The sequence below is a fragment of the Aulonocara stuartgranti genome, assembly GCF_965226115.1.
Source record: "Aulonocara stuartgranti genome assembly, chromosome: 14".
In the NCBI taxonomy this organism is placed as follows: Eukaryota; Metazoa; Chordata; class Actinopteri; order Cichliformes; family Cichlidae; genus Aulonocara; species Aulonocara stuartgranti.
Window position 1 is genome coordinate 4080595 of NC_138950.1, and position 141995 is coordinate 4222589.

General features: G+C 41.1%; 8 protein-coding genes and 2 long non-coding RNA genes across 20 annotated transcripts; 6 read left to right on the forward strand and 4 right to left on the reverse strand.

Annotated features, from left to right (window-relative positions):
• The first annotated feature begins 12361 nt into the window (after positions 1–12361).
• Positions 12362–21977, forward strand: srsf7a (serine and arginine rich splicing factor 7a). 3 transcript variants are annotated; one of them, XR_014270875.1, is made up of 9 exons: positions 12362–12595; positions 15871–16105; positions 16227–16400; positions 16527–16613; positions 16817–16858; positions 18110–18154; positions 19065–19163; positions 19983–20516; positions 21120–21230. XR_014270875.1 is itself a non-coding variant. In XM_082503090.1 (8 exons), the coding sequence occupies exons 2-8, from the start codon at positions 15882–15884 to the stop codon at positions 20074–20076; spliced, it is 765 nt and encodes a 254-aa protein (XP_082359216.1). In that variant the 5' UTR covers positions 12362–12595; positions 15871–15881; the 3' UTR covers positions 20077–20617. The 3 variants fall into 3 exon arrangements, 2 of the variants coding, with proteins under 2 accessions (XP_082359216.1, XP_082359217.1); XM_082503090.1 differs by lacking the exon at positions 21120–21230 and having other exon boundaries at positions 19983–20617; XM_082503091.1 differs by lacking the exon at positions 19983–20516 and having other exon boundaries at positions 12363–12595; positions 21120–21977.
• Positions 21978–22719: 742 nt separating this feature from the next.
• On the forward strand, positions 22720–36581 carry LOC309687842 (heterogeneous nuclear ribonucleoprotein L-like). 3 transcript variants are annotated; one of them, XM_082503070.1, is made up of 14 exons: positions 22720–22852; positions 24113–24228; positions 24598–24835; positions 26422–26507; positions 26766–26862; positions 27107–27179; positions 31648–31680; positions 32364–32435; positions 32843–33090; positions 34474–34595; positions 35043–35244; positions 35344–35401; positions 35558–35668; positions 35889–36581. In XM_082503070.1, exons 1-14 carry the CDS (start codon positions 22775–22777, stop codon positions 35945–35947), a joined length of 1593 nt encoding a protein of 530 aa, XP_082359196.1. In that variant the 5' UTR covers positions 22720–22774; the 3' UTR covers positions 35948–36581. The 3 variants fall into 3 exon arrangements, with proteins under 3 accessions (XP_082359196.1, XP_082359197.1, XP_082359198.1); XM_082503071.1 differs by lacking the exon at positions 31648–31680; XM_082503072.1 differs by lacking the exons at positions 31648–31680; positions 32364–32435.
• Positions 36582–36763: 182 nt separating this feature from the next.
• On the reverse strand, positions 36764–49655 carry LOC309687855. Its single transcript, XR_014270876.1, has 3 exons — positions 49356–49655; positions 37647–37906; positions 36764–37310 (listed from the first exon to the last, which is right to left on the reverse strand). It is a non-coding gene; the product is annotated as an uncharacterized lncRNA (long non-coding RNA).
• A 1338-nt stretch (positions 49656–50993) lies between these two features.
• vstm5 (V-set and transmembrane domain containing 5) lies at positions 50994–57663 on the forward strand. Of its 2 annotated transcripts, none has more exons than XM_082503092.1 (4): positions 50994–51553; positions 53970–54296; positions 54887–55030; positions 55104–55308. In XM_082503092.1, the coding sequence occupies exons 1-4, from the start codon at positions 51478–51480 to the stop codon at positions 55145–55147; spliced, it is 591 nt and encodes a 196-aa protein (XP_082359218.1). In that variant the 5' UTR covers positions 50994–51477; the 3' UTR covers positions 55148–55308. The 2 variants fall into 2 exon arrangements, with proteins under 2 accessions (XP_082359218.1, XP_082359219.1); XM_082503093.1 differs by lacking the exon at positions 55104–55308 and adding an exon at positions 56451–57663 and having other exon boundaries at positions 50996–51553.
• On the reverse strand, positions 57531–66353 carry med17 (mediator complex subunit 17). The gene is made up of 13 exons (XM_082503060.1): positions 66041–66353; positions 65453–65698; positions 64617–64780; positions 64260–64479; positions 64017–64153; positions 63810–63891; positions 63419–63571; positions 61880–62010; positions 61127–61311; positions 60657–60794; positions 58814–58931; positions 58534–58693; positions 57531–57998 (listed from the first exon to the last, which is right to left on the reverse strand). Exons 2-13 carry the CDS (start codon positions 65682–65684, stop codon positions 57790–57792), a joined length of 1929 nt encoding a protein of 642 aa, XP_082359186.1. The 5' UTR covers positions 65685–65698; positions 66041–66353; the 3' UTR covers positions 57531–57789.
• Positions 66354–66382: 29 nt separating this feature from the next.
• cep295 (centrosomal protein 295) lies at positions 66383–86987 on the forward strand. Of its 5 annotated transcripts, none has more exons than XM_082503040.1 (29): positions 66383–66743; positions 67364–67564; positions 68660–68784; positions 68878–68971; positions 69083–69199; positions 69276–69416; positions 69641–69824; positions 69968–70147; positions 70346–70582; positions 70724–70824; positions 71396–71608; positions 72444–72520; positions 72620–73583; positions 73766–73949; positions 77043–77231; positions 77314–77553; positions 77645–77742; positions 78756–78867; positions 79751–79972; positions 80122–80270; positions 81512–81974; positions 82763–82942; positions 83296–83819; positions 83941–84111; positions 84190–84250; positions 84738–85070; positions 86498–86594; positions 86676–86775; positions 86868–86987. In XM_082503040.1, exons 1-29 carry the CDS (start codon positions 66645–66647, stop codon positions 86907–86909), a joined length of 5898 nt encoding a protein of 1965 aa, XP_082359166.1. In that variant the 5' UTR covers positions 66383–66644; the 3' UTR covers positions 86910–86987. The 5 variants fall into 5 exon arrangements, with proteins under 5 accessions (XP_082359166.1, XP_082359168.1, XP_082359167.1 ...); XM_082503042.1 differs by having other exon boundaries at positions 78756–78852; XM_082503041.1 differs by having other exon boundaries at positions 69086–69199.
• Positions 86988–87070: 83 nt separating this feature from the next.
• Positions 87071–97536, reverse strand: LOC309687847 (delta(3,5)-Delta(2,4)-dienoyl-CoA isomerase, mitochondrial-like; the record flags this gene model as incomplete). The annotated part of the gene is made up of 10 exons (XM_082503087.1): positions 87071–87481; positions 87742–87892; positions 87979–88050; positions 88167–88237; positions 88471–88535; positions 89224–89272; positions 89887–90011; positions 90099–90187; positions 90809–90977; positions 97398–97536. 10 exons carry the CDS (start codon positions 97534–97536, stop codon positions 87377–87379), a joined length of 1035 nt encoding a protein of 344 aa, XP_082359213.1. The 3' UTR covers positions 87071–87376.
• Positions 97537–97836: 300 nt separating this feature from the next.
• LOC309687849 (delta(3,5)-Delta(2,4)-dienoyl-CoA isomerase, mitochondrial-like) lies at positions 97837–104532 on the forward strand. The gene is given in 11 exon segments (XM_082503089.1): positions 97837–97907; positions 100641–100809; positions 101431–101519; positions 101607–101683; positions 101685–101732; positions 102347–102395; positions 103084–103148; positions 103382–103452; positions 103569–103640; positions 103727–103877; positions 104138–104532. Coding segments are annotated over 11 exon segments (933 nt in total). The 5' UTR covers positions 97837–97870; the 3' UTR covers positions 104243–104532.
• A 1997-nt stretch (positions 104533–106529) lies between these two features.
• Positions 106530–108299, forward strand: LOC309687848 (transient receptor potential cation channel subfamily V member 4-like). The gene is made up of 4 exons (XM_082503088.1): positions 106530–106939; positions 107145–107297; positions 107434–107586; positions 107686–108299. Exons 1-4 carry the CDS (start codon positions 106678–106680, stop codon positions 108105–108107), a joined length of 990 nt encoding a protein of 329 aa, XP_082359214.1. The 5' UTR covers positions 106530–106677; the 3' UTR covers positions 108108–108299.
• On the reverse strand, positions 108134–112089 carry LOC309687859. Of its 2 annotated transcripts, none has more exons than XR_014270881.1 (2): positions 108578–112089; positions 108134–108297 (listed from the first exon to the last, which is right to left on the reverse strand). It is a non-coding gene; the product is annotated as an uncharacterized lncRNA (long non-coding RNA). The 2 variants fall into 2 exon arrangements; XR_014270882.1 differs by having other exon boundaries at positions 108134–108300.
• Positions 112090–141995: the final 29906 nt, after the last annotated feature.

Below are 141995 nucleotides of genomic sequence, written 5' to 3' on the forward strand. Positions count from 1 at the left end.
CTGTATCAGCTGAGAGGGCAAAGTGACTTTACTTGGTGGGCCGGACCCCCGATGCCCATCCATACGCTGACACTAGCTCAAACTGAGCTGTCTTTCTGATGTACTCATTTCTAACCTTTTCCATCCTGCTCACTCCCAACGAAAATCTTAGCATCTTCAACTCTGCCACCTGCCTTTCTGTCAGTGCTACCGTCTCCAAACATACATGACAGCAGGCGTCATTACCAGCTTGTAAAGCTCCTCTTTCGCTCTTGTTGTTATCCTTCTATCACAAATCACCACCGACAATCATCTCCTCCCACTCAACCCCACCTGTACTCTTCTTCACTGCGTGTTGTTTTGGATGGCTGACCACAGGTATTTAAAATCATAAACCTTCACCCTCTCTACTCCTTGCATCTTTACTTTTCTACCTGTTGCCCTCTCCTTCACACACATGTATTCTGTCTTTGTTTCTACTGACTTCTCTCTTGAGCATAACTTCACCTCTCCAGGCTCGCTACAGAAACGTTAAGCCCAAAATCCACCACTTTAAACTTTAATACAAGCACTTAAGAGACTTTCATTTCACTTGAATAGGGACTTCAACACTGTACCCTTGGGTTAACGGTTTGATACTCTACCATCTAAGCTATCCAGGGTCTGTAGCAGTTGCCTCTACCTTGTTCATCCTGGTGTTTCAAACCTAAACCAAAGATCATAGGCTAATTCAAGCAGGGGGAGGATATTTGTAAAAATAAATCAATAAATAAAATACAAAAAAGGAGATTTGTTTTTATTAAATTTTGTTAAGTGGCACAGTCCATCAGTAGTGAGTCCTTAGTGAAAGTCTTAAAAATGAAAATAAAAGTTAAATAAAAATAACTAAATACAGAATAAATGCTATATTTGTATAAAAACTCCAACATAATTATTTGTGAAAAGGCTACATTAAGCTTCCGATAAAAAAAAACAACATTTATATGATGGCAAACTATTTCACGAAGTAACAATAAAACTGTTGGTACTTAATAGAGGGTTCAAGTTAGTGGGTCAAACTCACCACCACTGCGCATGCTCAGATCTAGTTCGACGCCACCTGAGCATCAATTAGCAGGTTGACGGAGACTTTTAGTAAGTCAGTTTCTATGGAACTCCAAAGTGTTCAAAATTAAATAAATAAATAGGTCAAGATGAAATAAATAACTATGTGAATAAATAAGACACAGATATGTAATGTGAGAATGATATTGTGAAATAATGGAACACATTTTGAAAACAATGCTCATTATTGTGAAACATATTACATTCTCGAGCCAGAACAAAAAGGATTTTCGTTAATATTTACAATTTGTTCATGGAGTTGACTGTTGTAAATACCCTAGAGTGTAACTTAAAGAGTGCAGTTAGCCCTCCGCGCCACCAGAGACCGCTAGTGAAGTTCGTTTTTTCTTAACTAGAAACGTAAAAACATTAACTCTTTCTGCTAAATTAAATCTCTGTTTCGTTAGTGAAAATAGCGCTTGTATTTAACGTAATGGGCGTGAGTTTTATAACATTAATATTGTTAAATTAAGTGTACTACTTGTTTTTTGCTTTTCTGCTTCCTATTGGACGGAAGAGTACCACGTTTCCGAACCGTCAGTGAGGGAGACTGTGCGGGGAGTGACTCCGTCTGCTCCGACGTATTCCCGGCATCGCTTCTCGGCCTTTTGGCTAAGATCAAGTGTAGTATCTGTTCTTATCAGTTTAATATCTGATACGTCCCCTACCCGGGGACCATATATTAAATTGATTTTTGGAACAGGGAGATGGAATAGGGGCTTGCTCCGTCCACTCCACGCATCGACCTGGTATTGCAGTATCTCCAGGAACGGTGCACCCCCCTAAACATGTGGAAAAATATTGAAAGTTTGGCCAGGTGGTCACAGCAACAGTGTAACTTAGAGTCCTCGCGGTTTCTTGTGGCTGATCACCAATTTTGGAGTATTAGGTTATTATTATATTAAGTTGCAACACACCAACAATGCAAACACATAGTTGCTGCAGACAAAGCAGCACACACGCACACTCTTCCATCTACAGTGGGAAACAAAACCACATCTACATTTATTGTCTTTAAGTCTTCTATTGATCATTTTCCAATATCCGTTTCTATATATTGGCACATTTATTTCAGTAGAAACAGAAAGCAGCTTGTGATTTAGAGCTATTTCTCATATTTTGTAGGCTTTGTAATATATTATATTATTTAATTAGTTCAGTCTGTTACTGTTATCCTCCTGGAGCAACTGTAACCCACACAATTTCCTTAAGGATTATTAAAGTATTCTGATTAGAGAAGAAAAAGGTGCAGTGCTGGTGGATAATATTTTTATTTTGCTTGCAGTAAATATTTTTAATTTATTTAACCTTCATTTATACAGCTAGTTCCAGTGAGACTAAATGTCTTATTTACAGTAGTCCAGTCTGCTTCTTAACCATCTATTATTTTCTCAAGTAGAACCTGGGTCGTCTTTATGTGTTTCACTGAATGTGCCTGAGAGAGAAAATGTTAGACCCTAGTACGTGTCTGCCTGTGTCCAGTGACGTATAACAATCTCTTGCTATGAAAACTGTTCTGTTGTTCATGAAATAAGTGGCTGTGTCACCCAGCAGCTCTCTGTGGGCTGTGGGTTTGGTCTTTATGTATATGTTTATTATCCAAAGCGCTTTTCTCTTAAAGTTGGCTCATTCCTTGGTAATCTGACTATGACTATATCAGCTGCATCTATTGGGTTATTTTGGTAATAGATTGATCTATTGATGTTTTTTTTTTACCCATCATCTGTTTCATTTTTCTAAAAAGACCCCCAAACCTTTTGTATTTACGTGACATCTGAAATTGTAATTTTTTAAAGAAAATATTTTCTTAGCTGCCAAAATATATAAATGCGCTCAAGTAAAGTCAAAGCCAAATAAAGTAAGATAAATATGCAATCTAAAATAAGATATAAAAAATGAATCTTTACTGTCTTCGTGGAAGGCTTTGTGATTTTTGTTCATGCGTCTGCTTGTTTAAGTGTGCAGTGAATTTCTGTCTGTAAGCCTTTAAAGGAGAATGTGGTGCCTGCAATGCAGCGATGCGAGTATATCAGCAGTCTGAAGTTTGCCTTTGATGCAAAGTTTTTATGCTGCTGCAAACAAGATGTTATGATGGTGTAGACATTAATTAATATTAATAATAATTTAGTGTCCAACGTAACGTCACTGTTGCTGTGGTGATGTCAGTGCTTCTTTTCAAAACTGGGCCCTGTGTTTGCTTAATATTGTCAGACTTTTTATTCACACGCTGCTCCTAAATCCCTTTGTATCGCAGGTCTGCTTTTAGTCGCAAATGCATGTGAAATGCACGCGTTTACATCCTTGAACACATCGGCAGGCTACAGAGCTGGGCATTAAATGAAGCAGCGAAGCAAAGACTGTGTTGAGGATTGTTTATAATCCAATTTTTCAAAATACTTGATGAATCGCTGCAGCCCTATTTCGCTGTAAGAAGTGTAATTCTTGCAAAATGCATGCATTGAAGTAACATTTAAAGTAAGAAAAGGCTTCGGCTCTTCTGTAATAGGTTTTGTATTTGATTTTGGATCTGGACAGTTACTGAGGGTCGCCTGTGAGACGAGGGAGAATAGTAGGAAATATTGATCCAGCTATCACCCCCTCATCGTCTTGTTTCCTGTCACTGCAAAAGTGGACAGGAATGCTGCTCTGCAGAATGTCCGATGTAGTTCCAGATATCTGGCTGATAGCAGCATCTCATCTTGACCATTTGGTGCCATTTGTTTTTCTCTGCAGCTGTCGTGTATTTCACCAAGCATGACATTTATATTTGTTAGTTCAGGTGTACCACATACTTCTCTTCCACTGGCTGGGATGTCCTCTCTAAGAAGGAGAAGCATACTTCTGCAGTCATGGCAGTCCAGGCTTTGTTATGTGCAGAAGGGCCTAAACTCAACTCCAGCTGCAGCATTTGTTCTTGGTCCCTGTGAGCTGCAGGGAGCTCATGCGGTGGACTCGTCCTTAATCTGTGTTTTCTGATAGGTCAGTCGATCTTGTCTTTCTCACTGTTATCACTGGTCAAGGTGAACATTCAGGGTACGGCAAACTTACAACCCAGAGAGGAAATGCCCAAAGTATGTGACTGGCTGCAGACTTTTAAAAATGGAATCGCATTGAGTAATCAGATGGCAAGAGCGAGCGTCAGCCAAGAGCAATTAGAAATTGAATGCAGACAGATGTGAATGAATCTCCAATAAAAGCAGTGACAGGTTCAAATACTTTTGTTTGACCTATTGAGTCAAACAATGAGAGTCAAATATTGAGAGGAGTCTGAAGCTGCAGAATGTAGTTTGAAATCATTAAAGTGAGTGTTCCTACTCCGGGACAGTAGGGGGCAGCAGCAGGAGCAGAGTGAACTGTTCAGCAGCAGAGAGCAAAGGAACAGGAAGTGGTTGTGCTGTTAGCAGAAAACGTGTGCGCTTTATGCGTTTTTTCCTTTTTTCTAAACATCAGACGTGAATCAAACAGTTTTCAGCTGCAGTTTGATTTAACTTGGAGTTACTTGAACTTCCTGTTGGTTTGTTGGTGGATTTAAGGAGGTTAAATGGATGAAAAAAGGTGATCTTTCAGTTAGCTTTTGTTGTGCAGATGCAGCAATGCATGATGGGAAAGACTCCCCGTATATTTTAAACTCAACCTGATGTGGCTCTGTTGGAAGCTCCTTCCTGTGTATATAAATAGTGTGTAGTCCCAGCCTCCTGCAGGCTGTGTTTGTGTTGATTGTGAGATTGTGAGCACCGTGAGTGTGCAGGGTTTGTGTGTGAAAGAGTCCCCCATGTGTGAGGTGAACAACTCATACTTACCTGGCAGGGGAGATACCATGATCAAGAAGGTGGTTCACCCAGGGCGAGGCTCAGCCATTGCACTCCGGTTGTGCTGACCCCTGCGAATTCCCCAAATGTGGGAATCTCGACTGCATAATTTCTGGTAGTGGGGGACTGCGTTCGCGCTCTCCCCTGATCACATGTTCAAAGAAAACAGAGGAAGCAGATACTGAGGCAGTGTCCTGCTGTTTATTAAGGCTTAGAAGTCTCCGTTGTTGTGTTATTTGAGGAAGATGTTAGTGAAAGCTTTGTGCTGCACAGTCTTTTCACTGAAGTCCTTTGTGCACTCTGGAGCACACTGTCACCTCCCGAGTGTTCATCCACTTAACAAACAGCAGCTTCTTTTCTAATCCAGGGCAGCTCGTCCATCTCAGTCGTGTTAGGAAAGTCATTTTTGTCCATGTGCAGAAAGACAGCCTGTTTTTTCCCTTTTCTTTCCTCTAATGGTTCCACAGCAGCCAGCATGTGTGTTATGCAGATTGTGGAAGAGGGCAGGGCTGGTAGAACAGTTAGCCAAAGTGTAGCCACCACCGAGCAAAGAAAATGGTTTAAAGATCTATGACAGACGAGCAGCTCAGACCATAACTTATGTTGACCTCACTCTTTCCTGTGTACACAAAAAACTGTCACATGTGACCCGGTGCCCAATCAGCTCGAACAAACCGTTTGTATTCACACTTTGTGGGCTTGTCCCTCATATACGACTTCATGCCACTGGTAGCCTTACATGCCACCATCCTCTAATCTGTGCAGATGTTTCTACAAGGCTGAAATGAGCTTTGCAGGTAGTGTAATGTGATCATAGAGTGGATGTTCAGTCTGATCATGACAGAAACTCATCTTATTCCTTCTTTGCTGTCGTTTACACACAAGGAAGCTCTTAGAATATGTGTGTGCAATAAACAGTGTTGTTCCTGCTCCGGGACAGTAGGGGGCAGCAGCAGGAGCAGAGTGAACTGTTCAGCAGCACAAAACAAAGGAACAGGAAGTGGTTGTGCTGTTAGCAGAAAACGTGTGCGCTTTATGCGTTTTTTTCCTTTTTTCTAAACATCAGACGTGAATCAAACAGTTTTCAGCTGCAGTTTGATTCAACTTGGAGTTACTTGAACTTCCTGTTGGTTTGTTGGTGGATTTAAGGAGGTTAAATGGATGAAAAATGTTGATCTTTCAGTTAGCTTTTGTTGTGCAGATGCAGCAATGTATGATGGGAAAGACTCCCCGTATATTTTAAACGAAATAACCTGATGTGGCTCTGTTGGAAGCTCCTTCCTGTGTATATAAATAGTGTGTAGTCCCAGCCTCCTGCAGGCTGTGTTTGTGTTGATTGTGAGATTGTGAGCACCGTGAGTGTGCAGGGTTTGTGTGTGAAAGAGTCCCCCATGTGTGAGGTGAACAACTCATACTTACCTGGCAGGGGAGATACCATGATCAAGAAGGTGGTTCACCCAGGGCGAGGCTCAGCCATTGCACTCCGGTTGTGCTGACCCCTGCGAATTCCCCAAATGTGGGAATCTCGACTGCATAATTTCTGGTAGTGGGGGACTGCGTTCGCGCTCTCCCCTGATCACATGTTCAAAGAAAACAGAGAAAAATACATACCCAGGCAGTCAGGTTTATGGTATTCATTAAGTCTCAGGATTTCAACTTGAGCTTCATGTGGCTCATGTGCCGAACCACATGAGCGGATGTTATCACGCCAACGTGTTGAATGAAAATTACCATAAGAAGAAGCTTTAAGTTTGCCAACTTAAGTGTGCAGCTTTACTAGACACACAACAGAAAAATGCTTGGGCTAACATAGAACTGTGAGAACTGTGTGACCTGGTACATCTGTGACTGTTTTCAATGGGAATGAAACCACAAAAATTCAGTGTTGTGAGGAATCACTGTATTTCACAGAGGACTTGCTGATATGGAAAAAAAATCTTATTGTAGTTTTAAATTAGGACTGCAGCAATTCATCGAGTACGTTGATGATTCGATTATAACAGTATTTGCTTCGATGCTTCTTTCAGTGCCCGGCTCTGTAGCCTGCCAATGTGTTAAATGATGTAAATGCAAGCATTTCACACACATTTGCGACTAGAAACTGACCTGCAATACAAACATATTAAGGAGCAGCATGTGAATAAAAAGTTTGACAACATTAAGCAAACACAGGGCCCAGTTTTAAACCAAAACACTGATAACACAACAGCAGCAGTGACTGTTGTGTTAGTGGCCCACTTTAACTTGGAGCTGGAGTCGCTGCAAAGAGATGGAGCTGTTACTGGGACGGTGAAGTCAGTTGAGTAAAAGACCACTTTTCTGGCGTCCAAAACAGCAGCGCTGTTCCAATAATCACCAGTAAAACCATTACTGGGAAGAAACTAGCAGGCGTCTTTCATCAAAGCACCTGATCAACAAAATCCAACATTAAGAAAAGTGAACTCTTTTAGCTGCTTCATCCAGCGCCAATTGTGTTACACAGAAGAAAATCTGCAGTAAAGCTACAGAAGTAAGGCAACATCAAAATATGCATCTGAACAGAGAACTTGGTCCTAACTTTACCTGACCGGTTAAATTAAACACCTTGCTGATAGCTAAGCACATAAAAGGTTTAGTTATTTGTTTTTTGACAGGTGTTGTCTGCAGTTAAACTTTTAATGTAAAAAGAAAGCTTTAATGTGTGCTTGGATTCGATATATAAAGTCCAAGCACACACTATAAACTGAGAAACTTTTTATTTTTTATTTTATAAACAAATTAATGCTCAATTGGACTCTTTGCTGTAAGCTGGAGCCACATTTAACGAAATGGGGTTTTGTCCCTGTTGTTGTTGCTGGTTACAAACACTAGGTTGCTGTCATTGTCATTGTCAAAGTTCTATCATTTGTTTTGGAAAAGCTTAAATCCTCTGTTAGCCATTTATTGGTAATGTGAGTAAGTAGCCATACTTTGCGGACTGGTTTGTGTTTGCTGAACATTTGTTGATGAAACAGTGTTTGTAGATGGTTAAAAAGCCTGATGTTGGTATAAAATGGTTTGTTTTAGTTTATTTTTGTGCAGAACAATGCACATAGACTAGGATTGAGTGAGATTTCTAGTTGTTAGCAGGCGGTTAGTAGTGGAGTAGGAAAAAGTTTATTCGACATTGTGAACTCTGTTATCCTCTAGGAAACGTATCAGAACCACCTCTGCTTTAACCTGAGACTACGTCTACACTAACCCAGATAAATTGGAAAACTGTGTTTTCGTCTACAAACGCTCCACATCCACACTGAAAACGCTACATTCCTGTACTGTGCATGCGTGAAAAGTAATATGATTGAGCTGCGTCATTTCCATCTGCCGTTTATTTACTTTCCGGCTCTTTGAAAAGTTGCTGCAAAATGTTGAGGAAAAGTGCCAAGTTTTATCTGGAGCATGTACAAACTGATATGAATCTTTAATAGGGCTGTCAAAATTGAGAGCAAACAAAACAACTGCTGTAGAATTCAGTCCACCATCTTAGTTGACTTGGTCACATGACTGCATCGTATGACATCGTTTTCGAAAGCCTCCGTTTTCACAGTCCACACTGTGACACAAAAACAGTGATTTCAAATTTATCCACTTTCGAGAGCGTTTTCAAAAAACTCAGTTTTCCTTGACCAAAAATGCCGTCTCAGTGTGGACGGAAGGCCAAAGTGGAGAGAAAAAGATGCGTTTACAAACAAAAACGTATTAGTGTGGACATGGTCTGAGATGCAGACAATCCAGACTTGGGTTTACAGTCAAGAGACATCTTATGGGAAGCACAGAAACAGTTCATGAGTGAAGGGATAAGATGGGTTAATTTCAATATAGGTGGTTTACTCTTGCTATAAAGCGAGAGTAAACCAGACCCTGCAGGAACTCGCAGCACTCTTACATTTCTCCATCTTAAAAGTTTGTGGACAAGACACAGTTGGCACAACTCATGAAAAACAAAGAAAGACAACTTTGTAAACCAAAAACACAAACGTATCACTTCAAGTCAATATCCAGACCATCTGGAAAAGAACAGGAGGATGGCTAACTAAAGCCAGCCAGAATAAGTAGGCGATGAACTTATTAGATGGGGACCTCAAACAGAAAACCGGAAAAGGATGTGCTACTCAGAAGACTCATGTTTCTCATATCTCCACAGCAGCCTTCCATAGTTTATCTCAACACCGCTACAGAAACAGTAATAAAGATTAATAAATGAACACTATCTGAAGCAAAGCAAATTGGGAAAACTGTTAAAGAGGCCCTCTACAGTGCAAGAATTCCTTTGTCCAACCTCAACATTAAAGAAAAGCCCATCACATCCCTGAGTAAAGGCCAAAACATCGACGTACTACCAGCTGACTGGAAAGGTGCATAATTCCTCAGTCCCAGCAACATTTATGAGGTCTTAAGGGAGACCTCACAAGCAGCTACAAAGTAATTAATTGCAAAAGTCATTAACAACCTCTAAGCGAATAAGCCCTTTACCACCCAACATACCACCGCCTTTATTCTGGAGATACTCAAAGTCCATATATCTGAGTGCACTGATCCACAAAGGAGGAGTCCTACTTTTAATAATAAAAACCACCAAACACCTCGTCACCATCTTGACTACACATGCCCCACATCAAAGACTCAGACTTCACCAATAAGGTGTGTAAGCTTACTCTACATGAAACCATAGCATCCTTTGATGTCATCTCACAGTTGTAAGCCTACAATTGAGCCAGTGCAGATGCAGTCCGAAAACGATTAAAGGGAGTCAACTCCTCACACGACAGGACTAGCTTTACCTCCAATCAGTATCCTGTTAGACGTTGTAAACATGCACGACAGACCCAGTGGCGTTGTGATAATTTTTACTTCTTTAATGACGGTTGCTGGACACACACAGCTGCAGCTGTCCCGCTGCCAGCTCAACATAACAACAACAACGTTAACTCAAAATCCAGGCTTTTAAGCCAGCGAGGCGTGATTGCAGATATATTATCCCCCCCCCCCCCCCCCCCCCCCACACGCTGAAACCACATGGGCACTGGACGAACTGTTTGATATTATCGACCGGCAGGAAACGTTACAAAAAGCAAAAGGTAAAGGAAAGGAACACACACAGAAAGAAAGCTCTTAAAATGTGGTTATCCCAACTGGGCCTTCATCAAATTTGGGAAGCTGCACAGGAAAAAAGGTCAGACACCATCTAGGTAGAAACACAGTAACAGGTGGAACAATTTTCTCATCCCTTATGTAGCAGGTTTTTCAGAGAAATTCAGGAACTTTTTCACCAAGCATGACATCCCAGTGCACCACAGACCCTAGCCACACACTTGCACAAAAACTGATTCATGCCATGGACAAAACTCCCAACAAAACTGCTGTGCAGTGCAGCGAGGAGTCCTGAGTTCTAAATTGGAGAAACAAAGCAGTCACTTCATAAATGTAAGACACAACATAGAAGAGCCACTTCGATAGGACAATACTCAGCTATACAAAGAAGACAGGCCGTTCGAGAGAAAAGTGAACGACCATTATTGAACTGAGGGCGGGTGGTTTACAACACCAGCTATCAGCCACCTACAAGGCAGTCCTCTCAATCCTTCCCAGGCACTTCAACCCCCATTCACACCTTACCTCAGATAGCTATTGAAGCTATCTGAGGCTGTGTTTCACCTGTTGACCCCAGGATTAAAAATGACTCGCACCTTTAACACCTTGGCTCTTGTGATGACTCACATTATAAACAGAATAATCATAATCATAGTCACAGGGGCGATCGTGGCTCAAAGAGTTGGCAGTTCGTCTTGTAACCGGAACGTTGCCGGTTCGAGCCCCAGCTCAGACAGTCTGTCGTTGTGTCCTTGGGCAAGACACTTCACCTGCCGCCTACTGGTGTTGGCCAGAGGGGCCGATGGCGCGATATGGCAGCCTCGCTTCTGTCAGTCTGCCCCAGGGCAGCTGTGGCTACAACTGTAGCTACCTCCACCAGTGTGTGAATGTGAGAGTGAATGAATAGTGGAATTGTAAAGTGCTTTGAGGGCCCCAAAAAGCGCTATATAAATGCAATCCATTATTATTAATAAATAACGTGTTGAAAAACGGAGTAGGAAAAAGTAACGCTTATTTAAAATCCTATGGCCTAAACTGTTTCATGACATGCAATTTTAATTTCTCTTTGCTGTTTGGCTTTATAGGGTTCGATAGAACCCTATAAAGCCACAATTGAGTAATGATGTGCAAAACTCGAACACAGCAACATTTTTTCCTGAGTATAAAAACAATTGTGCCCCTTTGAGCAATATGGCGTATTTGAAAGCCATTTGAAAGAGCAAAATTTTGTATTGTTGTCTAGACAACCTAAAATGTGATGTGCCCAAATGTGGATGCCAGGTCCTAGGAGCTTAATTTAATTCAGTGAGTTTGGTCAGTGAGCTACCAGAATAATATAATTCATACATTTATTTCTGACAATTTAAGACCAAAGAGTTGCTGAATGATTTTCAATAACTGCACCAGCATTTCTTCATAATGCAGAAAAAATGAGCACAGTGTGGAAATTGCACTTTTTTTTTTCTTACATGAAGATATCCTGAAGATTGAATGTGCAGTTAAGCTTCTGAGTCACAGGCTAGTTTCAATGGTCCAGCTTACTTAAGACCAACATTGGCTGTAAATGGCCCACAATGTAAAATAAGTTTGAAATCTCTTGAGTTTCCACCACATGGTTAGGAAATGAACATGTCTTTTATATCAGGGATGCATTTACTGATACAATAAAGACAGTATCTGCACAGCTTGTCTATTAAGGTTGATCTGTTACATCAGCACAAGGGGACATTAAAAAACAAACATCAATTTACAACATTGTTTTTGTTTGTCTCAACAGGAGGTTTTATGTTTAAATTTCAAAAAGAAAGCTTTATCATGCTTTTGATGAGCCTACTGTTTTTAGTGTCGTGCTCTACCATTAAGATTAACTGTGAGTTAAATTTAATATGGAGAGATTTAGTTACTGTCAATGTTATTATTCATAATCTTTAAAACAATTTGTTTCCAAAAATTTGACAGTAGGTATAAATAAGGATATGGCATATCCTCATATTATATCAGCAGTACATTTTAAAATTTTTGTTTGTGTGTTTGTTTAAAGTAGACAAACGATCTGTGAGTCCAGAGGTTTGCATCAGCGGGCTTTTTGGAAAATTCAGGGTTAAAATTAAACTAAATCAAGGAAGTGCAAGCAAAACTACAAGATCATATTAGAGATATACTGACTACTTGTGAAACCATACACGTGCTTAGCTAATGTGGAGCCAATTGTTGTAGTCATTAAGAAATGTAGCAGTTATAAGCACATCAGCTTTTCTGCTTTGGGACTTAAAGTGGGAAGTTCTTGCTGTGGTAATTCTTCATTTTGGTCGTTTTATTTTGAAAATATTCACCGGACGTTTCCGGCTTCGCTGTTGAAGTCACAGTGCGCAGCTGCGGTAGTCGCTTTGCAGTGGTGGTTGGTTTCTTTTGCTTTTGTAGCCGCTCATCTTGCGGCAGAGCCATGTGGAAGCGTCCCTGATGATCGTCTGTTCGGCTTTGTAAACAGTTGAAATCGCAGAAATCAAATTGAACTGTGACGATACGACGTCTGGCTTCAGTTTGACGCGGCTGAAGTTCGTCTTAGGAGCGGAATCAGAAATCATCGGACGAAGGTAAGATCGGGCTAACGCGTGCTACCGCCATTGTTTATAGGCAAGCGCGGACCAAGGCCTCGAGTAATTCCGAAAATAACTGCTCGCGCGTATGCAGCAAACTCAACAAGAGCTGCTGTTTCTGTTTTACTTGTAGCCGATTAGCTTATTTGCGTGCATAAAGTTGGTGTTTAAAAGTGTGGTGTTGAACTGGAAGTGGCGTGGCCTTCCGTCTGTGAGACGCACACGGAGGTTAGCGCCGGTTTCCTGAACGGATACCCAGCGGTGTTCGCTTAAAAATACGCGGGAGACAAACGATCGTATTGTATAAGACGCCGGTAAATTACACAGATCGATCAGCGAATATAGTTTAATCCAACCAAATCGGAGGGCCTCGGGGCCTGGCCGTTATCAGATATATAGATGTAGTGAACTTCAAAAAGCTACTGGTCCGGTTAATAAATGACGAGCGTCGTACCTGCGTGTGAAAGATGACCTTTGTAAAAGCATTGATGGATAAAGGTTATCTTTTAAGTACCTGATACAAAAGAAGACGAAACGAAACAATGAAACGGACATGATCAACCCAAGTCGGGGACACAATCACCCCAATGGCTGTGTCAATAGGATTTTTTTAAGCGGTTTTTAACCCACCTCGGAATCAATAAAAGAAAGCCTTTATGTAGCCAGTATGCCAAATTTCTTATCTCTGCGTTTTTAAACGAGTAAGAGGCATTAATATACTGGGTGCTTTGCTTTTCAAAGCTTTAAAATTTACAAAAAATGTAAAAGCATTAACAGTTTGCATCATTTCCATCTTAAAAATAACACATCTTAACGAGTAGTAGTTGTAGATTAGAACACAAGCACCTGGAAACCAAGGCTACGATTCTTGGGGTGGAAATATCTGGAGCAGTGATAAGAGTTTCTGTTTTGTTAGAATTTAACTTTAGGAAATTGGCGTTTAACCAAGTGTGGAGAGCTCCTTAGGTCAGCAAGAACAGGACAGATGCATGTCACTGGATATAGATGGCAAATGTTTTTAAAATGAGCAATTATCTGTCCAAGAGGTGTAGATCCTTCTGGATCGCCACAGGATAAGGCAGCCTTTTCTCCAAGAAATGATGACAAGATAACTGTCTGCAGGACACCAATTGAACACACCGACCACTTGATATTACCTACTTGTACAGTATCAAAACTTGTATAATTTGCTCCTGAGCCCATCAAAGTGTCACTGACTTTTTCTGCCTTTCCAGAAAAGGAAAATCCTGCTCAGCTCTAACCTTTTCTAAAATCTGTGGGAAATAAGGCAGTAAAGATTGGTCCTGGCTACATTTGTTTTCAGCCAGGGTGGAACAATGGCATGTTTAAAATAGGTGGAACAGTGTCAGGCCAACCACATGAGGTCCTACTGCATTAAACATTTTTAAAAATGGTGATGTGGGAAGTACTTCTGCAGAGCTTGATGACAAGTTTAATTTCACACATGTGGTCAGTTGCCAGGGTTACAGGATACACCAGGAATATGTTTGAATCAGAAATGGCTGAATTTGACTTTAAAATTAAAAGGAGGTGATTGATCTTTGTAGGGCTGTTCGATATAATGATATATATCGGATAACGATATAAAAACATCTGTTTCATTTTACGCTATCGTTTCTTTCGTGGTGTCGCAAAATAAACTGTTTACAGCAATATTTTTTCATGGTTTTGATGGTCACTGTAGTGGCTATATTCATTTCTTAAAGTTCTCTCTTTCTCTTATATTTAATACAACCACACTACAGACAGACAAGTGACTGTTTTTATGCGTTGTCGTTAGCAACAGCAACGGTAAAACCTCCGCTTGTTTATCTTCTACATAAACCTTTCACAATAAAGCTCAAGATCCTGTTGAGACCTTTCAAAATACACCTAATCACATAAAAGAGTATGCAGAGTGTTTACGAATGAGAAGCAAAAAAGAGCCGCCAGGTGCTAAAAAATAGACCTTAGACTCAAACGTTAGAACAGGCCTTGCCCCGCAGCACGCCGTGTAATAAATACTCACAAAGAAAACGGCGGCTGTTACAACTTATGTCTAAAAATGTGTCGTTTCATGCTTCGGTCGACTCCAGGTGCACGACGCCCAGCTGGAAACACTTTACGCAAGTCGAGCTGCCCGCGATTCTCAGAATGTACAGAAAATGTAAAATTTTTGTGATTTATATATATATATAATTTTTTTTCTTTTTTTTTTTCTTTTAATATTATATCGTTATCGGACGATAGATGTCTTGTATCGGGATATGAGATTTTGGTCATATCGCACAGCCCTAGATCTTTGTTTAAAGGTGTAGGATGTTTCTGGCACGCTGTAAGATTGCAGATCAATTATGGCACTTTAACATCTCACTGTTCCTTCAAACAGCCTTGGTGTTCTGCAATATAGTCTCTCTCCCCCCCCCCAGTTTATATACAGCTGGTTGATTCAAGTATCTGCAGGGAGTCTTTCTATAGTTCCAAACCATGCCAGCAAAATATACCAGAGCTACCAGGTCCCCCTCGCTGTAAGGGTCATGGGTTTATAATCACTTTTCCAACTGTCTTAATGTATGCAATATTAACCAAACTAGATAAGCATTAGGTACAACCCAGATAGTAGGAGACACAAAACACGGTCGCTAATTCAGGAAACCTGATCTCTACATGTAGGTACTTATAAAGCCAGTGGTAAAAGCTCACCTTTAGATTTAAGTGTAAATTTTTGGAAAGGGCAGGAGGACCACACCTGAGGATTTAATGATGCATTCACATGAAACACAAAGGGATATTTCACCATGTGTCACTCACATGAATACGGTTGTTGAAAATCTGCCATTAAGTCCTTCAATTTCATTGACTTCGATTGATTGATTGGTAATTTATTTCAACATGTGAACAATATACAAGTACATTTAGAAAAGAAAATAAGAGAGAGAAAAAATACTATACAAATTACATACAATTTGTCAATGAAAAGTTGAGCTATTGTGCTCCGGCTGCTCTGAGTAACCTGACGTTTAAAAGAAAGAAAGATTCTGACACACTTCCACGCAGCAGTCATGCACTAACTGTAACATCTGGCAGAAAACAAGCATATTCTAGAAATTTCAACCTTTCCTATATAAAATTTTTAAAAAGTTAAATCTGAGTAAATTTGATGGGACACAACAGTTTACTCCATTTAATCTTATTTCCCAAATGTAGAGGGACGTTTTTGTATTCTTCTCACTATGATCCCCGTCTTAAATATATTTACCATCTCCCTGCAGGTGAGGAAAAAATGTCCTACTACTCATCCTCCCGTAGCTCGTCTCGGGCCACTGACTGTAAAGTGTACGTCGGTGACCTGGGCAATGGCGCTGCAAAGGGGGAGCTGGAGCGAGCCTTCAGTTATTACGGCCCACTGAGAAGTGTGTGGGTGGCCAGGAACCCTCCTGGGTTTGCCTTTGTGGAGTTTGAGGATCCCAGAGATGCAGAAGATGCTGTCAAAGGCATGGACGGAAAGTGAGTAAATGTTTTCCTTGGACTGGTCTCGTGTGTCTCACGTACAGGGTGTTTCTTTTCTTTCTTTTTTTTCTTTAATTATTCTGTGCTTAACAGTGAAAAACTGAATTGTTCTGCTCAGGATCCTCTGTGGTTCCCGTGTTCGTGTGGAGATGTCAACAGGCCTCTCCAGAAAGGGCCGTGGGCGGCCAAGCCGTCGCCAGTTCGACCCCAACGATCGGTGTTACCAGTGCGGGGACAGGGGTCACTACGCCTATGACTGCTACCGCTTTAGCAAGCGAGGCCGTCGCAGCAGGTGAAGTGAAAGCATGTTTCATTTGAAGGCTCATGTAGCTCGTTTGCCATTTTGTACCATTATAAAACCAGTGCCATGTTATGGATGACTAATGCGGATGGACTCGTTTCTTATTTTTCATTGCAGGTCTCGCTCTCGATCGCGATCCCGCTCCAGATCAAGGTCCCGCGGGCGCCGCTACCGCTCTCGCTCCCGCTCCCGCAGCCGCAGCAGGTATGCCGACACTGACGCACAGACACACCTTGTGATATGTCAACAAGAAAATCTGGTTGTGGTAGATTTGGAAAGGCCAACGACTAAATGTGCTCATCACTGTGTCGGCGTGTGGTTATTGCAATCTCTTAAGCTGTGTAATTTTTCTGGTGTTTATTCTGCCAACTCTGTTGTGCAAACTTTTATTTATTTATGTTTTTTAGGAGCCGACGCAGATCGCCATCCTATTCCAGACGCAGGAGCAGGTAAGAATACAGTTTCCTATGATGAGTGAAGATGAGTAGCTGCTGCTAATTCAGTTTCTCAGAGGCTGAAACTGACTTAAAGTTGGTCTATAACAACAGATGCCTACTATGCAACTAAAGTTGTGTCAACTGTTAAGCCTTCAATTATTTAAAATAAAACTCTTTTGGTCATTATTGAAATCTTAATATTCTAGCCCAACTTACCTTAAAAAACTTAAACATGTATTTCTTACATTTCTAAACAAGTCTTTTAGCATGGCATTTACTTAATCTTTAAATGTAAAGGTAAAGACTCAATAAAAACAATTAAAAAGACGTGTGAGACAGGACAAGCTGGTTTTACGGGCATGCACCAACTGTAACAGGACTGTAGCCGTGTCGCTGTAGATACTGGCACTTGAGGTCTCTTGTAGCTGTTGGTACTCCAATAAGGAAAACATCCTAAACAACTCAGAATCAGAGCTGGTAAAGGAGTAAATAATTTGAAATGACAAAGTTTTCTTCACTCTCTGATTGAGCATCAGTTTTCTCTAGAAAGTCTCAACTTTTCCAGCTCACACTTTGTATAATTTGCTGATCTGAGCCCTTGGACTGATATTGAAATGGAGGTGACATTCATGTCATCAACCTGGCCACACCTCATGCACCAGGTTACAAAGATCATGAGGTGCATAAGCAAGCAAAACGACACCAAAACACAACACCCTTTGCAAGAGACAAAACGGCAGCAGCCAGCATGAACTAGGTGTTAGACCCGAGTAGCCTGGGTCTGCCTCTGCTGCAGGAAAAAAGTGCCGCAGTGAGGAGAGCCGCAGGCAGCAGCCTCAGGAGACCTGCGCAGTTGTAGGGCGAGTGGTGTGCATCACTGAAAGCAGATCACATTACAGGGTTTCCTTGGTCACCATGCACAAAACACAGGTAGTCCACAGAGAGTTGAGCCAAACGTCTTCTGTAATCGTGCTTAACATCCTGTTATGTTTCGGCTGTTTGTTTCTCAAACATTTTAAACCTGAGGAAATTTAAAAACACTTCTAAAAGTGTTAAACACAAAGTTTTATGACCATCTTACATCAAACACTGATGACGGGTGTGTCGTTAAAACTGGTTACAAAGTGTGGTTATTGTAGCATATGGACATTTGTCTGTGATACTGAAACCTCTTTAAGAAACAAGTTGGAGAGTAATTACTGGGTGTTCCTGCTGTTCTCCAAAGTTTTATTGAAATCGCTGCTTTTTGTTTTGTGACATCAGGTCTGGATCCCCTGCCCGCTCAAAGTCCAGGACTCCAGCCAGAAGGTGAGTTGTCCACAGCTATTCTTATCCCAAACTCACTGTTAGAGAGACGCAGTGAATTTGTTTGTTGCTCTGATGCTGTGCTCTGACCGCTGCTACATGAGAAATTACATTTGTATATCACTCGGTTCTTCCCTGTAAATCACTTTTCAGTGGTAACATGGACTCGCTGTGCTTTTCATGTTAATGTATGGATGGTGTAGTGATGATGAACAAGCATTATTAATGGTGATGGCCACTTCAGTAATACATTATTTAAAAAATGGTTGACTTGGTCGATGCTTACTGGCTACTGTTACAGTGGAACACACTACTACTGCCAAAAGGTGGCAGTAATGCGGCTGTAATATCTAAATAAATAAATGACATTGGACAAGTCTTCAAGCATCCTCCATCCTTCCTTAGTATTTAGAGAACTTGACACTCTGGTGTTTTGGCTGCACATACTTCAGGGTCACTTCTCTCAATTACCAACTTTCCTAAGAACTAATTGACTGCAGCCCAGGTGTGTAACAGGTGGTGAGTTTAGATCAGAATCAGAAAGACCCAAGGAGCAATTAAGAATGGCATGCAGCAGGAAAAACCTTCAAAGGTATGTGTGTGAGTGAGAAACGAAGGTGAGGCTCAGTAAAGACTGTGCCAGGTAAAGGGAGCATGTCTCGGGTGTGCCACGACTGGGCAGAAATTTAATGGCCGTTAGGTGGGAGCGATCTTCAAAGACTAGAGGAATGGTTTAGAGTGAGGATCGAATAGTGTTCTGGTTTGACAGATGCCTATCCTTAATTATAACAGGCTTGCAAGATGAGTTGAACTTCTTGAAGTGTTTAACAGAATTCAGCTGAGCAGGGAAATGCAGATATAAGATCGTCTTTATCATCTGAAGGTGTCTAAAATATTTTCTGTCTTTAATCAGTCGTTCCAGGTCTCGTTCTCGGTCCGGTTCTGCTCCCAGAGGGCGCTCTGTGTCCAGATCCCGGTCACGTTCTCAGTCTGCTAACCACAAGAGGAACAGGTAAGCCCTCAGTCTAGATGTTCTCTCTCACTTGGACAGGGTGTAGACAGTTTGAGTTTCTGATGCTTAGTCTTTTTTTTTTCTTCTTTAAACCAAAACATAATCTAAGTTTTAGATCAAGAATAACAGATTTTAGATATCTTGCGTTCCTGCTGAGGGTCAGTTAAGTTTTTCCACCTTAGCCAGAGTAAGGCAGGGAATTAAATAGACCCTCCTTCCAACTGGAAGCGGCATGCTGCTGTCAGCCGACCACCACGGGATGGCGGGATGACGAGATGGACGACCTCCGAGATCCGTCAGCCTCTTCAGCACAGAGAGATCTTCTGCCTCCGCTGCCAGCAGTGGAGTGGGTGGGGTTTAGGACAGGGATCCCGGCCCTCTGTCTGGTCTAGGGAGGTATACCTAGAGGAATGACTGGATCTCTTTCCTGTGCTCTCTTTTTCAGCTCTTGATGGCTCTGTATTGTCAGCGCTTTGCAGCTTGGCTCTTAATCAGGCCTTTACCCTGAAAAGAAAGCACATGAAAGACTACCTCTGCTCTTGCCTTCCTTTGATATTTTCCTCACTGATGTACCTTGGTCTAAATTTATCTTAAGCTGACAGAATTATTACTTTTTAAAAATTTACTGGATTGACAAGTGTTAAACAAAGAATTTAATGTTTTTATTCTTTCTTAAAATTTACTGAATCTGGCTCTATCAAAAGAGGAAAAAAGTAAAAACAGCTACTAGCAGAGATCAGACAAAGCGACGCCGTAGGTGTGACTTGCGGTAAGCATCTTTGCAGCACAGTTTGTTTATTTTTCATATTTTCTTTAAAGCGTGTGGTGGGAGCTGAGCACTGCACTGACACCGCAGCTGATCCCAGGCCCAGGGTCTGCCAGCTGGCGGTGTGTACATCCTGCGGGAGGTTGACTAAGCGCTGACCTGAGATCAGCCTTCGCCTGCATCTGGTGTTAGACAGCGAGAAAGAGGTCGACCTACCGACCGAACCCTCCCCACAGTGAATGGGTGTCTGTTCCAACCGACGCACACGCTCAGACGAGATCAGCCCGTGCACACATACAGTTGCTCAACTAGAGTCACCCAGCCAGCCAGCCTTCAGATGTACCAGAGGGCTGACCCACACAGATCACAGTTCGGCATTTTTAAATCCATTACCTACCTACCAGACCCCCTACCTACCTACCAGAGTTCTTCGCCTCTGTCTTAGCTTCTGAAAGTGAGAGAGCTGACGAGAGATCAGTCTTCAAGAGCCTCCCAGCGCAGTGTATCTCCAAGTTGTAGTCATCCGTCCTTCAGTCCTTTCATCCTTCGCTTCTCTGTACTTGTTGTTTCTGCCACTGTCTCCAAAGGTAACCAAAAATCAAACCCCCTGACAAGCTCATGTTGATGGTGAAAAGAAACATTTGCAGGCTTGATGTAGTCTGAAAAAAAAAAAAGGTGTTTTGTAGAAGTTAAAGTTGATCCTTTTTAACAAGCATGCTCATAGTACGTAAGTGTGTGTCTGCATGTGAGAGCGCTTGGGCGAGTGAGTGAAAGACAAACAGGCACCATGAATATTAGTGGGATGATGTGTCTGATACGTTTTTCTCACTGTGTCTCACTTGTTGCCTCATCGTTACCACTTGAAGCAACTTGTCTGTGTTTGTAGGTAAGGGGAGGATTGAGTTCTGCATTTCTTAGAGCACAAATGCTGCTAACCAGCAGCTCTAGAAGCAAAACATGAGACAGTGTCAATCAAAGACCTGCCATTTATTTCAATGAGCGTTTGCTCTGGGGGTTCAATTATGAATTTAGCTTTTGAACATAGATAGCTATTTCTGAAAAGATTAGAGGCAGATGACATGAAGTGTACCTGAGAGGTCAAGGGTTGTTGTTAAGAATGTTAACACCTGTCCGAACTTTCTTCCACCCCTCCCCTGCGGCGGGCTAATTCCTCTTCCTTTCTGTTTCAGTCGTTCCCGTTCGGCAACTCCAAACCGAAGCCCTACTCCAGCAGACGACTGAGCGAAGGCGACTATTTGCCCCCCCCCCCTTTCCCTCCACCACTGTCCCTAAGACAAACCCTTAACCCCTGCACCCTCTCTGCTTTTACACCCTGGCAGCAACTTCTTTTTTTTCTTGTTGTTTTTGAATTTGTCTGTCTTGTCCCGGTTTCGTGCGGTTTTTCTCCCCAGGGCTGTAGTCTATGTGCATCCTTGTTTGAGATGTAATCAGTACAGCAGATAAAAACAAATTTTCCACTAGATACAGATTGTTTTAAATGTTGCTGTTGCTGTGTAGGCCATATTTCTTTTCCTTTTTTTCCCCAACACTGATTTGTAAGAAGGTAATGTTGAAGATTACTTTTAGCAGTAATTTGAGGATCTCCGTGGAGTAAATGGATGAATTTCTGAGAACCAAGAAGCCATTTCTTCTTGGGAAAGGGGAAAAAAAAAAGGTTCCCCATTGAAAATTTGTAAATGTTGTTGTTCGATGCCTGGGTTGATCTGTTTAGTTCCTGATTATGATGGCAGAGGGAGATAATTGCCAGCTTGCATGCCTTTAAATATGATGCAACATTCCTGTTGTTTTTGCTTTTTATTTTTTGGTTTGTTTGTTTTTTTTTGTTGCACATCCTTTGTGATAAAATCAGATCAGCATCACTGTGCAGCGGGAGTTTCCTCCTCTGCTTTGTCCCCATCACTTGATTTTAAAACAAATGCAGTTGTTCAGGTGGATTTCTGACAGGGCTCCTTCAACAGTTTCTGCTCTTCCTGGCTTATATGGTGACAGTGGCAGTTTTATTTTTCAATAAATCTCTTCGACAAACATCAGTGTCCAGTTTATTTTCGTACATTTGACTAATACTAATAAAGAGTGAAATGTGTCTAAAGTAAAGATGTTTCAGCAAAGGTTTACACCACCTCTGTGCCAGCATTAGTATGGGTTGATGCTAAGTATTTGGCTCCTGTTATCTCAGTAATCCTTCCATGTGTACGATATTAAAACCAGACTAGTTTTGTTTGTCGGCTGTCCGGCAGAGACCCAAAGTGCAAATGTATTGACACATGTTATATAAACATGTTTCCTGTTTATGAAAACAAGAACCGGGTCAAAGGCTACAAAAAACTACTCCCTGGTATGCACCAATTACCTGCAACACTAACCTCACAGGGATGGCTTCTTTAAAATGTTGCTCTGTTCTGAAACTTTGAGTTGTCATTATTTTGACCAGTAACACTCAGCCAACGATGATTTCAGACCGCATAAAGATGGTAGCACCTGAGGCTCCTCAGATCAGATCTGATCATTAGTAATACGGTTTTATTGTAAATGCTAAACCTGAATAATATTGCGCCTGTTCGGTAAAAGTACATAATCTGAGGTCACTTGAAAATAACCAGCCTTGTATTGGTATATGCTGCGTTTAACTTCAAAATAATGACTTAAACGCTTCTTTTTTCCGATTGGTTCTTACTCAAGTTACAAGCTGATTGACAGCTGCCTGGGCCTATCATATCGCGTTATGTATTGAAAGTGGGCGTGGATACGCAAGCCTCGTTTTTCTTGACTTTTCCGTCCATTTCACTTCGTCGTCACTACCACCATCCTTTTTAACCGGGACAACATGGCTACTGCAGCTAACCGTTACTACAGCGAAGACGGCAGGGCAACGAAAAGACAGAAAACCGACGGAATGGCCACGGTACGTTGGTCTCAGGAAGAATGGGAATTAATTTAGCGTACAGTGTGAATATACGCAGCTCGGTAACTCATTTCTCGGTGCAGTTTGATTCATTCAGATGTGAGCTGGCAAAAATGTGTCACGACGCGCCGCAGGTTATTAAATCCATGCCCGGGAAGATAGTTGTCCAACAAAACTGGGCGTTTTACAATGTTTTTCCATTTAAACGCTGTGTAGTTTCGATTGCAGCTGCTCGGGATGTGTCTCTGGGCGTAAATAGTATTGTGCCCGTGCCTTGCCCTCTGAATGGAGCTGTCGGAGGGCGGTTTCTCCGCCTCGGCCTTGCCGTAGCTCGGCTTTGTTCTAGTGCCGGTAACGTTAGCAACGTGCTAGCTATTAGTCCCCCACGAAATAACCCGCTTTTTATTGTAGAGATCATTGACCATTAGTCCATACTTTGAGCAAGCCAATTATTATTATTATTATTATTATTTACGTTTATACAGAACTGTATAACTATGCAATTGAAAGCACGTTATTAGAACCGTGGGCCTGATTAGCACCCCTTCCCCCCCAACTGCTCAAAACTCAAACGGGATAGTGACCAGTATTCAGTCCGAGAAGGACGCACAGAAGTGCAACAAACTGGAAATCCTGAGTGTCTCACTGAGTAGCTTGTTGGTGTAGCTAGGTGTAATTTTATTAGACCATGTGGAAGAGAGCGTGTTACAGTATTAAAATATATTTTATCTTTTGTGGGACGGTTTAACACAAAAAAAAAAAACCCGCAAAAATGCACATATGGGAATTTACCTTCCACTCGCAATTATTTCTGCAGGATAAATTCGTTAAGCGTGTCAGAATCCTTAAATAGATGACCCGATGTCCGCAGGTTGCACAAGTAACTGGACATGTTTCGACTTTCCTTCATTGATTGTCAAATATTTTGGTGCCCAATAAAAGGAAAATTCCAAGTATTGTATTTCATTTTTTTTTAAATGCAGAATAATCCAGTTAATTTCTTGTCTTTCTTCTTCAAGGTAACTGCTGTTGTGATTTGGCGCTGTATAAATATAGTTCAATTTCTTGAAATCCTGAATTAAAGCTAAAAGTCTGAATAGAATCGCATCTCGATTGTTTTGTGGTCCTTATACAGTTGCATAATTACAAAGTCTCTCACTGTACGGATGCTCGTTATGAGCCAGGAAAAAAACCTTCATAAAGAAGAAGTCTACAGTTAGTTGTTTTTTTGTTTTGATTTTTAAATTGTGTTTTTAATAGGGATACGAAGATCCGCACAAGACCCTTCCATCCGTGGTGGTCCATGTCCGGGGGCTGGTGGATGGTGTTACAGAAGCTGACCTCGTGGAAGCCTTGCAAGAATTTGGAGCAATCAGGTAAAAACTTGGAATAAAGTTTTCCGCAAGCAGCAGCTGAGTGACTTTTAATGATTGCTTATAAACCAAACCCAACTCTGGCCTTCAACTACATAGAGAAATGCTGATCCCTTTAGACCCTCAGGTAGGGTCCTTAAGTCAGTGCTTATATCTGAAGATATTTGGAACAACCTCACCAAGGCTCGACGCTTCACGACTTCCTTCAGATTACTTCGTCAGATCCAACAGGATGGTTTTTACATGTCATTCATTTATCAGCTTTTAGTTTGTGTATTGTCTTAGTTTGGCATGCTTTGAAGATTTTTTTTTTTTAAGGTGCGATATAAATAAAGTTATCAACTCCCAGCTAATGTGTTCTGTTTGTCTTAGCTATGTGGTGGTGATGCCCAATAAGCGTCAGGCGCTGGTAGAGTACGAGGACATGAACGGATCATCCACAGCTGTGACTTATGCTGCAGACAACCAGGTATACATCGCCGGCCACCCAGCGTTCATCAACTACTCCACCAGCCAGAAGATATCCAGGCCCGGAGACTCTGATGACTCGAGAACCGTTAACAATGTTCTTCTGTTCACTATCATGAACCCCATCTACCCTATTACAACGGTGAGTGCAACGATTTGTGTCATTACTTTGCCTGGGACTGTTTTGTGTACCAGCTGACGGGTGTCCTTAAATGTCAGTGCTGTTGTTTTACCACAAACGGTTGTTAGTAGTTATGCACTGCAGGAAAAGTTTTAAAGTTGGCTGCCGCTCTGGTAGTTTGGAACAATGTCAGTTATGTGTCGGTGGCTGAAATAAAAGGGAAGCAGAGACCACAAATGCTACAACCCATACAAATACAGAGTGTCTTTGCCATTTGTTGGAATGTGCTGCTTTTCTCTGAAAATTGAGTGGCGGTACTGGCGATGTAACGGTAGAAAGACATCCCTGCTTAGATCATTCATGGACACCATACAGCCCCAGGCTTGTACCAGCCTGTAGACGTCCTGTCAGTGAAAGTGTATACACATACACAATAGGGGTGGGCGGTATAAACGGTATACGGTAGAAACCATATAAATTTGGCCAGAGATTTTGACTATACCACTCTACCGCGATAGCGCATGTTGATGGTGACATGAAGCTGCGCCCGTTTTGGTCGAAAGCATTGCAGCGGCTGCAAACAACCTCTGGAAATTATGCCGGGCGACAGTAATAGCAAAGAGACGAAGCACTTTTGGAATATGAGGAAAGCCAAAAACTGCGCTTCCTCCACTTCCCTACCTTTGATTCTTTAATGCCAAATTCTCTCACAGCTGCTCTATTCCCATGTAGTTGCAGTATATTAATGACTAACCTCGTATTGTGGATGGATTATCTCAGTTGTTCTCCTGACTGAAGTTTGGTCCATTTATAGCATCCTGCCATGCAATTGCATTTGTCCCCAACCACCAGAAACCCTCACGTTAACTTTTATCGAGTGGAAAAAGTTAGCGTTCATCCTTCAGCTTCACTGTGCTAATGTTATACATACATACATACATACATAAGGCACACTCTCGATTTTTGAGAAAATTAAAGGATTTTAAGTGTGCCTTATAGTGTGTAAAATACGTTATACAGAAGAAAAGAAAATATTGCGATATATATATCGTCACCACACATGCTTCAAATTATACCGTGATATGGATTTTAGGCCATAACCCCCAGCCCTAATACACAATGAGTAGCGTTATGTTAATCCACTTTATATGGTGCACCCTACTGAAGAAGTTCACATCCTCAGATTGACATATTTAATCAATTTTTAAAATTTAACATGGATCTTTTATATAGTTAATGACACACCAACAGCATCAGTAAGTTCTGAACGCCACCATTTGGGAATCGCTGCACTCCACCTAGCTTATGATTACAGTTGTAAACCTTTTGAATGGGAGTACACTCAGGAATTGACTTCACACCTGCTGGTTGCACTTTAATGCTGCTTTGGGTAATTGCACAGTTAGAATTTTGTAACTCAGATTCTCAGACTGTACAGAAGGTGGTGCTCAGATTGGGGGGAAATCTGGGAGTTTCAAGAAAACTGATTATTTAAAAAAAAAAATAACTAAATAGTATGAAACTTTTAAGGGGGGGTCAAAACTTGCATTAAGATTGTTTTGAATAACAAATCTAATCATAAAACGTGTTTTGTTTCATGTTCTCAGGACGTCCTCTACACTATCTGCAACAACTGTGGGCCGGTCCAGAGAATCGTTATCTTCAGGAAAAACGGCGTCCAGGCAATGGTTGAATATCCTTTCAAGTCCTCATTGGCTGCTATCTTATTTGTTAACTGTGAGAAACAAAGGAAAGCTGGTATCTTTATAAACATATAAGAAACAGGGTGGAGATCAGAAAAGTTTTTACAGTTGCTTAAAATTTACCCACAGTGCCTAACAGCATGTGGGGGTTTTTTTGTTTTGTTTTTTGTCTGCTGTCTTCTTTTTCATTCTTTAGTGGCATTTAAAAAGTCCAAATACACACCTTGTGCCCTTAACCATGCCATCACGTTTGACTCCGTTCAAAGTGCCCAGAGGGCCAAGGCGTCACTCAATGGAGCAGATATCTACTCTGGCTGCTGCACCCTGAAGATCGAGTATGCAAAGGTAACACCTGCAAATAAAATTCTTTGTTAGAAAGTGAATGTTTCTGAGTTAATGACATGTAATGAAAGCTAGTTATAAGTAAAACTGATTCTAGATAGTTTTTTAGCCAAAGCCACAGTAGATTGGAGGGAAAGAGCCACCGGTTTAGAACCCCGGTCCAGTCAGTTAAAATTTATTTTCATTTGACAGGTTAAAAGTCGGATTTGTTTATTCATATAATTTTTTTTTCTTCATTTTATTCCAGCCAACTCGTTTGAATGTGTTCAAGAATGACCAGGACACTTGGGACTACACAAACCCCAATCTGGGAGGCCCAGGTAAAACCTCAAGCAGCAGACACACACCCCCAGACATTTGCTTAGTGCTACATATGCTCTGTAGCTGAGAAGCCTGATACTGTTCAGCACCCTTACTGCCACTGTGGGGACTTGCAGCAAGCATGCTACTGGGCAGATGGAGGCAGCACTCTTCACTGATAATGCTACAACATGGATCCATTTTTTTTTTTTTTTTTTAAGTGTATGTGGCATATTTTGAAACAAACCAATGTGGCATTATGACTGAAGCGTTACTTTGGGTCTTTACATTTCTCTGGGTTTTCAGGTTCATTAAGTAAAAACAAAAAAAAGCAGAACTTGTAATTTTTTATTTTTTACAAACCAGCATATCGCTAAGTGGAGAGACTGGCAGGAACAGACAGAGAGAAAGATAACATAGCGAGGCTAATATTTTCTGTGGCATCTTGTTGTTCTGGTTTACTTGTGTACTTTACTTACTTGTGTACTTACGTGACCCTCCCTTCAGACTCTTAAGATGAGTAAATTGTGGTGCTTGTGACTGTAGATCCTGCTTCGGCACCTGTCTAACCTAGTTTGTGTTTCCCAGCAGCTCATTAAGTCAGTTCACCTCGGGCGGAAGTTACTGTCAGGAAGTAGTTTTCACTGTTTCAAGAATAGAGCAGCTTTCTTTTCCCCAAAGCAGTAGAGAGACTGTTTGCCTAATGCTGGGACAGCACATTAACAATATGTCCTCCTCCACAAAGAGTGATTTAAATAAATGGGTTGATTTTTCTAAAGTTGGGTGTCTTATAATAAATAATACTGCAAAACAACAAAATGCATAAAGGGTTAAAAACAGCCAGGCCAGTGATGGTGTATATATACCAGTCAGTTCACCTGCAAAGCGAACCCACCGTTAAACATTGTTTTTCTTTCTTTCTTTTCCTTGTAGCTGTTTTTACGTTAAAGGAAGTCTATAACATTACAGAAACAATAAGGCTGGGGAAAAAGCAGGGAGGTGGAGGCGTTTCTCTTGCTTGATTAAAACTAAATCTAATCTAAATTAGAGCTAATGCGCAATATTTGCTCCACTACTATTATTTTTAAAGCTCAAGTTGGTAATCATTTTGCAGTTTCAGACCAATAATATAAACAAATCTAGTATTCAGTCTTAAAGATTATGCTAGCTTCTTGTGTAAAGATGTTAAAATTACTTGGTTTGCAGGGACCAGTCTAATGCCTGAAATAGGCTTCAGCAGCAAATCTGCCTCAAAGCTTAACAGGAAATGGAAAATCCTTTTAACCTTACTTCGTAACCTGATGTGTGCGTCCTGATAAATGTAATGACTTGAATGGCATGGAAGGTAGAGGTGACAGGTTAGGACGTCTATTTCCCGCAGAAGTCTAAATCAAACTTGGACAGTTAAAGTGCGTTTTTGTTTTCTGCTGCAGAAAAGGTCGAAATGTCTTACAGCCTTTTCTTCACATTACAGCAGTGTGACTGACTGGAAGCAACAGTATTTACTCCTTTATACTGTTATTTGTATTTATTTTTTAAAAATTTAAATAAGACATTTTGATATTCTTCATGTAACTTAAAGTAGAGAAGATTAAGGTTTATTTTTCCCAGTCCCAGTTTTGAGACAGATGTCTGTATGGTCACACTGACTGAGCATTGGCTGCTCTATTATTTCTCATTAAATGTCCTCTTGAATCAGTTCAGTCACAGAGAAGCTAACCTGCTATGTGCACATTTTCTTTCTGCTGGCATTTGCTGTTCCTGCCCTTCTCATGGCACATTTTTGCAGGATTGTTTTTGGATATCTGTTAGTACTATTACTTTTTTTTTTTTTTCTCAAAGTGTGGTTAAACTTTGACTTTAAAGGTACTTTTTTGTACAACTGAAGTTGGTCTATGGTTGGGCTGTACTCTTGTGTAATGCCACTTGCTACCCCGAGGTACAGTGACTTAACCTAACCATTGTTAAACCAGGCGAACAGTTATTTACAATTGTACTTTTTAAAAAAAGCTTGGTTTTTTTTTTTCTAATTAAGGTTAAGCATCTGAAGTTTTTAAGTGTTGCCCTCCTGCCTGCAGAGGGCAATTACAAAAGGTACCTTTAAAGTCACTTAACTGAAAAACATGTGTTTGCCACCAAGACTAATGCTGGTCTTTCCCACTGTTTTTAATTACACCTTAAAATTTACATTTCGGTTGACAAAACATGTTTTTTTTGGGGGGGGGGGGGGTCGGTAGTCGGGTGTAAAAAGCCAAATGTGCTTCAGTTGAAGTTTGCTTCTGTATTTTATTACATTTAATTTTGGCTGAGAACAGAGGTGTTGGACCAGCATCAGTTGACTGGCTCTCTGTAATGGGTGACTTTCAAAAAAAACCAACTATGCACAGAAGCTTTGTGCAGATACACGCTGACATCAACACTCAGCGACCACCATCTCAAGCATCCACTTCTTCAGGGAGGACACTACCACTATCACACAGAGGGCCAAATGTCCTCTGAGATACCATCCATCCAACACGCCGATGTAGGACTGATACACCACTCAATCGTCATCTCTGCATTCTTGCACAAGATCCATGGAGACATTTGTAGAGTGTGGGGAGTTTTGGTACTGAGCTACACTCGGTCCCTCCCCTCCGTTTTCCCCCTTCTTCGTCACTTTGAGACACAAGCAGCTACAGTGCTCCCATTGTCTACACCAAACGAAGACTGACACCAGAGAAGACACAGCACCACCCACCCAGTCAGAAGCTAGTGACAGGCATCTTTCACCACAGCAGACGATGCATACTGATAACAATCAGTCAAGATCACATTTTTTTTAAAGCCTCGAGCTAAACTGCTCGTCACGCTTTGCGACACGAACGCAGCACACTGATGCCGTACCGACTGATCCACCTCACACCCTCGAATCAAGACATTTCCACTCACATTGGAGTCAACACAAGACAACTGATGAAGACAAGACACTGCTGACAACACCATCAGCACACTCAGAGTCCAGTCAGACCATCCACTGTGTCCCTCCCTCACATGGAGTTCAGCTTTTCTCTCTCGCTCTTTCTCCTCTTTCTCCCTCTGATTTTCTTACTACTTGCATCCCTGTTTAGCTTCTTTCTCCTTTTTTTTCTTTAAATATATTTAAGTCTCTAGAACCTGTGTAACACCTTCCATGTGATGCAGGTTTGGCAATTTGCGGCTAAGAGGAGCCAGCTTCCCCCCCACTGAAATGTGCTCTATGGCAGCTTCAAGTCCTACCTTTCCAAAACGCAACAAAAAGGATGGAAACGCCAACCAAGCTCCCCACCTACCAGTGGGCGTTTCAGCTTGCTAAACCAGGAAATCGATCCTGAGGTGGAGACTTGCCCCCCCCTCCCCAAAAAGAGGAAATGGATAAGAGTTTGGGATGAAATGAGTTGAGTGGAGAGTGGTGGAACTGCCGCAGCAAATGTCTTCCTCCCACTGTTTGTAAACTTGCAGTAAGTAAATCGAGACCTGTTCTCAAGGAACATAACTGCACAGCACCACATGACCCCAAAGCCCAGCTACCAACATCGCCACACAAGACAGACATGACTCCATTCTTTTTAAATTATTTTTTTCCTTCCCCTCACACAGGCTTAATCTCTCTTTCTGGAGGAGGCTGTGGTTCTGTTTTCTAATGTCAAACCTGCTCTCTGTATGTCTGTAAGCTGTGTTGTTGCTCCCTCTGTTGGCAGTTTACAGCCATCAGTAATCTCATCCATCTTCCCTGGAGCTGTGCTAGTTTCTTTGGGAAATAAATCATGTTTTAATCTGGAGTTTGGGTGTGAACTTAATGGGCTCGTGTCGGATGTGCTTGACAACAGATGGCATAAAAGATGGGCGTAGCTACCAACGCTGAAAAGTTTCTTCTAAATGGGCGGTAGGGGGCAAAAAGACTTGCAGCTGTGTAGACGTCTATGGAAAACTGGTCCTTAGCTCCATTCTGTGACCTCATTTAACACTTTCCTGATTGGTTTATGTTCTCACCGAGTAACGCATTAAGTTTACCAAATAAACTATGGACACAATAAGGTTTTCCAGGGTGTCCTATTGGCTATTTGCTTGTGAGTCACAAGTTGTTAGCCAAAGAGTGAGCGGTGCCCTTCGGGTTCTCTCGTTTCGTGTGGTTTCAGAACTCATCCTGAAACTTCCTAACAAGGCTTCGCAAACCAATGGTGGTTACGTCCTTCTTTTATTTAGTCTGTGTCTGTGACCAACCCTGCTAATTACAAAGCGGCACACACCTGGTAAAGCTAGGAGAGTCTAAATTTGTCACCTGCAAAGGTACCAAGCTTGCATTTCTTATAAAACTCTTCCCCACTGAGGACAGAAAGCCTTATCATTTACGAGTGGTCTTAATGCACTCTCCACACTTACCTCGGGTAACTTCACTTGAGTTAAGATGTAACCATGATTAACCTGGCTTCCCTTCTGATTGTGTATGATTATTGTGTACCTGTACAGATGGTGATGCAGATGGCAATGGGAGCAATGCAGGTGTGTGTGAGCGTACAAACTTTTTTTTTTTTTTTTTTTAATTTAGCCATTTGTCATACTTATCCAGACTGACTTTGTTTGATACCCTTACCCTCTTCACCTCTGAGATCATCAGCATCCACCTCACCCTTGCCATTTACTCCTGTTCCACTTTACATGCTAAGGGGTTTAGCATTGTGGATGTTTTTGAGTTAAAGGGGTTTTGGGGTTATTTCCTTAGACCCTAATGCTGTCTTTGTCATTCATTACACGTCCTTGCCCTCCCCCACCATTCCTTTACAATCACTCAAGACCAAAAGGGGCAGTTGCTGAGATGGTTGAGATGTTTGGAGTGTAATCTGTAATCTGAGCGGCTCTCGCAGGCCCGATGCATCTGGCCTGTGAGAGCCAGATGCATCAATCTTTAAATGCATGCGTTTCTCTTAAGTACTCTGATTAGTTTCTTTTTTTGTTTTTGTAATTGTTCCTCTGACAGATTATTTAGACGCTTTGGTGTGCACTCTGATGCATCTTTGGCATCAAAATGTCAGTTTACCATAATACATATTTTGTGCTCAAGCATCCCATTGTCATGTAGAGATTACAGTTCTGTTTCCAGACTTTTCTTGTTATATTTATCACCTTTTTTTTTTTTTTCTTTCTCTATTCTTTTCTTCTTTCCTTTTGTCTTCCTGTTCTTATAGACGATGTGAATGCCAACCCTAACAAGCGCCAGAGACAGCCTGCTCTGCTGGGCGACCACCCTCCAGAGTACGGTAAGGCTCTCACGCCCCTGGGGAACAAGAGAACCCACTGAAACACAACATGCAAAATGCTGAGCTAATCTCCTCTGTATGTGGATTAATCCTAGTCCCAGACTGAAAGAAGGATTCAGTCGAGATCTAGTTTAAGACTAGGTTTATTAGCCCTAAACTGGGGAAACTGAGGTTTAAACTTTAATAATCCAAACTATCTACATCCAATATGAGTCAACAGTCATTTTAAACTTGGTACGTTCAAGTTAAGACGATTGTGTAAATTGGGTCCTCCACACAGTGGCAGTGAGGTGGTGCTGTGTCCTATGTAATTGGCTCTACAGATTTCAGTATTTACCTCACCCTGCTTGATTACTGGGGTTATTTTCACGTTTTCTCACTTTCCTGATTTCTGCCTCGTTCTTCAGGAGGCGGTTACCATGGTTACGATGAAAGCTACGGATCCCCGCCCTACGAAGGTCGTCGTATGGGTCCACCAATGAGAGGGCGTGGAGGGAGAAGCTACGGTCCAGGCTACGGACCTCCTCCCCCTCCTCCTGGCGAGTACGGCGCACATGCTGATTCGCCGGTTGTCATGGTGTACGGGTTGGACCCTGTCAAGATGAATGCCGACCGCGTCTTCAACATCTTCTGTCTCTATGGGAACGTAGAGCGGGTCAGTGCCTGTTTTTTAGCTGCGAAGCTGATGGTTGAGCTGCTGCATTGTAAATCATCAATCATTGATTGTGTTTGGTGTATGTGAAAACATCCTTCATCTCCCTTGAGCTCAGTAAACACTTTCCTGTTTATACTGTGGGTTAAATCATGAGTTCTAAGTACTGTATTGATAATCATGGGTATGTTCACGCTCCCACAGTTGGTCAGAACTGTCCTGGTTTGAAAGAGCTAAGATGAAGGTGGGTCTTTTATAAAAGACATCAGTCTTTTATATCAGGCTATGGTCTTTATTTTAACGACATCGGTGGATGATGTCAGAGTTCGGAGCTGATGGATGTTTTCTTATTGTTTAGGACAGGGGTGTCAAACTCAAATACACAGTTGGCCAAATTTCAAAACTGGAACAAAGTGACGGGCTAACGTTAATATTTATTGAATGAATCTTTTCTTATGGACTCAAACACATTTTGCTGAAAAACTGAATATGGAACAAGCAAAGCTTAATACTAAACAATATTTAAATTAGCTGTATAATACCAGTAGGCCAGCTCTGATAGTAATTTGGTATGGCTTCGCGGGCCAAATGTAATTACGCTGCGGGCCAAATTTGGCCTGCGGGCCAGAGTTTGACACCTATGGTTTAGGACCAGAAGTCTTCAGCAGTCAGACCTCTGCTGACCATTAGAAAGAACACAGGTCTAATAAAAGATGATTTTGGTGCGTGTCTAAGTCCCTGGGATGTCGTGCCTGTGGGTCTTCATGTGTGCTGTAGTAATTAATATGAACTTACAAAACCCTGTAACTCTATATTATGACTTAAACCTAATATGGCACCTTTGAACAGTAAAACCTGAAGTGAGATTACTTAGGTGAACATTAAGTTAATGCAAACATTTAAAATAATGAACACAGGAAAATGTAAATCCTGCGTCGGACCAGCACAGGCTCATGATTTTAAATGGTAACTGGTACAGGTGCTGTGTCCAGATTTGCTGCTTAAACTTGCATAACGGTCTCAATCTTTTTATGCAGTTAATGTATATTCCTTCAGAAGTAAATGCACTGACATGAACATTTAACAATGACCCAGGAGGTGTCTCACATTTGTTTTTCTAACTCCTGTTTGGATATAAAAGCTCAGCGAGCAGGATGAAGTTACCAGCAAGCAAAATTTCACACTGAGAGTGAAACAAAGGAATGTAAGCAGGAAGTGTTATCATGGCTGAAACGGAGTCAATATTTTCCACCTCAACAATGCCACACTTGTGTTCCAGTTCATCAGCACGCACACAAGTCAAGAGAGCAAATTGATTCTGTGTTTAGGTCAAAGCGAAAGGCAAATAGCAGAGCACCAGTCAATCCTGTCTTTGAACCCTTCCAGGTGAAGTTCATGAAGAGTAAGCCCGGAGCAGCCATGGTGGAGATGGGAGACTGCTACGCTGTGGACCGTGCAATCACTCACCTCAACAACAACTTCCTGTTTGGACAGAAACTGAATGTGTGGTGAGTTAAACTTGAACAGTTTAATCTACAAGTGTCAGACTGATGAAATCGCTCCAGGACCATCTGAGCCCGAACAAAGCAGCTTCTAGTCACGCACAACAGTTTCACTCGCCCCAGTGTTAACTGATAGCCGTTTGCCCCGGATTCTCTAATCGATCATCTGGATAGCAGTTGGAGTTGAAAACATCTGACCAATCACAAACAAGAAGTCTACGGGCAGCAGAGTGGCTGATGTTAGTTTCACTTTAAAGACTTGAATCACACAAAGGCTGACACACTGTTTTAGTCCAAAGTAAAGGCTGTGGAAATGTCATCACAAAACATGGACACATCACCCACTGGTTTATGCCTGAGCTTCTGAAGCTGCTGAGTTTTGGAGACTTAAATAGTAAGAGCCATAAATGATTTTAAAAGGCTGATCCCCCTCCCCCCTCCTATTCCCTGCAGCGTATCCAAGCAGCAAGCCATCGTTCCTGGTCAATGCTACGAGCTGGAAGATGGCACAAGCAGCTTCAAGGAATTCCATGGCTCCAGGAACAACCGGTTCACCTCCCCAGAACAAGCAGCTAAAAACCGCATCCAGCACCCAAGCAACGTGCTGCACTTCTTCAACGCTCAGCCAGAAGCCACGCCGGAGATCTTCTCTCAGGTCTGAATCCTTGGGCTGCATGTGCACAGTTCCTCCTACAAACTGTGACTATCACAAGTGTTGCACCTGCAGACCCTAACGATGTTTGTCTTCTTACAGATTTGTGACGAGATCGGTGTCAAGGCTCCTGTTAATGTCAAAATGTTCACAGGAAAAAGTACGCTGCTTTACACCCGCCTCCTCTTGATGTGTATTTGAGTTATGCCAGTGAGCTTTAAGAAGACTGGCAGATGCACCGATAAATATTTAAAACGATGACTGAATCTGAATAAAATCTAACGTCTCATCACATTTCTGCATCTGTGCCCACCAGGCGGAGCAGCTCCCAGTGATCGCAGTGCTTCAGGTCTGTTAGAGTGGGAGTCGATCAACGATGCTATGGAAGCTCTGGCCATGATAAACCACTACCAAATGAAAAATCCAAGTAAGTTTTCAATGATGCTCTCAAGTATCCTTTTTTAAATTATACACAGTAAGCAGTTGTCAGGTTAAGAGTTAACTAACTCTAAGGAGCTGACCGTGCTTCACCTACACACTTGTTAAAGCACACATTCAGTTCATTTGGCTCATTGCAGGAATTTTGTATATGGTTTGTTTTTGTTTCTTTGGGTTGAGCTAACGCTGACTCTCTCCTCTCTCTGTAGCCGGTCCCTACCCGTACACCCTCAAACTGTGCTTCTCCACTGTTCAGCACGCCAACTGAGCGCTCTTTTGTATCGAGGAAGCTGAAGATTGGTCCTGCATTCCCATGTTCACGTGTACTTAGACCATAACTGCTTGCGACACACCACGGGGGAGAAACAGATTTTCAACAGTCATGTATTGTAACCTCTCACAATGCAGTTGTGATTCTGTGTATTTGATATATTAAGCTTAACTAATGCTAACAAGCATTTAAACTTTTGATATTTATCCCCCAGATGTGTGGCATCAACATGTTTTCACCCCAGCCCCTCAATTACTGCCGTTTTTGTTAGAAGCCTCAAGATGTCATTGGACGCTTATCTTCTGACATAACAGCTGTATTTGTAACCCTGAGAGTGAGAACAAGTTGGCATTAGAGTGTCAGTTTTTGTGTGTCTTCAATATTAAGTTGTCCTTTTTACTTTTTTGTATCATACAGGAACCTGACATAGAACATTTAAAAGATTGTTCTAAGCTCGGGTTGTTCAGTGGCAGTGGACAACATGGTTTTGTAAAAGCTGTCTTTTGCAACTTTTATCAAATTTTTTTTTTTTTGTTTTGTTATTTTAATTTGTCTGTTTAGGTCTGCGTCTTCGTGTCTGGTGCGCAGAGAATTTTGTTCTTACAAAATAAAAAACAAACTTGAATTCAAACTTTATTGTTCCATCATTCTGACTTCACCGTTCACTCTTCGGTGTCTTGAGTGTAAACGTGACCCTCATTTTTAATGCAGCTCAGAGTGGAGCGGTGTACTGCAGAAATGGATGAGCTTTAAGGTTAAACCAGGATAAAGTAGGTCATATAAAAGCCAACAGAATCAACAAGAATGAGAATATTCAATCAAAATCAGTTTTATTTGGCAACATAATTCTAAGTTGTCTCCATCAGGGAGCGAGTCAGACCCAGATCTTATTTGTAGCACTGGTTTTTATATAGATAACCTATTCTTGACAACGCACTTTATTGAAGTAGGCACCGCTCAATTATGAAGAAAAAGTCGCATTATTATATTTAGTAAGATACCGAGGCAGTATTCCTAGAATAACATTAAAATACCAAGAGGTAAGTAAAATACCTTGAAATGTGCATGAACAAAACTTAAACAGCACTAAGATATGCTTAAAAAAAAAAAAAAAAGATGCCAGTGATCCAGATCTGAGGAACACGAGGGAGTCTGTCACCTACACGTTGTGGTCATATAAGGCCGGACACTGTTCAGCATCAGAAGGAACTCGGGGCCCGCCACGCTAGCACAAGGTCAGATACCGAGTCTGAGGAATTCATCCTGGTGTTCTCTAGCTGGGCAGAAGGACATCTGCCCTCCGTCCACATGGAGTCTGTTTCTTTCCAACTGTCTGATGCTGCCCCGGCAACATCGCAGGCTGTGGGGAAGAGAAAACACACTTTATCCCACAAGCTGGTACATTCCAGCTCTACAGCAGCCAAAATAATGAAACGAAGGACCTTCACACAAAAACAGCTGTTCTGTGTAGCCTATTTAATTAAAAACCTTAAGGTAACAACTTATTTCATAGTGTATTCCTCATGTGTTTTATCAGAAGCACACTGTACTTTTAAGATTAGGCTTTGCACTTTCTATGCTTTGAAAGCTTATAGGGTTGGATCAGGTGACCCTGAATCCTCCCTTAGTTATGCTGCAATAGGCCAAGGCTGCTGGGGGCTTCCCATGATGGACCAAGTGTTTCTTTTTCACTCACCATCTGTTGTCTGGGTTTATAAATGTTCTCTTTCTCCCCTCCGATTTGCTATTGTCTTCTCACACCATCTCATCTGCCTCATCTCCACTTCCCATCCACCTTATCTGGAAATTGGCAAAGCATCCAGGCCAAACAGAAAGAAGACACTGCACGCAGATGTGCTTTGTTTTTCGTGTGGTAAGCCGGCTGGTTTGGACTCGGGTTTTGGGAGAGGACAAATAATATAACAAACCCTCAGGAAACTGAGGAGCCAGAAAAACCTGCAGAAAGGCAGACAAGACACAGAATCAATGACACACAAGAATCAAACAGCAGCAGAATCTCTCTTCTGTTCACTTTAATCTCTTTCGTGTTTCCACTTTAGCGCTGTCGGTGGATAGTGTGTTGCCTTAAATATCCAGCCTAAGTCAGACGAAGCTTTGGTTTCTTTCATTATGTCCAGTCAGAGGAAAGTCTCACAAGCCAGAAAGCTAGAAGGACGTTAGTTCAGTGCAACAACTCATTGAGCAGCCTTTAAATGAAGCTACTCTAAATAAATTATATGAATAAATAAATTATATGAATAACAACATGACATCTTGAAGCCGAGACATCAGTATCATATCTGAGACAAGTCAAATTAGTGCATCCTTAAAGCAGACAGTTCTGCGTTGTGATTGGTCCGGAGTCTACGGTCACTGTAGACAATTCTGCATTCATTCATACATTCATACATTCATTCATTCATTCAATGAGCCTTGTAGATATTTCAAAACCAGGCTTTCCTGTGCTGATAACGGTTTTGCTAGGGACACAAACTATTTGTTCTTTCCACAGTTTGTACAAGAAATATATCTGGCTACTTTAAGCATAAGAATGCAGTTGTGTAAAGGTAAACCTTTTACCAGAGAAGGATGTAAGATAAACAGCACACTGTTAAGGCCCTTTTACATAGAAAGTAGCACTTCGCTCTGAAACCCATCCTTTTCTACTTCTTGCGCCTACAGTCACGCCAAGATCAAACACACTATGAACAAAAACATGGAAAAGTTGATTCTATGCATGTCCGAGTTCAACGAACCCGAGAGGAAAGCACTGTTGAAACAACATAGTCTTCACTAGTAGGGATAGTGCCAAGGCGCTCTCACTGATTAGAGATGCATGTTTTGAAGTGACAGGGAGCAGGTGTATGTAGTCCACGTAGAGCAAGAACAAAAAAAGACATACAGGCAGCACACAGAGGCAAACGCAACACAAATTTTAGACTATTCACTTCAGCTAGCAGTCAGCGCAGTACATGCCACTGTTTGTCTTGTAAAGGACCTTTACAAGACAAACATGAAATAAAGACGAGTGCATAACAAAGATGCCGATTGATTCAGAGATACCGCTGCTTATTGAGAAAAAAAAGCACAAGCTTGTGCTTTTTTTCCTCTGTGAAGCAGAAATCCACTGGAAAGAGGTCATTACAGCAAGTAAGCCTCAACAACATGAGCAGGTCAGTTTTAATGAGCCTGATTTATCCTCCAAGTGTGAAATACTGCGAAGCAATCGTTTTACGACAACGTGGATGTTTCAGAAACGTACCAAAGAGTGCCAAAGCAGCCCTAACGGACAGCAATTTCCCCCCCAAAAAGTGCACACGTAAAACTGCGGTGTTAAGCGATGTGGTTGAAAAATTTGGGTCGCCTAACTTTTGTGCTGGTGCGCCTTAAAAAAAAAAAAAAAGTTAGGTGCACCAGTGCTGAATGTTACTTAATCTTAAACTCAAAAAGCCAGCCGAAAAACTTCCCTACATACGAGTCTGCCCATGACTACACCGCTGTCACACTGCCAGGTTCACGGTGCCCTGAGCAAGCTTGTGAAATTTTTAAATACAACAGGGATAAATGTGAGAAACACGGCCAAGATATTTATAGTGCTATTGAAGAGTATTAGCAAACTGGTGGCTTAAGAAATGAACTACACTATCTTGCTTTTGAGTGCGAACACCAAAGACTGGACTACATAAAGAATGTATGCCAAGAGAACCTGACAATGTAAAGTGGAGGAATATGCAAAATTTAATAATCCCCAACTCACAATCCTGTTTTTTGGTATGATACCAAGTTTGGTTAGTCCTCTCTGTTTTCTCTTAATCTAACTCCAAAACAAAGCTACACACAAACAACACGAGCAAAGGTTGTCACTGGCCCACAAATGACAGAGGTATTAATAACCCGGGATAGTTTCCTAGGCAACCACAGCCTGAATGCCCGCCTGCAAATGTCATCATTATAAAGAAATGCGCCAGAAGCGAATTGCTTTTTGTTCAGACACTCCTTAATGTGTAATTGCCACAACACTGCAGCACCAACTGGAAAAATACCGTCAGCCTTAATCTTGTTAAAATGACGTTAACGCCATAACCGCATTAATGTGACAAATCTCTGTTAGCGAGTTAGCGCGGATCGCCCCGTGCGTGGGGCTGCACGGCGTCGACGCGGTCAGCTCGTCATTTTAACAAGATTAACGCTGATAGCACTAAAAAAATACAAATTTTTTAAATTCACATGATTACCAACTACAACACTACTCTACCGACTCGCCTGCAGCATCAGTGTTGGCTGATGATTTATCAAACACTCTCTTTAGCTGCGCGCACACACACACACAGTCCAACAATGAAAGCCTCTGTAAGCACCATGGTCATTTCTTAGTTTTAGTGTTGATCAAATCTGCTAACACAAAGAGCTGGCTAAGCTGAACTTGTACGCCCCTCAGACTGGAACTTCTTACACTTTGGCTCCTTCCTTAGTTGTAGGTAGGTGGTTTTGAATATGGGTTTATTGGTGGAGATGCCTTTACTGAAGTTATTAAATCAGTCCACAAAAAATTATTGCAAAATACTGAACACTGTTTTTTTAACAATTGTAATTGTTTTGTGGCTGTTTTTTTGGTCAGGTTACCGTTTTTATGGTAAAAATACCGGGGTTGGAGAGGCTGTAAAGAACAGTACCTACAGGGCGTTGGTAAACGTTTGTCAATCTGATATAGTAAAACCTTATGAGTGTTAGATTAGTGCACTTTCAGCTATGTAAGCAAAAATAGTGTTCAAGTCACAATAAATAAAATAATAAAAATGCAAATTTTAATCTGCAAAATCAAAGATGAGAGGATATTTATTTTTATCCATGTGTTGATTTTTAATCAATACAGAACACAGAATGAGCAAATTCCTTCAGTAATAAAAGTTCCGAGACAAAGAGCAGACCAACTTGCAAAGCTCTGTCTTCCTTTAGTGGAGAACAGGGAGAACTACAAATTGCACTCAACAAATGAGCCACAGCAGCCAGTCCTGACATCACTCACATCTCCCTGAGATACTCAATAAGAAGCAAATCTCTGAATCTGACTGAGTAACTGAGTTTAGGGGTCTGTTTTCTTTGAACATGTGATCAGGGGAGAGCGCGAACGCAGTCCCCCACTACCAGAAATTATGCAGTCGAGATTCCCACATTTGGGGAATTCGCAGGGGTCAGCACAACCGGAGTGCAATGGCTGAGCCTCGCCCTGGGTGAACCACCTTCTTGATCATGGTATCTCCCCTGCCAGGTAAGTATGAGTTGTTCACCTCACACATGGGGGACTCTTTCACACACAAACCCTGCACACTCACGGTGCTCACAATCTCACAATCAACACAAACACAGCCTGCAGGAGGCTGGGACTACACACTATTTATATACACAGGAAGGAGCTTCCAACAGAGCCACATCAGGTTATTTAGTTTAAAATATACGGGGAGTCTTTCCCATCATGCATTGCTGCATCTGCACAACAAAAGCTAATTGAAAGATCACAATAGTTAATCAATTTAACCTCCTTAAATTCACCAACAAACAGGAAGTTCAAGTAACTCCAAGTTAAATCAAACTGCAGCTGAAAACTGTTTGATTCACGTCTGATGTTTAGAAAAAAGGAAAAAACGCATAAAGCGCACACGTTTTCTGCTAACAGCACAACCACTTCCTGTTCCTTTGTTATGTGCTGCTGAACAGTTCACTCTCCTCCTGCTGCTGCCCCCTACTGTCCCGGAGCAGGAACAACACTGTTTATTGCACACACATATTCTAAGAGCTTCCTTGTGTGTAAACAACAGAAAAGAAGGAATAAGATGAGTTTCTGTCATAATCAGACTTAGGGCTGCCACAAACAATTATTTTGATAGTCGACTGGTCACCGATTATTTTTGCGATTAGTTGACTAATCAGATCATCATCCATTGGACGTAAAACGTACAGCTTATTGCACCAGCAGCATCTGCTCTTATATAACTATCATTAGCTTACAGCTTTAAGTGTTTAAGGTGCTAACTAAAAATAAAGACAAGATGATAGTTTATTACATTTGCAGATTGTTTCGGTGAAGTTTAATAAACTCCTTGCTTTCTAAAATATAACAGGACACCGGAGTAAATTCTCGAGCATCTCACACTTCTGATAATCAGCTGTCTGCTTGACGTTTATTCAGCTGTGTAAAAACTATAACTTTGATCTCAGCCAAACCGATTTACTCAGGAACAAATAAAATACTAAAAAAAAAGCCAAACAATAACATTTTTAATTTATCTAAGTGACTTATATATGTTTAACCTGAGTAGTGAAAGACGTCGGTGGGTTTGAAAACGATTTGCCGGGAGTCCGGTGTTCTCACGGCTCTAGTGAGCCTAGCCCCCGCCTAGCTAACGAGCTAGTGGGTAACAGACGTCTCCGAAAACATCGGAGCGCTTTTGAAAACATGTGGTGTCTTGATAAACTGAGCAGATATTTGAAGTTTACACAGCTACATTCTCACCTGAAAATATGTTAAACGTTTATTTTGTGACTCAGAAAGAATAATAAGAGTAATATTAACACTAACTAGCTGCCGCCATTGTTGGAAACTGAGCTGGGCCGCGCTATGAATTCTGGGACACAGCTACTTCTTCTTCGGGGTTTAACGACATCTGGCATGCTTGTACATGCAGTGCTGCCATCTTCTGTTTCAGTCCGTTATTACACTCTTAAATCCTGCTACTTATTCCTGCGTCTTTTATGATCTTAGAAAGCTTCAAACGATTTTGATAGTGGACGTAATCGTGACTAGTGGACTAATCGTGGCAGCCCTATTGGCAACACTGCTGGGGAGTAAACTGGAATTAAACGAAACAGAAGCAGAGACCATCTGCACATGCACGGTACAGAGGTAGGGGGATCGGGTAGATCTGATCCCCTGAACTGTGACTGTTGTTCTTTTTCGTTTTTTTTGTCTACATTATATTGAAATGTTTCATTACTGCAAACATTTTAAGAGATACTTATCATTGCTAACATCTTAACAGATACTCTGACCGTAACTATCGTAAAATGCTTTGAGCGGAAGTAGTGGCCTTTCGCACATGCGTTGTACGGATCGGGTAGTGACAAGCACAAAGTGTGAACACTTCCCTCCAGTCCAGAGACAAACCACACACCACCTAACAGAACTCTATCAGCCTCTAGTGGAGATTAGTGGGAACTTTATACTGTGGGAAGATTATACTGAACAACAGAAAGTCCTGTTTACTGTAGTACTTTACTACAAAGTCTTCATTCATTCAGTAACCTTTTCTCTAATAACAGAGCTTTCAGAGACTTGATAAACACCATCTGTTTCTGTTATTTCCTTTGAACATGTGATCAGGGGAGAGCGCGAACGCAGTCCCCCACTACCAGAAATTATGCAGTCGAGATTCCCACATTTGGGGAATTCGCAGGGGTCAGCACAACCGGAGTGCAATGGCTGAGCCTCGCCCTGGGTGAACCACCTTCTTGATCATGGTATCTCCCCTGCCAGGTAAGTATGAGTTGTTCACCTCACACATGGGGGACTCTTTCACACACAAACCCTGCACACTCACGGTGCTCACAATCTCACAATCAACACAAACACAGCCTGCAGGAGGCTGGGACTACACACTATTTATATACACAGGAAGGAGCTTCCAACAGAGCCACATCAGGTTATTGAGTTTAAACTATACGGGGAGTCTTCCCCATCATGCATTGCTGCATCTGCACAACAAAAGCTAACTGAAAGATCAACATTTTTCATCCATTTAACCTCCTTAAATCCACCAACAAACCAACAGGAAGTTCAAGTAACTCCAAGTTAAATCAAACTGCAGCTGAAAACTGTTTGATTCACGTCTGATGTTTAGAAAAAAGGAAAAAACGCATAAAGCGCACACGTTTTCTGCTAACAGCACAACCACTTCCTGTTCCTTTGTTATGTGCTGCTGAACAGTTCACTCTCCTCCTGCTGCTGCCCCCTACTGTCCCGGAGCAGGAACAACACTGTTTATTGCACACACATATTCTAAGAGCTTCCTTGTGTGTAAACAACAGCAAAGAAGGAATAAGATGAGTTTCTGTCATGATCAGACTGAACATCCACTCTGTGATCACATTACACTACCTGCAAAGCTCATTTCAGCCTTGTAGAAACATCTGCACAGATTAGAGGATGGTGGCATGTAAGGCTACCAGTGGCATGAAGTCGTATATGAGGGACAAGCCCACAAAGTGTGAATACAAACGGTTTGTTCAAGCTGATTGGGCACCGGCTCACATGTGACAGTTTTTTGTGTACACAGGAAAGAGTGAGGTCAACATAAGTTATGGTCTGAGCTGCTCGTCTGTCATAGATCTTTAAACCATTTTCTTTGCTCGGTGGTGGCTACACTTTGGCTAACTGTTCTACCAGCCCTGCCCTCTTCCACAATCTGCATAACACACATGCTGGCTGCTGTGGAACCATTAGAGGAAAGAAAAGGGAAAAACCAGGCTGTCTTTCTGCACATGGACAAAAATGACTTTCCTAACACGACTGAGATGGACGAGCTGCCCTGGATTAGAAAAGAAGCTGCTGTTTGTTAAGTGGATGAACACTCGGGAGGTGACAGTGTGCTCCACAGTGCACAAAGGACTTCAGTGAAAAGACTGTGCAGCACAAAGCTTTCACTAACATCTTCCTCAAATAACACAACAACGGAGACTTCTAAGGCTTAATAAACGCAGGACACTGCCGCAGTATCTGCTTCCTCTGTTTTCTTTGAACATGTGATCAGGGGAGAGCGCGAACGCAGTCCCCCACTACCAGAAATTATGCAGTCGAGATTCCCACATTTGGGGAATTCGCAGGGGTCAGCACAACCGGAGTGCAATGGCTGAGCCTCGCCCTGGGTGAACCACCTTCTTGATCATGGTATCTCCCCTGCCAGGTAAGTATGAGTTGTTCACCTCACACATGGGGGACTCTTTCACACACAAACCCTGCACACTCACGGTGCTCACAATCTCACAATCAACACAAACACAGCCTGCAGGAGGCTGGGACTACACACTATTTATATACACAGGAAGGAGCTTCCAACAGAGCCACATCAGGTTATTTCGTTTAAAATATACAGGGAGTCTTTCCCATCATGCATTGCTGCATCTGCACAACAAAAGCTAATTGAAAGATCACAATAGTTAATCAATTTAACCTCCTTAAATCCACCAACAAACCAACAGGAAGTTCAAGTAACTCCAAGTTAAATCAAACTGCAGCTGAAAACTGTTTGATTCACGTCTGATGTTTAGAAAAAAGGAAAAAACGCATAAAGCGCACACGTTTTCTGCTAACAGCACAACCACTTCCTGTTCCTTTGTTATGTGCTGCTGAACAGTTCACTCTGCTCCTGCTGCTGCCCCCTACTGTCCCGGAGTAGGAACACTCACTTTAATGATTTCAAACTACATTCTGCAGCTTCAGACTCCTCTCAATATTTGACTCTCATTGTTTGACTCAATAGGTCAAACAAAAGTATTTGAACCTGTCACTGCTTTTATTGGAGATTCATTCACATCTGTCTGCATTCAATTTCTAATTGCTCTTGGCTGACGCTCGCTCTTGCCATCTGATTACTCAATGCGATTCCATTTTTAAAAGTCTGCAGCCAGTCACATACTTTGGGCATTTCCTCTCTGGTTGTAAGTTTGCCGTACCCTGAATGTTCACCTTGACCAGTGATAACAGTGAGAAAGACAAGATCGACTGACCTATCAGAAAACACAGATTAAGGACGAGTCCACCGCATGAGCTCCCTGCAGCTCACAGGGACCAAGAACAAATGCTGCAGCTGGAGTTGAGTTTAGGCCCTTCTGCACATAACAAAGCCTGGACTGCCATGACTGCAGAAGTATGCTTCTCCTTCTTAGAGAGGACATCCCAGCCAGTGGAAGAGAAGTATGTGGTACACCTGAACTAACAAATATAAATGTCATGCTTGGTGAAATACACGACAGCTGCAGAGAAAAACAAATGGCACCAAATGGTCAAGATGAGATGCTGCTATCAGCCAGATATCTGGAACTACATCGGACATTCTGCAGAGCAGCATTCCTGTCCACTTTTGCAGTGACAGGAAACAAGACGATGAGGGGGTGATAGCTGGATCAATATTTCCTACTATTCTCCCTCGTCTCACAGGCGACCCTCAGTAACTGTCCAGATCCAAAATCAAATACAAAACCTATTACAGAAGAGCCGAAGCCTTTTCTTACTTTAAATGTTACTTCAATGCATGCATTTTGCAAGAATTACACTTCTTACAGCGAAATAGGGCTGCAGCGATTCATCAAGTATTTTGAAAAATTGGATTATAAACAATCCTCAACACAGTCTTTGCTTCGCTGCTTCATTTAATGCCCAGCTCTGTAGCCTGCCGATGTGTTCAAGGATGTAAACGCGTGCATTTCACATGCATTTGCGACTAAAAGCAGACCTGCGATACAAAGGGATTTAGGAGCAGCGTGTGAATAAAAAGTCTGACAATATTAAGCAAACACAGGGCCCAGTTTTGAAAAGAAGCACTGACATCACCACAGCAACAGTGACGTTACGTTGGACACTAAATCATTATTAATATTAATTAATGTCTACACCATCATAACATCTTGTTTGCAGCAGCATAAAAACTTTGCATCAAAGGCAAACTTCAGACTGCTGATATACTCGCATCGCTGCATTGCAGGCACCACATTCTCCTTTAAAGGCTTACAGACAGAAATTCACTGCACACTTAAACAAGCAGACGCATGAACAAAAATCACAAAGCCTTCCACGAAGACAGTAAAGATTCATTTTTTATATCTTATTTTAGATTGCATATTTATCTTACTTTATTTGGCTTTGACTTTACTTGAGCGCATTTATATATTTTGGCAGCTAAGAAAATATTTTCTTTAAAAAATTACAATTTCAGATGTCACGTAAATACAAAAGGTTTGGGGGTCTTTTTAGAAAAATGAAACAGATGATGGGTAAAAAAAAAAACATCAATAGATCAATCTATTACCAAAATAACCCAATAGATGCAGCTGATATAGTCATAGTCAGATTACCAAGGAATGAGCCAACTTTAAGAGAAAAGCGCTTTGGATAATAAACATATACATAAAGACCAAACCCACAGCCCACAGAGAGCTGCTGGGTGACACAGCCACTTATTTCATGAACAACAGAACAGTTTTCATAGCAAGAGATTGTTATACGTCACTGGACACAGGCAGACACGTACTAGGGTCTAACATTTTCTCTCTCAGGCACATTCAGTGAAACACATAAAGACGACCCAGGTTCTACTTGAGAAAATAATAGAGGGTTAAGAAGCAGACTGGACTACTGTAAATAAGACATTTAGTCTCACTGGAACTAGCTGTATAAATGAAGGTTAAATAAAATAAAAATATTTACTGCAAGAAAAATAAAAATATTATCCACCAGCACTGCACCTTTTTCTTCTCTAATCAGAATACTTTAATAATCCTTAAGGAAATTGTGTGGGTTACAGTTGCTCCAGGAGGATAACAGTAACAGACTGAACTAATTAAATAATATAATATATTACAAAGCCTACAAAATATGAGAAATAGCTCTAAATCACAAGCTGCTTTCTGTTTCTACTGAAATAAATGTGCCAATATATAGAAACGGATATTGGAAAATGATCAATAGAAGACTTAAAGACAATAAATGTAGATGTGGTTTTGTTTCCCACTGTAGATGGATAAATAAACAATTTTCCACGAACTGCAGACAATTTGTTTCCTTGCCAGCTTTAGTCAGGCATTGGAAAATCTCATTAAATACATTTTTTTAAAATCTACCAAGATACAATTTTTTTGTGTGCTGCTTTGTCTGCAGCAACTATGTGTTTGCATCATTGTTGTGTTGCAACTTAATATAATAATTTGGAATCTAACATTCCAAATTGGTAATCAGCAACAAGAAACCATAAGGGGTCATTTATTCTGGTGCTGTGACCACCTGGACAAACTTTCAATATTTTTCCACATGTTTAGGGGGGTGCACCGTTCCTGGAGATACTGCAATACCAGGTCGATGCGTGGAGTGGACGGAGCAAGCCCCTATTCCATCTCCCTGTTCCAAAAATCAATTTAATATATGGTCCCCGGGTAGGGGACGTATCAGATATTAAACTGATAAGAACAGATACTACACTTGATCTTAGCCAAAAGGCCGAGAAGCGATGCCGGGAATATGTCGGAGCAGACGGAGTCACTCCCCGCACAGTCTCCCTCACTGACGGTTCGGAAAAATTTCAAGACATATTTCAAGACATAAAACGGTAGCCATAAGGTCATCAGATTAGGTATAACCAGTGTTATGTTGAATCCGGTTTTATTTATGTCTACTGACGTTCGCAAATAAATAATATCTTGCCTTCCGGTACACGTGGTACGCGTCACTCCAATGGGAAACGAAAGCGCAAAACAAGAAATAAACTGCATTTTTAAGCACATTAACGCCGCAACCTAGACCCAATACGCCAAGTGAGTGTTATTTTAACTTAACAAAACGGAACAAGCCCATCTGCTTATGTAAATTATTGTTTTAATGATTCAAGTTAGAATACATATATTACGGCGCTTCACTAGCGGCCTCTGGTGGCGCGGAGGGTTAATTGCACTCTTCATGCCCCAAATCAAAACCCAGCAAAGAAATTTGCAGGTTAAAGCAGCAGGTGACGGCGAATAGGTCTGACTACAGATAAAGGGTAAACTCCGGTCACTTTTTTTTACGTGTACAGTTTGTAAAATAAGGCAGAGTGAATTAACAAATAACACGAGCACAGACCCTCCATAAAAGTGTCCACAGATTTAACAAAAACACATGTTAGGGTTAAATTAACTTTATCTCAACTCCTCCACTCTCACACAGCTGTGTCAAATCAAACTGACAACTTATAAAAGCGTCCACTCAGTTTGTGACTGCTACAATGCACGTGAGCACGGGCACTGTAGTACACGTGGAAGCGACATGGCGAAATCGCTGAGAAAGGTGATTAGGGGACGAAAAAAAAAACAAAGTAATAATAAGTAAATATGCCTTTAGCGCACTTGGAGCAATTTCATGCGGGGACACGTATTAATTCACCAAAAACACAAAAATTTGAAGTTTTATTACAAACTCAGAACGGCTTAATTTAGGCACGCTAGCTCGCTATTTTAGCTAATCCCCACATTCGTGCTGCGTCACAAAGAAATTTGGTCGAAGACAAGAAATGCACGACCATAATTTACCGCTTGGTAACTTTTATCAGAACATAACAGCAACGTCGGATTAGATAAACAAAATGCCACTTAGTAAAAATGAACTTACCAGAAGTCACCCTCAGAGCTTCAAGGGTTTCTCATGTGCAAAAGCGCGAGCGCGTGAAGTTCGAACATGCGCAGAGGTCGTGAGCTTGGACGCTAGTAACCGGAACTTTTTGTTTTTAATTAATAAATCAATTAACGGACATGCGAAAATACAAAAATTAATTGTAGACACAGAAAATAATAAAAAATAAATAAATAAAATGAAAAAATAATTAATGATAGTCTTTGCCACGGAAATAAAAAGGGTCACACTTACAAAAATTGAGTAAAGAAAGACTCCTACAGCTGGCGGTTACACTCCTTCAACCATCAGTTTACGAATGGTTTCATTTTAACACGTACGAATTTATGTGTCTTAAATTTATTTCACATTAAAACAAAGTCATGCTCTAAATTTGATTAGTCACGTGCTCTTTAAGTTTAACATTTATTTTTTGTATGTTATGCACGGCTCTTATTTTACAATCAGTATTATTTTTATTTATTATAGTGATTACTGTTGTTGCTGGAGGTACTGTTATTATAATTATCAGTAACATTAGTTGTTCTAGTATTAGTATTAATATTAACAAAGTATATCTGATCTGATCTTTTTATTTTAATTCAGATTTCTTGTCTTGTAGTGAGCTGCAAATATTGTTCGAGGCAGACTGCAGTAATTCACAAAAACAAATACATTATTCCCACACAATACACAGTCACTCACATCCAAGTAAGACCTTATTATATCTCATTTAGGATTTTGAAGCTTATTTCTTTAACTTCATTCATCTCTAACCATAAATCTACCAAGTGTTCTGGCTTTTATGGTAATGGAATTCTTCACAGAGCACCTCATGCTTTAACAGATGCCATCCATTTAACTGAGCTACAACCAACTCTCTGTTCATCCATGTACAAATACTCTGAGTGTTTTTTGTTTGTTATTCTATGATGTAACATGTTTGATGCCAGTGCTTTCTTTGTTACTTATGTGTTACGTCACATTTTGTAACAATGGGTATTTAGTTTATCTTTAATCATACTGTACATTTTATTTTTATTCATTTTTATTCATTCTTAACTAGGGAATGGAGGAGTCTTTTATTTTATTGCAGTGTTGCAATTGAGTATCACATGGGCTCTACTTGTAAATTGGTTTGCAAGTAGTTTTTATAAATCATTATAATTTATATATAAATATCAGCAATATAATTATATTATCACTAAACTGATACATGTCTACGTGGCCACATTGTATTTTATTTCCTACTTTTGAAATTTTATTCTTGGGTTAATGTAATTTATTCTCGACCTTGGAGCCAAATGTTTGTTTTATTTTATTTAATTTTGATGTTGTAACTCAGTCTTGTATGGGTTTAAATTGGTATCCAACTTGTTCTTTTGTTTTGTTTTTAATATTCCTTTCATTTATATATGTTGGATTTTTATTGCCTTGTCTAACACTGGTCTTGGTAAGCGCATAAATTCATTAAAAAAACACCCTTAGAGTCTAAAATGATTATAAACTAAGTAACAGCGAGAAATAAGACCTGGGTTACCTACAGACAGTCAGCTTTAATATGCCTCCTAAAGGGAAGTTTCATTTGACTGTCACTGTGTGTGTTTTTTTAGGTGCATACATGTGAATACAGTACTTCCTGTTTGACATGTTTTGCCAGGTGTGTCGCTACTTGATTCCACCTGTCCCACTTTCATTTTGTGACAGTGTGTCTGTAGATAGACAAGTAAGTGGTTGCAATAGGTAAATTAGAATATACTGCTCAACGGCTTTCAGCCTTCAGTTGTGTGTGAGTGTGCGAGAGAGCACTGCCACACAAGGACTACATGTTTGCTCAGTAATCTCCGGCTCAACCTGTCTGATAGGTGTGGGCTGGCTGGCAGTGACTTGCGCAGATATGAAGTCAAATCCAACACAGTCTTGAGAGAGAGGAGGGAAGCTTTTGCATTCCTGAAAAGCAGAAGGAAAGCAATAGAAGAACAACTCTCAGAAACTCCAGGAAGACAAACAGAAGAAGAAGAAACCATGGGAAAAGGTGAAAGGCGAGGAGAATGCTACAAAATGTAAAATAAACCCGGGAAGCTTCTTCTGCAGCAGTTCGACAGATGGGTCTGGAATCCTAATGTGGCATTTCAGGCTCTGGGAAATACAAGATGTTGCTGTTTTTCTCAGCATCATGTTATATATGTGCCACCTAGGTAAGCTCAACACATTCCTAATTCTGCTGCTTTATCTTTGTGGTACGACCTACCTATGTTTGTTTAACACTTGAAATGTTGGATGAAGTTTCGGTCCTGTCAGTAGAAAGTAAATATAGGCGATCATGGCAGAAGTGGGAAGTAAAAAGGTCAATATTCCCTAATATTATCTAAGCAGAGCTCAGGCATGTAGCCATGAAACCGTGCTGAAGCATGATAGGGATTTTATTACGTAGCGTCTGATCTGTTTCTATTGTTGAGGTCCCGAGGAGTCAAGCCCCCGCTCTATAACACGATGAGCCCACTCTCTCTTTCTCTGGCTGTATCGTGTCTGCAACAACGTGACAGTCAGAAAGCTGAAGATTGCAAAGTACCTTATCTGAACTATAAAACTGCAACCACTCAAGGCTTCAGAACCTATAAAGCTGTGTCCTACCGACATAACGATCCTAGAAATAACATCCGAATGCCCAGAAGTGTTGTTTCCAAAAAAATCTGAATCTAAACCAAATCTCAGGAAACACAAAACAAAAGTAGCAAAATTAAAAGCGAACCAGGGTGCAGGAAACAGTCAAAAGAAGACATCAGGGCTGCTTTAAAAAGTATTTATGTGATTTCTTAACAGAAAAATAAGGAAAGAGTCAGTCGGGGTTTGTTGGTAAAAGGTTTTTTTGGGGGGGGAGCCCAGACAAAAAGATCTCTCCCATACTGACTTGCTTCTCAGTCAGCGCTAGTATTTTTCATTTTAAATTCTTGCTTCATTAAACAAACACACCACCAGCAGAACCAGATCTCTCCCTGACACGCACGTGAAAATATGCATTAAAGCTTGGCCTAAACACACTGCCTCTTATATTCATTCTGATACCTCCCAGCTAGTTTGACTAGTTTTAATCCTCTGGGGAAAAGAGGATGGGGGTGGGGGATCAGACAGAGCAGAGGCAGAGCAGGAGACATGCCACAGTGTTTGTCAGGAACAGCAGCTAACCGTGTCATGGTGGAATGAGTCCTTTTTATGGCGCTCGATTGTGTCACACACCAGCATGTTTCTACTCTAATTGCTATCACTGTGACTCAAGTCTCTCCCCCCACCACTGAGAATCAACAGATTTTTCTTTAAAATAACATCCGTATATCTAATGATAAAAATGTTATCCTCATAGTTTGAATATTTTTTGAGTTACAGTCCGTTGAAATACAAAGGTTGGAACATTGTAATCTAAAGCCAAGATCTTGCTTTTGTTTCTTTTTCATAACCACCTTAACATAAGATATCGTGACATATGTCTTACTTTCAACAGCAGAGAATAGAATAGAATAGAATAGAATTCAACTTTATTGTCATTGCACATGCACAGGTACAGGGCAACGAAATGCAGTTTGCATCCATCCAGAAGTGCTTTAGTGATATAGATATATTACAATATATATTAGCAATAATATAGATATGTGAGTATATTACAGAAATGGGTCTATTATGGTATGTTATAATGTACACGGTATGAGCCACATTAATTTAATTCTAAAGCTAAAGAGTAACAGAAATATTTGTCATGCTCTTGCAGTTTTGAGCTGTTTTCATCTGTACTCTAGTGTTTTCTATGAATTCTGCTTCTAGTAACTCTGACTTTAGATTTTGTGAAGTGATATCACTGGGCTCTGGTTCAGTTGTCATGTTAGTGTTTGTTCCTCCAGCTGAGTCGTCTGTTTCTATGATCCTGTTTATTCTGAGTACTGTTGTTTGTGTGTTTATTTCTTGTTTTACTTTGATAGACACTTTTCTCATGTGTCTTGTTTCCACTTCTTACTTCCTGTATGTATTGACTTTCGAATCCCCAGATATTGCCCAGTATGTAGTCCTGTCTCAGCCAAGTAAAGGCTCATTATCATTTGAATCTGCCTACGTGCCCGATGCTTGGGTCCTCTCTCTGCCATGTTATGACACATGTATTGGTGTCCTGGATGTTTGATCTGTTTTCTGATCATTAATTCGAGAAAAGTTTAAAAAATGCATTTTGGGTAAACCTTTAAAGGTCATATCACCTTGCAGGATAGGTGGCTGGATAAAACAAGTTATAGCACAGGAAAGGTCTCCCTTTACATGTATTTTGATACCAGAATCAGTTCGACATGTTGTAATTTAACCACCTGTGAACGCAGCTTATGGCTGTTGAAGGAAGAAACAACACTGGTGTTCACGTCCTGTATAATAGTTTGGAAGTACCACTTTACTCAAACAACTTTAGGACTTTAGGAGAGTCTGGATCACTGAGGCTCTTTTTGCAATTTGCTGCTGTGTTAATTTTCTTCTGATGCAAAGCAGAATTTCCCTTTGACTTACTTACATTCAGCTGATTCTAGAATAACCCAGAGAATACAGACTAATGTATGCATGTATGTTCATGTGTTTGTTTAGCTGGAGCCATCTCCATATACTCTCCTCAGAGGAGCCTGATCCGCTCAGTGCAGGACGATGTGATCTTCTCAGTGAATTTCACCTGTAGCGGGATCCCAAACATACAATGGACTTTTATGTCAGGATTGGTGAGCCGGACGATAGGGGCCTGGCAGCCGGGGGGGTACACCAACATAACGGAGGACTACAGCAGCCGAGTGCAGGCCTATGACAACGGTTCGATGGGCCTGTCAGACCTGCGGCTGCAGGATGGTGGATTTTACGTGGTCACCATCACAGAATCAACTGGGAGCAGCAAGGATTTTGGTTTCGTCCTAAAAGTAAATGGTGAGAGTCTTTACATTAAAAAACAAAACAGAAAACTAACACACAACGAGGGGAAAAGAGCATAAAAGAAAGAAACAGTCCTGGCAGAACAGCTCAGTTTTTAAAGCTTAAGGTACTTAAGGTAGCACTTCTGTCATACCTGTACAAAGAATTTCTTCACAGGATTTAAAAAAGCAGCACTAATCGTGATTACAGCATCAACAAAAGCCCTCGGCTTCAGTTTGACGTAGTCTGACTGGCATTGTGGTAACAGTTGTTTGGATTTAAAGACGACAAACGCCCTGCCCAGATTTCCCAAACATGGCGTCTGTGGTTATTAGAGGCAGGCTCAGAACTGTTTCCCACACCAGACAGAGTAACTCTAAAGCAAATAAACTATGAAAATGAAGAATGAAGAATGGCACATGTGCTGTGATAATTTTAGGGAGGAATGAATGCAGGAAGGAAGAACATATGGATTGACCAAAGAGGGGAAGTCTTTTTTTTAACAAGTGAACATGATGAAAAAGTATCTTTAATAAACAGATCAGCCCTATTTGCAGTTCAGTTTGCAGTAAATAAGATGTGGCTCCTGTGTTTCTGTCCTACAGAGGTTCTGTATGAGGACCTTCAGTACCTTACTGTCTCTTTTTTGGCCCTGGCCTGCTTGGCCAGCCTTCTTATGCTCACCATGTGGCTCCTGGACAAGGCCTACAAGAAGATAATGGCATGCAAGCGCAGGAGAGAGATGCCAGGTAAAGCCATGTGTAAACAGCAGAATCCATCTCAGTGAATATCCTCTAATGGTGTCAATGATTGTGCATTCAGGTGATGCCAGAAAAACAGGTTTGCAACTTGGAAATGTCTTGTGAATACCCATTCAGAAGATTTTGGATTGCTGGCATTGCTCAAACATATTCTTCCCTGATTTCTTGTATGGATACGTGCTGAAAACGTTCATAACCAAAATAGGTCACTCTACATGGAGGACAACTATGTAACCAAAACAAATAAAAACAAAAAGATAAAAAGATTTGTGTGTCTGTTTCTCCTGCAAATATCCAGTGTTTTACAGAATTTATTACATTTTTGTGGCAATGATAATGGAAACACTACAGGACACCTTTATACACATTCATGCAATACTTTATTGTCTGCACTAAACAGGCATAGTCTGAACTACATGCAGTTTAACAGGTAGTCCATGGCAGACCTGCTGCTTTCAGGGATTTCAGGGCACATTTGCAGGCCAGTTTCCCCAAAACTCTCCCTGGTGCTGAGGATGAACTCTTGGTGCAGGTTTAGTCATAAAGTTCTGTCATGCAGAAGTTTGGGGCAGAAATTTTGAACACAGAAAGAGTGCCATCAGATTCTGATCCATCATGCTATACCAGGGGTAGGCAACTCCAGGCCTCGAGTGCCGGTGTCCTGGAGGTTTTAGATGTGTCCATGCTCCATCACAGCTGATTTAATGGGCTAAATGACTCCTCAGCATTTCTTGAAGTTCTCCAGAGGCCTGGTAATGAATTAATCATTTGATTCAGGTGTGTTAACCCAGGGTGCGATCTAAAACCTGCAGGACACCAGCACTCGAGGCCTGGAGTTGCCTACCCCTGTGCTATACCATCTGGAAACTTACAGCAGCTTAATTTTTCAGCATGACAATGATCCCAAACACACTGCTAGCACAGTAAATGCACACCTGGATAGAAAAACACACAGTGGAACACCATCAGTCATGGACTGGCCTCCTCAGAGTCCTGACACAATATTATTGAAGCAGTGTGGGATCATCTTCAGAGAGAACAGAACACGAAGCAGCCAAATCCAAAGAATAGCCATAGGAGAACTATTCCTGAAGGCTACTACTAAATAAGTTACAAACTGGTTTCATATAGGAGGCAAATAAAACCTGATACAGTGTCTGAAGTGTGGCTGCTTTTTTAGGTAATGGGTGAAATAATAAAGAAGACTATTTTCCGCATAAAAACGTTTGTGAGCGTGTTGTTTTATCTAAAGTTAAAATGTGTTCTTCTTACCACTGCATGATTGTGTGGAGAATAAATATATGTTGAAGGGTGTGATGGTTGACTATGGTTTGACTCTATCATTGTATCACAGTAAGTTTGTTGTCTTAATCATGTATTGACACTTTAATCCCTTTTTTTTTTGCAGAAAACGATGTGACTGAGCTGCAGATAATGAACGTCTGAGTGATGACTCACCTGAAATGGCCAATCAAAGCTGTCAGTGATACAACATGAGGACATACTTTTGAAGGTGGAATGTTTTGTACATCAAACTGTCCTCTTTATATACTCTAGTTACTTACAGCTCAAAGCATGACCAGTCAGTTATGAACACCTGCACTGTGTTGATATTTTGTACTGATATTGATATTTACAGATGACTGTCACTGAATGAGTGAATATACCACCGATGATACAGGAACACAATAAATCTTGTATTTATTCTCTAAGCAAAGAAACTGTGTGACTTTATTTTACTCATGACCAAGGGTTAAACTGGGCTGGTTTCATTAATAAGCAATTAAATCAGATTATTTCATGATAACAAAAAACGAGTTTCGCTTTTGTGTGCTGCAGGCTGGTGATAGTTTCAGCTGAGGCCTTGATGATACTGGCTCAGCAAATCAGAAAGTAATGTAAATAAAGTTGTGTCCAAAGCAGTCAAGTAGTAATTGCAGTTTGCTAAATCCACACGGAGCCATGAAGCTGCAGTAACACAGGTCAGCTGATCACGGCCCGGAAAAGGAAGAAAGGAAGGAATGCAGGAATAAAGAATGAATGAATGTAGAAACAAAAGAAAATAATTGTTTTTCTTTTATTACCTAAAGAAAAAATATCCGGTTCACAGTGCAAATGATTTTGTGATTTCTTTCTTAATGAACTCTCTCCTCCCTCGTGCCTACACAGGAACTTCAGGTTCCCCACCTGAAAGTGCAGAGTCCAGACTCAAAGTTAGTTTATCTAAAATGTTGTCACATCAGACAAATGGAGTGGTATTAAAACTGCACCCATCTACTCTGACACACACACACACACACTGACACACACACACATTGACACACACACACAAACACACACACACACACACACACACACACACACCTAAGACAACATTAAATTTGACCACATTAAGTTCAAAGTTTGAACCGGCAAATCCCTAAGTTCAGTTTTATAAACAGTGTCTCTTTGATCCACAGCTGTATTCTTAAGAAAAAGGACAAATATATATAGACAGACTGCTTTTTATTTTGTATCAAACTGTTTGAGGTATATACACACAGTCCACACCTTACACTATAAGCAACAGGCAGAGGACACTTGTGTGGACAGACTTTACGGCGGTCCACAAGTTGGTTAAATATAAAATAAATGAAAGTGCTGTCGATTCTTTCAAATGTGAGGAAGAGAGTCTATGAAGGAAGATTGTCCTCTTTAAATAAACTGTTATTTTGTGTGTGGGAGGAGTCAGCAGACAGAGTCAGCACCTAAGGACAGGGAGTCAGCGCCGCCATGAGGAGCTCCATCTTGTAGACAAAGTTTCGGCCCTCCATCTTGCTCCAATGGACCTCTTTGTACGGCCCTCTGAGGTGGCTCCACTTGGCGTCCTGGATGACGTCGCTCTTTGGCAGCTCTTTGATCTGGCTGCGAGGGAACTGCACCAAAACTTTGCAGCCGCTCTCTGGGCCGTTACGTACTGAAGAGAAAAGAAACTTTGATGAAAAACCACTGACAGTTATTTACTTTGCTGCATAATGATAAAGAGCTGCTGAGCAGACTTTTGTTGTTTTTAAACAATGACAATAAAGTTTCTCTCTTGTCTCGCCACACATTATTCTTCAGTGTTTACAGATATTCAGTATGAGTGTTGCATGGAAACCGGTTCATGATGCATTTCAATGATGTTTGAAGAGAGGAAGTTTCCCAAAGATTCCCCAACTTGTATCAACCTGTCTGCTTAATCCTGAGTAATTTTCCATGAACTGACAGACTGGGTGTCGTCTTGATTTATTACATTAGTTTCTGCCTTTTCTTTTAAAAAAAAATAATAAAATAAAATAAAATTATAATTTTTTTTTTTTTTTAACATTTTAGCCTTTATTGGGGGGAGGTTAGCTAAGGGAGAGCCTGAATGTCTCATGCATAGAGGCATGAGTAGTACTGAGTTGCTGCTGCTAATATGCTCTTCCTACTACAGAGAAACCTGAGGATCCGAGAGCCATCAGTCTCACCTGAGATGGCGTACTCTCCGTTGGGAGAGGCAACAGTGACCGCGGAGGCATTTCCGATGCTCTCCACTGGGCCCAGACCTACATGGTTACTGAAGCTCAGGACGTGCCAGCCCATCACCTTAGCCAGCTGCTGAACTGCATGTACCTGATGCTGCGACATCTGTGAAAAGAAGGCAGGCATACGCAGAACTAAATACTGAAGCATTACAGTCAACAGTGTGCAGCCATGCTTCTAGTAAATTCAGCCTCCTCCAATAACTGTGGAAGTTACTGGTGTTACCTGTGAGAGGAGAAAGTCTTGCAGCTCCTGTTCCTGGTGTGACAGCGTGACCACACGTCCATCTCTGTGCACCACCCTGATCTGCTCCACACCGATGTTCAGCTGCAGCTGGATGGACCTAAACACACCAAATAAAACACAGTGAGCCTCATTTCAGAGGATCAAACACGCTGGTCCAGAGTCATGTAAACATCCATATATGAGGAGAGAAAAGCTTTTTTCACATCCATTTATTTATATAGTTCACAACAGCAGTGAACGAAAATAGAAAAATATAATGGTAAGAGGTAAGTGGAACCAAGATCTAGGCCATTTGCTTTGTTTGCTTTGTTTGCAAAGTTTGCAAAGACTGCTAAATTTTGCCAAAGGTAGTTCACTCTTTGCAAAACAGAACGCTGTTCTAAACAGATTTTTCAGGACTTCTTGTTGTGCTTAGTTTATTTTTCATATGTTTTTTGCAATTGGCGTTTGTTCAGGGAAAGATACTGTAGACTGAGCAATAATGCATTTCTTGCATTTCTCAAGGGTTCTGATGGGGTCTTTCTTAAAATTACTGGTCCCAGTAACAAAGGCACTTGTCGACTCAGAAATCGAGTGAAACTAATGACACACCCGGCAGAACTTTATGTTATTTAGCTCGTCATATTGCAGCCACAGAAATTCTTTTGTCCATGAAACCAAAAAAGCTGCACTTTCTTTTTGCCTCATAGTCTGATTTGTCATAACTTTTCCATTTTGTGGTAAGCTTTTCTTTGGCTGTCCCCTCTTCACCCTGACCTGTCTTATTTGGCTCTGCAGAACTAAAATACCTGCGTAAATCCATCTGCTTTTACACAGGCACTTGCATAATGATCAGCAATTCTCTGCACAATCAACCTCTATGACATGTTTAAGCTTGCTGCGGAAGATTTCACTTGTCATATTTGCATAGTAAGCTAACGAGTGATAAGGAATTGGAGAGGAATTAATCTGTCACTCACCAATCAGTACTGCCGCTCTCTATTCACAGTTTGGGCAATGGCAAAGTGAACGTGAAGCAAAAAAACAAAAACAAAAAAAAAAGCGCAAATTTAAACGCGATTTCATTATGTTACATACTGACAGTGGCTCTTCGATGCCAATGACAACATTACCCAGCTACGTTTGCGAAAGGATGCAAAAGTATTGACATATATTTTTTCTTCCTATGATAGCCTGATGGGCAGGGCTGGGATGGATTTTGGTAGCCCGACCGGAAAAAACTGCTAGCCCCGGGACGTCGGGATAGCGATTTTGCGAGCCCTAAGACTATTAAATAATAAAAGCTGCAGCTATTGAATATTTTAGTAATCAAGTATCCTATTGATTATTCAAGTAACTGGATAAGAAATACATCTGCCTTATAATAAATACTTAAAAGAGAAAAAACCCCCACAGGTTATCAAAACCCCCCCCCAAAAAAACAGGAAATAGATATAGAATAGATCCTAGATACATTTCTATTGCAGGTTTGTTTTTAGTTGCAAATGTAGGTAAAACATTTGCATTTACATGGCGGCCACTGAGCGCTGCAGAGCCGAGCATTAAACAAATCAGCAAAGCAAAAACTTTGTGTCAAGGATTTTTTCAATTGTTGAGTTTTTCGATTACAAAATACAAAATTTATTAATTCTAATAATTTAAAAAAAAGTATTTTAAATTAAAATAACAATAGTACAAAATGAATAGTGAATATTTAGTAAATATTTAAAATCTGTAAATCTGTGATAATAAAAAATATAGTAAAAATAAAATGTACAAATAAAAAAATAAATATTGATATTTAAAATAATGAGTAAAATAAACTCCTCTGCACTCCACTTACTTGCAGATCTGCTCGTAGCCTTGTGAAGTGATGAGCACCTTGACACTGGACTCGTATACGTCATTAATGTTGGACCAGTGAGCCTGGATCTGCGGGTCTTCAATCCGACTGGCCAGACTATCGATGGTACGTGCCGTCCTGTTGACCACAAACACCGTGGTACCCGTGAAGAGTATTGCTAAGCATTATACAGCCAACAAAAAGTAGCTAACAACAATTCTTCTGTTAAAAGATTAAATATTTTAAGATAAAAGGACATAATTTAATTTCCATAATCAGTTTGGGATTAATAAAGTATTCTGATTCTGATGAAACAACAAAGACAATGTGAGCCATCTGCTAGCCAAATGTAGGCAAACGCTGCTTTTTTGGGCTGCTAAAGTTTCTGGAGCTCCTAAATTTGCAGTAAAATTCAATATTGCTGCTGGTAACTGTTTCTGTATTTGTAAAATTACATCAGGATATTTTACCTGCGACGTAGGAAGATGTGTTTGGCCTGTTTGATCATCTTCTCCAGCAGCCCCTCAGTCTGCTGCCAACTGGAGATTTCTGCCTTGTCATAGGCCAGTGGCCCTGCCAAACGCAGACGTTTGTGCGCAAAGGGAGCGCTAGAAGGGTGCGGTATCACCACAGAGCTCAGCTGCTGCTTGTGAAACTATAAAAGAAACAAATGTTGCCAATGAAATGTGCACTGAGACAATGAAATTTAAATTAATAACAACAGAAGTGTCTCCTGGCAGAGTAGAAGATGACAGGTTTCCAGGGTTGTTGTAGGTAGAAGAACACAAATATATCTTAATATCTAAAAAAAATTCCAACATTAAAACTTTAAATTTACAAGAAAAAAACCCCTCATAGATTCCTTCACTTTGTAGCTGTATTTTTCTTGTAAGCACCCTCTGCTCAGAAATGACTGTCTCTTCCTGAGTGCAATTCAGCCGGTGCTCTCTCCCTGTTAAAAGGGAGTTCTTCCTCCCCACCATCACCAAGTAATACTGCAGGGGACTATTGCAGTTTTCTCTTTAATTCTCTACGGTCTTTATCGCAGTCTAAGCACACTGAGACCTGACCAGTATTCCCTAACTGAGATGGATTTTTTGAGGATATATAGTTAAAAGTTAAAGGAAAAAGAGAAAAATATTTAACGCATTTCAGATCATATCTGATAGGTTTCCTCCAGAGGTGGTTAATAGATTGCGCTCTATAGGAATCTCACTTCTCACCTCTCTCATCATCTGATGCAGATTGTGTTCTAGTACGTAAAGGTGGTCGTCCGGTTTGGGTTTCTCTGGAGATGCCCGGTTGTTTTTCTTCTCTCCCGTAGAGTGGCACAGTGAGATTGACAGCTGCAGACCTAGGGAGAGAAAAATCACAGGTGTGTTTGGAGGGGAGAATGACACTTTGGATGAATTAGGGCAGGAGGATCATCAAAGACTCCAGTCACCCCAGCCATAAACTGTTCAAACTACTTTACAATTTGAACAGTAAGTACTGAACAAGGTCCCGAACCTGGACCGGATACTGCAGTACGTGACAATAAAAGTGATTTGATTTGAGTGTTCACTAAAAGTGAAAGAACATTCTTTACACTCTTGACAAATGTGAAAGCTGAATACCTCGACTTGATGACAGCTGCTCGTACGTAACATTAAGAATATTACTCAGAACATTAATATGGTGTTTGTTTTATAGATAAAAAGAGGAATGCAGCAGATAGCACCTGTTACTTAACCTCCAGTAAAAGAGCACTAAAAAAGAAAGAAAGAAGAAAAAAAAAGCCCACATTAGTCAGTCATTATGTTAAATGTTATTCTAGCTGTCAGAGCGCTTCATGTTCGTATTCATGCCTCTCTGCTTTGTCTTTTGGTCACTTCCTGTTTTACTTCAAAGGTTGTTTTTATCGTGTCTTATTTTGGTTTTACCTCCTATTTTTTGGTCTTTTGTTTTCCTTTCCCCTCACTGTTCCCACATGTGTCTTGTTTTGTAAACAACTCTTTGTGTGTGTGTGTGTGTGTGTGTGTGTGTGTGTGTGTGTGTGTGTGTGTGTGTGTGTGTGTGTGTGTGTGTGTGTATATATATATATATAATATCACTTCTTGCCTTTCTTTATCAGATTGTCTGTCTTCCTCCATCCCCACCTGTTCTTATTTGGATCTTTCACCATTTGTTAATACCTATAGGTCCCATATTATTTCACATTAAGACGCGTTAACTCGAGTCTCAACGAATCCCCATAATGTATATTTCAAGTTTTAGAGAAAAATACCACACAGGTATTTTTTGTACGATGGCTGTGAGTCTACATTTTGGTTCTAAGTTCTATTAAATTACAACAAGATATTCCCATGATAATATCGAACAAAACCACTGTGTTGTCATGGTAGACATAGACTAATGCATCGATATTGTAGCATTTTTTTAAAATGTTTTCATCTCTTTAATGCCATCCACAATCACTTGACAAGTGGACAACCTCCCGTGCTCTTATTTTGAAAGTTTACTCTGTTGCGGCAGTCTCAACCCACGGTGAGACAAACTACATTTCCACCATTTTTGGACTGCAGTGCTAGTTCTGCTCTGAAGACCTGCTGTGAGCTGGAGGGTCCCCCTAACCTGCAGCAAGTGGAGAACTGGTCCTTGTGCTCAAGCACTGGGTCAGTTATTCTCTCAAGGCAAGGCATATGCTTCCGTATGACACACATAAGCACATACATAAGTGTGAGAAACACTGAACCAGGACCCCATTTGTGTCACATTCTCACCTGGGAATGGCTGTGAGATGATCTGGTTTTTCACAACAATGTGAGGGATCTGGGATTTGATCTGAACTGCCTCCCTGGACAGCTGGGCGAAGATCTCCTTACAGAGCAAAACATTCTGAGCCGCCTCCAGTTTCACGTGCCATTGCTGCGTACCTGAGCAGAGACAAAAGAAAAGACCAAGAGTTTTGTTTGTGGGATTTACTCTTACAATTTAGAGTGGGCTCAGTCATCCTTTGCCAAAGCCTAAAGAGCGCTTTCTCACACAGAATGTAATAATTTAGTATTTTCATAAAATGCCCTTCTTAAAAAAAAAAAAAAAAAAAAAAACGTGGAAGAAAAGAGCCTCTGTGTTACTGAACAACTTTTAATGTGTATATGTGCTGAACCATACCAGCTTTGTTCTTTTGCTGTTGTCTGAAAAGGCTGACGGTTCCCAGATCACCAATGTCAGGAGCTTGTTTCTGAATGGACACCTGAAGATACAAACAGTATCTTTCTATTACACCTAATATATCTGGTAATTATCTAAAATCAAAGAATGAACAAGGAATGAGAAAAGATGAATAAAAACATATTATACATGTCATTTCCCTCTGACCTTGATGTAAGCAGACCCCTCCAGGTCACTGGGGATCTGGACGTCCAGTGGGCAGTAATCCTCTGGGATTTTTTTGTCCAGATCAATGTCAGTATTTTTGATCACTTCAAATGTGCCATGATGGGGGAAAAGGGAGCCTGCACGGGCAAACACGGAAGTTAGAAAACAGGTTTAAAGTGTCTTAATGTTAATCTGTAGGATGCAGCAGCACTGACTGAGTGAGGTGTTTTCCTCTCTTATCACCTGCACTGCGGTAGCTGAGGTCTCCCAGGATCTTGTCTCCAACTTTGCGTAGTTTCCACTGTGAGCGCAGCCGCAGCAGCTCAGAGTTGAAATCCCTTTGCCTCCTGTTCTCCTGGTTCTCTGTGACTGATTTACTGAGCTTCTCTGCTCCCTTTTGAAGGATCATAGCTGCTGTGGCCAATGATTTCTTTTTACTGATCAGCTGGAAAACTTGTGGTGTCTGCAGGAGTTGGAGAAGGAGCAAAAGATCTCTTTGTGGACAAACCTAAGAGTGCTTTGCTGACATTTAGAGATATTTTTGTAGAACCCTTAAAAAACCCTTAAAAAAAATCAGTTTAAGTGACATGTTTAATTTACCTTTCCAGCTGCTGGATCCTGAGACACGGGGTCTAAAGCCATGTACTTCTTCTCCTTCACCACACTGAGCACATCATAGAGTACACACATCTCTGTGAGGGCGCTGCGGAGGTTGTTACGCACCGAATCCCAGGGCCAAAGAGACGGCTGAAATTTTACTGTGCCTATGCAAGAAAACAGAAAATTGGGCTCGATTCCAACAAGTGATAAAAAACCTTATGTTCTGTTTTCAATTCATTTGTGGAGTCTACTTGGTGGTCCTCCTTTCTTCATCAGAGTCAGGAGTAAATTGTAAATAAAGTTTAACTTTATTTAGCTGGATCTCATTACTCCTGAAATCCATTTTATTTATTTATTGGAGCAGCGGGTGTACTCTTAGGATTGACATAATTCATAATTCCATCAGTTTTCACAAGGCCTCCAACACCTTGCAGCCTCAAAACATGACAGGCTCCATTGTGATTTAAATGGTAAATAGATTGTTTCTTATACAGCACTTTTCTACTCTGAGCCCTCAAAGCACTTTACGCAACTTGCCTCATTCACCCATTCCCACAAGCACTTTTTTCCTATTCTCTTTATATGTAACATTCACATGCTTTCATACTCTGATCAACTTCTAGTATCTTGTCCAAGGATATTTGGCATGAAAATTATATATTTATTAGTAATTATTCACCATCTAAGTGAAGTTCTGAACTGAAATGTTTAACCTATGATGAATGAAGTTCAGCTTGATATTTTATGTTGGCCTAAGGCACACAGCAGCTGATTATACCAAGGAATGTGTGATGGCTCGTGTAGCTCTAGCTCCTTGCTTTATTTAAGCATTTTACCTTCTTCCTCCTCTCCATCCTGCTTGCCCCATTCTCGGTCCTTGGGTTCTCCCTCAACATCCTCCTCTGAGTCGGATCCCTGGCTGAAGTCAATTCTTTGTGCCAACTTTGCCAAGTTCTGGGACATGGATAGAGGAGGGACATAGGTCTCGGTCCCATCCAGTGCCACTTCCTGCACCTGCTTCTCACAGGAAGACTCGATGCTGATCCTCACCGCTGGACCACCAGACATGATGACAGACTTGGCTGAGAAGTGGAGTGGACAGGCAGAAAGGGTTAGTCATCAAACACAGACACAGGGGAGACCAGAAAACCTCTGAATCAAACATTTAATATAGGTTGTTTAATAACCAGAACACTAAAATACTTCACTTCCAAATGTTAAAGTGAAAAACGAGAATTAGAAACTGCTCCTCAACAACTTTGGATGATAATAAGTCAGCTCTTTTAGTCACTTTGTAACGTTTTACTAGTTAGCAACACTAGCTAGTGTTAGCTCTTTGCTTAGCTCACAGCATAAAAGGAGACTCGAAAGCTCAAGAGAACAGCTTAAAACACCAAATACTATTTTACTCCTGTAAATCTTACCTCTGGCGTTCACTAGTGTTGGAGGTATCGAGGAATACTCGGGTATTGCATTAAATGTTCCAGTAGCGGTGAAAGGCTCATCAATACAGGAACGAGTGTAACTCCTGCACGGTCCCCCTCCCACCGCGATTGTGATGAACGCTGAGGCTGGAAGCTGTTTCAAACGCTTTGTGTCACTTTAGCACTATTTACGTATTTAATGCTTGTATATATATATTATTGATGTATTTTTTTTATGTATTTTATGTTTAAATGCATAAAATGTTTTTTATGCAGATATAATGACTAGGAACTAATATTTCATGTGGACGGCAAAGACACGGCGGGCAGTTTAAACTACCGGATGTGACGTTTAGGACAAAGAAAAAAACAAAAACGTCCGTTTTTTGGGTTGGCATGGATTTCGGATAATAAACAGCACTTTAAGCGTCCTGCCTGGTAATTGCTTGTATAGTAAACACTTGTTTCAAGTTTAAGTTGTCCTACGGAACCTTTATGCCGGCGAACAAAGTGAAGCGTGCAAACATTAGCCGTCGCCGCTAGCTGAACCGCAACCTGCTGTTTGCTTTTTGGGGGGAAATGTCCGCCAGTGAAGTGCTCGAAAATGAAGAGAAAAGTGTCCAGATTAAGACCGAGTCCCAACGAAGAGGCTCGGATGATACGAGAGGAGCAGGAAAGGAGGAGAAAACTGCGGATACAGCAGGTAATAAGGCGGTGTTATGGCTTTCTGCTTCACTTTAGGTCCCTGATTTCCAGCACCTGTGGGATGTTTTCCGATGAAGCGCCAGTGCTTACTTGAACCCCTGTTTCTGTCTGATAAACACTATATTAAGGCTCACATGAGTTCATAACTTCAGCCTACATTAAATTTTACTTGCATGTGTAAAAGATCTGTCTTTTTATGTGCGTACAGTCATTTTTTTGAAGTCTGATCGGTCTGTTCTGTCTCCGAAAGTTGCTTTGACACATGAATAAACAAAGGCAGACAGTTTCAGGGTATTCGCGTAGTATTTCTTTTAGCATGATGAAGCTGTAAAGTCTCGTATGTAACTAACCAGTGAAGGACCTAAAGTTCACAAAGTATTCTGCTATGAAGTTTGCTGACACATTTTTATTTATTTATTTATTTTTTCAAATAAGATTAGATTTGCTGGTATTAGTGGCCAAGATTTATCTTTTGTATTGCATCCATTTTTTTCTGTTGACAGATGACGTGATGAAGATAATTAAGTTAGTCATCACTGTAACCTACTGTCACTATGCCATGTGCATAGTTCTGCGTGATATATGCACACTGAGTGTGTGTTTTGTGTTGACACACAGGTGCGGGAGCAGCACCGGTACATTGCACAGCAGATCCGCCAAGATGTTGAGCAGAGGCGACAGTATGAGCTGCAACAACTTGAGCGGGAGCTGAGGAAGGAGTGGGAGCAACAGCAGAGGGAAAAGCTCCAGAGGCTGCAGAGGTTATACCAGGAGAGTCTCCAGCTGCTCGGCCAGGGGCACAGGAATGCAAAAGAAAACGTAAGGCTAAAATAGTTAAAATTAGAGACACTAAAACGGGGATTATGAAAGAATAAAAAGAATGTATGAAACCAAATTTTGAGCCACATCAGTGCAGTGTCCACAGGGTTTCTGTGGGTCATTAAAATGTCTGAAATTAGTTAGAAAATGTCTTAAACTTCCCGAGAAGATTCATCTGTTTAAGACAGTTAGATAAATCATGTAAAGCAAGCTTCATATAAATATATAATTATATATATTTGCTATTATTTTAATTATTTAATTTATAAAAATATTTTTAAGTTGTCATGAATACTGAAATCCACAGATCAAAGTAACAGTGACAGTCCAAAATCCAAAGAAAAATATTTTGTCATCCTTTGGGGAAAAAACCTCCACCGAATACTCTTTGCTACGTTCTAGTTGTTGTGTATCCAACTAAGACATTTTGAGTGTATCATTGCACCAGCTGCTTGACCACATACTAATTTTTCACAACCTTAGTCTTTATTATATGGAAGTAATTGCAGGAGAGAGAGAGAGAGACATCCTGCATTTCCAATTCTCAACTGAAATTTTACAATGTGTCTTCTCAGTTGAAAGTGGACAAAAAGTTTGGTATGTTTTATCATTTGTACGCTGAAAGGATAAGACCTGTGCATGAAACTATTTTTTTTTAAAAGACTAGAACGGAAATCAGCAGTTAGTGATGTCATCCTATCGTGTCTGCAGAATGAAGGAGAAATGTCAACTTTTAATAAAAGCTCAATTTAAACTTTGGGAAAAAAACATAGAAGCTATTGAAAGACTGATTATGTTACTAAAAGTTTAAACTTTGAATGACTTTTGTCAAATAAATTATGTCCCCGAGCTAGAGCTCCAACTTAGGTTGGGTTTTTTCACTCTGTGAGAAAACAAAATATTAATGTTCAATCTGCTTAAGGAAGAAGCAGAGTAATAGTAGTCTAGCGTGCTTCAGTCTTTTGCACTAGGACACTTTAGTAGTATTTGAATTGTTTAGAAATGGCAGAATACACTGCACCATGTTGATATTTGATTCTTGTTAACCCTTGTCCATATGATATTTATTTTTCGTGGCTAAACTTGTTGTTCAAGGAACCCGACTTGGCAGCCATAGCTCAGAGGGAGGAGGAGAATCACGTCAAAGCAGAGGAGCGTTATCGAGAAGCGCTGAAGGAGCTCAAATCACAGAGGCTTAAAGACCATGAGAAGCAAAACCAGTGAGCGTCATCACAAGAATTTTCAGATGTTTATGTGTTTAAATTTAATCAGAATGAACTGATCATTAAACCTGTGGCTTCACTGTTCTGTAGAGTTGTCAATGCCAGGAAGAAGGCATTACTGGCAGAAAAGGAAAGATCTGCAAAGGTGGCTAGCCTTCCACTGCCTCTCCCAAACCCTGTTCAGGTGATTTTCCCAAACAGTGATAATAATTTCCTGAACGTTTCCAAATCCTGAATATCAAATGAAAGTAAAGCTAAATGAAAGTCAAGGTAACCTTGTCTTCTCTCCTTGAAGCAGAACATCAGTCCCAAAAAGCCACGTTTCGTAAGGAGATCGGATGTGAGTGCTTTCGCTACCACACATTACCACATGGCCAAGAGTACAGTGGACAGAGAGGTGGACATAAACCAGGTAAAACACCCTCTGATTTTTGTTTGTATTTACCAGCGCGATTTGTCAGAGTTATCTAATCGATCTGCCTAATCAGCCAAATGCCCACGAGGAAGCTGAGCTACATGCGAAAAGACAGCAGGACTTGGAGACAGAGGAAATGAGGAGGAGAGAAGAGCAGCTGGAGAAGGCTCGTCTCAGAGGGAGGCAGGCTCTGAGGAAGGAACAGCTCATGCAGGTACAACTTGCCTGTTAACCTGGCGACTAATTAACCTAGTCACTTACATGCCAGAATAAAGAAATTCTTGTGGAGGTTGCACTTTCATTACATGTTTAAAAAATGTAGTACTTTAACATGTTTGATAGGCTTGCATTTAACTTGTTTAGCTGTAAGAAGAGATGAGAACTGTTTACTTTTTGGTCATATGAAGTGCCTGATCGGTGTTTAATGGCCTCCTTTAGGATCATGAGCGTTTGTTGGTTGAACTGGAACACATGCAGCAGACAGATCTGCTCAGGAGGAGGCAGCAGGTGTCGCAGATGCCTCCTCAGATCTTCCAGCCTCTCTATAAGAGACAGGAAATGAGAGAAGACTTCCAGAGGGAGATGGAGTTCGCCTTTGAGGACATGTACACTGGAGAGAGGAGTAAGGACTCTTCATCGTGTATTTTGTAGCAAATCCGGGTTTTCAGTATTCATACATGTTCTTAAAACCAGAGAAACAACGTTGGCCAGAAATGGGCACTGAAGTTGCTCTGAAGCCTCTTTAAACTTTGTTAATTGTTACAGGGGTTAAAGGTGACCTGGTGGTCCAGCTGGCACCTGAGCCTCTTCCAGCCCACTCCACAACCAGCCAAGATCAAGAGCTGGATGTCACAGTGGATGAAATCACAACACCTGAAACAGAAAATGCACAACATGACACAGAGCAGGAACCTGGAAGCACTGAGCAGGAAACATCAGCTGAAGGTGACCAGAAGCACCAGATTTAAAAACTCAAGTCATTCTTGTGCAGTTTATAATAAGATCAGTTGTCAGATAATAGCTTACTGAAGTGTATTGTATGAATTATGTCAAATTCTGAGAAATAAAAAACCTTCTGGCCCAGAATGTAGCATGAATGTTGAAACCTTGATGTAATTTCCTTGAGTTTTTCTTTGTTTGCAGTGGTTTCCCAGAAACCTGCTCCTCAACGGGCATTGAAGAGGCTCCTGGATCGTATCAGGAGCCAAAGGAACCAGTGGATTGACCACAGCAGTCGCAGCTCTTCTGCTGATTCCCCAACGATCATCCGAGATCAGATCCCAGAGCGTGACATGACGATCGAAACAGGCTCTCTGATCAGCGGAGGAAAAGACGAATGGACCCCCACCGAGCCCCAGGAGGCTGACCGGTCTCCACCAGGTAATCAGTGACTGTGATCAGCTGTAAGAACAATCTACATAAATATTAATAAAACTATTAATATTATTTTAACAGTTTAAAAAAGTACAAATGTTTATTACAAGGTTATAATCTTGTGGATTTTTTTCTGAACTCAACCAGCATCAGAGAAAACGCCGCTGCCATCATCAGCTTCAGATACTCAGTTTCCTGCTGCTCTGGCCAATAGAATCCAAGAGTTTGAAGAAGAGCGAAAGAAACGGGTACGTGTTCATTTTAATTTCTGTGAGACTTTTCACTTAGATGGGAGGAGTTAATATTGAGAGTAAAAAACTTAAATGTCTGTACTCTGTGTCCCGCGATGGTTGGGAGCTGGTTTTCTAGTCCTGCAGAGATGGCACGTTCACTGTCCGCTAAAATCCGAGCATGCCTGCAGGGAGCTCTGTAGTCAGATGGAGGCGGTGTACAAAGTATGCGAGACTACTGCTCTGTGCCCCCCTCTTGTTTGATTTTCTGTGCCCCCCTTCTCTATTCTGTCCCAGAATTTTGACACTGCAGCAGACCATTGTTGATCGAACAGATCTTCTCTATATTGTAAGCACTTGTTTCATTGTTGTCCCAGTACTTCATCACCAGTTCACTGACTGGTTAGAACCAGGTTTTGCTGAGAAACTCATTGTGGGCTTGTTGTGAATTCCTGCTGGTGATTTTTGGATTAACAGTAACACACCTGATGCAGCTAAAATTTTATCTTCTAAACTAAAACGTAGCTCAAATCTGAGTTTGCATCTAGTAGCATCACTTTTTAAGCCTCTTTTTTTTTTTCCTGCCCAGGAAGCGGAGCTTGAAAGGGAGAAGCAGCAGCAGATGTTTTTGCTGCAGGAGCTGGAAGACCAGAAGGCCAAGTTGGAGCAGATGCTGCTTGAAGCTCAGCAGGAGAAAGAACGACTGAAGGCTGCCGTGACCCAGGAAGAAACCATTAACCAACCAGAAGTGCCAGTCCATGACCACGATGTCATCTCTGTCACCCCTAATTTAGCCAATGAGGTAGGTCTCTAATCCAACTGTCAAACCTCCATTCAATTTTCCTGTTATCAGGTTTTTTTAATGGCTATTGAAAATTCTATTTATTGGATTAATCTTGACATGCTCATAATAGCGAAGATGCAAAATATGTCATGGATGTTATACATGCGGTTAACATCTTCTGATGCTTAACCTCCTTGGGTCTAATATTACTTTAGTCTGAGAAACATGTTCAGTTGTTATTTGTTGTTTTTTGCTTAAAGTTGACCAACGTATTATGTATAATTTGCTCTTGCCTGATTTACAGTTCAAAATAATCTTCACATTGTTGTATGTGTTTTCCCTCATGACATCCTGACTTTGAAGAAAGCTACTTTAGCTCCTCCTCATTTGAGCAATTCTTCTGATTGGCTGCCTCTCACAAACAGGTTTGATTAACATGTAGGTGGAGCTTCTGTGCTCATAGCCCAGGGGCGGGGGAACTCCAGGCCTCAAGGCCGGTGTCCTGCAGGTTTTAGATATCACCCTGGGTCAACACACCTGAATCAAATGATTAGTTCATTACCAGTTGCCCACCCCGTCATAGCCAGAGCCTGAGAAGATTATATTAGTGATGATTTATGACAATTCAGGACAGAGAATCAAATACAGCTTAGATGGGATATTTTCCAGATAAGAAGAGAAAAATTAAGTTGAGAAAATAAATCTAACAGATTCACACACACTTGGGAGGGACTGGTCAAAAACTAGTAATGTGAACTGTGGAAATTCAAGGTTTTGTCCTCCACCATTGTCTTCTGTGAGGGGTTTTCCAGGCTGTATGAGTAATCCCTTCCTTTGTGTTTGATCTTCACAGGTAGTTCCTCCTGCAGATAAGGACGACCATAGCAAAAGGATCAGAGAATACCAGCAGCGGTTGTTAGAGCAAAACAGGTGTGATGAATAAATCTGTTTGGGCCAGTTTGTGATTCTGAGTTTACATAACTTTAATGCCTTTGATGTTGTTGTTGTTTTGTTTTTTTTAAATTTTAGAATCCACCAAAGAGTGAAAGTGGCTCGCCAGCGCCTGGAGGAATACCAACAAGCTCTACAGATTCGTTACAACATGACTGCCACTTCATTACTACCTCCTGTTGTGCCTCCAGGCCTTGCTCATCCACCTCCAAACAGTACACAGTGTGTTCGTCATCCAGGTCGTCTGCAAGCTGCGCCGGCTCCTCTCCATGCTCCTCTCCATGCTCCTCTCCACGCTCCCTGGGGCCCTTTGCAGGCTCCTCTCCATCCCCCGCTGAATACTTCCCAGGCTCCTCTCCAGGCTCCTCTCCAGGCTCCTCCCCAGGCTCCTCTCCAGGCTCCTCTCCAGGCTCATGCAGTGCCTGTGTATAATCATGAATTGCCACAAACCTCTGAGGATGTTTCCACAGAAGAATCTGACACATTAACGTCCCCTCCGAGCCTATCTGGTTTTAGTCTGGCTTCCAAACCGCTGCCAGATGATGTTGAATCTGACTCAGACAGTCTGAGATACCAGAGACTAAATGACACGTCTTGGCTGACTGACAGCATAATGGAGAAAGTAACAGAGCACCTTCCAGAGAGAATGAGACCGCTGTCAGTCACCAAAGAGAAGCTGCCTTGTAAACGATTCACAGAACATCACTCTAGCAGCATCCCAGTGCAGCCATCCTCTGAACCCTTCAAAGTCATGAAATCGACCATCGCAGAGGTTACAGCTCCACTTTCAGGTTATGCTCTGGCTGAGGCAGAGGCCTCTCGGAGCACTGGATCCCTGAGCGTTGGAGAGGACAACATGGAGAGACAAAGACAAGAGTTGCAGGAGTTGCAGGAGGCCCAGAGGCGAGTACTAGAGCAGAGGGAGGCACTGATGCTGCAGCAAAGGCAACAGGAAGAGGAGAGGCGGAGACAGGACTTGGAGATGGTGCAGATGAGGAGACAAAAGGAGACATTGCAGGCTCTGATTAATACCGATGCACAAGTAAGTGAGAGGACTGTTAAAGCAGTTATTTTGCAGTAAAAAAAAATCATAGTTTTAAGAAAGGATTGCGTAGAAACAAAGACTGAAAAGCAGAGTGCCAAAAAACACCATCAGCTTAAATGTTTAAGAGTGAAAGAACATGTGAGAAATGAACCATCCTGATGACTTTTTCTCACCTACAGCCAGTTTCTCGGCCTGATGGTGAAACTGCGGTTTCGGAGAACATTAATCAGAATCGCCTCCAGTTACTTGCATCCCTGCTCAAGGCCATAGAGGAGTCTAATGGAGGAACTTTATCACACCTAGAGGACCCTCAAGATCGCGACAGCTCCTCTGAACAACATCCATCCAACAGCAGTCAAACAGGTAGCTGACATGTTGAGAATGGAGATATTTTTGTCAAAATGATTTCTGGGACAAATGCACATGACTGAATGAAGTAAACAATAATAACGATCGTTCTTAAGTTAACAAGCACTATTACAAACCACTGATCTTTATTCCTTAAAGGGTTCGTACGGGTGCTTGAACTCCTTGAAAATACTTGAATTTTAATGTTGTCTTTTTCAAGGTTTGAAAAGTGCTTGAATTTCAGATGTGGTGCTTAAAAGTGCTTGAAAGTGTAACTGTATTTCATTCACAACAAATAACTATCTGATTGAATAGTTTTCTTATCAGATAGAGAAATAAAATGAGTCGCAAAATGTAAAAGCAAAATTTCCCCGCCTGGCTGCCTTGCGTCTGTTTCGACGTGTGACCCCGCCCCTCCCTCTAACAGTCGGGGATGAGTGCGCTAACATACCTGTAGGTTGCTGTTGTAATGAGTGTTTGATGGAAAACGACAATGGCGGAGTTGGCACTCTCCAGTCGCATGATAGGTGAATCCTAGTAAATAATTTTCCAGTACGTGTACGTTACACATGCAATTTTTAAAAATTATTATTATTATTTTGCTAGCTATCAAACTCGCTGGAGAAATGATTGAAATGCACTGAGAGTGATGCAGTGTGGCAGCGCTATTATGGTATATGCTGTGAACTTGGCTAACATTACTTGGCAGTAATGTGAGTTAATTTACTCAAGTGAAAGCTTGTGAGTGAAAAAAGAAAAAAACACTCCTTCCCTATTGGTGGAAAAATGTACCATGTCGACCAATCAAAAAATGATATGGCAACATGTGGCATTTGATCGTTTGGGAAGAGGGGGAAGTTTTAGGAGTGACCGGCGAGAGAGAGAGAGTTTTGATACGTGAGAGATTTGGGACGTTTACCGTGTTTGGAGTCTCAAGTTAGTGTGTTGTCTTGTGTAGTTAGTGTGTGGTTGTTGTTTTGTGTGTTAGTTCTACTAGTTAATGTCACAGTTGCTGCAAAAAAAACACTAAAGGCAGATTGCAGTGTAAACGCTGAGTGACACACCTGCTGTCAGACCTGCAGGTTTATCCCTGTGCTGTTCTCATCTGTGTTATAGTGGACACAAACTATTTTTTGGAGTTGCATAAATAATTTGTGTGCCGCCTTATTTGACGCAGAGCACCTGATTGTTCTGTAAATAGTTTGAAATGGTTAAATGAAAAACGCCTGAGCCTTGGCTGCATTTTTAGGTAAATAGTACCATATAACTTTGTGCATATTTTTTAAGAATGTACAGTTTCTATTTGCATTTCAAGTTATGAAAATTATTCCTTAAACATGCTTGTGGTTTTTACAGTCAAAAATATCACTTTCTACTCATATTTTAAATTATGTCTGAATTTAGATCAATTGTGCTGAAATATAGGTGGAAAGGTAAAGGTGAAATATAGAGGCCAAATCAAAAGTAGTCAAAAACGGCCAATTATACCCTGGACACCAGAGGGTTAAAGGCTAAAAGCAAAGTTGTCACCAAGTACTGTTTATATTTGTTTGTATTACTGCAGTTTTTTTAAAGTATTAACTTGGTGCCTTTGGGTGAAATAATGGTAATACGAGTGATCCATATAGTCACAAAGAATAGCCACTTGTTTCTGTGCTACCAAAGTTCCCCGGCTTTCATTCAAAATGTGTTTATCGTCAGCACCTGCACATTAAACTACTTAAACATTATAAATGTCTTCAAGCTCACACTGAGGCCTGTGGGGCACAATCAGCCACTCAGACAGTACACACATTTATGTGTATTTATATATGATTATTTCATACTTTAAGGCTGCCTGTTTATTTAATGCAGATGAACAAAATACATTGGGATTGTACATAATAATATCACGGATGATAAATTCAATAGATTTTAAGTAGATGCTTGTGCATTCTTAAAGGCTTGAAAAGGGACCTTGAAAGTGCTTAAAAAGTGCTTGAATTTGACCCTGAAAAGGCGTATGAACCCTGTCCTTAATTAATGCAACGGAAATGTTGCTTTTGTTTGCCTTATGTTTCAAAACCTTCTGATTTTTCTCCTGTGCAGATTCAAGGCAGAATGTCAGATATTATAAAGCCCCCGTCAGTGTTTCACAGTCAGGTTCTCTTTCTTTTTTCTTAACAGTTTAATTTTGTCTTCTTTAAAAACAGAGATGAACAATTAATTACAAATCCTTAAATTTGGGGGCAGCACGGTGGCACGGTGGTTAGCACTGTTGCCGCACAGCAAGAAGGTCCTGAGTTCAATTCCAACATCAGGCCGGGGTCTTTCTGTGTGGAGTTTGCATGTTCTCCCCGTGTTTGCGTGGGTTCCCTCCGGGTACTCCGGCTTCCTCCCACCGTCCAAAGACATGCAGCTTGTGGGGATAGGTTAATTGGATAATCCAAATTGCCACTAGGTGTGAATGGTTGTCTGTCCCTGTGTGTTGGCCCTGCGACAGACTGGCGACCTGTCCAGGGTGTACCCCGCCTCTCCCCCTATGACAGCTGGGATAGGCTCCAGCGCCCCCCGCGACCCTGAAAAGGATAAGCGGAAGTGAATGGATGGATGGATGGATCCTTAAATTTGTGTCTGGTGCTCAAAGAACATTTTGGGCACGAGAACGTTTTCCCAAAAGCGTTTTCCAGCTTTTCTGCAAAAGTAAAAGTGGAATCTTGTCTTGTCTATCTTCGTTAGAGTCCAGGACGGGACACTATATCTTCATCTTTAAATTCAGGCTTTGTGTTTTTTGAATGTTGTCATTGTTGTTTCTCAACTTTAAAACTGTCCTAATAAACCTGGGCTTCAATAAAAACAAGTACCTAGCCATGCAGTCTACTGTAATGGGATTACAGCAAGTCAGTTTGTGAAAATTCCTCTCCTAGATATTCCACAATCAATTGTAAGTGCTTTTATTGCAAAGTGGTAGTGTTTAGGGATAACATGAACTCAAGTGTGAGCATGTAAAGTTGCAGAGCGATGTCACAAATAAAATGTAGAGTAATGCATTGTTTTTAAAAATGAAACAGTACACATTATTTTTTTTTGTCCATATTTCTGACTGGTTGTTTCTCTTGTGCTTTAAAGTTCAGAGTGATGCTGCTGCCGGACCTGGCCTGACATCAGTCCTCCACTCAGGACACCTCCACCCTCCACGAGCAGCAAAGCCCCCTGTGACACGCCTCAGGCTGGGCTTCTTGGAGATGATGACTGAACAGCACGAGCTCAGTGCTATTCAAGAGGTGGAGACTCCGGTCGATGCCAGCCAACTCGCAGGTCTGCTCAGCTGCAGTAAGACGTGAATATCGGGCAGTTTCATCTCCTGCATGTATAACACCGACTTATTTATTTGTTTTAGCTGTAGGCCCAGACAATGGTGTGACAGTTCCTTCACACATTGAACGCTGGGATCAGCAGGAGGAGTACGACTCCTCTATGGCTTCTGACAGGACTCTGCAGACAACCTCGGAGTTCAGCAGTGGACAGAAGATCTCTGAAAGATTATCCAGCTCAGGGACAAGTTCAGGGAGATCCAGCCTCTGGAGAGAGAGACTGCTACTGACAGAGGCAGGAGCATCTCCAGAATCCTCCATCTCTGGTGGGTAGAGAAGATTTAACATAGGGAAAAAATGGTACCACTGAATTCAGGGAAATTAAAGATTTCTTGACGTGGAAACACTGTTTTCTAGATTCAGTCCCAAGAAAAAAGTCCCCCCTTTCCTCAGACTCTGGGAGAGGAGCAGATTTCTCTGGTCCTGCAGTGACGAGCTACAGATCCCCCACAGAGGTAACCAGTCCAGTGACAATTTTCCCAGTGTTCATATAGTGTTTATCACTGCTCTTTCCTCCCCTGGAAAGCTCATGTAGCCAATAGTGGGTTAGAAAGCTACAAGGGAAGGAGCAGTTTTAATATGCAGGAAGTAAATGTCAGTGCATATTAATACTGTTATGTATATTTTAATACCCTCTGAGGTTCACATGATGATGTGGATCAATGATGAAAAATAGCCAAATCTGAGTGCTTGGGCAGCATCTGCCTCAGCCTGTGATTATGTTTGAGAAGCTGCGTGTGTGTGTGTGTGTGTGTGCGTGCGCGCGTGTGTGTGTGTGTGTGTGTGTGTGTGTGTTCGTCTGCCTGTGATGAGTGAATGGTTTGTGTTTGTCTTTCTTCTTTCCTTCCTTCCACTGAGCGATGATGTAAACATAATAAACCTGAATTGTATTAAATTAAAATACATTTCATGATGGTTTCTACACTTGAACTGAGCTCAGTGAGTCTGCGTAACACCAGGTCTATGTATGAGTCGGTACATGTTATAACCCAAACACAAATTTAAGTTGTCTCTCTACAAATGGAAAGAGGTCTTCACTGTCCATTTGTATGAGTGTTATCCTGTATATAAAAGATAAAAAGATTCTGAACTTGAAACATGAAGTACCTCAGTGTCTTTCTGTAATGGCCAGTAGGGGGAGACTCCTCTGGTAGTAAACAGATGGACAAAAGATGGACATCCCCACAGTAACATTTCCCCCTAACTTTGTATTTTGGAGCTTCAGTGTTAGTGTTTAGGTGGGGTTTCCTGTTAAAGTAAGTGATTCTTCAGGGGTTTGGTCTTTTGTTGAGTACATCACTGCTGGTCAGGATGCTCATATATACAAATGCATTAAATATTCAAAACATAAGTTTGTGTGTGCTTTCATTTCAAAATGCCTCAATATGTTCAACTGTATGAATGTGTGTCCAGAGTGTGTTTATCTCTATAACAAGATAAGATGCCATGACAGTTTATTTTGTGTCAGTCTCCAAACAGGCCTCCTGGGTCTGACAGCTTCTCTTCTACTACCATCTCCACCGGAAGCTACATAACTACTGACCCAGAGCAGAATGTAAACACCGGTGAGGAACAGCCAGGTGTGTAGGTGACATGTCTGTGCAGCTTTAAATCAGATGATCCAGCAGATACTGGGGTAGTTCTTCATGATTAAACGGATAATATGGTTAAACTGTAAGGATTATAAGGGAGCATGTTGTTTATATGTTACAGCTGTGTGCTGCTGTGCATTTGCATGGACTTATGCCTTAAACTTTAAAGTGAACCTGTTCTGCTCATTCCCACTTCCAGATGACTATTCTTGGATTTTAAAGTAACTTTGCATGATTCTGGGTCTTTGTGCAGCTCATAATTTCATTTTCTGTCTGAAAGAAGCCGTTTAAACTTCTCCTTCTTTAAAATGGCCTAATAAGACGACTTTGTTACAACTGACCATCACAGTCTCACAGCAGTTCTTGTTATAGCTGCAGCTTTTAACGTACTGATTCATGTCCACGTACCCAAATGATTATTTTTCACATTTTATTATTATTAAAATATTAATAATATTTTTAAGGGCTGGAGAAGTCTGTGATTGTAGTGTGGAGGACTTTGCCATGGTCTGAATCATTTCATTTTTTTGGCTGCTCACATCAGAAGCCACAGCATGAGTCTCTGATGGGGCAGGTTTACACATCTAAACTGGGGCATTTTGGTGCTTTAGTGAAAGAAAAGCAGGGGGAAACGGGGAAGCAGGGACAGAGTAAGGTTATTGACACACAAGAAATGTTCATTTTAATTTTTATTATTAATCATGAGATTAATAAAAGGTTTTGGCAGAAAACTTACTTGGGTAGGTTTAGGACTTTCAAAAGTACTTGGTTTAGATTCATTTCACTGTATTTTTATTTCTTATTTTGCATTGTGTTTCTGACTTTGCTATACTTCTAATGTGCTGACCTGGTTCTTCTTCTTCTTCTTTAGATAAATCTGTCCTCCATAAACGCACTGATCAACAAGAAGGTGGAGCAGATTTACAACACGTCTCCTGTCTGTCTGGTGAGAGCTTCTGTGTTAAGGAAAACTCAGCGACTGGCCCTCCTGGTCTGTCTGTGGACTCGATGTTCAGTGACAGCAGTATCCAACAAATTATAGACAAATATACACGGGAACTTGACCTCTCCCTCAGCTCTGCTGGGAAAACAGGTACAAAATGGACATGTTTATTTGAAGGCGATGCTCTGTCTTCACCTTGATAGTTTAGGTAGGAGTGTTAAGACATGGTGTGATAAGATGCTGAGATGTGACAAAGGCTGTCTGATAGCACAGTGTTTTATTCCTTTGTTGATCTTTAGACAGTGAAGGCTCACATATGGAAGAACACAGCGCTTCGGTCTCTCAGCAGTCTTTGTTTCGAGTCTTGGAGAGAAGAGGGGAGGATGAAAGCTCTGCACGACGCCAGTCTCTTCTCTCAGACGCAGCAGGAACGGAGACGAGAGGCCTGGTCAGTGATTCAGTTTTAAGCTGTTATACTAGAGTCCTTTGAAGCTCTTTGTAACAACTGTTATCGATATTTGAATACCCTGAGTGATGATGTAAACATAATGAACCTGAAGTGAACTAAGTTAAAGTACATTTCATGATGGTTTCTACACTTGAACTGAGCTCAGTGAGTCTGTGGGCATGCACATGTTGTAACCCAAACACAAATTATGAGTATTAAGCTGTATATAAAAGATAGACATAGACTCTGCACTTGAAACAGGAAGTACCTCAAAACCAGCTAAATGTCTTGCTTGTAATGGCCCGTTGGGCTCAGACTCCTCTGGTAGTAAACAGACTGGACAAAGGACGGACATATCCAGTAACATCACCCACTAGCTTTGTAGTTTGGAGCTTCAGTGTTACTTGTAGCAGCAGACTATATCAATCAGATTTTAGAGTTGAATTAGTAGAGTTTTAACTTGTACTTGTAGATGAAGCTACAAACTGTGTTAACTGACAATGGTTTTCTGAAGTATTCCTGAGGCCATGTGGTAATATCCTTTACAGAATGATGTTGGTTTTTAATGCAGTGCTGCCCGAGGGATCAAAGGTCACGGGCATTCAGTGTTGGTATTTGGCCTTATGTGCAGAGTTTTCTCCAGGTTTTCTGTATCTTTGATGATATTGTAGACAGTAGATGATGAAACCCCCAGATTCCTTGCAATTGTACATTGAGAAACATTGTTCTTAAACTGCTGGACTATTTGCCCATGCATTTGTTCACAAAGCGGTGAACCTCGCCCCATCCTTGCTTGTGAGCGACAGAACCTTTTGGGTATGCTCTTTTTTGTACCCAATCATGACAAACACCCGTTTCCAATTAACCTCTTCAAAACAAGTGTTTTTTTGAACATTCCTCAACTTTCCCAGTCTTTTGCTGCCCCTGTCCTAGCTTCTTTGAACGTGTTGCAGGCATCAAATTCAAAATGAGTGAAGATTTGCAAAACAACAATAACGTTTATCAGTTTGAACATCAGATGTCTTGTCTTCGTAGTGTATTCAACTAAATATAGGTTGAAAAAGTACACAACATCCCAACTTGATTGGAATTGGAGTTGTACATCTACAATGACAATATAGGGCTATTCTGTTCTATTATGTTCTAGCCAGTCTCTAAATTGCAAAAAAAAGTGGAAAGTAGATTTAGAAGAATTTGACTTCTTCTTTTTTTTTCTTTTTTTTCCCCTGTTATCGTTGCAGGAAGTGCACAATCAAGTGGATCCCAAAGTGGGCGAGTTCTCTGCTGGAGCCTCATTACTGGTTGACGATCATGAGCAGGATTCTTTCCGGCCTCTGATTGGTCAGCTGGCAGACCGGTCATCCTGCCTCGTTACCGAGCAGAGGGATTCGGCCCTGGAGCAGCTTGTTGGTCATCCGTCAGCTCACTCATCAATGCTTGGTCACTCTCCGGGCCAGCTGTTCTCCCCAAGTGTGGGTCAAGATGGATGGGATTCCACACTGAGTCGGATGATTGGTCGGCTCTCCCATCAGTCCAGCTCTCACTGGTTGAGCGGCGGGCGAGACCTTTATGCAGGTCATATGATGGGTCGGATGGAGACGCAGCAGTCGACCTCATGGTTAGATGAAGCTCCCGATGAGAGCCAGATGAGACCCCTGGTAGGAGAGCTGGACGAGTCTGCAGAACAGCACAGTGGAAGCTCAGGTAAAATGATCATTTGACTGAATTTATCAATTAATGGCTGAATATCAGGGAAAGTGAGTGAAACCTAATATCACATTCTTAGCTACAGTGCAGTGAAAATAACTAAATATATCAGTAATTTTATAGCAGGATATGTAGAGCTCATATAATATGCTGTATATAAAAGATGGACCTAGTTTCTAGATCTAATGGTGTATTTTTGCAAAACATAAATCAAGGTTTTCCCCTTGTGTGACTGCAGTCATTGCCCCTAATAGCCAACTGGACGAGAACTAGTACAATCAATACCTGGCATCAGGTTACAATGATTTATTTTCAGAACCTGAAAATTATGGCATGAAAGTAAGTTTTTAAAAAAACACTACGTAGAAATGTGATTTTTAATAATCTTTTTCAGGGAAAATGACCAAATATTAGTTTGCTGAACAACTTTAGCTTGAATTCTTCCAATTGTGAGTTTTTGTCTCATTTACAAGTTTCCACTTCAGTTGAAGTTAAACACGAGCATTTTGTAAATAATGGCCCCCATTAAAGTCAGAAACAACAGTAATGCAGAGTATGCTTTTGGATGATCACTGCCACATCTTGGTATCTGTGAGCTCCACCCCTCACCCAGTTTCAGAACACAGAGATGGTGATTTGTAGAAAAACAGCCAACTTGAGGCTTAAAAAACAGGACCATTAAATTATGGGACTTAATTCATCTTCTATAAACAGTCTCATACAAACCAGCTGTCTTCATAAGCATGTCCACCATGAAGTTTGACGTGTCATTCATTTGTTTGCAGGTAAAAGAAATCGTGTGACTCTTGGTGTCTCAGCTGACATCCGGGTCCCACCATATCCAGCGCTGCCTCCCGAGGCCTCATCACACAGTGCCTCTGTCCCAGCTATGAGCCCACATCCACAGGATCCGACAACGCAGAATCAAACCAGTTCAACAGACATGGACTCAGGCAGAGCTGAAGGTGTGGTGCAAAATATTCACGTAAGACTTTACTGGGGTCAGTCATCTGTGGTGACACTTTACAGTAGCAATCAAGATAATCCATTTATTAACTGGTTATTAGAAAGTTGAAAATTATGTTAAAAGTGCATAAGCAAGGAGGTGAGGTGGCAGCTCCCTTCTTATGCTTGTGCTTTTTCCTAAACCTGGCCGAAGTCAGGTTTAGGAAAAAGGCCTGGTCTGGGTTTGCTTAAGGGTGCCCAGCGAAATAAATCATCACTCCAATGAACAGGTGTTAGTATGTGAGGAGTTAAAGTGAGACTCCATGAGATAAGGTGCTACTCCTAATGAAAGATTGTTTTTCACCATTTTTAGAGTTTGCAGGTTCAGATTCATTCCACCCCCTTTTGGCAGAGGTCACCCAAAACGAAACAGCAGACCTCTCCATCACCTTTCACCAGCCTGAGCACAGCGTGCACAATTTTCCTGACGTGCATCCAGCCACCAGGGAATGCAGTGTTACCACACCTGTAGAGGTCATTTCGCACTCTGATCTTTCTTCTGTGGAGTCCGAGCCATCACCAGAGCGTCTTCGAACGGAGGAGCCAAACCGCAGCCCCGCAGTTTCCTCCACCTTACATGAATCCTTCTCCCAGCTCATTACCACCCAATGCCATCCCCAGGAGTCTGTTCTGATAGTATCTCCCACCGTGAGGGCAGATGTTGAGCAAACAGCTGAGATTCTGTCAAATTTATCCATGTGTGATGAGACACCTGCTTTGGGTGTGTCACGGGTAGAGGAAAGGCTTGGAGGCGCGGATTCAATCAGTGCCGAAGAGATCAAGTGTGGTCACGGTCCAAATCTGAGGAATGTTTCTCCTGTCTCTGATAAGATACTGGTATGAATCTGTGATTTGTTACTTTGGTCAACTTTGAAAAAGCACAGTTATTTTAGTAAAAACTGTTATTTCTGGTGTTTTAAGTTAGCTTTACCTATTTTTATAACTCGTTGTTTATTAGGAAGCAGCCAAAGAGAAGGGGATCCTGGAGCAGTCTGAGATCACACTGGTGAGCCTGACAGACTCTACACTGCAGGACCAGGAGTCCACCAGCTCAGAGGAAGAGGGAGCTTGGGTAATCAAGAATCCAGATGGAAGGGGTGAGGAAGGGCAGAAAGGCCAAGAGATGGAGGTGACTGTTCAGAAGTGACGTGACTGAGTTTTCATTCAGGTTACTTTCTCATCTCTAAACATTAACATTTACTTGTAGGGTGCAGAATCTACGTTGATACCTGAGGAGACTCCAGAGTACGACAGCCAAACACATCCAGGTAAAGCAAGTGGAATATATCTGCCTGAAATATAACAGAGTCAAACTGGTGAATTGTGGGAAAACCATAGGCCTGAACAACGAAGCAGGACTCTGAGCTCAGGGAGGTAACTTCAGGTTGAACTCTGAGTTTTAAATGTAAAGTCGTTCATGTCTTACTAGGGTACATCGCCATGGTAACTTATGCTGCAGGATAAGTGCTCCAGATCAGGTTATAATTGATATTACAGATCACGGACTACTGATCAAATATGTCACAGGATGATTCCTTCTGGAGGATCCCTCAGACCTCATTGTGCTGGTATTAAGGGGCTCTAAGATGGTCTACAGTTTTTGTTAATCATCAAAAAGCAATATACCGTAGTACTTTGAATCGCTTTGTAGTACAGACGTCAAGGGACTGATATAGATATTTTCTCTCCTAACATTACATCATTTTTAAGCCAAAACTTTATAAACCTGACCGTTACTTCCTTCCCTCTTTCCAGTGACAGTCCTAGAGTTTCAGTGGGGTCCGTGCAGAGACCAGCCAGATGTCAACCAGCAGAAACTTGCAGCTCTGCTCCAGAGATCCAACCACAGGGTGAAGGAAATCAAGGCCAAAGTTGCTCTTGCTAAAACTCAACGTGAGCTCCAAGTGCTACCAGAAGGAAGTGAGCAAGCTAAAGCGAACACATGTCAACCAGTGACCTGTAACACAAAAACTAAACCAGAACCTCTACACAAGGCCAGTACAAAGTCAAAGGGAGAACAGGCCCCACAACAGATGGAGGAATCTGGTTTCATCAAGCAGCAGAAACCCCCCCAGCTTCTTCCACCAGGTACCACCAGAATAAAAATGAGAATTACTTCATCCTGCATTAGGGAAATTATTTTATTACAGTGGTTGCATGAAATCTGCCAGATGCTTCTGCCTGAGAGATAATTATATTATAGAGAGTGAGGGTATGTCATGTGAGATATTTCCTGTCCTTATGACAGTGGAGCTGAATCAGTCTGTTAGAGAAGGTGCTCCACTGCCTGTCCAGGAAGCCATGCAGGAGGTCTGGATCATCCACAAATGATAATAGTTCCAGATGTTTTTACTGGCTCATTTTAATCATTTCATACACTGCTGGATAGCTTAATCTTCAATGGTATGTCTTTTTATTATAGATGAGGCGCCTGGTTTGAGGCAGCACGCAGGTTTATACCAGCTTATGTAGTGCATATTAAAGAAGCCTCTATGTTTGAAAAATTTAATGGGGAAATGTGTTAAACCTGCATTCTTTAGAACCAAATAGCTTTGTCATTGCAAATAGAGCAATAATAAATAAAAAATACAACAAGTAAGCTATAAATAGCAGCATGAGTCAATTATCAGTGCAGACATTTATTGGTGCATGTAAGTGACACAGATGGTGTTTGGAAAGGACCGGTCTCTGAGCCTTGAGGTGTGGGTTTTGGTTGATCTCTATCCTCTGCTAGAGTGCAACAGTTCAGATGGTGAGAGCACTCCCTGATGATGTTTTGTGCTTGTTTGAGTATCCGCCAGGTAGGGCCATTTATATTTTTTGTTTTCTGCTGTTCTCACCACTCCTCACAGTGCCTGTTTGTCTGCTACAGAACAGCCTGCATACCACACTGGTAAGCGGTGCATTACAACAGACTCAACTGTCGCACTGTAGAAAGAAATGAGCAGTTGTTCCTCCCAAATGTCCTCTGATGTGCCCACTTTATTATGGCAGGTTCTCTGGAAGGACTTTACTCTCCATCAGTGGGTCTGAGTCTGTTTTGCTTTCCCCCCCATAGTCTTAGTGGTGCAAACTGAACACTGTGCTGATTGTCGCTCTACCTGTCTCCATATACGGACTACTCTTCACTTGAGATTAGCCCAGAAACATCTGTGTCATCAACATAATGATGTTGGATAAATGAACAGGTCTGCAATCAGAGGTGTACAGTAGGTAAGGAAGGGACTCTGCAGATAACCCTGAGGAGCTCCAGTGTTCAGTGAAATGGATGAGAATGTGTGTGGGCCAAGTTTCAAGGTCTGAGTCCTTTATCTGGTGCAGAGAAAGCCCAGTGGATGAGTTTGCTGACTAAATGACTGGGATGATGGTAATTGATGGAAACAGTCACTAGCTAGAATTGGCTAATGTCCCCTAAATAATTTTTTTAATTTATTTTTTACTCACTTCACTGCTTGTATCGAGTCTGATTATGTTGTGATGGTGTGTAACGATGACATTTTGCTATTTTCTCTCAGTGAGTGATTCCGAACAGAAGAAGCTGGATGACATGAAGATCTGCACGCTGGAGCAAAGGAGACGTAATCTTTCCAAGATGCACCAGAGAACTCAAAGGTAGTCAAATAATATTTGGAGTTATTCAGGTAGTTTAAACAGAAGTGTAATTTACCAGATCAAAATAATTTTGTTCCGCAGGCTGTATGAGCAGCTGGAGGAGGTGAAGCATCGGAAAGCCTCGAAGAGTCGACAGGAAGATTATGCAAAAAACAGACTGAAAGCTAAGGAGTTCCACAAGGTGAAGCGCTTTAATCATACATAGGCTTCTTGGAGCTGCAGGAACTTCCTGAATTTAAGTTAAAAGAATGTTTTTCTCCCATCTCTTCACAGAAAACCTTACAGAAGCTTCGTGCCAAGCAGACCCAACAGTGATCGACTTTGATTGTGTCATAGTTTACTTTGAAAATTTTATTTATAGTTTTATCAATAAAGCATTTTAAGTTATTTGCACTCAAACTGAATCAGAAAATTTATCAGATAAAATTATGCAAAGTAAAAATATTTTGGCAAATAACAGTACTGAATATTTGAAATCACTTTCACACGAGTCTCTTTAATGAGGAAACATTCAGGAGATCGTTTACAGATGAACAAAATGTTTCTCAGCTCAGTCAGTTAAGATTTGCCTTAGTTAAATATTATCCATATCTGATATTAGAGCAGGAGAAATATGAACCTGAATGAATTATTAAACACATAATGACATTAAAATACTGTCTAGTGTGGATACAGATATCAAGATAGTAAATGTAATTTTGATTTATAAAATTGCTGTAAGAAAGGCCGGAGTGGAGGAGGAAAGAGGCACTTTCTGTATCTGAGCTTTGCCTCACTGGTGTTCAGAGTTTAGAGTATGTCTTAGTTTTGGGACTCTTCTTCTCGAGGGCTGCCTGAGCTGATTTCATCAGATCTTCAGTCTGAAGCATGCTCATGTTCCACGTGGCCTGGAGAAGGAGAAATTATGAATTTAAGTCAGTACTTTAAAAAGGGAACTTTATAAGTTCATATGCATTTAAGTGAGCATGCCACATCCCCTTTATGCTATCAAGTGTCATATAAAAGACACCAGGAAACTGAAATGGAGGGAATGAGGTAGCAATGCCAGATTCCTTCCGTAGAACTCTGAACACAAACCTTAAGAGTGACGTTGTGAAGCTGACAAAAATATGCACGGAAAACTTTGTCATATTATATTCATCCTTACAATGTAATCCAGTCCATCTGCTACGCTGTGGTTTCTGGCATAGATGAGGTTTATTTTGGTGCCCTGCACAGCAACTGGGCTGCGACCAGCAATCTCTCCAGCAATCTCCAGAGCTCCAGCCATCATCGCCTCCTTATCTGCAAACACTCGGCTGAAGAAGAAGGGAAGGGTTTCAAACTGTTAGAATGAATAAGTGCTTTTAATTTGGAAAAAGAGTGATGAGGGAACATTGTTTACCTGACCAGTCCGCTGCTCTTAGCTTCATCAGCATACATCTTTCTCGCTGTCAGAGCCAGTTCATTAACAAGACTGTTGAAAATAGAAATAGATTTTTTTTTAACCTACAAGCATTCAGTCACTTAACAGTGTCATGTCATAAATTTCTTTGAAACTTGTCCCAATTGTAAATCATGCTGCTGGCTCACCTTTGGCTGCCGATGACCTTCGGGAGTCTCTGGAGTGTTCCAACATCTGCTGCAAGTCCAATATCAACCTCCTATGGAGCCAAAGCAGAGGGCATCATCAATGCTACATTTAGCAAACAGAATCTCAAGATCTAGTGTGTAATCTCTGCTCAAAACCTTGCTGTAGGATATGACAGGTCAAAGAGATCAAGATCTGTGAAATTGTTTAACACAAATCTTCATAAGTTGGTCTTAATTGAATCAGCTATCTATTCCATGCTTTCCCAATTGTCCTCACCACAGTGATAAAATCAGATGATTATACCTTAACTTGGAACCAGGCGTCCTGGGTGCACAGGCGAATGTCACAGGCTGTAATCATGTCAACACCTGCCAGAGAAAACACCACCTACGGTTAACTCACCGAAGCTCCTTTCTCCACCAAACTCAATGCGTCAAACACCTCCACAACCAAGAAGCCTGTATCACAGCCTGTGGGTTTCCCTGGCTCCTGCTAGCATCATGTCCATGCAGTAAACTAACCAGTTATATATCAAAGCTTGAAAACATAGTATTTTCAAATGTCTTGTTGTCTTCTAGGGTCAAGTCGAAAGCAGCCATGGGGAAGAGGGGCATATGTATAGTTTCAGCCACCGCCTTCAGAACACAGCAAATCTCCTTGGGGAGATATTTCAATTCAAATTCATCCATACCACAAACACGTTGGACTGGTCCAGCTGAATGACTCAATTAGGAATTTTAGGGGATTTGAAGCTTTTCACACAGTGGCTACAGCTTCTTATATCTGCACACTTCTCAAAGCATCATCCTCCTAACTTCAAGTGTTAAAATGCATAAAACAAAGGCTTAAAAAACAAACGAACATTCATTTATTTCTTCTTGGCTGTAAATGCGTTTATTTCTGCTGTAAAGTTGGACATTTTAACACGAGACTCTTTGGGAATTCACTCCCTTTTGCAGCCAGACTCAAGCAGACATTCGAGGAACTTTAGTGTTTTTCTAACTCCTGTACCTTAAGATGATTCACTACAGCACTGTAATCTTTACAATGTCCTACCTGCTCCTACACAGGCTCCATGGATGGCCACCACAACAGGCTTCGGGCACTGCGAGAACACAATTCAAGAGGAAACGTACTTTAATGATAGTGAGGGAGAATTTGTAAGGAAGGGAAGCTTGGTGCACGCTGGGTCCTACTGCTCTTACACTACAGACATTAACAGTGTGACAGTGTATCTTGTATTGAGTTCTTACTGTTGTTTCATGCAGGTCACACAGATGAGCAATGCCAATGGAAAAAAATATAATTTCATTACAAAAACTGGAATTTTAAAGACAAAATAACCATAAAATAAATCCTATGTTTGTAACTTCTAATCTGTCCTAAGGCTTTCTTTGGCTGAAGTAAGATTTCCACCATTCATCATTTATCCAATTCATAGCCAGTGTTGGTGGGGGGATTAAGTCTATCCCAGCTGACCCATGGTAAAAACTGATGACTGAATTTTAAAAGATAGCAATACAACAGTGGACATGAATGCAAAATGAGCTTTCATGAACCCTAATATTGTTAATATAACTTATCTTGATTTAGAGAGGCAACATCTGAGCAAGAAGCACAGTTCAGGAACCTTCCTGATAAAATCTGATAATTCAGTCACACCTCATGTTTGTGACTGGTTCAGTCTTCTCACTCTTTACATTAATAATGCGCTCTGACCTTCTCTATGACGGAGAAGGTCTCTTGGAATTTCCTAATCTTTTTTTTTAACCCCCAGGAGATTCTGGCTGTGTCGTCTCCTTCTGGTTGAAGTACATTGTTCATCATGTCCATGAGATCGATACCTGCGCATTAACACAGATGAGATTTTACACACTGATTATACTCCACTGAGAGAAGAGAACAGAGGTTTTAATATTCTGTATACCCACCAGCTGTGAAGAGCTTCCCTGCTCCAGAAACTACCACTGCTCTGCACTCGGGGTCCTCAGAGAGCTCATTAAAGCAGGTCACCATCTCACTGGCAGAGAAACACAAGTTCAGATCAGTGTTCACCCAAATAATAATTTAGCTTTTAATTCCAGTGATTAGTTTGACTTTTTGAGCTCTTTTATGTCTGATAATTTAACACTTTTAGAGTTCCATGTATTAGCATTATATTTTTTATTCACACTAAATGATGCAATATTGATTCTCAACGATTCACGAAATAGTAATAGTCTGAATATTGTGTTCACTTGTTTGTAGGGAATGACTGTATTTATTTAAACTCTTGTATGTGCTTCTCTCCTGATCAGAGGACTGAATACGTTTGGGAGCTAGCCTACTTGCTGGTCTGTGCTGTTACACAACGAGGGTTGCAGGATGAATGAAAACAAAAACAAACTTATACAAGTGCTTTTCCCCCCCTCACACACTATACTCCCAGCATAAGTAAGAGAAGCCAGCTGAGGTAAATACATGCTGGGTATGATGAACCTTCTCTTTATTTTCACCAAGATAAATAAGGAATATGGACAATATGGACTTTCTAACTGAATATAAACTGTGAGACAGGTTCCAGCATCCAGGTATAATATATAGCATTTGTCATGCCTCTGACACTGTGTAAAATATGTATATATGTAATTCTGATTCCTGCCTCCAGAAAGCACTGTTCATGGCATTGCGTTTCTCAGGCCGGTGAAGTTCAACATGCGTGATGGACTCTGTAGGACGACTGATGGCCAGGGTTGTGTACGGAGGGGTGGCACCACCTGAAGATGACATGGCTCTGGCCACAGTTTGACTAGGAAACCGCAACCCCTTATCTAAGAAGAAAAAACAGAACAACATTAGACTGTGGCCGAGAAGCAAGAGTCGTGAAAGCTACAAGGCTACAATGGACTATTCATAGGCCTTTTCTCATCTTTACCATTTTGTATCTTACTTACATTCAAGGCCTCAACTCACCTGTACACCTCAGTATTGGTTCAGTCTACAGTGTTCTCAAGCCAGTATTTTAGAGCACAGACACACACACCGAATAAACAACAAATAAACAAAACAAGGGTATGCACAACATTGTCATCAGTGCCACAATTCCACAACTGACTGAAGTTGGCATGGATGTCCAGCCTTGGATGTCAATGAGATGACCACTGGTGATCTGAGTCGACATAGTGACACCCTGTGACTGTTTCAGCACAACAATGTCTGCACAGTCCAGCCAAGCATTTAGTCCCAGTACACCTCGCTGTGAAAATGTCTGGGACATGCTAAGTCGATGTGTTCAACACAAGCAGCCACAGTGACCATTTCACAGCTGCAGGCTGCACTTGTCCAGGAATGGAGAGCAATCAGGGCACTTGATTAGTCCGTGTACAGACTTCAGAGGAGACCACAACTCATTATTTGTAGATATGGTAAATGGACTGGTTTTATATAGCACTTTTCTACTCTGAGCACTGATTTGAACATTCTTCTTCTTCTTCTTCTTCTTCTTCTATGTAAGTGCTTTCTTTGCACACATTCATACCTTGACAGACACATCAAAGATCAACCTGGGCTTAGTATCTTGCCCAAGAATATTTGGTATATATTCTGAGTGTGTCCATCCCTGTATGACCACAGTGTACCCATCCATGTTGCATGTTTCCAGCGCCTTGCTGAATCTGTGACATGAAGAATTAAGGTAGTTCTGAAGGCAAAAGGGGTCCAACCTGCACAAGGAACCTAATAAAGTGGCTGGTGAGTGTAAATAAAGGAAAAAGTAAATATATGATAAACAAAATTAAAACAAATATCTAATGGAGTCATAAATCACCACAACTCTAATTTAATCACTAAAATAGTAATTTTGTTTAAGAAAGTGAGCAGTCCACCACTATTGATCCATGTTTTTCCACAGTTAGTCTTTTCCCCTCACTTCTAACTCCTCAAATGCAGCTTTTGTTTGAAGAAAAAAAAAGAAAAAGCATATTTATACGCAATTAAACTATATGCAGCTAAATGAACTACTCTCCACCGCTCATTCTTGCTGCTTGTCAGGTTGTGTTGAGTGGAAACACCCCTGTACTTTAATTGCAGGGTGGTGTCTGTCGGTATAAGGCCACACAGGCTTCATTTCCCCATTCATACAAAATACAGATGAAGTTACTGGAAACAGAGGAATAAGTAGCCGGGAGGAGACAATTATAAATAAAATAAGAACAGGTCATTGCTTTTTGAATGGCACACTTTTTAAGATAGTTAAACATCTAACTGTAGTTGGTGTAATGCTATGGAAATGACAGAACAAAGAAGTATATCAATCAAAGAAGACTCTGCGTCGGTCTTCTAAACAGCCGTTCACTGACAAATAAGGGGCCTCTCATCCAAGAGCTCCTATCTGACTGTAAGTTTGACTTTTTCTGTTTAACTGAAACCTGGCAACAACCTGATGACTTTTCTCAACTGAATGAATCCACTCCTCCGGGGTTTGTTTACTTTTCGAAACCTTGCTGCTCAGATCGTGGGGTTGGTCCCGCGATCATTTTTCGCCAGCACTTGAAAGTCCTGCCAGTTAATTTTGATCGATTTAGTTCTCTAGAGTGACTTTTAAGTGAGCTGACTGGACCTATTCCCACCATCATAGCTACTGTATACCGCCCCCCCAAACCTAACCTCAGTGACTTTGCGAACCTACTAACCCACCTTTCATCTCTCTCCCCAAATGTTACTTTGATAGGAGATGTCAACATTCATATCGAAAATAATAACCTTCTGCTCACCAGAGACATTTCCTCCTGTCTCAAGGGCTTTGAATTCAAACAGTTTGTCAACTTCCCCACTCACTCTAAAGGACACACCTTGGACTTGGTCTGCTGTTCTGGTCTTACTCCCTCGAATCTTTCTGCTGCTGAAATCCCCATAACTGACCACTTCCTCCTTTCATTTAACCTCACTCTCTGTTGCGCTTCTACCAAGCCAACCCGCCTAATTTCGTTCTGCAACATCAAGAACATTGATATGGACATTCTCGTTACCAGATTGGACAATATTCCCAATCCTGTCTTCTATTCTACCCCCGATGATCTGTTGTTATATAATAATAATTGTTTACTCATTGTCCTTGATTCTCTGGCTCCTGTAAAAACTCACTGTTTCCTTCGCTCGCTCTGCTGCCTAGTTTACCTCTGACCTCCGAGTTTTGAAGGCCAAAGCTCGGCAGCTAGAGCGTAGTTATAAGAAATCTGCTTTAACTGTTGACGCAGAAATCTATAAATATCATGTACTCCAATATAAAGACTCCATCAATCAGGCCAAACAAAGCTTCTACTCTGGTATTATCACTTCTTGTGAGAGTAGCTCCAGGACTATGTTTTCACTTCTCAAAAAACTTCTTCAGCCCCCCAACGCTTTACCACCACACTTCTATTCTTCTGAAATCTGTAACTCCTTGATGCTGTTCTTCACTACAAAAATGAATAACATTAATCCGGCAACTCAGTTCAAATGCTGTGTCTACCCCCTCTCCAGAACCTTTTCTCCATTTTCAGCCCCTTTCCACCTTTGATCTTCCTGATTTATCTGATATTTCTGAGTTTATATGTAAATCAAAGCCCGCCACATGTCATCTCTAGGAGAGGGCGATGGTTTTACAAAATCCAAAGGAAAAATAGGAGAAATGAGAAGCACAGGAAGGAACAGGGGAGAGGAGACAGTTATATCTCGACTTAGATTTGGACACACAGGTTTGAATAGCGCATTGTTTTTAATAGGAAAACACAGTACAGGGGAGTGTGACTGCAACAGAGAACAGGAAACAACAGAACAAGTTTTATTGCATTGTTAGAAATATGATGCAGAGAGAAGACAATTAATCAAAAAGCTTGGCTACATGAAAGTGGACTTGGTTGATTTATTTCGTAAGAACTTGAGAAGTGAATGTTATCAGGCCATATTTTGGTTTTTTAAGGCAGACTAGTTTGCTTGGGAAGCTTTGAATGGATTTTTATTTTTGGCATTTCGGTCCACACTCCACACCAGTAGGTGGCGGTAATGCAACATTTTGTTGTTTGTCAACCACCAATAAATAATCTGAAGAAGAAAAAGAATCAGAATAAGAGAAGCTTTCCCAATTTATTGCTCAATTTGTGAGTGAGGTATTAGACAGTAATGTACTGTAACTGTACTTTTCAGGATGTACAGTTACAGAGTGGCCGTGTATTTATTTTCTGCCGTTTTGGAGAGGGCGGCTGCCCTTCTACCGGCAGGGATTTAATTGCTGCCCACTGTAGCCTGTTCGGCGGGCAGTGTTGATCGTTTCGGCCCAGTCAAGCTGAGGGAAACGTCTGCAGCAGCCGCCGTTTGGCCCCGTCCTTTAAGGAACTGCTGTCTTGTACCGTCTACAGTTTTGTGACACTGTTTATATTTGGTTTGACCACGTAGCCAGACTCTGGGGATCCTTTACGTTTCTGGTGTTTGTTTACAGTGACATTTGTACCTGCACATTTGATTTGTACCATTCGTCAGAGAGAGCGTCATTCCTTTTTGGAGTGCGCTGGGATCAAATATCGTCTGTGTTTTTATTATGTTGGGAGTACATTTTGTAGTTTCACTGTGAGCAATGCGTCTGATGTAGGGTTGCCAACCGTCCCTTAAAATACGGAATCGTCCCGTATTTAGAAAAAAAAGCACACGTCCCGTATTGAGCTAATAAGGGACGCACTTTGTCCCGTAATACAGTGAGAATCAAAAGTAGTCTATAAATGTTAATGGAATTAACGCTTTGTTTGAAAACATAATTCCCAGCCTCTCTCCTGCTTTGTGACCAATGAGCTGACAGCACACTTATGACAATTCGAGTATGACAATTCAGATTACTGCTCATCTCATTGGTCGAGGAAAGGTCGCTTGCGGAGAAAATACCGGAAGACAACAGATGACCACAACAAGAAGCATGGCCAACAGGGAAACAAACGCCGACACTGCGGTGCAAGTCTCGGACGACAGTACACCTAAAGCTGGGCAGACACTGTGCGATTTTTTCAGTCGCGATATTCAGCTCCTGCTCAAACTGCACGATTGACTCGCAGGGGTTAGAAGTTTGCAGGTCACGATGTACTCTCACACTATACCGCCCGATGCTCTGATGCGACCTGAGTGCTCACACTGTGCGTCCATAAAATGAAGGTTATAACAGAAAATCTGTCGCTCGCTCTCTCTGTCTTTCACTCACACAGACACACCACCACCACCATCAACTTTGCTAAATTGCTAATGAAAAACATGATCAGGCAGCTGTGATTGAGCAGCAGTGTAAATCCAACTGTTTTCACGGTTGTTGTGGTCGTGATAATTTTGTGATGCCACATCGAAAAGGCTCGGATGAGCTTTCCAAAGTTCTACAAGTTGTGCCTCCATCGCTTGTGTCCAGATCACACGCTGCACTGCCGAGCTGCGCCGTCTTTTTCACCGACGTTTACGTGTTTGCGCGTGAGCAGTGTGAGCGGCTGTGGTGAGATCCTCACGAGCGGTGTTAATCACTTCTCGTTACCCCACGTATACTACACGACGCACGATGAAGGCCAAAATCGGTCCGATCACCAAAACGGTCGCACGACTCAAAAATCGTCTCAAAATGGGCCTAAAACCGCACAGTGTAAGCCCAGCATTAGAGCAGCAATGTTTGTTCCCCTCAGAGAAAGGGAAGAATGGAAAAAGGAAAACACCTGGCTGGAAAACGTTAATATGGGCATGTGCAGTGAATATCAGCGCTATGTGGCCAGAAGTGTGATAATATAATTTATTTTGTGTAATAAACAACTGCAAGGATAGATGATTACAACAAATAGATGACTAATACATAAAAGTAATACATAGATGAATAATGATGATGAGTTATGATGCGTAATCATGGGAACAAGCGGGTTTACAAACAGGAGCAGCTGATTAGAAAAGCTGAAATAATACCTCAACTGAAGCCAATTGTACTAAATGCACTAAATGTGCACTGTTACAAGAATATTTTTCTTTCTATTGTTTTCTATTATTTTAAGTTAAGCAGGACAGAGTTCTTTTAAAGAAAGATTTACTTATATTCTCAAAAGTTAAGCATGACAGGCTTCTGTTTAAGAAAGAGACCTGTTTTATTGTGTTAATGTTGTCATTTTGAGCTAAAAATAAATGGCTAAATGATCACTTGTTTCACATGTGTTCATATCACAAAGAATAGAATATGCATCTGCTTAAATCAACTTCAAGTCAAATGGTTAAAAAAAATAATTTCACACACAAAAAAAGAGCTAGAAAATTCACCACACTGGGAAGGGTGAAGACAACTGGGTTGCCCGGCCCTGGCCACGAGGTGTCCCTTATTTATTTTTCAGGGAGTTGGCAACCCTAGTCTGATGTTAAGTGCCCTATTACCTATGACTTTTTTTTTTTTTTTAATGCAGTGAATTGAGGATACTCAGTATCTGTGGGACCTTCGGTTGTGGGTCGTTTTCCACACTACTTTTGTTGTACGGCACCTGGGGTGTAGAGTTGGTTTGCACGTGTGATTTTCTTCTCTCATGGTCCTTAGCTACTGGCAAGTCCAGTTCAATGTATGGTGATTTTATTTAATTTAGGATAGTATTACAGGATAGGACATGCCACAGTCAACTTTTATTGTGCTCTGTTCTTTTTTTTTTAAGTTTTTTTATTTTAACAAATGCAGTTAAAGGTATTTATTTAAATTTTTACTTTTTAATTATTTTACTTGCATTTTTAATCACTTTTATATTTAAATATATTTAAATGTTCATTTGCTATTTATCTAGGGATTGAGAGTAACGCAATTTCTATTCTCTGTATGTCCTGTACATGTGGCAGACTCGACAAATAAAGTTGACTTTGACTTTGACTTGACTTAATATTAGGACCAGCCTGCCTCAGTCGTGTATTCTCGAAGCTGTGTAATGTTTTCTGGTCTGTTTTTGAAAAGACTCTTTATATTTCATAGGGGTGAAATTAAAGAACACAAAGTGAGCCCTGCACCTTACGAAACACTGAAGCTGCAGTGACGACCTTTCACCCACTTATCTTTATAAAAGGTTTTGTTTCCAATTTTTGACTCCAGAACTTCAACACACGGCTCCGCGCTAAAACAGCGACAAACATTCAAAACATGCAGTGTATTTTCACACGATTTGATACGTTTTACTACTACTTAACACAACATCTAAAGTAAAATAATAAAATATAAACAAATTATAGACACTTACATCTAGTGACAGCTGACCTGAAAACCATCGCTAACATCGCCTTTTGAACCCTGCAGAGTCCAGACTGTTTAGTGAACACGGTCAAGTGAACCGTCATTTGTGATCTGCAGTGAAGCCAGCCGCCTCTTATCTGACGCATAAGTTTTCTTTCGCTTCTACACTAGGCTTTACGGCAGCGCCAGTGCTAACTTAGCTAGGGAATGTTCGAATTGTTTATAGTTCACATAGTGACGTCACGGGTTCATTTAATGAGCTGTGCGTTAACATTTGTTAAGTAAAGCCACGCTGTATGTCTGCTGTTTGTGCGAAGGATAACCGGTGAACTACCGATTAACTCACGTAAGATCCCTGCTGATAACTACTTAGCTTTAGCAAAGCTAACTGGCTAATGTCCAGAGGGCCAGGTGAAGTGAATGATTGTTTCTGTATGCAGCCTCGCTAAACGGTCTGGACTCTGCACCGTTCAAAGGGCGATGTTGGCAGTGGTTTTCAGGTCAGCTGTCACCAAATGTAAGTGTCGGTGATTTGTTTGTATTTTTTTATTATTATTTTAACTTTGTTGTTAATTAGTAGGGAAACCCATCAAAGCGTGTGAAAATACACCGGATGTTCTGAATGTTTGTCGCTGTTTTAGCTCGGAGCCGTGTGTCGATGCACAAAACCTTTTATAGGGATAAGTGGGTGAAAGCTCGTCAGTGCAGCTTCAGTGGTTTGTAAGATCGCGGTCAAGTGACGGTCAAGCCGTCATTTGTGAGCCGCGGTGAAGCAGCCACCTCTTTTCCGCCGCCTAAATTTTCTTGCACTTTTGCACTAGGCTTTACTGCAGTAGTGATGGGTCGGTCGCGAACGAAATGGCTCTTAGAGCCGATTCTTTGACGTGAACGACGCGAGCCGGTGCCTTATCGCGAGCCATGGGGTTTTTTTTTCTTTCTCTCACCCTCTCTCTCTCTCTCGCACTTTTTTTCCCGCTTCACTCAGCATGCGAGCCTTGTGCTTTACGCTGGGCAGAGGAGGGAGGGGCGGTAGTTACATTCAGTAGCACAGGAACAGAGCGGGAGGGAGAGACAGAGAAAGAGCCAGGGACAACAACCTCACATTAGAAAGGAATAGTAATCATCCACAACTATTTTCAGTTGCAGATGATAAAGGATTCAGAAAGTTAGTCATGCAGGCCCATATGACAGAGAATATGAATGTTCTTTTTGTTTTCATATTATAATTTATATTTAATTGTGTTGTGGTTTGCAGTGTTTTGTGTTGTTTCACTTTAAATTTGTAAAAGGAAAAAGCTGAAAATTTAAATAGTTAAAAGTTGAAATGTGAATAGTTGATTTTTGTATTATATGATTTATTTATTACATTTTATGTGGAGTGAATAAATAAAAGTATATTTACGGTGGCCCCTACAGACAAAGCACATACAAACTTCAAATCATGTACGAACTCCGAAGCACGTAAAAACTCCAAAACACGTAAAAACTCAGAAGCACATAAAAACTCAAAACACGTATAAAATACAACCGAAGTGCTCCAGGATGCTAGGGGCAGTGTTGAGCTTTTGTTACCTAGTGGCTACACAAGCCAGCAAGTACCAATGACCGGATTTGGTGTGTGGTAGTAACAGGTAAATGAACTTTTTTTTTTTTTTTTTTTAATTATTTGACTATATATGAATGCTTGTGTATAAATACACAAACAATACACATATGCTTTCATGCTTTCAATTGTGTAATTTAAGTGATCTGGGTAGCTCTGTTTTGGAAGTTCAGTTCATGCTAGAAATGTGTTTTGGAGTTTGTACGTGTTTTGTCTCTAGAGGCCACCGCATATATTTCTATATAAATAAAACCACTTTTTTTTTACATTGGTAATTCCTTTTGTGCATAATTTTATATTATTGTTAATAATAAATTAATTGAAGCAACAAAACAACCTGAAGAGCCGGTTTGGAACCGAAAGAGCCGGTTCTCTAAAAAGAGCCGGAAATCCCATCACTATACTGCAGCGCCCTTTCACCTTCATTGCTAATCGCAAACTCGCGCACACATACGAACAGATTTCATTTAGACAGTCTGATTGCATCATATTCAAAAATTCATTAAAAATCATCCTTGAAAGTTCACATGAAACTTTCGACGCATTCTTTCTCTCGTCCAACGACTCAAACTACGTCTGGAAGTTTCATCTCTATCGTCTGCATATTCCACAAAAATGAAGGGAGGGAATTATGCTCTAGTTCAACACAATTACTCAAATATTGCATCATCTTTCCATCTGAGCATAACTGTTCTTTGCGATCAGCAATGAAGGAGAATAAGCGCTGCCGTAAAGTCCAGAGTAGAAGCGCAAGAAAATGTGTACTTTATACAGGTTATAGTAGTGATTTTAATTTGTCATAAATGTTGATTTTCTGCTCCATGTATTTTATATAGTTTAATAGTGTATAAATATGTTTTTTCTTTTTTCTTCAAACAATATCTGCATTTGAGTAGCTAGAAGTGAGAAAAGGGAGTTGACTGTGGAAAAACATGAATAAATAGTGGTGGACTGATCACTTGCTTAAACGAAATTACTATTTTAGCGGTTAAATTGACAGAGTTGCGGTGATTAATGACCCCATTATATATTTGTTTTAATTTTGTTAATCATATCTTGACTTTTTTCTTTATTTATACTCACCAGCTACTTTATTAGGTTCCTAGTGTAGGTTGGACTCCTTTTTACCTTCAGAACTACCTTAATTCTTCATGTCACAGATTCACCAAGGTACTGGAAACATGTGACATGGCTTGTTATCCTGCTGTACACAGCCATCACAGGATGGGTACACTGTGGTGATAAAGGGATGGACATGGTCAGCAACAACACTCAGATAGACGTAGTATTCAGAAGATGCTTAGTGAAACCACTGCTGCGAGGCAACATGTTCTTTGCACCAAGATCAGAATCGAGACTCAGGCCAGACAATATTTATTTTTTCTTCTATTGTCCAGTTGTTATAGGTCTGTGCTAGTTGTATCCTCTTCCTTTCAATAACTATTGCAATTACTGTAAAACTGTACCACTTTATTGTAAAACTGAACCAATACTGAGGTGTACAGGTGAGTTGAGGCCTTGAATGTAAGTAAGATACAAAATGGTAAAGATGAGAAAAGGCCTATGAATAGTCCATTGTAGCCTTGTAGCTTTCACGACTCTTGCTTCTCGGCCACAGTCTAATGTTGTTCTGTTTTTTCTTCTTAGATAAGGGGTTGCGGTTTCCTAGTCAAACTGTGGCCAGAGCCATGTCATCTTCAGGTGGTGCCACCCCTCCGTACACAACCCTGGCCATCAGTCGTCCTACAGAGTCCATCACGCATGTTGAACTTCACCGGCCTGAGAAACGCAATGCCATGAACAGTGCTTTCTGGAGGCAGGAATCAGAATTACATATATACATATTTTACACAGTGTCAGAGGCATGACAAATGCTATATATTATACCTGGATGCTGGAACCTGTCTCACAGTTTATATTCAGTTAGAAAGTCCATATTGTCCATATTCCTTATTTATCTTGGTGAAAATAAAGAGAAGGTTCATCATACCCAGCATGTATTTACCTCAGCTGGCTTCTCTTACTTATGCTGGGAGTATAGTGTGTGAGGGGGGGAAAAGCACTTGTATAAGTTTGTTTTTGTTTTCATTCATCCTGCAACCCTCGTTGTGTAACAGCACAGACCAGCAAGTAGGCTAGCTCCCAAACGTATTCAGTCCTCTGATCAGGAGAGAAGCACATACAAGAGTTTAAATAAATACAGTCATTCCCTACAAACAAGTGAACACAATATTCAGACTATTACTATTTCGTGAATCGTTGAGAATCAATATTGCATCATTTAGTGTGAATAAAAAATATAATGCTAATACATGGAACTCTAAAAGTGTTAAATTATCAGACATAAAAGAGCTCAAAAAGTCAAACTAATCACTGGAATTAAAAGCTAAATTATTATTTGGGTGAACACTGATCTGAACTTGTGTTTCTCTGCCAGTGAGATGGTGACCTGCTTTAATGAGCTCTCTGAGGACCCCGAGTGCAGAGCAGTGGTAGTTTCTGGAGCAGGGAAGCTCTTCACAGCTGGTGGGTATACAGAATATTAAAACCTCTGTTCTCTTCTCTCAGTGGAGTATAATCAGTGTGTAAAATCTCATCTGTATTAATGCGCAGGTATCGATCTCATGGACATGATGAACAATGTACTTCAACCAGAAGGAGACGACACAGCCAGAATCTCCTGGGGGTTAAAAAAAAAAGATTAGGAAATTCCAAGAGACCTTCTCCGTCATAGAGAAGGTCAGAGCGCATTATTAATGTAAAGAGTGAGAAGACTGAACCAGTCACAAACATGAGGTGTGACTGAATTATCAGATTTTATCAGGAAGGTTCCTGAACTGTGCTTCTTGCTCAGATGTTGCCTCTCTAAATCAAGATAAGTTATATTAACAATATTAGGGTTCATGAAAGCTCATTTTGCATTCATGTCCACTGTTGTATTGCTATCTTTTAAAATTCAGTCATCAGTTTTTACCATGGGTCAGCTGGGATAGACTTAATCCCCCCACCAACACTGGCTATGAATTGGATAAATGATGAATGGTGGAAATCTTACTTCAGCCAAAGAAAGCCTTAGGACAGATTAGAAGTTACAAACATAGGATTTATTTTATGGTTATTTTGTCTTTAAAATTCCAGTTTTTGTAATGAAATTATATTTTTTTCCATTGGCATTGCTCATCTGTGTGACCTGCATGAAACAACAGTAAGAACTCAATACAAGATACACTGTCACACTGTTAATGTCTGTAGTGTAAGAGCAGTAGGACCCAGCGTGCACCAAGCTTCCCTTCCTTACAAATTCTCCCTCACTATCATTAAAGTACGTTTCCTCTTGAATTGTGTTCTCGCAGTGCCCGAAGCCTGTTGTGGTGGCCATCCATGGAGCCTGTGTAGGAGCAGGTAGGACATTGTAAAGATTACAGTGCTGTAGTGAATCATCTTAAGGTACAGGAGTTAGAAAAACACTAAAGTTCCTCGAATGTCTGCTTGAGTCTGGCTGCAAAAGGGAGTGAATTCCCAAAGAGTCTCGTGTTAAAATGTCCAACTTTACAGCAGAAATAAACGCATTTACAGCCAAGAAGAAATAAATGAATGTTCGTTTGTTTTTTAAGCCTTTGTTTTATGCATTTTAACACTTGAAGTTAGGAGGATGATGCTTTGAGAAGTGTGCAGATATAAGAAGCTGTAGCCACTGTGTGAAAAGCTTCAAATCCCCTAAAATTCCTAATTGAGTCATTCAGCTGGACCAGTCCAACGTGTTTGTGGTATGGATGAATTTGAATTGAAATATCTCCCCAAGGAGATTTGCTGTGTTCTGAAGGCGGTGGCTGAAACTATACATATGCCCCTCTTCCCCATGGCTGCTTTCGACTTGACCCTAGAAGACAACAAGACATTTGAAAATACTATGTTTTCAAGCTTTGATATATAACTGGTTAGTTTACTGCATGGACATGATGCTAGCAGGAGCCAGGGAAACCCACAGGCTGTGATACAGGCTTCTTGGTTGTGGAGGTGTTTGACGCATTGAGTTTGGTGGAGAAAGGAGCTTCGGTGAGTTAACCGTAGGTGGTGTTTTCTCTGGCAGGTGTTGACATGATTACAGCCTGTGACATTCGCCTGTGCACCCAGGACGCCTGGTTCCAAGTTAAGGTATAATCATCTGATTTTATCACTGTGGTGAGGACAATTGGGAAAGCATGGAATAGATAGCTGATTCAATTAAGACCAACTTATGAAGATTTGTGTTAAACAATTTCACAGATCTTGATCTCTTTGACCTGTCATATCCTACAGCAAGGTTTTGAGCAGAGATTACACACTAGATCTTGAGATTCTGTTTGCTAAATGTAGCATTGATGATGCCCTCTGCTTTGGCTCCATAGGAGGTTGATATTGGACTTGCAGCAGATGTTGGAACACTCCAGAGACTCCCGAAGGTCATCGGCAGCCAAAGGTGAGCCAGCAGCATGATTTACAATTGGGACAAGTTTCAAAGAAATTTATGACATGACACTGTTAAGTGACTGAATGCTTGTAGGTTAAAAAAAAATCTATTTCTATTTTCAACAGTCTTGTTAATGAACTGGCTCTGACAGCGAGAAAGATGTATGCTGATGAAGCTAAGAGCAGCGGACTGGTCAGGTAAACAATGTTCCCTCATCACTCTTTTTCCAAATTAAAAGCACTTATTCATTCTAACAGTTTGAAACCCTTCCCTTCTTCTTCAGCCGAGTGTTTGCAGATAAGGAGGCGATGATGGCTGGAGCTCTGGAGATTGCTGGAGAGATTGCTGGTCGCAGCCCAGTTGCTGTGCAGGGCACCAAAATAAACCTCATCTATGCCAGAAACCACAGCGTAGCAGATGGACTGGATTACATTGTAAGGATGAATATAATATGACAAAGTTTTCTGTGCATATTTTTGTCAGCTTCACAACGTCACTCTTAAGGTTTGTGTTCAGAGTTCTACGGAAGGAATCTGGCATTGCTACCTCATTCCCTCCATTTCAGTTTCCTGGTGTCTTTTATATGACACTTGATAGCATAAAGGGGATGTGGCATGCTCACTTAAATGCATATGAACTTATAAAGTTCCCTTTTTAAAGTACTGACTTAAATTCATAATTTCTCCTTCTCCAGGCCACGTGGAACATGAGCATGCTTCAGACTGAAGATCTGATGAAATCAGCTCAGGCAGCTCTCGAGAAGAAGAGTCCCAAAACTAAGACATACTCTAAACTCTGAACACCAGTGAGGCAAAGCTCAGATACAGAAAGTGCCTCTTTCCTCCTCCACTCCGGCCTTTCTTACAGCAATTTTATAAATCAAAATTACATTTACTAGCTTGATATCTGTATCCACACTAGACAGTATTTTAATGTCATTATGTGTTTAATAATTCATTCAGGTTCATATTTCTCCTGCTCTAATATTTAACTAGGGCAAATCTTAACTGACTGAGCGGAGAAACATTTTGTTCATCTGTAAACGATCTCCTGAATGTTTCCTCATTAAAGACACTTGTGTGAAAGTGATTTTAAATTTCCAGTCTTGGTAGAATAAAGAGGGCACATCAGAGGAGATTTAGGAGGAACAACTGCTCAGCTCTTTCTAACGTGCTGCAGTTGAGTCTGTTGTAATGCACTGCTTACCAGTGTGGTATCAAGGCTGTTCTGTAGCACAGCGGTCTCCAACCTTTTTTGTGCCACGGACAATATTTTCACGGACCGGCCTTTAAAGTGTCGCAGATAAATACAATAAAATAAAACTAGTACCGGTACCGAAAAAAATACAATTTATTCATAACACACGTGAAAAGACCCAGGAAAACAGAGTTAACGATCAAAACGATAACAAAATAACGCTGAAAACCGATTAAAAACCCTGAAAACCATACATTTCACACCTGAGGCTCAACTCTCCTGGCCCAGTACCAAACGACTCACGGACCGGTACCGGTCCGAGGCCCGGGGGTTGGGGACCGCTGCTGTAACAGACAAACAGGCACTGCGAGGAGTGGTGAGAACAGCAGAAAAGAAAAACATGGCAAAACGAAAACTGGAGGATACTCAAGCAAGCACAAAACATCATCAGTGATGGTGTCACAATAGAATCTTACAAGAAAGAATCAAAAATTGTATTCCATTGTGCTTTATTAGCTCCGGTGAAAAACAAGTTAACAATGCAACATATGCGGGACTTTTCGGGGCTGTTTTGATATCGCTCTCTCTCTTTTAACCAATCAAATTTCGCTGTGGTAGAAGCTTTAAACTCGGTATGACCCAGGTTGATAGAGGGGCCCAGTCTGGATCGCATTCCAGCATTTTATAGGCTGGTTTTCCTACAAAACACAACAAATATTAGCCTGCAAAGCCACAGTGAACAAAGCAGCATAGCGCAACGAATTCAATTCAAATCAATATAAGACTTATTTGTAACCTACATCAACAATTATGTTATGATAAATTATGTAATAACTACAACAGAAGACTTACCTTTGTGGAAATGCTTGGAGCAGACTAACATGTGAGCTGGAGTGTTCTGGGACTTTATATTTGGTCTTCGAATGGCTGCATTCCAGGCCATTCGTCGGCTCTTTGTTACTTCGGAAACATGGCTTGAACAATTTCTCTTCCACGACGTAATCCGATAAAAATCGATATTTTTACCCGTTGGCTTCCCTCTCTCAAGAGGGGTGCCGTTTGTAAAGTGAAAACATGCTGAAATTAACGGCAACATTTTTCCACATTTAGCTCAGAACCTTGCAAAAACATGTTTTTTGGAGTCATTTTTTACAGCATTTAGTAAAATATTTTTACGCAATTTTAAATATTAAATCTAAATGTTAAATTTTAATATTAAGTGTTAAATCTAAATATTATATTTAAATCTAAATGTTAAATGTTAAATCTAAATGTTACAGGACAAATTTATTGTACGGATCAACGGAAATACCAAAATAAAAGCTTCACGAAAACCTCCGGTGCAAAAGTGTGCCAGTAGTGGTCAGATTGTGTCTGCTCTACCCTGATGGTCACTTCTCAACGCCATAAGCGGCTTCACTTCTTGCCTAACAGCACGTCCAGCGATTTAGCTGAAAACATCGGAAGATCCGTTTTGTAGGCCATCCAAAGGTTCAGGAGTAGTGGACTCTCAGCAGCTGCAGTCTCCACTTCACAATCGCTGCAGCACATGTCCAGCTAAATAGCTGGACATGCTCGTTTACCATTTAGATTTAATGTTTAATATTTAGATTTAACATTTAAAATTGTGTTTTAAATATGTAAAGTTACAAATATTTTACTAAATGTTGTGAAAAAATGACTCGAAAAAACATGTTTTTGTAAGGTTTTGAGGAAAAAACTTGACGTTAATTTCAGTATGGTTCACTTTACAAACGGCGCCCCATATTGTTCCCCCTCCATGCATCGCTACCTTATCGAGATGAAGGGGTTGGTGTGTCCCAGGCAGTGGCGGTCCTAGCCTGTTTGGCGCCCTGGGCGAGCACTCCCTCTGGCGCCCCCCCCTCACACACACACACAGACACACACAGACAAAACATATTAAGGATTGTACATTAACATAAAGCTGTTGTACACACACACATATATGAAGAGAGAGAGAGAGAGTATGCACAGTATGCGAACGGCTACCAAACAGCCATCATAATACGTCATACAATGAGAACAGAAACAAATCAACAATTGACAATGACTATGATGCAGAGATTTTTAAAAATGACTGTATTTGATACTACAGAATGTATTTTGGGACTTTGTTTTTTTTTCTGCTCTCCAGGCAGTTTAGTGTCAGTGTTGACCACGCTTGCAGTGAAACATTCAAAAGGGACAAAGTATTTAAAGGGAGACGCGACAGAACTTCACGGCCTGCTTGACTACCTGCGATGTCATGATAAAAGACTTACAAGCCCAGAATTCACAGGCAAGTAGCATGGAAGCTGTTGTCTTATTTATGACTGACTATGTCCTAATGTTCTCTGTGAACATACTTGTCTGCAGGGAGTCCTCAGAAATACCTGGTGTGCAGTGAAAGACCCTGTTAGTTGCTGAAGTAAAAAGCAAAACAAACTGAGAACATATAATGAGGTGATTTGGTTGTGTGTGTGTGTGATCATTTTCGCTCTCAGATGAAACTAATGGGAAAACGGCACTACTGAAGGCTTTGCTGAACCTGAAAGGTGGAAATAACAACACAATTGAAGTTATCCTTGACATAGCAGAGAAAACTGGAGATTTAGAAAATTTGATCAATGCATCGTATACAGATCCTTACTACAAAGGTAGGGTGAAGGAAAACTGCCAATCTTAAAATAGACCTATCGATGTTTCTGTGTTGTACTGGCAAGCCTTTCAAGATAAATTATGGATCATACAAAATTGTGATGACTAACCTCAGCTTGTTTCTTATAACAAAAGTCCTACGTGTAACAGGTCAGACAGCCTTGCATGTTGCCATTGAGAGGCGGAGCTTTGAGCATGTGAAGCTGCTAGTCCAGAAAGGAGCTGATGTGCAAGCCAAAGCAAATGGAAAGTTTTTCCAGCGTCATGCTGAAATGGGCTTTTATTCTGGTGGGTAATGTCATATTGGTGTTAACAAGCTACACTTTCTGTCTCAGTTGTTTATGGCTGAGTGTTATCTCTAAGCTCATCTGTTTGTGTTTCCATTAGGGGAGCTCCCTCTGTCATTGGCTGCCTGCACCAACCAGCCTGATATTGTGTCCTTTCTCATGGAAAACCCTTACAGAAGAGCTGACGTGACTGACAGAGACTCACAAGGAAACACTGTTTTGCACACCTTGGTGGTCATAGCAGACAACACGAAAGAAAACACAGATATGATTGCAAAGATGTATGATGAAATACTTGTTCAACAGAACAAGCTTGACAAAAAAGTCCAGTTTGTAGAGATTGAAAATAATGATGGCATGACTCCTCTAAAACTGGCAGCAAAGCTCGGTAAGATAGAGGTACAGTGGGGCAAAAAAGTATTTAGTCAGCCACCGATTGTGCAAGTTCCCCCACCTAAAATGATGACAGAGGTCAGTAATTTGCACCAGAGGTACACTTCAACTGTGAGAGACAGAATGTGAAAAAAAAAATCCATGAATCCACATGGTAGGATTTGTAAAGAATTTATTCGTAAATTAGGGTGGAAAATAAGTATTTGGTCACCTCAAACAAGGATTTGATTTATTTCTAAAAGACAAAGTGCAGCAGCAAAATCAGTGTCACACAGCAACAGCAGGCCTCTCCTCATCCCAGTGTGGAGTCCATGCAGCTCTGCTTACAATATATAAAAGAAAATACAATCTATCAAAACAACGATTCTCCCAACAGCCACTTTAAAGTCAAATGTTATAGTGGGGTAAAACGGAGACAAATATGAAGCCACTAATAATAACTTGTAATATTTAAATCCCCACTAAGATGGATCAATTACACAATACATATTCAAACAACTTTAACTTTTCTCAACATGGCTGGAAATACTATGCAGTGTGCAGCCTCAGGTGATGAACTCATTATACACATAAAACATAACCTATACATTTACACATACCTAAAAGACAAAGTGCAGCAGCAAAATCAGTGTCACACAGCAACAGCAGGCCTCTCCTCATCCCTGTTTAGCACAAGTAAGGACCACATAAACGGATGGTTTAACAGATAAAACGCAGTTCCAATTACTATTTTTCTCGTTCAAAGCAATCAAAAACACTTTGGGAGCTTTTAGCCAGAATAACTAATACTTAGCAAAGAAAAATACACCAAATTTAAATGTATAATTTAGTACAGGGAGAGGAGCTACAGAAAGTGTGCCTCACCAGTGTGGAGTCCATACAGCTCTGGCTGGGAAACCCCACACACGCAACATGTTTACAAGTGGCGTCACACTGATTAATGCCCCACTTCAACAGTGACATGTGGAACCTTAGTTTTACATAAATTAAATTTACACAATAAAAAATAAACTACAGTATATACAATACAGTTTTGAGAATGTTCACACTCAGTATATTATATCTCAGCTACACGCGCAGTTCCAGGGAGCTCCGCAGGCCTCTGAGGTACTGTAGGTGGGCGGAGATTTGAAGCAGCTCCCTCCCTGTGAGCCAAGTGAAAGAGCGCACCGTCACAAGCGAGAAGTGTCCCGAGAAGGCGGCTCAGCCAGGAACCTGCGGGAGGCCATCGCTTCTCGGCCTTTTGGCTAAGATCAAGTGTAGTATCTGTTCTTATCGGGAAAAATGGCCATATCACAAGAGACTGCAAAGAGCCTAGAAGGTGTCACTTATGTGGCTCAGATACACATATGGCAAGAGATTGCACTAGGCCCAGATCATATTCGGAAGCAGCTAAAGCAGGGACCGAGGTAGAGCGGTATGAAGAAACGGATATAGGAACAAATATTGGGGAAAGCGCACAAGAGGCGCCACCAGCAGAAAGGAATCAGACTAATGAGGAAGAAGGGGGGGGGGGGGGGAGAGGATGGGGCCGAACAAGGAAAAGAAGAAGGCGATAAGATGGGGGAGAAAAATGGGGAGAAGCAGTGCGAAGAAGGACAAATATGGGAAGTGGCAGCTAAGCCACGAAGAAAGTCGGCCAAAAGGCGTAGGAAAGTGAGCTCGGGAGTCCCTCCAGGAGAGACTAATTTGAAAGAAGGTAAAGGAGAGCGGATGGAAGAGGGAGGGGAGATGGGAGCGTATGTGTTGAGAGGGACGCAGACTGAATGTATGCACACACCAATGAGTGATTTAACGAGTGATGGAGACGTTGAAGAAGAAGAAGTAGAAAGTGAAGAAAAATCGGAAGATTCATTTATAAAAAATTTGCTGGCGCAAGTCAACATGGACTAATAAGGGAGGGGAAAATGGACGACAGAGGTTTTTCTTTTTTTTTCTTTTTCGGCTCTAATTTTGTAAAGTTTTCCTTTTTTTCAGGGGATATGAAGATCAAAAAGACAATTAGGAGATGGTATCTGTTTTTTTCTTTTGTTTCTTTGTTATAAAATTATTAAGTGCCCTCTGCTTAGGTGTATAGATACCCCTTTTTTTACTACAAAATGGTGAGGTTCCGAATAATTACGTTAAATGTAAGGGGGTTAAAAAATGCCAGAAAAAGACAAATGGTATATGAATTTCTGTTGTTTTATAATTTTGATGTATGTTTATTACAGGAGGTACATTTGAAGGACGAGAAGGATGTTGTTATTTTTTCGGAGCAGTGGAGGGGGGGTGAATCGGCATGGAGTATAGGAGGAGTATATGGGACAGGGGTGGGAGTGTTGTGTGGAAATAAAAGTATAAAAATAAAAGAAAGTTATACGGTGATACAGGGAAGAGTGATGGTGGTAGATGTAGAAAAAAACGGGGTCCAAAGCCGGATAATAAATGTGTATGCACATGTGGATCCAAAACAAAGAAGAGAACTCCTTTTGTCGATGGACACTTGTTTTATTACAAGGAAAAATATTATAGTGGGAGGGGATTTTAATGTATCTTTAGAAAAAGAAAAATTTTCTCTCCCATTAAAGACATTTATAAGACAATACGGGTTAACGGATGTTATGGGCAGACTTCTGGGGAAAAAAGTAGGGTATACATGGAGAAATACAAGGGGGGTACAGAGTAGGTTGGACTATATTTTGATAGATAAAAAGTGTAAAATTAAAGGGGGAAAAACGATTCCGGTTCTACTCACGGATCACCAGGCGGTAGAGGTGGATTTGGAGATAGAAGGGATGGAATACGGGAAGGGATATTGGAAATTAAATAATGAGGTGTTAAAGGAAAAAGATTATAGGGATAAATTTTTAGAGATCTTCCCTTTATGGGTGAAAGTAAAAGAACTTTATGGAAAAAAAGGGGATTGGTGGGAGGATGTAAAATGCAAGATAAAAAAATTTACGATAGAATATTGTACAGATAGATCTAAATGTAGAAAAGAAGAATTTAATATGTTACAAAAAGAGATAGAACATATTTATGTTATACAAAAGGAGGGGAAGGAAAAAAATGTAGATTTGAAAATTGAAGACTTAAAGGTGAGGCAAGAAGAGTTATTAGAGAGGAAGGCAAGAGCAGAAACATATAAATTAAAACAGAAAGAGTATGAGGAAGATGAAAGGTGTTCCGCATATTTTTTTAAAAAGATGAAAAGTAGGGATAAAAGGGGGGTTATAGAGAAATTGGAAAAGGATGGGAAGGAGATTATAGGGAGGGAAAGCATGTTGGGGGTAGTAAAAGAATATTACGAGGATTTATTTAGAAAAGAAAAAGTAGGGACAGAAAAAAGAGATGTTCTTTTGGGGTCATTAAAGAGGAGATTAGTAGAGGAAGATAGGGAGTTTCTGGAAAGGGAAATAACGATGGAAGAGGCATATAAGGTGGTGAAGGGAATGAAGGTAAATAGGGTACCAGGAATAGATGGATTAACGAAAGAATTTTATGAGGTATTTTGGGGAGTGATAGGGTTACATTTGTTGGAGGTCTTTAAAGAAATATTAGAGGGGGAAGAGATGGCGGAGAGTATGAGGACGGGTGTGATTTCGTTATTATTTAAGAAAGGGAATCCTCATTTACTTGATAATTATAGACCGCTCACTATGTTATGTGTAGATTATAAGATTTTAAGTAAGATAATTGCAAATAGATTGGTAGCGGTAATGTCGGATATAGTGGGAAGTGATCAAACGTGTGGGGTGAAGGGGAGACAAATTTCATGGAATATACAATTACATAGAGACATACTTGCATATGTAAAGGATAGAAAAATGGCGGCAATCTGTGTAAGTTTAGACCAACAAAAGGCATTTGATAGGCTAGATTACGAAATTTTGTGGGAGGTAATGACTAAGATGGGCTTGGGAAAACAATTTATAAGGTGGGTGAGGATCCTTTATAAAGAGATATATTCAAAAATCAAATTGAACGGGTTCCTCACGGAAAAAGTTCATCAAGCGAGGGGGTTGAGACAAGGGTGCCCGTTATCGGTGGTACTCTATGTATTATATGTCGAACCATTGGCTTGTGCGATTCGGGAGAATAAAAGAGTGAGGGGGATAATGATGCCGGGGGGGGGGAATGTTTGAAAATATCTCAATATGCGGATGATACTATACTATATTTAGCGGACGACGACAGTTTAAGAGAAGTTGTGGAAATATTAAAAATATATGAAGAAGTTACAGGATCAAAAATAAATAAGGAAAAGACAAAATATAAGTACTTGGGGACGTGGGAAGGTAGAAGGGAAAATATTTGTGATTATACTTTGTGTGAAGGTCCTATGAACATTCTAGGAATTTCTTTTGGGAATAATGAGGGCGATGCTATTTGGAACTGGAAGGGGAAGATGGCAGAGGTGGAAAGGAAATTACGACTATGGAAAATGAGGAAGCTTACAATTACTGGGAAGGTGTTAGTGATAAAGAGTGAGGTGGTGCCGAAATTATTGTATCTAGGCTATGTGTTCCCGATGCCACAAGTATTTAGAGCACAAATAATGAGGGGAATATTTAACTTTATATGGGGAGGTTACGAGTACGTAAAGAGAGTACAAATGTATCAGGAGGTTGCCGATGGGGGAAAAGGGGTACCGAACATTCCGTTAAAGTTAGATACGATTTTTTATGCAAATGTGTGTACGCTGTTAAAGAAGCCATATATTCATAAATGTCAGATATTGTTATGGTTCTGGTTAGCTATTCCATACCGGTTTCTAATTGGGTGGGAAAATCAGGGGCCGAAGGCAGAGACAAGACCAGAATACTTTCAGAGGATGGTTAAGTGGGGAAAGAGACATATAGAGTGCAGGGAAGTGGATACAATACAAAATCATAAACTCCTGTATAAAAAACTGGTGAGGAATGCTAACTACAACCAGGGGATAGTGAGTTCGGAATTTTGGGAATACGCACAGGATAAGAGTTATAAGAATGTTTTGAAAGATTTTAATTGGATGCACCTACATAGGAAATTACCTGTAAGGACTACGATGTATGCACATAATTTGGGGAAGTTAAAAGAATGTCCGAGGGATAATTGCACAGAGGAAGAAACGATTGAACACGTCCTATGGGGGTGCAAATATGCAAAAAAGGTATGGGCTGGAATGAAGAGGAGGTATAAGGGACTAGAGGCTTTGACATATGAGGAAATAACTTATCTTAGGCCTAAGGATAAAAAGAAGGAGGAAAATAAAATACGTTGTATGTTGTTATCAATTACAAAACTTAAGATATGGAGGGCAAGACAGGGGTATATAAGGGGGGGGGGTATGAATGGAAAGAGATGGGAACAATAAAGGATATAGAGAGGGAATTTGAGGGGATATATCGGCATGAATTACAAAGATGGGGAATAGACACGATTAAGGACAGGTGGAAGGATTATTATGAATGATGTAAAAGATGTTTTTGTGAAATATGAAAAGTATTCAATGGAATGTTGAGCAAATGGAAATGTAAGATGGTGTTGTAAGTAAAAATAAAAAAGAAAAAAAAAAATCTGTTCTTATCTGTTCTTCCCCTTATGGGCAGAGACGGAGAAGTTATACATGAATAAACTGGACTGGTGGGAGGATGTAAAAAATAAAATAAAGTTCACAGTGGATTATTGTACGGAAAGGTCAAGAGCTAGGAATGAGGAATTCCGCACGCTGCAAAAAGAAATAGAATATACTTACGCACTACAAACAAAAGAAAAAAATAAAAATAAGGACGAGAAAATAGAAATTTTAAGATCGAAACAGGAAGAATTACTTGAGAGGAAGGCAAGGGCTGAAACATATAAATTAAAACAGGAGGAGTATGAGGAGAACGAGAAATGTTCTGCTTTTTTCTTCAAAAAGATGAAAAGTAGGGAAAAAAGGGGAGTCATAACAAAATTGGAGAAGGATGGGAAAATGACGGAAGGGAGAGAAGATATGTTAAAGGTGGCGAAGGAATATTATGAGGAGCTGTTCAGCAAAGAAAATCTAGAGGGAGGGAAAGGGGATTTCTTTTTGAAGAAAATAAAGAAGAGATTAACGGGAGAAGAAAGGGAAAGGCTAGAGGGGGAAGTGACAATAGAGGAGGCATATAAAGTAATAAAAGGAATGAAGGCAAATAAAGTGCCGGGAATAGATGGTTTAACAAAGGAATTTTACGAAACCCTTTGGGGGGTGGTGGGGATACATTTGGTGGGAGTTTTTAAGGAAATCATGGAGGGAGAGGCGATGACAGAGAGTATGAAGATGGGTGTGGTTTCCGTATTATTTAAGAAAGGCAACCCACATCAACTTGATAACTATAGACCGTTAACCATGTTATGTGTGGATTATAAGATCTTGAGTAGGATATTTGCAAATAGACTTGCAGGAGTAATGTCGCACATAGTGGAGAAGGATCAAACGTGTGGGGTACGGGGGAGGCAAATTACCTGGAATGTGCAATTACACAGAGATATACTTACATATGTGAGGGATAGAAACTTGGCAGCAATATGTGTGAGCTTGGATCAGCAAAAGGCCTTTGATAGGGTAGATCACGAATTTTTGTGGAGGGCAATGGAGTATATGGGGCTGGGAGGGACCTTTATAAAATGGGTAAAGAATTTATATAAGGGCATAAACTCGAAAATAAAATTAAATGGATTTCTTACAGAAAAGGTGTATCAAACAAGGGGTTTGAGACAAGGATGTCCATTATCTGTTGTGCTTTATGTACTTTATGTTGAACCTTTGGCCTGTGCAATAAGGGAAAGCCAAAGAGTGAAAGGGATAATGATGCCACGGGGGGAATGTTTAAAAATATCACAATACGCGGATGACACGATATTATATTTGGCAGATGATGATAGTCTAAGGGATGTGATAGAAATTTTAAATGCTTATGAAAAAGCGACGGGATCTAGGATAAATAAAGAGAAGACAAAGTATAAATATTTGGGGATATGGGAGGGTAGAAGAGATAACATCTGTGATTTTACTTTGTGTGAAGGTCCAATGGATATTTTAGGAATCTCTTTTGGAAACAAGGAAGGCGATGAGCTTTGTAATTGGAGAGAAAAGATGAACGCGGTGGAAAAGAAGTTGGGTCTTTGGAAAGTAAGAAAATTATCAATCTCGGGGAAAGTTTTGGTTATAAAGAATGAGGTAGTGCCGAAATTACTACATTTGGCCTACGTGTTCCCGATGCCACAGATATATAGAGCACAAATAATGAGGGGGATATTTAAATTCATATGGGGGGGTTACGAGTATGTAAAAAGACTACAAATGTATCAAGAAATAGAAGATGGTGGGAAGGGGGTACCAAATGTCCCGTTGAAGTTAGATACAATGTTTTATACAAATGTGTGTACATTATTGAAACAGACTTATGTGCATAAATGTCAAATATTGCTATGGTTTTGGTTGGCGATACCATACCGTTTTTTGATAGGGTGGGAAAATAAGGGACCTAAGGCGGAGTTTAGACCAAAATATTTTCAGAGGATGGTGGGATGGGGAAAGAAACATCCGGAATGCAAAGAGGTGGATACAGTATTAAACCATAAACTTCTATACAAGAAAATGGTACGGAAAGCCAACCAAAATCAGGTACCGGTGAGTCCAGAAGTGTGGAAACTCACACAGGATAAGAGTTTTAAAAATGTCATAAAGGATTTTAATTGGATGCATTTACATAAAAGGCTACCCGTGAGGGTTACTATGTACGCACATAATTTGGGAAAACAGAAAAAGTGTCCGAGGGACAATTGTGTAAAAGAAGAAACAATTGAACATGTACTATGGGGATGCGAATACGCAAAAAAGGTATGGGAAGGGGTAAAGGGGAAGTATAAAGGTTTGGGGACGGTGACTTATGAAGAGATCACCTTCTTTGGGACTAAAGGTACAGAAAAAGAGAGATATAAAATACGTTGCATGTTGTTATCAATTGTTAAACTTAAGTTGTGGAGGGCAAGACAGAGTTGTATAATGGGGGGATACAAAGAGGGGGAAATTGGGACGATCAAGGCTATAGAAAGGGAATTTGAAAAGATATATTGGCATGAACTACAAAAATGGGGAATAGACACAATTAAGGACAGATGGAAAGATTTCTCTCCTTTTTTTGCTCTGAAGGTACCCAAAAGGTGGTGGTAGGTAAAGTGTAAGGAAAGGAGGAAGGGAAAAGGAGTAATGATAAGCTACACGTCAAATGAAAATGTCATATGAAAATGTTAATCAGTTTGTCATGAACGAATGTGGGGAAAAATGGAAATGTAAACTTGTCATTGTAAAGGAAATGGTAAAATGTTTTTGAATGATTGTGGAAAGAAAATAAAAAAAAGGAAAAAAAAAAAAAAATCTGTTCTTATCAGTAGGCGAGAAGCAATGAAGGATGGCGGCGGCGTCGGCCAATTTTCATGAGAGGAATGCATGGACGCATGGTACAAGAAATACTTTGAGATTTGAACTTATGGAGAAAGAAGAAGATTTCCATGACAGAATCAACTTTGGACGAAGGATCCTCTATGAAGCTTTAAAGATACAGCCGGAGGAGATCTACTGTCTTCAGCAGAGCACGGCGAGTAAACACTACGACGTGACCTTTTGCACGGGACAGTATGCGGAGGAAGTAAGAAGGAGGTGCATCGGAGAAGAAGATGAAGAACTGAGGAAATATACGGTAACTCCATTGTATAGGAATGATTATAGGATCTTAACTGTACACATGTACAATCCTTGGGTTACTGAAGAGACTATTAAGTATTTCCTGGGAAGATACGTTACTGTACTCCCAGGAGTACGGAAAATAAAGGACGGTTTGGGCCTATGGACCGGAAAAAGACAATTTCGTGTCAAACTTAAAGTGGATGCGGCCACCGAGGACGGGTATTGTCACCCGCCCGCGGTGTTCTCTATTGGAGCGGATAGAGGCTTCCTGGTTTATGCAGGGCAGCCTCAAGCATGCAGGAAATGTGGTAGCACTGGGCATAATGCAGACAAGTGTGAACAAATGAGGTGCAGGAGTTGTGGAAAAATTGGCCACATAACAAGAGACTGCAAGGAGCCTAGAAGGTGTCATTTATGTGACTCGGATGCGCATATGGCAAGAGACTGTACGAAGCCCAGGTCATATTCGGAGGCGGCAAAGGTTGGAATCGAGGTTGAACATCACAGAGAAGCGGACATAGAAACTGATACTGGAGAAAAAGCACAGGAGGTGCCACCAGCTGCCGAAAATCAGACTAATGAGGAGAAAGCTGGGAGTATGGAAGATGGAGTGGAACAGAGAAAGGAGAAAGGAGAAACGATTTGTGAACAGGATGCCGAGAAGCAAGGTGAGGACGGTCAGATATGGGAAGTGGTAGCTAAGCCACGGAGAAAAACTGCCAAGAGACGGAGGAAGGTGAGTTCGGGCGCTTCTTCAGAAGAGACTAAGATGAAAGGTAAGGAGGGCAGAGAGGAGCGGACTGAGGAGGTGGGGAATGAGGAGGGATACGTCCTGAGAGGAACACAGACTGAATGTATGCATACTCCTACAAGTGACTTAACAAGCGATGGGGACATAGAAGAGGATGCCGAAAGTGAAGAAAAGTCAGAAGATTCCTTTATAAAAAACTTATTGGCACATGTTAATATGGACAGTTAAAGTTGGTATTTTTATTTTTATTTTTCTTTGTTGTTGTCTCCGGACCTTAAGTTTAAATATGTCCCCATGGTTTTGTTTTTGTATTTCCTTTTTGTTGTTGGGATATGGGGAAAATTCGAATAATTACGTTAAACGTAAGGGGGCTTAAAAATGCCCGAAAGAGACAAATGGTTTATGAATTTTTATTATTTTATAATTTTGATGTTTGTTTATTGCAAGAAGTACATTTAAAGGATGAAGGGGATGTTGCTGTTTTTACGGAGGAATGGAGAGGAGGAGAATCTGCGTGGAGTATAGGGGGGGTACATGGGACAGGGGTTGGAGTGTTATGTGGAAATAAAAGTATACAGATAAAGGAAAGTTATACGATAATACAGGGAAGGGTGATGGTCGTAGATGTGGAAAAAAGCGGGATGCAAAGTCGGATAATAAATGTGTATGCACAGGTGGATCCAAAGTTGAGAAGAGAACTTTTTTTAAAAATGGATACCTGTTTCATGACAAGAAAGAATATTATAGTGGGAGGGGATTTTAATTGTTCTTTGGAGAAGGAAAAATCTTCCCTCCCCTTTAAGACATTCATAAAAAAATATGGTTTGATAGCTGTAATGGCCAAATTACAGGGGAAACGAGTAGAGTATACATGGAAGAATACAAGAGGGGTGAAAAGTAGATTGGATTATATATTGGTAGACAAAAAGTGTAAAATAAAGCGAGGGAAAATAATACCGGCACTGTTCACGGATCATCAAGCTGTAGAGGCGGAATTGGAGATAGAAGGAACGGAATTTGGAAAGGGATATTGGAAATTAAATAACGAAGTACTTACGGAAAAAGATTATAGGGAAAAATTCCTAGAGCTCTTCCCGTTATGGGCAGAGATGAAAAATCTATATATGAAGAAATTAGATTGGTGGGAGGATGTAAAAAATAAAATTAAAAAATTCACAGTGGATTACTGTACGGAGAGGTCAAAATCAAGAAAAGAAGAATTTTGTACGCTACAGAAAGAGATAGAACATACTTATGTAAAACAAAACGAGGGAAAAAATAAAAATATGGACGAGAAAATAGAAAATTTAAAATTGAAGCAAGAAGAATTACTTGAGAGGAAGGCAAGGGCTGAAATATATAAAATAAAGCAGGAGGAGTACGAGGAAAATGAGAAATGTTCAGCTTTCTTTTTTAAAAAAATGAAAAGTAGGGATAAAAGAGGGGTTATAACGAAATTAGAGAAGGATGGGAAAATGATCGAGGGGAGGGAAAATATGTTAAAAGTGGTGAAAGAATATTATGAGGATTTGTTCAGGAAAGAAAAACTAGAGGGAGAGAAGGGGGATTTCTTCTTAAAGAAAATAAAGAAGAGATTAACGGGAGAAGAAAGGGATAGGCTAGAAGGAGAAGTGACAATAGATGAGGCATATAACGTGATAAAGGGAATGAAGGCAAATAAAGTGCCGGGAATAGATGGTCTAACAAAGGAATTTTATGAGACGTTTTGGGGAGTGGTGGGGATACATTTGTTGGGGGTTTTTAAGGAAATCATGGAGGGAGAGGTGATGACAGAGAGTATGAAGATGGGCGTGGTTTCTATATTATTTAAGAAAGGTAATCCACATCAACTCGATAATTATAGACCTCTAACCATGTTATGTGTGGACTACAAGATTTTGAGCAAGATACTCGCAAATAGATTCGTAGGAGTAATGTCACACATAGTGGAGAAGGATCAAACGTGTGGGGTCCAGGGGAGGCAAATTACCTGGAACGTACAATTACATAGGGATATACTTACATATGTAAGAGATAGAAATATAGCAGCAATTTGTGTTAGTTTGGATCAGCAAAAGGCGTTCGATAGGGTAGATCATGATTTTTTGTGGAGGGTAATGGAGGAAATGGGGTTAGGAGAGGCTTTTATAAAAAGGGTAAAAATTTTATACAAGGGCATAAACTCAAAAATTAAATTAAATGGTTTTCTTACAGAAAAAGTGTACCAAACAAGAGGTTTGAGACAAGGGTGTCCATTATCTGTCGTACTTTACGTGCTTTATGTCGAACCTTTGGCCTGTGCAATAAGGGAGAGCCAAATAGTGAAAGGGATAATGATGCCACGGGGGGAAAGCTTAAAAATATCGCAATATGCAGACGATACGATATTATATCTGGCAGATGATGACAGCTTAAGGGAAGTGATAGAAATTTTAAAAGCTTACGAAAAAGCGACGGGATCGAAAATAAATAAAGAGAAAACAAAGTACAAATATTTGGGGATATGGGAGGGTAGAAAAGACAACATTTGTGAATTCACTTTGAGTGAAGGTCCTATGGACATTTTAGGAATTTCATTTGGAAATAAGGAAGGTGATGCTTTCTGTAATTGGAAAGAGAAGATGAATGCGGTGGATAAAAAATTAGGCCTATGGAAAGCAAGAAAACTTACAATATCGGGGAAAGTTTTGGTCATAAAGAGCGAGGTAGTGCCGAAACTATTACATTTGGCCTATGTGTTTCCGATGCCTCAGATTTATAGAGTACAAATAACGAGGGGGATATTCAAATTCATATGGGGGGGTTATGAGTATGTAAAAAGAGTACACATGTATCAAGAAATTGCAGATGGTGGGAAAGGGGTACCGAACGTTCCTTTAAAGTTGGATACAATATTTTATGCAAATGTTTGTACATTATTGAAACAGACTTATGTGCATAAATGCCAAATATTGTTATGGTTTTGGTTAGCGATACCATACCGGTTTTTGATTGGGTGGGAAAATAAAGGTCCCAAAGCAGAGTCTAGACCAGAATATTTGCAGAGGATGGTTAGATGGGGGAAGAAACATTCGGAATGTAAAGAGGTGGATACAGTATTAAATCATAAACTTTTATACAAAAAACTGGTATGGAAAGCTAATCACAATCAGGTAACGGTGAGCCCGGAAGTGTGGGAACTTGCACAGGACAAGAGTTTCAAAAATGTTTTAAAGGACTTTAACTGGATGCACTTACATAAAAGGCTACCAGTGAGGGTCACAATGCATGCACATAATTTAGGGAAACAAAAAAAGTGTCCAAGGGAAAATTGTGTAGAAGAAGAAACAATTGAACATGTACTATGGGGATGTGAATACGCTAAAAAGGTATGGGAAGGGGTAAAGGGGAAGTACAAAGGGTTGGGGATGGTGACGTATGAAGAAATCACTTTTTTTAGGGCTAAGGGCAAAACAAATGAGAGACATAAAATACGTTGTATGTTGTTGTCAATTATTAAGCTTAAATTATGGAAGGCAAGACAGGGCTGCATAACGGGGGGATTTAAATGGGGGGAAATTGGGACGATTAAGGCTATAGAGAAGGAATTTGAAGGGATATATTGGTACGAACTACAAAAATGGGGAATCGATACGATTAAGGATAGATGGAAAGATTATTTTTTGAAAGTACCCAAAAGGAGGTGGTAGATAAAGGGTAAGGGGTAAAGTGGGGTGGGGGAGATAAGGAGTAATATGATAAGTTATTTGAAAATGTTACTTTGTATGGGGAAAGATGAAAATAGGATTTTTTTTCTTTTTTTTTTTTGTTATGAACGAATGTTGGGAGAAAAGTGAATGTAACCTTATCATTTTAAAGGAAAAGGTAAAATGTTGGAATTGTTGTGGAAAGAAAATAAAAAGAAGGAAAAATCTGTTCTTATCAGTTTGGGCGAGAAGCAATGAAGGATGGCGGCATCGTCGGCCAATTTTTTCTGAGAGGAACGCATGGACGTATGGAACAAGAAATACGCTGAGATTCGAACTTATGGAGAAAGATACGCAATTTCATGACAGAATAACCTTCGGACGAAGAATCCTTTTTGAAGCCCTAAAGATACAGCCGGAGGAGATCTTCTGCCTTCAACAGAGTGCTGCAAGCAAGCACTATGATGTGACCTTTTGTACTGGAGAGTATGCGGAAGAAGTGAGAAAGAAGAGTATCGTGGAAGAAGATGAGGAACTGCGGAAATATACGGTGACCCCTTTGTATCGGAACGATTATAGAATTTTAACGATACATATGTATAATCCTTGGGTCACGGAAGAGACTATCAAGTACTTCCTGGGGAGATACGTTACTGTCCTCCCAGGAGTACGGAAAATAAAGGACGGCCTCGGCCTATGGACTGGAAAGAGACAATTTCGCATCAAATTGAATGCGGATATGGACAGCGAGGATGGATATTGCCATCCGCCCGCAGTATTTTCCATTGGAGCGGATAGAGGCTTCCTAGTTTACGCAGGGCAGCCTCAAGCATGTAGGAAATGCGGAAGTACTGGACATAACGCGGACAAATGTGACCAGGTGAGGTGTAGGAGTTGTGGCAAGCTCGGTCATATAACAAAGGACTGTAAGGAGCCCAGAAGATGCCACCTATGTGACTCAGACGCACATATGGCGAGAGACTGCACTAAGCCCCGGCCATATTCGGCCGTGGTGAAGACTGGACTCGTTGAGGAAGATCGCAGCGAAGTGGAAATAGACTCTGACGCCGGAGAAAGGCCACAGGAGCCGCCACCAGCTGCTGGAAATCAGGCAAACGAGGATAAAGCGGGGAGCGCGGAGGAGGGGACGGAGCGGCGAGAGGAGAAGGGGGAGAGGAGTCCCGAGCAAGACGGTGAGAAAGAGAAGCAGGGGGAGGATCCCCATTTGTGGGAAGTGGCCGCAAAGCCACGGAGAAAATCTGCAAAGAGGAGGAGAAAGGGGAGCCCGGCCGCCTCCTCGGAAGAGGTTAAGATAAGAGACCAGGAAGTTAGGGAGGAGGTTTTGGAAGAAGGTGGGAACGTGGAGGGGTATGTATGGAGAGGAACACAGACTGAGTGTATGCATACCCCGTTAAGTGACGTGACAAGTGACGGGGACATGGAAGAGGAAGGTGAGAGTGAAGAAAAGTCAGAGGACTCCTTTATAAAAAACTTATTGTTACATGTTAACATGGATAGATAAAGACTATGGGAGAAGAGCAAAAATTTATCAAGTGACTTATCGCAACCCTTTTTCTTTGTTTTTTTCTTCTTTTTCTCATTCTTTTTTTGTTTAATCCTGCTCTTAGTGCTCTACTTGCCCCTCTGTTTATGGTATGGGGAAAATACGAATAATTACTTTGAATGTTAGGGGGCTAAAAAATGCCCGAAAGAGGAAAATGGTCTACGAATTTTTACTATGTTATAATTTTGATATTTGTTTGGTACAAGAAGCCCATCTAAAGGATGAGGGGGATGTTGTTGTGTTTACTGAGGAATGGAGGGGAGGGGAAGCCTCTTGGAGCATCGGGGGGGTACATGGGACTGGAGTCGGGGTGTTATGTGGGAATAAAGGTATCCGGATAATGGAGAGCTATACGGTAATACAAGGAAGGGTAATGGTGGTGGATGTTGAAAAAAATGGGACCCAATGCCGGATAATAAATGTGTACGCACAGGTGGAGCACGGGCTACGTAGGGACCTCTTCCAAAAATTGGACACCTGTTTCTTGACAAAAAAGGACATTATTGTGGGAGGGGACTTTAACTGCTCTCTGGAAAAGGAAAAGTGCTCCCTCCCCTTTAAGACCTTTATTAAAAAATATGAATTAATAGATGTAATGGGGAAACTACAGGGAAAGCAGGTGGGGTACACATGGAAGAACTCAAGGGGGGCGAAAAGTAGGCTAGATTATATTCTTGTAGGAAAAAAGTGTAAAATAATAAACGGAAAAACTATACCGGCTCTTTTTACAGACCACCAAGCTGTGGATGTGGAGCTTGAGATAGAAGGGCCGGATTTTGGAAAAGGGTACTGGAAGTTTAACAACGATGTGCTTGCTGAAAAATCCTATAGGGAAGGTTTTATAAAAATCTTCCCTTTATGGGTAGAGATGAAAAGCTTATACAGCAATGTTGTGTTTTGGTGGGAGGACATAAAGAAAAAAATAAAAAAAGTTCACGGTCGATTATTGCTCAGAGAGAGCAAAGTTTAGAAAGAAGGAGTTTGACATACTACAAAAAGAGATAGAACATATTTATGTTACGCAAAATAAGGGAAAGGAAAAAATAAAGGAAGGGTATTTGGAAAATTTAAAAATAAGACAGGAAGAATTGCTCGAGAGGAAAGCAAGGGCTGTAATATATAAACTAAAGCAGGAAGAGTAGGAGGAAAATGAGAAATGCTCCTCATATTTTTTCAGAAAGATGAAGATAAGAGATAAGAGGGGGGTTATAAGGAAATTGGAGAAGGATGGAAATGTGATTAGGGGGAAGGAAAACATGTTAAAAATGGTGAAAGAATATTATGGAGAATTGTTCAAGAAGGAGAACTTGGATGAGGGAAAGGGGGAGTTTTTTATAAGATCCCTAAAGAGAAGGTTACCGGAAGATGAAAGAGGCAAGTTGGGGGGGGAATTGACAGTAGAAGAGGCACACAATGTGATAAAGGCAATGAAGGCTAATAAGGTGCCTGGTATAGACGGCCTAACAAAAGAATTTTATGTGGCTTTCTGGGATATGGTGGGGATACACCTTATAGGGGTTTTTAAGGAAATCGTGGAGGGAGAAGAGATGTCAGATAGTATGAAAACGGGAGTGGTGTCCATACTGTTTAAGAAAGGAAATCCAAACCATCTAGACAATTATAGACCATTAACTATGTTGTGCGTGGACTATAAAATCTTGAGTAAGATTTTGGCAAACAGGCTAGCAGGAGTCATGTCGCACATAGTAGAGATGGATCAAACTTGCGGGGTACAGGGGAGGCAGATCACATGGAACTTACATCTACATAGGGATGTACTCACATATGTAAAGGAGAGAAACATAGCGGCAATATGCGTTAGTTTGGACCAGCAAAAAGCGTTTGATAGAGTAGACCACGCTTTTTTGTGGAAGGTAATGGACGGATTGGGCCTAGGAGGGGTTTTTACAAAATGGGTAAAAGTCCTATATAAGGGCATAAATTCAAAAATAAAAATTAATGGTTACCTCACGGACAAAGTACAACAAACAAGAGGATTGAGGCAAGGGTGTCCACTATCGGTGGTGCTCTTCGTGCTTTACGCTGAACCCCTGGCTTGTGCAATAAGGGAGAGTCTAGTCGTAAAGGGGATAACGCTGCCACGGGGCGAGAGCTTAAAAATATCTCAATACGCGGACGATACGATATTATACCTGGCAGACGACGAAAGTTTAAGGGGAGTGATAGAAATCTTAAATGATTACGAAAAAGCAACAGGATCGAAAATAAACAAAGAGAAGACGATGTATAAATATCTTGGGAAGTGGGAAGGGAGAAAGGATAACATTTGTGATTTTATGTTGTGTGAAGGTGCTATGGACATATTAGGAATTTCTTTTGGGAACAAGGAGGGGGACGCCTTATGCAACTGGAAAAAGAAGATGACTGCAGTAGATAGAAATTTGGGATTATGGAAAACAAGAAAACTCTCAATTTCAGGGAAAGCGTTGGTCATAAAGGCTGAGGTGTTGCCAAAGTTGCTACACTTGGCCTATGTTTTTCCGATGCCGCAAAAGTATAGAGCTCAATTAATGAGGGGGATATTTAAATTCATATGGGGGGGTTATGAATACGTAAAAAGGGTGCAAATGTACCAAGAAATAGCAGATGGTGGGAAGGGGGTGACAAACGTCCCATTGAAGTTGGATGCAATATTCTATGCAAGTGTTTGTACACTATTGAAAAAGACATATATGCACAAATGTCAAATCCTGTTATGGTTCTGGTTGTCGATACCATATCGGTTCTTAATAGGGTGGGACAACAAAGGCCCTAAAGCGGAGACTAGGCCGGAGTATTTCCAGCGAATGGTAAAGTGGGGGAGGAGATATACGGAATGTAATGAGGTGGATACAATTGTAAATCACAAGCTATTATACAAAAAATTGGTACAGAAATCTAATGTCAACTTAGTAATGGTGAGCTCAGAAGTGTGGGAACGGGCTCAGGATAAGAGTTTTAAGAACGGATTAAAGGATTTTAATTGGTTGCACCTGCATAGAAGATTACCAGTAAGAGTCACAATGTATGCCCACGATTTGGGGAAACAAAAAGTTTGTCCAAGGGAAAATTGTAAGGAAGATGAAACGATTGAACATGTATTATGGGGATGTGAATATGCAAAAAAGGTGTGGGACGGGGTAAAAGGGAGTTATAAGTGCTTGGAAAACGTGACATATGATGAAATCACCTCGTTCGGGGTTAAGGGAGTGGGAAAAGAGCAATATAAAGTACTTTGTATGCTGTTATCAATTGTAAAGCTTAAATTATGGAAAGCAAGACAGGGTTTCATAACGGGGGTGTATAAATGGGGAGAAATTGGAACAGTTAAGGCAATAGAGAAAGAATTTGAAGGTATATATTGGCACGAACTAGAAAAGTGGGGAAGTGACACAATTAAGGATAGGTGGAAAGCTTTTTTCTTAAACCCACCCAAAAGAAGGTGGTAAGTGACAGGGAGCGAGATAGTAGGTATGTGTTGGTTGTTATTGTTTATCAAAATGTTCTTTGCTTCGTGTGTTGGAAATCGGATTTAGCTCGGGAGAATGCTCTTTGGGATGGAAAGAAATGAAGAAATGTAAATGTTGTGAAAAAAAAAAAAAAAAAAATGATAAGATGTTTGAGCTATTTGGAATATGAATGTAAAGTGTGGAGATACTTTGAAAAGAAAATAAAAAAAAGGAAAAAAAAAATCTGTTCTTATCAGAGGAGGTGGGAAGCAAAAAAAGATGGCGACGTCGTCGGCCAGTTTTTCTGAGAGGGACGCATGGACTTTTGGAACAAGAAATACGCTGAGATTTGAACTCATGGAGAAAGACACACAACTTCAGTGGACTATAAAATTTTCAGTCGAACTCTAGCAAGACGCCTGGCCCGAGTCTTGCCTGCTATTATTAATGCAGACCAGACATGCGGGGTAAAGGGCAGGCAGATTAGTTGGAACTTACAACTACATAGAGATGTGCTTACATACATCGAAGAGAGGAACTTGACAACAATATGCGTAACACTTGATCAGGAAAAAGCTTTTGACAGGGTTAATCATGATTTCTTGCGGAGGGTGATGAGAAATTTTGATATAGGAGGAAAATTTTTGAATTGGATAAGTATGATGTATACTGACATAATCTGCAAGATAAAGATAAATGGACACTTAACAGAGGAAATACAACAAACGAGAGGGCTACGGCAGGGTTGCCCCCTGTCCGCCCTACTCTATGTTATATACGTAGAACCCTTAGCATGTGCAATAAGAGGAAACGAGAAAATTAAAGGAGTGCCCTTGCCAGGGGGGGAGGTGTTGAAGATCTCCCAGTACGCTGACGACACAGTCCTTTACTTGGAAGATGATGAAAGTGTGAGGGAGACGATGAGAACAATACAGACCTTTGAGAGTGCGGCAGGGTCAAAGGTCAATAAGGAGAAATCACAATATAAATTTTTGGGACGATGGGCAGGTAGGAGAGAGACGCTTTGTGTGAAGGGCCCATGCGGGTCCTGGGCATTGATTTTGGAAATCCAGGGGGGGATGCAAATTACAACTGGGATTTGAAGATAGCAAAGATCTTAAGGAATTAGGGGATGTGGGCCAAAAGAAAGCTTACTATAACTGGCAAAGTACTGGCCGTAAAAGCTGACATTTTACCTGCCCTATTGCATTTGGCATATGTTTTTCCAATGCCACAGACCTATAGGAAGAAATTAACACGGGGAGTTTTCAAATTAATTTTTTGGGGGGGGGGGGGGGGGTATGAATATGTAAAAAGAACAATTATGTATCAGACAATACCAAAAGGTGGGAGGGATGTTCCACACATCCCTTTGAAGTTGGATGTGATATATTACAGCAACATATGCAACTTATTGAATGGGTCCAATGTACATAAATGCCAAGTCTTGATCCGCTTTTGGTTATCCGGTCCCATGAGACAACTGATCGAGTGGGATAATAGGGTGCCAAGGGCGGAGAGCAGACCAGATTATTTTTCAAGGATTATTAAATGGCGGGAGAAGCATGAGGAATTTAAGGATAAAGACCTCTGCTTGAATCATAAACATAGATTATGTGATAATAAGAACTGTCCGAGAAGCATATGTCAAACAGAAGAAACAATAGAGCATGTAATGTGGGGATGCCCCTTTGCGAGGGAAGTGTGGGGTGAAATGCAGAAGCAGTATGTTTGTTTAAAAGGGATTTTGTACGATGAAGTAATGTTCCTTACGGGATGGGAGAAGGGAAGTAACCGTAAAGGAAAGTCTTTGTTATTAGTGTCCTTGGTAAAACTATATTTGTGGAAGGCCCGGCAAGGGTATATTTTGGGGTCATACAAATGGACAGCCAAGAGCATATGTAGATTGGTAGAGAAGGAAATAGAAAAAGTGCGGCTGCTGGAGAAATTGAAATGGGGATGGGATACAATTAAGGATAGATGGAAAGACATTCCTTAGAAGTCACTTAATATAGAGGCCTAAGAAGAAAAGTTTTTTGGTTGTTCTGTTCGTTTCTTTAAGAGCAACACATGGTAAGATCAGTATTGAGTTGATAAAAGGATTGGAAAATAACGTAACGGGGATTTTTATGCCAATTTAGAAGATGTGATGTAACTTTGGTATGACTGTACAATTGAACGTGTGTTTCTCCTCTTTACGACTTATTATTTTGCTATTTAGATGCCACAGTACTTGTAGAAAGGACTTTTGAACCTTTCGATCAATGGAGAGAGAAAATGTCTCGCTTTGTATAGAATAGGCTTACCCTTTGTGATGTTTAATAATGTACACGTATGCGATGTTTTGTTTTTTGAAAATAAAAAAAAGGAAAAAAAAAATCTGTTCTTATCAGAAGAGGTGGGAAGCAAAAAGAAGATGGCGACGTCGTCGGCCAGTTTTTCTGAGAGGGACGCATGGACTTTTGGAACAAGAAATACGCTGAGATTTGAACTCATGGAGAAAGACACACAACTTCACGACAGAATAACTTTTGGAAGGAGAATCCTCTTTGAAGCCTTGAAGATACAGCCGGAGAAGATATTCTGCCTACAACAGAGCACTGCAAGTAAGCACTATGATGTGACATTCTGTACAGGAGAATACGCGGAAGAAGTGAGAAGGAAGAGCATTGTGGAAGAAGATAAAGAACTGCGGAGATATATGGTGACCCCTTTGTATCGCAATGATTACAGAATTTTAACGATACATATGTATAACCCATGGGTCACGGAGGAGACTATCAGGTACTTTTTAGGGAGATACGTTACTGTTCTCCCAGGAGTACGAAAGATAAAGGACGGTCTGGGCATATGGACCGGAAAGAGACAATTTCGCATCAAATTGAGTGCGGATATGAACAGTGAAGATGGATATTGCCACCCACCTGCAGTCTTTTCTATTGGAGCGGACAGAGGCTTCCTTGTTTACGCAGGGCAGCCTCAAGCATGTAGGAAATGCGGGAGTGTTGGACATAATGCGGAACAATGCGACCAGGTGAGGTGTAGGAGTTGCGGCAAGCTTGGACATTTTTACGAGGGACTGCAAGGAGCCCAGAAGATGTCACTTATGTGACTCGGATGCACACATGGCGAGAGATTGTACTAAGCCACGGCCTTATTCAGCCGTGGTAAAGACTGGACTTATTGGGGAAGAACGTAGCGAAGAGGAAATAGACTCTGGTGTAGGAGCAAGGCCACAGGAGCCGCTACCAGCTGCTGGAAATCAGGCTAACGAGGACAAAGTGGAAAGTGTGGAGGAGGGGATGGTGCGACGTGAGGAGAAGGGAGAGAGGAGTCTTGAGCAAGATGGCGAGAAAGTACAGCAGGGGGAGGATCCCCAAAAATGTTGGGAAGTGGTCGGAAAACCACGGAGAAAGTCTGCTAAAAGGAGGAGAAAGGTGAGTCCAGCCGCTTCCTCTGAAGATGGTAAGCTAAGAGATCAGGATGTTGGGGAGGAGGTTTTGGAGGAAGGTGGGAATGTGGAGGGGTATGTGTTGAGGGGAACACAGACTGAGTGCATGCATACCCCTCTAAGTGATGTGACAAGCGATGGAGATATGGAAGAGGAAGGCGAGAGCGAAGAAAAGTCAGAGGACTCTTTCATAAAAGACCTTTTGTTACACGTCAATATGGATAGTTAGAGAATCCAAGAGATGAGGTAAAATATACCAAGAGACTCATTGTAATTTTTTTCTCTTTATTTATTTATTTATTTATTTGCCCTTAGTGCTCCACTTGCCTTTTGTTTATGGTATGGGGGAAATACGGATAATTACCCTGAATGTTAGGGGGCTAAAAAGTGCCCAAAAGAGAAAAATTGTTTATGAATTTTTATTGAGCTACAATTTCGATGATTGTTTGGTCCAGGAAGCTCATCTGAGAGATGAGAGGGATGTTGCTTTGTTTACTGAGGAATGGAGGGGAGGGGAAGCTTCTTGGAGCATTGGGGGGGTACATGGGACTGGAGTTGGGGTGTTATGTGGGGATAAGGATATTCGGATAATTGAGAGCTTTACTGTAATACAAGGAAGGGTAATGGTGGTGGATATCGATAAAAATGGGACTCAATGCCGGATAATAAATGTATATGCACAGGTGGAGCATGGGCTACGTAAGGACCTTTTCCAAAAAATGGATACTTGTTTTTTGACTAGGAAAGATATTATTGTGGGAGGGGATTTTAATTGCTCCTTTCCCCTTTAGGACCTTGACGTAATGGGGAAGTTACTGGGAAAGCAAGTGGGGTATACTTGGAAGAACACAAGGGGGGTGAAGAGTAGGTTAGATTACATTTTAGTAGGAAAAAAGTGCAAAATAATAGAGGGAAAAACAATGCCGGCCCTCTTCACAGATCATCAAGCAGTTGATGTGGAGCTAGAGATAGTAGGGCCAGACTTTGGAAAAGGGTATTGGAAGTTTAACAACGACGTCCTCGCAGAGAAAGCCTATAGGGAAGGCTTCATGAAAATCTTCCCGATATGGGCCGAGATGAAAAGCTTATACAGTAACAACGTGGTTTGGTGGGAGGACATGAAGAAAAAAATCAAAAAGTTTACGGTCGAATATTGTACAGAGAGGGCAAAAGTCCGAAAGAAAGAGTTCGACACAATACAAAAAGAAATAGAAATAATCTATGTTATGGAAAATAGGGGAAGGGAAATTAAAAAGGAAGGGTACTTGGAAAATTTAAAAATGAGACAGGAGGAATTACTTGAGAGGAAAGCGAGGGCCGTAATATATAAATTAAAACAGGAAGAGTATGAGGAGAATGAGAAATGCTCCTCATACTTTTTTAGCAAAATGAAGACTAGGGATAAGAGGGGGGTTATAACGGAACTGGAGAGGGATGGAAAGGTGATAAGGGGGAAAGATGATTTGTTAAAAACGGTGGAAGAATATTATGGAAAATTGTTTACAAAGGAGAGCTTGGATGAGGGGAAGGGGGAGGTTTTTATAAGATCCCTAAGGAGAAGGCTACCTGAAGAAGAAAATGGCAAGCTGGGGGGGGAATTGACAGTAGGGGAGGTGTATAATGTGGTAACGGCAATGAAGGCCAATAAGGTGCCCGGTATAGACGGTGTTACACCCCGGCCTAGGCAACCAGAGTGCAACACGAAAAAAGTAAAAATAAAGAAAGAAAAACACACAAAAAACCCCCCACTAAAGCTCACCACCAAAATCCCAAAACGAAAGTATCGACAAATCTATTTACAGCTATTTACAACAAACTATTTATTTACAACAAAACACCAAACTATTTACAACACGGGGGAGATCGCGACCATGACACACTGAAACACAGGGTTAAAATACCTAGAGGGAGCAATCAGGAAAATGGACAACAAGAGGGAAACACAGCTGGGGCAACTCAAAACTGACGAGACAGGGAAACGTAAACTGAAAACACTAAGATAACACAGACTTTCAAAGTAAAACAGGAAACACATAACAGTCACGCCAAAAACAACACACTGACAACACCGAAACGTAACAGATGGCCTAACAAAAGAATTTTACGTGGCGTTCTGGGATATGGTGGCGATCCAACTTTTGGAGGTTTTTAAGGAAATCATGGAGGGAGGAGAGATGCCGGAAAGCATGAAAACGGGAGTGGTGACTATTCTGTTTAAGAAAGGAAACCCGAACCAACTAGATAATTACAGGCCACTAACTATGCTGTGCGTGGACTTTAAAGTACTGAGTAAGGTTCTGGCGAATAGGCTAGCAGGAGTCATGTCACACATAGTGGAAATGGACCAAACTTGTGGGGTACAGGGGAGGCAAATCACATGGAACTTACATCTACACAGGGATGTACTCACATATGTAAAGGAGAGAAACATTGCTGCAATATGTGTTAGCCTGGATCAGCAGAAAGCTTTCGATAGAGTAGACCACGCTTTTTTGTGGAAGGTTATGGAGGGGCTGGGTCTAGGAGGAGGAGGGGAGCCACGTTGTTAAAGGGATAACGCTGCCCCGGGGCGAGAGCTTAAAAATATCACAATACGCGGATGATACAATATTATACTTGGCAGATGATGAAAGCTTAAGGGGAGTGATAGACATCCTATATGATTATGAAAAAGCAACTGGATCGAGAATAAACAAGGAGAAGACTAGGTACAAATACCTTGGGAAGTGGGAGGGGAGGAAGGACAAGATCTGTGATTTTATGTTGTGTGAAGGCCCTATGGATGTATTAGGGATTTCTTTTGGGAACGGGGAGGGGGATGCATTGTGTAATTGGAAAAAGAAGATGACTGCAGTCGAAAAAAAATCTGGGATTATGGAAGACAAGAAAACTCTCCGTTTCAGGGAAAGTGTTGGTTGTAAAGGCCGATGTATTGCCAAAGCTGCTACATTTGGCCTACGTCTTTCCGATGCCACAGAAGTATAGAGCTCAACTAATGGGGGGAATATTTAATTTCATATGGGGGGGCTATGAATATGTGAAAAGGGCGCTAATGCATCAGGAAATAGCAGATGGAGGGAGGGATGTGCCAAACGTTCCTCTGAAGCTGGATGCAATATTCTATAGCAATGTATGTATACTCCTGAAAAAGACATATATACACAAATGCCAAATCCTGATATGGTTTTGGCTGTCCATACCATACCGGTTTCTAATAGGGTGGGATAATAAAGGCCCTAAAGCGGAGACTAGGCCGGAGTACTTCCAGCGAATGGTAAAGTGGGGGAGGAGATATACGGAATGTAAAGATGAGGATACAGTGATAAATCACAAGTTACTATATAGGAAACTGGTACAGAAACTCAATGTCAATCCAGTAATGGTGAGCTCTGAAGTGTGGGTACGGGCCCAGGACAAGAGTTTTAAGAACGGGCTTAAAGATTTTAATTGGTTGCACTTGCATAGAAGGCTACCAGTCAGGGTCACGATGTATGCCCATAATTTGGGGAAGCAAAAAGTTTGTCCAAGGAAAAACTGTACGGAAGATGAAACAATTGAACATGTATTATGGGGATGTGAATATGCAAAAAAGGTGTGGGATGGGGTGAAAAAGAGTTATAAGTGCTTGGAGAATGTGACATATGATGAAATCACTTCGTTTGGGGTTAAAGGAGTGGGGAAAGAACAAAACAAAATAATTTGTATGCTGATATCAATTGTAAAACTTAAATTATGGAAAGCAAGGCAGGGACATATAACTGGAGTGTATAAATGGGGAGAGATAGGAACAGTTAAGGCAATAGAGAAAGAATTTGAAAGTATATACTGGCACGAATTAGAAAAGTGGGGAAGTGATACAATTAAGGATAGGTGGAAAATCACCTTTTTAAAACCACCAAGAAAAAGGTGGTAAGTGATAAGGAGCGAGATAATAGAAACGCGATTGTTTCTTCGGTTTCTGGTCTTTCATTTTGTGGGATTTTCTTGTTGATCAACTTCTCTTTTCTTTCTGTAGAATGTTTATTTAGGTGTAAAGAAATGAAGGTATGACAAGGATTTGGAAAGTAGTATGTTAAGATGTATGAGAAATGTGAATGTAAAGTATGGAAATGTTTTGGAAAGCAAATAAAAAAAGGAAAAAAACTGTTCTTATCAGTTTAATTGAATTAAATAAATTAATTAAATTAATTGATGGTATGACCCCTCGACTTCTTGGGTTGAGCCGTGGAGAGAATAAACTTCTTTTAGCTTTAAAATGACTGGTTCGCTACTGTTTTTACTTCTCATCTATAAATGTTAGGAGTGTTAGGTCCAAAGTAAGAGCCCAAAGTATCTTGTCCTTTCTGAATAGTGTAACGACAGACGTTATCTTACTTCAGGAATGTGCCATACCCTTCTTAAACGTATACAATCAGTGGCAGGACATGTGGCCGCAAATGTCAATATGGAGTGGATCAAACGGGAATAAAAACGATGGTGTAGCCATACTGATAAAAAACCCACTTGTCTTGGTGAAAGGAAGTACCGTAGTGAGTGAAGGAAGAGCACTCCTAGTCAATCTTACTTATATGGAAAAGGAATTAAATCTCTTGAATATTTATGGCCCAAATGATAAACATGAGAGATATGATTTATTAGAGGCATTGCAGCCCCACTTGCTGGGGAGGGCGCCTTTAGTGTGTGGGGGGGATTTTAATTGTGTTTTAAACAGGAAAGATAGGAGAAAAGCTAGACGAGATTTTAAGATTGACAAGACGTCACTCCTACTACAGGGTTTGGTTAGAGATTTTAAATTAACAGATTGTTTTTCAGCGGTTCATCCCAAGGAAGAGGGTTTTACCTGGTTTAGTGGAGCTGGCGATAGGGCCTCCAGGATCGATTATTTTTTTGTTAGAGACGCTTCACCAACTGAGGCCACTTTGATGCCCGTCTTTTTCTCTGACCACCTGATGCTAACCGTTAAAATTTCCCTTGGACTAGGTATAACAATGGGGAGAGGAGTGTGGAGACTTAACTGCTCCCTGCTGGAGGACCAGGACCTGGTTAGACAGTATAAGGAGAGGTATACTGAATGGCAGACTCTCCAGGACTTGTATGTAACACGTGCCTCGTGGTGGGAAATGGTGAAGGACAGGACTCAGTCCTTTTTCAAACAAGCAGGGAAAAAGAAGAAGGCTGCGAAAGACAGGTGTATGAGAGGATTACAGAAACGACTACAGAGGTATCATCTCTTAAATCGGTGGGGGTTGGACTTTTATGAAGAAATCAGAGAGGTAAAAAAAGAAATGCAGGGAATATCAAACGACAAAAGTAAGGGAGTTATATTAAGAAGTAGAGAGAAAGTGAGAGTGGATGGAGAAAAATGTACGAGATACTTTTTTAAAAAAATTACCTGGCTCTGTCTCTCAGTTAAGAAACAGAGCTGGAGGAAAAGTGGGGAATACCGAAGGAATAATTAAAGTGATTGAAGAATACTACGAAGACCTGTATGGGGAGAAAAGTGTGGATGAACGAGTCATTGCACAAATCCTGGAATATATTGATAAGACTGTCGAGTCCAGTGATACGCTAGGACAAGCTTTTACTGCAGCTGATTTACGGCAGTGTCTTAAGAGTTTTAAGACTGGAAAGTCCCCCGGGTTGGATGGACTGCCGATTGAGTTCTATTTGACATTTTGGGACATTTTAGCCGTGGATCTACTCTCAGTTTTTACAGAATTTAGTGAATTAGATAAGATGCCTGAGAGTTTTAGAATGGGTCTAGTCACACTCATTCATAAAGGAAAAGATGAGACTGTTTTGGAAAACTGGAGACCGATCACGCTTTTAAATTGTGATTGTAAGTTATTTAGTAAGCTTTTAGCAGTAAGGATAAGACCGGTTCTTAGTCAGATAATCCACCAGGACCAAGCATGTGCTGTAAAGGGCAGGAAGATCGCGGATAGCCTTTTGTTGATTAGAGATAAGATTTGCTTTGAGAGAGACAGAAACAAGCGATTGATTGTTTTGAATCTGGACTTCGAAAAAGCATTTGATAGAATATCACATCGGTACCTTTTTAAGGTGTTACAGAAGATGGGCTTTCCAGAACGCCTTATCTCCTGGGTTAAGCTATTATACAAAGAAATAGAGAGTAGATTTGTTATGAATGGGTCCCTGACGAGTGCAGTTAAGGTAAACTGTGGTGTACGGCAGGGATGCCCTTTGTCTGCTCTCTTATATGTTATTTGTATAGAACCCTTGGCACAGATTTTGAGGAAGGATAAGAATATAAAAGGGATGGAAATACCTGGGAGTGGGGGGCAGGCGGCAAAATGCGTCCTGTACATGGACGATATTAACATCCTATGTACAGACCTACCTTCGGTGAGGAGGACCTTTGAAGTCTCGGACTGGTTTGGAAGGGCTTCTGCCTCCCAACTTAATAGGGGCAAGACTCAGGCACAATTTTACGGGCCATGGGGGACTACAGAACTGACTGGACTTGAGATAGACGTGATACAGACTGACCAAAAAATTTTAGGGGTTAGATTTGATAAGAATGGTGGAGGAGAGGCTAATTGGCCGGGAATTACAGGAAAAGTGAAGCAACGACTGGTTTTTTGGGGACTGAGAACGCTGACTCTTGGGGGGAAGGTTTTGGTCATTAAGGCAGTGATTTTACCCTTGCTTCTTTTAGTTAGCGCAGTCTTTTTACCACCTAAAAATGTATTGCTAGAACTAGAACGAGCCATCTTTTATTTTTTATGGGGCTCCAAATGGGAGAGGCTTAAAAGAAAGGTAATGAAGAAGTTAAAGGAGGATGGAGGCAAGGGAGTCCCAGATCTGTATTTATTCATGGGTAGCCTCTATACAAGTAGCCACATGAGACAGGCTACCGGGTCTAATAGTAATCCCCCAAACACAGGGGGATGGGTCAGATTTTGGTTAGGTAGCTACCTAAGACAAAAGAAACTCATACCAGTAGATCTTAGAGTCCCCGTCTCCTTTTATACCCCTGTGGCCTATGGGGAGCTGAAATCCTTTTTAACCTCTTTTAAATTGGAAAACCAGGGCCTGGACATTTTAACGAAACATCGCTCTCTCATTTCTGTTGTGCAGGAGCGGGGAGATGTGATACCAGTCAGAGGCCTCTCTATCGGAGAGGCCACAGAAATGTGGCGTCTGGTGAATCATCCCATCCTTTCAAACAGGCTCCAGGATATATCCTGGATGGTGGCTCATGAGATTCTCCCAGTCAGGGCCGTCATGAACTCCTGAGGAATGTCTGCAACGGAAATGTGTCCCCGACCGGGTTGTGGCGCACCTGAGACGGTGAGGCACTTACTCTGGGAGTGCAGTGCTGCTGTAGACCTGTGGGACTTGGCCGGCTCCTCACAATTCCTGTACTTACCAGCAAGGGAGGTCCTGTCAGCCAATCTAGTTCTCTATGGGGTGAGCCAAGAAGGGAAGGCACAAAGAAAAGGCCTTGAAAAGCAGTGGCTTGCCCTCGCTGCTATAAAGGACGCCATCTGGACCTCCAGAAACTTGCTGGTAAGCAAGCACATGCAGATCCCCCCCGTGGCTGCTCTCCGAATGGCAACAGCAACAATAAAAGAGATATGTGCTACAAACATCAAGCTGAGAGAGCAGCCACAAAGAAGAATCGCCTCTGTGCCCATTCGGATGGAGGAGTCGGTACCGCACATAGAAAGGTCAAAGCAGCAGCGGCCTGACTCTCCGGGAGAGGTTGGTGGGAAGGAGCAAGGTGGGGAGGATCCCCTCTGAGCACCAGGAGTTTGTAAAAGGATGGGATGGTTTATTTTAACCTTTTGAATTTTATTAGTCTGTATTTTAAGGGGGTGAAGGGAGGCAATAAAAAGAAGTAATCCTTTTAAATGGGGTGGGATTGTGAACCAAATGAGATGACGATGTTTTGATTTATGTCTGAGTGCCAATAAAACTTTTCGAAAGAAAAAAAATCTGTTCTTATCAGTTCGCACTTGATTCTCGGTCTTAGGCTAGGACTGCGATCCTCTCCATTGGGTGTCTGGTCAGCGAAAACCTGGGTATTCCCTCCATTTTGAAGGTAGGTGCTAATATTAATTGCTTTGTTCGGAAGCATTCCATTGTTGGCTTTTTGTGCTTGATTGTACCAGGGGCATTGGTTGGTTTTGTGGTGCCTCCGTCATGGCGGCTTATGCCAGCTTGCGGAGGCACCACAGTGTGCGTTTTAGCTTAACTGAAAATGTTGGAGAATTGCCAAAGATGTCCAGATTGGATTTTTCCAGGAAGATGATTCAACAGGTGTTGGGGTTTTCACCAAATGACCTGAACTGTATCCTGACTCTCCCTTTCAACAGGGGTTTTGACGTAAGTTTTTGCTCAAGTGCATTGTTGGAGGAGTTTTGGATGAGGTACGAGAATGTGAGACCACAATTTGAAATTTTCAATGTTGAGAAACTGACGGACAATACCTTGAAAACGGTGATTGTCAGAATGTTTAATGAAACGGTTAATGCTCAAGATATTTGTGTGTGGCTGGGGAGATACTGCACGGTGAAGGGCCAGGCGAGGAAGATGAGGGATGTGGATGGAATATGGAACTGTGCATGGAAGGTCCCCATACAGCAATGGGAAGACTCCCATGGGTTCCAGGGCCTGAAACACCTCCCATCCATGATAGTCTTGGGGGACAATAGAGGCTACATTCATTACCAGGGGCAACCAAAGCTCTGCCGGAGGTGTGGGGAGCATGGGCATCTGGTAGAGGCGTGCGAGGAAATCATTTGTGGGAAATGTAAGGAAAGAGGGCATACGTATGCTGAATGCAAAAATGACCATAAGTGCAATCTGTGTGGAGGAGAAGGTCATCTCTTCAGGGACTGCCCGAGGTCATTTGCAAATAAACTTAAGGGGAAAAACCTGATTAACGAGCAAAACCTGAGTGCAATAGGCAATGAGGTTGTCTTGATTGATGCAGCTGGGCCCGATAATTTGAACTTGCCGCCAGAACCCGTGAATGGAGGTGAGGAACAGGGAGAGGCGGGAAATGGGGAGGAGCATGGAAGGCCGGCCCAACCAGAAACCTCAGAGGAGGGGATGGGTGGGCAGGTGGAGAATGGAGCTCAAGAAGGGGAAAGTGGTGCAAGTGACAATGCCCAAGATCACCCCTCCCCCGACACCCAGTTGGCAAAGAGGACTGCAGCAGAATTGTCTTCCGGGACAATTGTTTCAGGGAAGAGGGGTAGGCTTGAAACACCGTCAGAGAGTTCCTCTGGCGAGGACTCCAGGGTCTTCCCCTCTGACTCGCCAAACGAGGTTTCCTTCCTTAATATAGTTTTACAGTCAACTCCCAAGGATCGTATGGCGAATGCAGCTTTGCGACAAAGGCCGTCACCTAGAGTCTGTAAAGGGAATAGAGCGACAGTCCTCCCTCGTGAACCATGTGAGGTGAAGGAAGAGCTCTGCTCACGGGAAATAAATTGATGTTACGACTCCCGAAGCTTGGGTTGAGCCTTTTGAGGAGAACAAACTCCCTTTAGTTTTATAATGACTAGCTTGCCTCTTGTTTTACTCCTTATGGCTCTGACCTTCTCATCTATAAATGTTAGAAGTGTTAGGACCAAAGTGAGAGCCCAAAGTGTGTTATCCTTTCTGAATAGTGTAACGTCAGATGTGATTTTAATTCAGGAATGTGCAATACCTTTCTTAAAAGCATACAATCAGTGGCAGGATATGTGGCCGCAATCGTCAATATGGAGTGGATCAAACGGGAATAAAAATGATGGAGTGGCCGTCTTGGTTAAAAAAACCCTCGTGCTGGTAAAGGGGAGCACTGTGGTGAGAGAAGGAAGAGCGCTTTTAGTCAATTTGAAATATATGGAAAAGGATTTTAACCTCTTGAACGTTTATGGGTCTAATGATAAACACGAGAGATATGATCTCCTAGAGGCACTGCAGCCCCACTTGTTGGGGAGGGTGCCTTTAGTGTTTGGGGGGGATTTTAACTGTGTTTTAAGCAGGAAAGACAGGAAACGAGCCAGACAAGATTTTAAGGTCGATAAGACGTCACTCTTATTGCAGGGGATGGTTAGAGATTTTAAACTAACAGACTGTTTTGCAGCAGTGCACCCCAGGGAGGAGGGCTATACCTGGTTTAGTGGGGATGGCGCTAGGGCCTCTCGAATTGACTACTTGTTTGTGAGAGACGTTTCACCAACTGAGGCTAGATTGATGCCTGTCTTCTTTTCTGATCACATGATGCTGTCCACTACTATCTCATTTGTTTCGGGTGTGACGATGGGGAGGGGAGTGTGGAGACTTAACTGCTCCTTGCTGGAGGACCAGAATCTGGTCAGCCAGTACAGGGAGCGGTATAGTGAATGGCAGACCCTCCAGGACCTTTATGAAACACGGGCTTTGTGGTGGGAAATGGTGAAGGGAAGGACACAGTTATTTTTTAAACAGGCCGGAAAAAAGAAGAAGGCCGCGGAGGACAGACGCATGAGGGGGTTGCAGAAACGACTACAGAGGTACTATCTCTTAAATCAATGGGGGATTGAATTTAATGAAGAAATTAAAGAGGTCAAAAGGGAAATGCAGGTGATTGCGGACACAAAAAGTAAGGGAGTCATTTTAAGAAGTAGAGAGAAAGAGAGAGAAGAAGGTGAAAAATGTACAAGATTTTTTAAAAAAAAAATTATGAGTAAATCTGGTGTTGTTTCTCAATTAAGGAACAAAGCTGGACAAAAAGTTGAGAATACCGGGGATATCATGCAGGTGATTGAAGATTATTACAAAGAGTTGTATGGGGAGAAAAATGTGGACAGAGAAGTCATTACACAAACCTTGGAGTTTATTGATAAGACTGTTGAGGCTAGTGGTATTCTAGGGCAAGCTTTTACATTGTCCGAGCTCAACCAGTGTCTTAAGAGTTTTAAAGGTGGGAAGTCCCCTGGGATAGATGGACTGTCGATTGAATTTTATCTGACCTTTTGGGACATTTTGGCTGCGGACCTACTTTCAGTGTTTACAGATTTTAGCAAATTGGACAGATTGCCTGACAGTTTTAGAATAGGTTTAGTCACGCTTATTCACAAAGGCAAAGATAAGACTGATTTGAGAAATTGGAGACCAATTACGCTCCTAAATTGCGATTGCAAGCTATTTAGTAAGCTCTTAGCAGCACGGATACGACCGGTTTTAAGTCAGATAATTCACCCGGACCAAGCCTGCGCTGTAAAGGGCAGGAAGATCGCAGACAGCCTCGTATTGATCAGGGATACCATTTGTTTTGCAAGGGATAGAAACAAGCGATTAATCGTCTTGAATTTGGATTTTGAGAAAGCTTTTGACCGAATATCACATCAGTATCTCTTTAGAGTGCTGCAGAAAATGGGCTTTCCAGAACGACTTATTTCTTGGGTGAAGCTGCTATATAATGGGATCGGGAGTAGAATTGTTGTCAATGGGACCCTGACCAGTGAGGTGGGGGTACACTGTGGTGTCCGTCAGGGATGCCCTTTGTCTGCACTACTATATGTCATTTGTATAGAACCACTGCCACAGATCTTGAGGAAAGATAAAGGAATAAAGGGGATGGAAATACCTGGGAGTGGTGGACAAACAGCAAAGTGCGTTCTGTACATGGATGATATTAACATTTTATGTACAGACCTTCCATCGGTGAAGAGGACCTTTGAGGCTACTGACTGGTTTGGGAAGGCCTCAGCTTCCAAGCTCAACAAGAGGAAGACTCAGGCACGATTTTATGGACCATGGGGGACTACTGAGCTGACTGGACTTGAGATGAACGTGGCACAAAATGACCAGAGGATTTTAGGGATTAGATTTGACAAGGAAGGAGGAGGTAAGACAAATTGGCCTGAAATTATAGGGAAAGTAAAGCAACGACTGGGGTTCTGGGGACTGAGAACGCTGACTTTTGAGGGGAAGGTGTTAGTCATTAAGGCAGTGATTTTACCCTTGCTTCTACTAGTTAGCGCTGTTTTTCTGCTACCCAGAAATGTGCTGCTAGAACTGGAACGGGCCATATTCTACTTCCTATGGAGTTCTAAATGGGAAAGACTCAGAAGGGAGATAATGAAGAAGATGAAGGAGGATGGAGGAAAGGGAGTCCCAGACTTGTATTTGTTTGTGGGAAGCCTCTATACGAGCAGCCACATGAGACAGGCTACGGGCCGTAGTAGCAACCCCCAAACACAGGCGTGGGTTAGATTTTGGTTGGGTAGCTATTTAAGACAGAGAAAACTTATACCAGTAGATCTTAGAGTACCCGTCTCTTTTACTCTTCAGCCACAAAGAAGAATCGCCTCTGTGCCATTCGGACGGAGGAGTCGGAGTCTCATACAGGAAGGTCAAAGCAGCAGCGGCCTGGCTCTCCGGGAGAGGCAGGTGGGAAGGAGCAAGGTGGCGAGGATCCCCTCTGAGCACC

Excerpts from the sequence above, each read along its gene's own strand:
- LOC309687842 (XM_082503070.1), top strand. The coding sequence starts at position 22,775 with ATGGCTACTGCAGCTAACCGTTACTACAGCGAAGACGGCAGGGCAACG. Across the intron at positions 32,436-32,842 it reads CGACCACCCTCCAGAGTACG|GAGGCGGTTACCATGGTTAC; the intron begins GTAAGGCTCTCA and ends CTCGTTCTTCAG. Across the intron at positions 34,596-35,042 it reads GGACAGAAACTGAATGTGTG|CGTATCCAAGCAGCAAGCCA; the intron begins GTGAGTTAAACT and ends TATTCCCTGCAG.
- vstm5 (XM_082503092.1), top strand. The coding sequence starts at position 51,478 with ATGTGGCATTTCAGGCTCTGGGAAATACAAGATGTTGCTGTTTTTCTC. Across the intron at positions 54,297-54,886 it reads TTTCGTCCTAAAAGTAAATG|AGGTTCTGTATGAGGACCTT; the intron begins GTGAGAGTCTTT and ends TCTGTCCTACAG. Across the intron at positions 55,031-55,103 it reads GCGCAGGAGAGAGATGCCAG|GTGATGCCAGAAAAACAGGT; the intron begins GTAAAGCCATGT and ends TTGTGCATTCAG.
- med17 (XM_082503060.1), bottom strand. The coding sequence starts at position 65,684 with ATGTCTGGTGGTCCAGCGGTGAGGATCAGCATCGAGTCTTCCTGTGAG. Across the intron at positions 64,781-65,452 it reads GGATGGAGAGGAGGAAGAAG|GCACAGTAAAATTTCAGCCG; the intron begins GTAAAATGCTTA and ends TTTCTTGCATAG. Across the intron at positions 63,572-63,809 it reads ACAGCAAAAGAACAAAGCTG|GTACGCAGCAATGGCACGTG; the intron begins GTATGGTTCAGC and ends GTCTCTGCTCAG.
- srsf7a (XM_082503090.1), top strand. The coding sequence starts at position 15,882 with ATGTCCTACTACTCATCCTCCCGTAGCTCGTCTCGGGCCACTGACTGT. Across the intron at positions 16,614-16,816 it reads CGCTCCCGCAGCCGCAGCAG|GAGCCGACGCAGATCGCCAT; the intron begins GTATGCCGACAC and ends TATGTTTTTTAG. Across the intron at positions 19,164-19,982 it reads GCTAACCACAAGAGGAACAG|CGTGTGGTGGGAGCTGAGCA; the intron begins GTAAGCCCTCAG and ends TTTTCTTTAAAG.
- cep295 (XM_082503040.1), top strand. The coding sequence starts at position 66,645 with ATGAAGAGAAAAGTGTCCAGATTAAGACCGAGTCCCAACGAAGAGGCT. Across the intron at positions 73,584-73,765 it reads TGATTAATACCGATGCACAA|CCAGTTTCTCGGCCTGATGG; the intron begins GTAAGTGAGAGG and ends TCTCACCTACAG. Across the intron at positions 73,950-77,042 it reads ATCCAACAGCAGTCAAACAG|TTCAGAGTGATGCTGCTGCC; the intron begins GTAGCTGACATG and ends TGTGCTTTAAAG.
- LOC309687848 (XM_082503088.1), top strand. The coding sequence starts at position 106,678 with ATGAGAACAGAAACAAATCAACAATTGACAATGACTATGATGCAGAGA. Across the intron at positions 106,940-107,144 it reads TACAAGCCCAGAATTCACAG|ATGAAACTAATGGGAAAACG; the intron begins GCAAGTAGCATG and ends TTTCGCTCTCAG. Across the intron at positions 107,587-107,685 it reads TGAAATGGGCTTTTATTCTG|GGGAGCTCCCTCTGTCATTG; the intron begins GTGGGTAATGTC and ends TGTTTCCATTAG.